At 40.5% G+C, this 133,597-nt stretch overlaps 13 protein-coding genes across 13 annotated transcripts; 7 read left to right on the forward strand and 6 right to left on the reverse strand.

The window, feature by feature from the left end:
• The first annotated feature begins 9,583 nt into the window (after positions 1 to 9,583).
• LOC131821368 (olfactory receptor 51I2-like) lies at positions 9,584 to 10,978 on the forward strand. The gene has a single exon (XM_059157424.1). It carries the CDS (start codon positions 9,584 to 9,586, stop codon positions 10,520 to 10,522), a length of 939 nt encoding a protein of 312 aa, XP_059013407.1. The 3' UTR covers positions 10,523 to 10,978.
• Positions 10,979 to 16,675: 5,697 nt separating this feature from the next.
• Positions 16,676 to 17,629, forward strand: LOC131821371 (olfactory receptor 51J1-like). The gene has a single exon (XM_059157438.1). The coding sequence runs from the start codon at positions 16,676 to 16,678 to the stop codon at positions 17,627 to 17,629; it is 954 nt and encodes a 317-aa protein (XP_059013421.1).
• A 10,064-nt stretch (positions 17,630 to 27,693) lies between these two features.
• On the reverse strand, positions 27,694 to 28,647 carry LOC131821381 (olfactory receptor 51Q1-like). Its single transcript, XM_059157451.1, has one exon. The coding sequence runs from the start codon at positions 28,645 to 28,647 to the stop codon at positions 27,694 to 27,696; it is 954 nt and encodes a 317-aa protein (XP_059013434.1).
• A 7,927-nt stretch (positions 28,648 to 36,574) lies between these two features.
• On the forward strand, positions 36,575 to 37,528 carry LOC131821385 (olfactory receptor 51Q1-like). The gene has a single exon (XM_059157464.1). The coding sequence runs from the start codon at positions 36,575 to 36,577 to the stop codon at positions 37,526 to 37,528; it is 954 nt and encodes a 317-aa protein (XP_059013447.1).
• A 7,767-nt stretch (positions 37,529 to 45,295) lies between these two features.
• Positions 45,296 to 46,246, reverse strand: LOC131821394 (olfactory receptor 51I2-like). The gene has a single exon (XM_059157474.1). It carries the CDS (start codon positions 46,244 to 46,246, stop codon positions 45,296 to 45,298), a length of 951 nt encoding a protein of 316 aa, XP_059013457.1.
• A 6,897-nt stretch (positions 46,247 to 53,143) lies between these two features.
• Positions 53,144 to 54,088, reverse strand: LOC131821401 (olfactory receptor 51I1). Its single transcript, XM_059157486.1, has one exon. The coding sequence runs from the start codon at positions 54,086 to 54,088 to the stop codon at positions 53,144 to 53,146; it is 945 nt and encodes a 314-aa protein (XP_059013469.1).
• A 10,767-nt stretch (positions 54,089 to 64,855) lies between these two features.
• LOC131821410 (olfactory receptor 51I2-like) lies at positions 64,856 to 65,794 on the forward strand. Its single transcript, XM_059157498.1, has one exon. The coding sequence runs from the start codon at positions 64,856 to 64,858 to the stop codon at positions 65,792 to 65,794; it is 939 nt and encodes a 312-aa protein (XP_059013481.1).
• A 9,434-nt stretch (positions 65,795 to 75,228) lies between these two features.
• On the forward strand, positions 75,229 to 76,167 carry LOC131821416 (olfactory receptor 51I2). Its single transcript, XM_059157510.1, has one exon. The coding sequence runs from the start codon at positions 75,229 to 75,231 to the stop codon at positions 76,165 to 76,167; it is 939 nt and encodes a 312-aa protein (XP_059013493.1).
• Positions 76,168 to 82,344: 6,177 nt separating this feature from the next.
• On the reverse strand, positions 82,345 to 83,289 carry LOC131821423 (olfactory receptor 51I1-like). The gene has a single exon (XM_059157523.1). It carries the CDS (start codon positions 83,287 to 83,289, stop codon positions 82,345 to 82,347), a length of 945 nt encoding a protein of 314 aa, XP_059013506.1.
• Positions 83,290 to 98,442: 15,153 nt separating this feature from the next.
• On the reverse strand, positions 98,443 to 99,387 carry LOC131821430 (olfactory receptor 51I2-like). The gene has a single exon (XM_059157534.1). It carries the CDS (start codon positions 99,385 to 99,387, stop codon positions 98,443 to 98,445), a length of 945 nt encoding a protein of 314 aa, XP_059013517.1.
• Positions 99,388 to 112,065: 12,678 nt separating this feature from the next.
• On the reverse strand, positions 112,066 to 113,016 carry LOC131821437 (olfactory receptor 51I2-like). Its single transcript, XM_059157547.1, has one exon. It carries the CDS (start codon positions 113,014 to 113,016, stop codon positions 112,066 to 112,068), a length of 951 nt encoding a protein of 316 aa, XP_059013530.1.
• Positions 113,017 to 124,689: 11,673 nt separating this feature from the next.
• LOC131821445 (olfactory receptor 52D1-like) lies at positions 124,690 to 125,646 on the forward strand. Its single transcript, XM_059157555.1, has one exon. The coding sequence runs from the start codon at positions 124,690 to 124,692 to the stop codon at positions 125,644 to 125,646; it is 957 nt and encodes a 318-aa protein (XP_059013538.1).
• Positions 125,647 to 132,372: 6,726 nt separating this feature from the next.
• On the forward strand, positions 132,373 to 133,329 carry LOC131821451 (olfactory receptor 52D1-like). The gene has a single exon (XM_059157564.1). The coding sequence runs from the start codon at positions 132,373 to 132,375 to the stop codon at positions 133,327 to 133,329; it is 957 nt and encodes a 318-aa protein (XP_059013547.1).
• Positions 133,330 to 133,597: the final 268 nt, after the last annotated feature.

Below are 133,597 nucleotides of genomic sequence, written 5' to 3' on the forward strand. Positions count from 1 at the left end.
AAATCAAAAAAGCTATTAATGAGGTGCAATAAAAAATGGAGGCTCTCACTGCTAGGATAAATGAGGCAGAAGAAAGAATTAGTGATATAGAAGACCAAATGACAGAGAATAAAGAAGCTGAGCAAAAGAGGGACAAACAGCTACTGAACCATGAGGGGAGAATTCAGAGATAAGTGACACCATGAGACGAAACAACATTAGAATAATTGGGATTCCAGAAGAAGAAGAAAGTGAGAGGGGAGCAGAAGGTATACTGGAGAGAATTATTGGGGAGAATTTCCCCAATATGGCAAAGGGAACGAGTATCAAAATTCAGGAGGTTCAGAGAACGCCCCTCAAAATCAATAAGAATAGGGCCACACCCCGTCACCTAATAGTAAAATTTACAAGTCTCAGTGACAAAGAGAAAATCCTGAAAGCAGCCCGGGAAAAGAAGTCTGTAACATACAATGGTAAAAATATTAGATTGGCAGCTGACTTATCCACAGAGACCTGGCAGGCCAGAAAGAGCTGGCATGATATTTTCAGAGCACTAAACGAGAAAAACATGCAGCCAAGAATACTATATCCAGCTAAGCTATCATTGAAAATAGAAGGAGAGATTAAAAGCTTCCAGGACAAACAAAAACTGAAAGAATTTGCAAACACCAAACCAGCTCTACAGGAAATCTTGAAAGGGGTCCTCTAAGCAAAGAGAAAGCCTACAAGTGGTAGATCAGAAAGGAACAGAGATCATATACAGTAACAGTCACCTTACAGGCAATACAATGGCACTAAATTCATATCTCTCAATAGTTACCCTCAATGTTAATGGGCTAAATGCCCCTGTCAAAAGACACAGGGTATCAGAATGGATAAAAAAACAAAACCCATCTATATGTTGCCTACAAGAAACTCATTTTAAGCCCGAAGACACCTCCAGATTTAAAGTGAGGGGATGGAAAAGAATTTACCATGCTAATGGACATCAGAAGAAAGCAGGAGTGGCAATGCTTATATCAGATCAATTAGATTTTAAGCCAAAGACTATAATGAGAGATGAGGAAGGACACTATATCATACTCAAAGGGTCTGTCCAACAAGAAGATTTAAAAATTTTAAATATCTATGCCCCCAACGTGGGAGCAGCCAACTATATAAACCAATTAATAACAAAATCAAAGAAACACATCAACAATAATACAAAAATAGTAGGGGACTTTAACACTCCCCTCACTGAAATGGACAGATCATCCAAACAAAAGATCAGCAAGGAAATAAAGGCCTTAAACGACACACTGGACCAGATGGACATCACAGATATATTCAGAACATTTCATCCCATAGCAACAGAATACACATTCTTCTCTAGTGCACATGGAACATTCTCCAGAATAGATCACATCCTCGGTCCTAAATCAGGACTCAACCGGTATCAAAAGATTGGGATCATTCCCTGCATATTTTCAGACCACAATGCTCTAAAGCTAGAACTCAACCACAAAAGGAAGTTTGAAAAGAACCAAAATACATGGAGACTAAACAGCATCCTTCTAAAGAATGAATGGGTCAACCGGGAAATTAAAGAAGAATTGAAAAAAATCATGGAAACAAATGATAATGAAAATACAACGGTTCAAAATCTGTGGGACACAACAAAGGCAGTCCTGAGAGGAAAATATATAGCGGTACAAGCCTTTCTCAAGAAACAAGAAAGGTCTCAGGTACACAACCTAACCCTACACCTAAAGGAGCTGGAGAAAGAACAAGAGAGAAACCCTAAGCCCAGCAGGAGAAGAGAAATCATAAAGATCAGAGCAGAAATCAATGAAATAGAAACAAAAAAAAACAATAGAACAAATCAACGAAACTAGGAGCTGGTTCTTTGAAAGAATTAATAAAATTGATAAACCCCTGGCCCGACTTATCCAAAAGAAAAGAGAAAGGACCCAAATAAATAAAATCATGAATGAAAGAGGAGAGATCACAACTAACACCAAAGTAATACAAACTATTATAAGAACATACTATGAGCAACTCTACGGCAATAAATTTGACAATCTGGAAGAAATGGATGCATTCCTAGAAACATTTAAACTACCACAACTGAACCAGGAAGAAATAGAAAGCCTGAACAGACCCATAACCAGTAAGGAGATTGAAACAGTCATTAAAAATCTCCAAACAAACAAAAGCCCAGGGCCAGATGGCTTCCTGGGGGAATTCTACCAAATATTTAAAGAAGAACTAATTCCTATTCTCCTTAAACTGTTCCAAAAAATAGAAATGGAAGGAAAACTTCCAAACTCATTTTATGAGGCCAGCATCACCTTGATCCCAAAACCAGACAAGGATCCCACCAAAAAAGAGAGCTATAGACCAATATCCTTGATGAACACAGATGCGAAAATACTCAACAAAATACTAGCCAATAGGATTCAACAGTACATTAAAAAGATTATTCACCACGACCTAGTAGGATTTATTCCAGGGATGCAAGGTTGGTTCAACATCCGCAAATCAGTCAATGTGATACAACACATCAATAAAAGAAAGTACAAGAACCATATGATACTCTCAATAGATGCTGAAAAAGCATTTGATAAAGTACAGCATCCCTTCCTGATCAAAACTCTTCAAAGTGTAGGGATAGAGGGCACATACCTCAATATCATCAAAGCCATCTATGAAAAACCCACCGCAAATATCATTCTCAATGGAGAAAAACTGAAAGCTTTTCCACTAAGGTCAGGAACACGGCAGGGATGTCCATTATCACCACTGCTATTCAACATAGTACTAGAGGTCCTAGCCTCAGCAATTAGACAACAAAAGGAAATTAAAGGCATCCAAATCGGCAAAGAAGAAGTCAAATTATCACTCTTCGCAGATGATATGATACTATATGTGGAAAACCCAAAAGACTCCACTCCAAAACTGCTAGAACTTATACAGGAATTCAGTAAAGTGTCAGGATATAAAATCAATGCACAGAAATCAGTTGCATTTCTCTACACCAACAGCAAGACAGAAGAAAGAGATATTAAGGAGTCAATCCCATTTACAATTGCATCCAAAACCATAAGATACCTAGGAATAAACCTAACCAAAGAGACACAGAATCTATACTCAGAAAACTATAAAGTACTCATGAAAGAAATTGAGGAAGACACAAAGAAATGGAAAAATGTTCCATGCTCCTGGATTGGAAGAATAAATATTGTGAAAATGTCTATGCTACCTAAAGCAATCTACACATTTAATGCAATTCCTATCAAAGTACCATCCATCTTTTTCTAAGAAATGGAACAAATAATGCTAAAATTTATATGGAACCAGAAAAGACCTCGAATAGCCAAAGGAATATTGAAAAAGAAAGCCTAAGTTGGTGGCATCACAATTCCGGACTTCAAGCTCTATTACAAAGCTGTCATCATCAAGACAGCATGGTACTGGCACAAAAACAGACACATAGATCAATGGAACAGAATAGAGAGCTCAGAAATAGACCCTCAACTCTATGGTCAACTAATCTTCGACAAAGCAGGAAAGAATGTCCAATGGAAAAAAGACAGCTTCTTCAATAAATGGTGTTGGGAATATTGGACAGCCACATGCAGAAAAATGAAATTGGACCATTTCCTTACACCACACACAAAAATAGACTCAAAATGGATGAAGAACCTCAATGTGAGAAAGGAATCCATCAAAATCCTTGAGGTGAACACAGGCAGCAACCTCTTCGACCTCTGCCGCAGCAACATCTTCCTAGGAACAACGCCAAAGGCAAGGGAAGCAAGGGCAAAAATGAACTATTGGGATTTCATCAAGATCAAAAGCTTTTGCACAGCAAAGGAAACAGTTAACAAAATCAAAAGACAACTGACAGAATGGGAGAAGATATTTGCAAACGACATATCAGATAAAGGACTAGTGTCCAGAATCTATAAAGAACTTAGCAAACTCAACACCCAAAGAACAAATAATCCAATCAAGAAATGGGCAGAGGACATGAACAGACATTTCTGCAAAGAAGACATCCAGATGGCCAACAGACACATGAAAAAGTGCTCCATATCACTCGGCATCAGGGAAATACAAATCAAAACCACAATGAGATATCACCTCCCACCAGTCAGAATGGCTAAAATCAACAAGTCAGGAAATGACAGATGCTGGCGAGGATGCGGAGAAAGGGGAACCCTCCTACACTGTTGGTGGGAATGCAAGCTGGTGCAGCCACTCTGGAAAACAGCATGGAGGTTCCTCAAAATGTTGAAAATAGAACTGCCCTATGACCCAGCAATTGCACTATTGGGTATTTACCCTAAAGATACAAACGTAGTGATCCAAAGGGGCACGTGTACCTGAATGTTTATAGCAGTAATGTCAACAATAGCCAAACTATGGAAAGAACCTAGATGTCCGTCAACAGATGAATGGATCAAGAAGATGTGGTATATATACACAATGGAATACTATGCAGCCATCAGAAGAAATGAAATCTTGCCATTTGCGACAACATGGATGGAACTAGAGCGTATCATGCTTAGCGAAATAAGTCATGCGGAGAAAGACAACTATCATATGATCTTCCTGATATGAAGAAGTGGTGATGCAACATGGGGGCTTAAGTGGGTAGGAGAAGAATCAATGAAACAAGATGGGATTGGGAGGGAGACAAACCATAAGTGACTCTTAATCTCACAAAATAAACTGAGGGTTGCTGGGGGGAGGGGGTTTGGGAAAAGGGGGTGGGATTATGGACATTGGGGTGGGTATGTGCTTTGGTGAGTGCTGTGAAGTGTGTAAACCTGGTGATTCACAGACCTGTACCCCTGGAGATTAAAATATATGTTTATAAAAAATAAAAAATTAATTAAAAATAAATAATTATAATTTTTTTTACTTAAATGTTAACATGCTCAAAGTGATTTTTATATTTGCTCCTCTACTGATTTGGTAGAACTCTAATTCCATAATAATATCATTAGTGATAAGTTACTCTGATGATGTGGAGACTTAAATCTTCACTTCAGATTCTTTGGATTAACAAATGAGTTTAATTTCTTTAAACAAATGAGTATATTTCTTTAAAATATAACAATTCTATAATATACACTTATCAGGGATAACTTTAGTGTGTATCTAAGGGGAATTCTCCAATGTTGTATTTTTGGTCCATATCATAGTCTGGGACAGAACTAAGTCCAGGGGAGGCATAAAAGCATAATTTATAGGATGCCTGGGTGGCTCAGGCATTTAAGTGTCTGACCTTTGATTTTGGCTAAGATTTTGATCTCAGGGTTGTGAAACTGAACCCTAAGTCTGGCTCCACATTGTGCATGGAGTCTATTTAGGATTCTCTCTTCCTCTCCCTGTGTGACCCCAACTTATGTGTGCTCTCTCTCACTCTCTCTCTCAAAACAAATAAATAAACAGACCCTAATTTATAACCAGGATGAGAAAAAATGGGGTTGACAGTGTGTCAGATTTGTAGGTAGTGATATGACAGAAGTATGTCCTTGAGTCAATAACCTAAGGAAAGAACCCCCAGATCCGAGTGCAAGATGCAAATTCAACAGGTCTCTTAGATCATATTTTGCCTGTTTCAGTACAAGGCAATTTCTGCTGTCCCCAAAGTACACAGTAATGTCACTGACCAATAAAGTTTAGGATATAAGACAATTATCAGAGTATTTTAGAAGTATCTTTAAGAAACCACGTACTATCATACAATACATAAATTATAGAGAAATGCAAGACATTCGTGCACATATACAGATATGAATGGATATTCACTTCCACCTTATATTCAGATATGAGGGTCCTTTCCTTGGGTTAGTGACTCAAGGATACACCTCTGTCATATCAACACCTACATGAATGTACGTTCAATAGTAAATAAATTTGTGGGAAGATATACATGCTCATAGATTCATGCAAACTTGCAAATAGAATTCTACATGAGTGTATGTGGATATGTATACATCCACACACACATGCACACACATGTGCACACACGTTTTCAGATGCACATTCACATGAACTTACACACTTGCAAATGCACATAAAAGTATGCTCACATAGGCATGTATATCCACACACCCACACACTCATGCACATCTTGTGTATTTTCTTAGAATCTGACTTCTCTCTACCCCAGAAGGCATGTCCTGGGCTCCTCTGCTCTTGGCCCAACTATTCCTACAGGATGTAAATTCTTCTGAGGCTGATTTGCCTGTGTCACCCAAGGGACTGACTGGCAAAATTGAGGGAATGAAAAGGCTAGTTCTGAAGTCATGATAACTAAGAAGGCCAGTCAACTCCTGCGTCCAGGTAGTGAGCTAGAGACCAGGTCTGAGACCAGCTATCTTGAAGGGCTGGTGGGCCTGCATAAAGGATGAGTGAGTTGGCCTGAAAGTCCAGTCTATGGATGAGGAGGATGGGAAATCTGTTCAGGTGAGCAGAACCTAGGGTTTTCTTTCAGAGATGCAGCTTATTTCCAGCACGGGTTTTATGTTCCCCTTCCCTCATATCATGAAAAAGACCCCTTCTGGTAGGACACAGTCTTTTATCCAGAAATCCTCACTGTGGCAGAGAAATACTTGATCTCTTTTATTCAACCTTTCTCTGTTGATTCAGGAAAACTGGGGCAGGAAAACCTCCATTTTGTCCCCAAATCCAAATCTTTGAAAACTAGATATGTAATTCCTTTTTAAATCTTTGTTTCTTAAACCTATTCACTCTCCTCTCCTTTACCTTCCATGCCAATCAATAGTCCTTGTCCTCTCCATCCCAGGCAGGCAGCCACAGAGCCTGTAGGGCCTGGTCAGTCTTAAACCCAGCTCCTCCCTGACCTGTGCTTTTCAGGGTCCTTCCTCCCCATCTAGCTTACTCATCACCTCTCCCATCCCATTTGTTACCATGGTCTTCCTTGTATCTCTTTTGTTCAAGCTTCCTTTCTCTCCTTTTTAACTACAGTTTTACCAGTGTGATTTGGCAAGTCACTTAAAATGCCAATTCCTCATTCTCCAAAGTTGTAATATATGTTTGAATAGGTCGTTTTGAGTATTTTGAGGATAAGTTAGATCACCTCTCTACAAAGATAACATAGGGCACCCTTCCACAGTACTTGATACATCATACTAAATCAAGGTGTTTTTTTTTTTCCTTGTAAATTCTAAGTAAAAATTACCAAATTCTAAGTAAGAATTACCTTTTCCCTACCAAATGTCAGGCTTTAACCTCTTATTCTAATATTTCCCTCTCAATGCACACACCTCTTTCATTAGCATCAATCTCTGATTTCCTACAATAATGGATTTTAAGTAGTTAAATTTTAATTACTTAAATTCCTACACAGCAAAGTAAAGGGATATTCCATGATTTTTCTGCCTTCAATGAGGCTCTCATTTGATAGAAGAAGACAAAGTTCTTCCCTGGCTTCCTGCCCCAAGCTCCCAGCCTAGACTAAATCACCATACATCAATATGTACCTTCTTTATTGTTCCCTGCCTCCCTGTACCCCTTCCCTTTTATTAAGCCCTGGTGACATGCTCAAAATATAGGCTCCATGTCTTCTTTGGAAGAGCTTATGAACAATTAGGAGAAGGCACACCAAAATCTAAACAGAAACACAGGGGACAGAGTGATAGATTAGGGGAAGGTGCTACTGCAGAAAGTGGTTAACCACATGCCCAAATGAGAAAGACATCACAGGATTGACATCTGAGGCAGATGCTCTCAAACAACAGTGCAGGTTGTATTTGTTTTTTGTTTTAAGATTTTTATTTATTTATTTATTTGTCAGAGAGAAGGAGAGCAAGCACAAGCAGGCAGAGTGTCAGGCAGAGGCAGAGAGAGAAGCAGGCTTCCCACTGTGCAAGGAGCCCAATGCTGGACTTGATCCCAGGACCCTAGGATCATGACCTGAGCCAAAGAGAGAGGCTTAACCAACTGAGCCATTCAGGCATCCCTGCATTTGTTTTAAAACACAACTTTTAGTTGAGCTATATGCTGAAGTACTTAAGAAAGGGAAGGCAGAAAAGAAAAACAAAGTAAACAACAACAAAAAGCAAAACAAAAGTCATAAGAATGACCAGGATGGAAAAGAGGAGTTAGGGTGTGTCAGGATTTGCAGACAAGTCAAGTTAAGCAGGTAGATTTCACAGGCGTTTTGTTGTCATTAAGAAGTGTGCCATTCAAAAAGGATGTCTGCATGGGATGTAAAGAGTTTTCCTTTATCTTAAACAGTGCAGGGGAACAAAAATCACCATTCCTCTTACTATTTTAAATTGATGGATGACGTTCAGATGCCACTGACTTCCTCTCCACCAAACCATTTTGAAGTGCCAGGGGCACCAGGCATTTTAAAATCAGTTTCCTATATAGGTTGGCTTTCCAGACAGGCTTTCAGAAGTCATCAGCACTATTGAAGTGGACCATCATGAATAAAAAGACTTGCTTTGGGGGTGCCCAGGTCAGTTAAGTGTCTAACTTTTGGTTTCAGCTCTTGGTTTTGGCTCAGATCATGATCTCCGGGTCATGAGATCAAGCCCTTTGTCAGGCTCCACACTCTTCAGGGAATCTGCTTGGGATTCTCTTTCTCCTTCTGCCCCTCCCCCAGTTCTCTCCCCCTCACTCCCACACTCCACCCACAACCAACCAAATAAATAAATATATAAATAAGAAAAAATCTTTTAATAAAAAGTTTTTGTTTTTATATGTGCAGTTTCAAAAACTTGGTCTGAAGGGACAACTCTAGGACTACTGCCCATCTTTCCCATAGACCACAGTAAGTATTGTTTAAGCATAATGTGTGTGGATTGACAATGGGAAAGCAATTCTCCATTGGGCAGAATACTTCTTTCCATTAATAGGAATTCCAGTGGGCAAAGTATTTCTCTTCATTAACCTTTGTGTGCTCTACCCCACTGTGGGTAAAAGCCAAAATGATCATCCAGAAGGCTGTAGAAAGAACATGGAGACCATTTTAGAGCTGTTTTATCTGGTAAAACTACATAAGTCTGTGTCTCCAGTGGAGAACATTCTTCAGTGCTGCTCGGAGTGGCAGATATGGGCATTTAGAATCTTTATCTCCTGAGCAATTCTCTATTAACTTTGAAGTAGTTTTATTCTAACCCCTGTACCCAGTGATTACTTAAAATCCAACATTCTTTAACAGGGAATTTAGAGAATGTCTGACAGATTATAACTTTCTTTGTGTTAGTGTCTTTCCAATGATGTCTTTTTAAAACTACACAATGCCATGTCTTGATAAAAACATGGAAAGCATTCAATTCCTACCAGATAAACACAGTGAAACCACAGTGGAGATTAGTTTTAAATATGAGTGATAAAATATTCTACCAGATTCCCTTATTCTAGAGATAAGCTTATTTGCAAGTATGACTCCACATTTTTGTTGCCCATCAAAGACCAAAAGGAACTGGTCATGAATGAGAGGAGGGACCTAAGTTGGCAGATCATATGAGGCAGAGGAAATTGCAGGCTCTCTTAGCTTCTAATAACTTCATGTGTCTCACCCCAGGTTGTGTATCTGGCACCCGCCTAGGTCAAAATACTCAGACTCCATAGGAAAATGTTCAACAGCAGTAAATTCAACCCCAAATATTTCCTGCTAACTGGTCTCCCTGGTCTGGAGGCCCTGTACCCTTGGTTTATCTTCCCATTCTGCTCCATATATCTCGTGGCATTTGTGGGCAATAGCCTGGTCCTGGCAGTGATCAGGAAAAACACCATTCTGCACCAGCCGATGTACCTTTTCCTAGCTATGCTGGCCTTTGCAGAAGTTGGTGTCTCTGCGTCTACCGTGCCCACAGTGTTGGGTATATTCCTTTTTGGTGCCAATGAGATCTGCTTTGAAGCCTGCCTTTTGCAGATGTTCTCCATACATTCATTTTCCATCATGGAGTCTGGAGTTCTGCTGGCCATGTCTGTGGACCGCTTTGTGGCCATCTACAAGCCACTGAGGTATACCGCCATCCTGACCAGATCCCGTATTGCTGCTGCTGCTGCTACACTTGGACTGAAGAGTGTGATACTTATGTTCCCACTGCCCTTCCTCCTGAAACGTCTGCCCTTCTGTGGCCACAACGTCCTCTCCCACTCCTACTGCCTTCACTCAGATCTAATCCAGCTGCCCTGCGGAGATACACGTCCCAACAGCATTCTGGGGCTTTGCATTGTTACTTCCACTTTTGGGCTGGACTCGCTTCTCATTGTCCTCTCTTACATACTGATCCTCTACACGGTGCTGGGCATTACCTCTGGGGAGGGGCGGCGGAAGGCCCTTAACACATGTGTGTCACATATCTGTGCCGTGCTTGTGTACTATGTGCCCATGATCAGCGTGGCTCTCGTGCACCGCTTTGTGAAGCATGCAGCCCCTGCAATCCGTCTACTCCTGGCCAATGTCTACCTTCTGGTGCCTCCTGTGCTCAACCCCATCATCTACAGTGTTAAGACAAAGCAGATTCGTCAGGGGTTAATCCAACTCTTTCTTCCAAGAAAGCAATAACGGGGTTAAGGCCAGTGAGATGTCATCCATGAGCCAGTCCTTTTCATCACCAAAAGTGGTCCAGGGAAGCACAGGACGCTCATCACCTTCTCCAAGTTAGAAAGCTTGATAAGGCTGCATGTTGATGAATGTATTGAGAATTCATATTTCATACATAAGAGGTCATAATCTAAATCTCTATTGTATAGTATTTTGTCAGCTCCTTTGTTACACGTGTCAGCTTAAAAATGCATCTACTCTTTCATCCAGAAATTCCAGTTCTTAGCACTGCCCTAGATTTATACTCTGAGGTTTGTTTATGAACAGAGAGACTTGAATAAGAATTTACACTTCAGGGGTGCCTGGGTGGCTCAGTTGTTAAACATCTGCCTTCGGCTCGGGTCGTGTTCCCAGGGTCCAGGGATGGAGCCCCGCATCGGGCTCCCTGCTTCTCCCTCTCCCACTTGCCCTGCTTGTGTTCCCTCTCTGGCTGTCTCTCTGTCAAATCAATAAAATCTTAAAAAAAAAAAAAGAATCTTCACTTCAGCAATGTTTGAAATAATATAATAGTAATAATAAAAAGAATCCTGACTGGCCATCAATAAGTAAATAGTTAAATGACTTGATATCAGCCCACAAAGGGAGTATTCCACAGCATAAAAAAAGACAGATTGATAAGCATTCAAAGTTTAAACAAGAGATAGCAAGGTGCACACTCACATATTTGATAACACTTTTTATAAAACAATTTAATCATATAAATATCAGCTTATGTATTCAAAAATACATGCTACATCGATAATAATAATAGCTTCTTTTGGTAGAAACTGTGATAGTGAAGAGAAGAACAAATGGAATTCTTCCTTGACCTATTTTAAAAAAATAAGGCATTCCATATATTCCTTCATTATAAAAATATACAGTTATATGTATACAGCTGTGTGCGTATATATATATATATATGTATATATATATATATACACACACACACACACACTAAAAAACTGTTCAAACCTTAGAACAATTAAAAGCAAACTAGATACTAAGAACAAAGCCCTAAAATTGAGAATAAGCCCAGAAGGAATAATTTTGTAAATCAGGAATCTGTATTGTTTTTGAGGAATATGAAGGGAGGAATAGAACTAATTCTTCCTCCAAAGCCCTCATTGAAAAAATCTATTGACATGGACATTGAGATGATGAAGTGAAAAGTAGAGAGCACAATTTGCTAATGCTAAATATGCTTAGTTATCCTGAGAATTTGAAATGTGAAATTCCAGAAGATGCGCTAAGTTGAAGTCTTTGCACCTGGAGTATTAGTAGGGAAACATGGGAGGGACGGATTCTGAGAGGTGTGTTTTCCTTGTAGGGACCTGGATTTACAAATGTCTCTCTCCCTCTCATGAGAGGAGCTGTTCCCCCACTCGAATTCTTGTTGTTTGTCTCATACCGTACATCACAACTGTAATCAAGTAATTGTCTTTATACTGTTTTGTACTGTTTTATTTTCCTACATCCAGTACATATTAAGTCCAGTAAGGTAGGACGATGTCTTTTTGTTCACTCGGAATATACTATTTGATAAATGCTTGGTGATGAACAAATTAATCATTGAGTGAATTAATACAAGTCAACAAATACTTCCTTGACCTTGTAATTTTCTGTATGCATGAATCCCATTTGATGACAATGTATCCCTAGTATTCTTTCTTTCCCCTCTGTTTTCTGCATTGACTACCATTTTTCTCCCACTCTTACTTTTTCAGGTTCTCTTTCTAAAGTCAAAAGATATGCTCCTGGCAGATGCTAAGCCCTTTAACTTCTTGGTAAAACATCAGTGGTCTCAACGCAAAATCCATCCTCAGTCCCAGCACATGCGTTTAATTAAACATTCCCAGTAACATTTGGGAGACTCTTGGCAAATGCATGTGTGGTTTAATCTTAGTCATATATAAAAAAACTATGGTAACATTTTAGATACGGTATGTGAGATATGATTGCATTTGGAAGAAAGTTTGAAAATAGGTTTGGTTTTGCTTTTGTTTTAGGCTGGTTGGTTTGTTCATTTGCTTTAATCTATCGCAACCCAACCCCGTGGGTCCAACCAACCTCATCAGGTCCAAAAGTCCTGATTTCCTTTTTAAGATAACAGGTATCCCACCATTGTCCCATTGCTGGCATTTTCATTTTTGTCAAAAGCAAAATTACAGAATGCTTTCAAAAAACAAAAGCAAGGAAAATGAAAAGAATTTTTTTAAAAGAAGCTTTTATCTTAAAGATAGATAGACAAAATGAGAGATAAATCTATGCTAGATCATTTTGGCTAAATTAAGAGAATACATGATTAAATTATCATCTTTAAAATGCACATAATTTACATACAATTAAATTCTTACACATGGCACAAATGCATTTGTAAAGTATTAGGATTTCACTCATTTCAATTTGGTATAGAAAAACTTTATGTGATATACGGAGTTCCAAAAGTATACTCTGTCTGACACTCCAACATTCTCAGCCTTATACGAAATACAGATTATGTAATTTCTGGTTTTTTGGTAGAAAATTATAGCCTTCACTTTTAAAATCATAATCTCATCCCAGTGCTTCATCTAAAATATATTTACCTCAGCAAGATTTTTATATAAAAACTGCAACAAAACTGAAAACAAAATTTGAGGGTAAATATTTCTCATGGAAACATTGGAAATATTGCCCATTCCATTAGTTCAAATGATCTGAAATGTGTCTTTCTGAGAAAGGTATGGGGTGTCCTTACTTGAGAAAAATAGTTAATAAATATATTCTATCTAGCTTCTCATCTTCAGTGTCAGTGGGTTTAATTCAATTCCATGTTGCTCACTCCATGGTGTCTCCTGACCTCTACAAGCCTATTTTCTGACTACAGATACTTAACTTCCACTTCCTTATTTTCTTACTTACACTAGATTTATTCGACTTTGATAAGGCCATGTCTCACTCAGTCCCTGCATTCTCTCCGAGTCTGTCAGCTCACTGCTGACTTCATACATATCTGAATCTCATCTACCTACATATCATTTAATGCATTTGCACACCAATCACACAAAACTCTCTTCTCTCTGGTTAAACCAGCAGCACAAGAAGTTTATTTTAAGAACTTTTAAAAGTCCTATAAAAATGAGTCATGGTGGATTTTGAAGCCAAGATAGATAGATAGATAGGTAGATGATAGATATAAATAGATAGATAGATAGATAGATAGATAGATAGATAGATTTTTTTTTTCCCCTTGCTGGTCAGAAAATTAGCCAATGAACCAGCCATCCACAAATAATTGAAACTCAAGTTTGGTTCAGCGATTTTAAATCCTCTTTAACCCTGGTCTGGAAAGGCTCGCTCTGCCAGTTCTCTGTAGTCATCTTAAGCTGGTGATCTTTCTGATCAATCTTCCCCTCCCCTGCCCCCAAACCAATCTGAAACCTTTCTCACAAGAGCTTAACCCCTTGAATTTCATCATGTCCTTTTATTAAACACCTTTGATATTTTATGAATACCATAACCTCTGTGCCCTGTTCCTTACTCATTATCTACATGTTTATAAAAGTGGCAGCCGATGACCATTGTAAGTAAATTAATACATTATTTCTCCAAGATACAAATTGTTCTATAATTGTTAGAATAATAGCTAACCCTTATAATGCACTTTTTATAAGTCAGACCCTGTTATACACAATTTACATATATTAATTATTTTATTCTTGTAGTAGATGTTTATGCTCATCTCAAATAGGTTTTGACTCTGCCATTGCCTGGTTCCTCTAAGGGCCCCTGAGAAGGAGTGATGAAATTATCTGGGCACTCCTCCTCAGGGAACCAGTCCCTCTCCAACAGGAAAGATCATTATTAATAGAAATTTGGGGACAATTTGAATTTGACTGATCCCTTCTGAGGATAACTGAGAAACGAGGCAGGAAGTGTGGGGATGCTGATAGTCACTGGTTGCTAAAGATTCCCGTTCAATGCTCAGAGCCATTCTGAGGTACGTATCAACACCTCTGTCTTTAAAAATAAAGGAGTTTCCTAACTTTTAAGTAGGTAGAGTCGTCCTGCACACAGCATTCACTTCCACTTCTGCCCACTTCCAGGAGTGTAGTATTTACTGTGCTGTTCTCTCCTCTCTCTCTGCTGACCTGTGGTGTTCCACTGTGTATTACATTAGGCTTTGGATTAAACCATCCCCCTTTTCCTCCTCAAACTGGAAATGTCCTTGTCATATGAATCTGAAGCTGAGGGGAATTACTGCCTTTTAATACAATTTTAAAGGAGACTTTGAAGGCTCTTAAAGGAGCCTTGCTTGGCTGGGGAGATTTTGAAGGACCAGGACAAAAAGGATGCAAAGAAGCAAAAGGGATAAAAACAGAGAGAGAGAGAGAAAGAAGCACAAGGAGAACCAGAGAAGGCTGCTGATAACAGGAGAGGATAGACCCTAGCTGCAAGTCTCCCTCAAGATTTGTTTCTTCCAATATCAAGTCATCAGAATGGCATAAACTAGAAATAGGCAGCAGTGGAATCAAGAGTGCAATGAGGCCTCACACAGAAGAAACAGCTGCTGGACCCAGAGGCAGACCAACTTCAGTCCACTGTAAAGGTTAAGAAAGATACATCGGGCTTTGGACAGAGAAGGGAGAAAAGAAGCTCTCTATAGCTATTGGTAAATGTTAGTGTCCTCCAAGTCCCCAGCCATGGGACATTCCAACATGTGTCGTCATGTCTTGAGGTCAATAACTTGTCCCTGACATGTTGTTTAATGGGATCAGTATGAAGTTGGTTATGTCTGTGTGCCCTTGTCCCACAAAATACTGTATAACTGTGCTTGTAGTAGTAAACTCCACCACGTTTGTAAATCTAATGCAATGAGTTTAATAAAGTAAGTCACCCATGTACATATTAATTTTTACTCATGTTAGTTCTTGACTTAACCTGCAAAGAACTAAATAACAACCAGCATATAATAGTGAGGTCCCTAAAGCTCAGCAGTGGCTTAGTGAGGAATCCTCATCAGAGAAAATGAAGACAAGATTTCAGCATGTGTCGAAATTATTGCATATGCAAGTGTGTGAGCAGGAGCACGTGTGTGTGTGTGTGTGTGTGTGTGTGTGTGTGTGTGTGTTTGGATGAGTTAATTGAAAATACCTCTCCAGAGGTTCTTCCTGCCCTGTCAGCCCAGAATTCAGAATTCTACTGTTACACCTGGTGACATCCCAGATAGAGCTGAGCTTAAAATATCCCCACTTTAGAGAGGTGTTTTTCTCCTCCTCTCTGGTGCCTTCCTCCCATGCCCAAGAGAATCTTCCTTGAAAGTCTGTTTAGGTTCCCAGTGTTGTTGTTGCAGCATATCACAGGTGTGTCTGAGTCAGGAAGAAGGTCCAATGGATCAGGTAAGTTGTCCTGGAGAGCTGCAAGTTAAGAGATTGTGTATATTATGGTGACAGAATATTTTCATGAACTTTAAAGTCTGCATGCAAATCTTTCAGCCTTGGTTCTTGACTCATTCTATCCTTTACACATCATCTTTTCAGTTGCTTCCTAGTCCTTTAAAAGCACAGAACAGCTAAACCTAAGGTGAATTCATACCCCATTGTTTTCTAGTTTATTTTCCAACCATTTGCTCCAGGCTCTTCACTGCCACTTGTTAGCCTTGCTTTGGACCTCAATTATTCCACATGTCTACATTCATTCCACAGATATTTGTTTTCATGTACCATGCTGCTTGTGTTACATCCATATTTATCAACATCTTTGTCCACCTATTCCTGACATTAGTCCATACCTTAAAACTGAGATTGCCTACACATGCCTTTCTCCCCAGCAGCTTTCTGAGACCAAAGCAGAGGAACTGCAAGACGAGACAGACACTTTTCCCTTGGCAGATCCAAAGTGAAGTACAATTTAGAGGGATAATTTTCTTTCAGCTTTAAACTTTACTCTGATGGAGACTGTAATCCCCTTAATCCTGGGCATTTCCTGATGGTGGCCATCTTGTCAATTTCTGGCAGGAGACCTATGGCCACCTGAATCTCTAAACTTTGTTTTCTTCTTCCCTTTCACAGAGTCCAGAAGTCTTTCTCCATTATAATGTGATCTCACTAGCTTATTTCTAATTCTTAAGGTCACATGGGATGAGATTTCAACATGAAGAACTCCAATAGCTCTTTGGAGTTCTTACCTACAACATTCATTCTGGTTGGCATCCCAGGGCTGGAGACAGAGCACATCTGGATATCCATCCCCTTCTGCCTGATGTACATTATCATCTTCCTTGGGAATGGCACTATTCTTCATGTCATCAGAACAGACCCTGCCCTGCACCAGCCCATGTACCTCTTTCTTGCCATGTTAGCACTGGCTGAGGTTGGTGTCTCTGCATCTACTCTTCCCACAGTGCTAGGCATCTTCCTTGTTGGCATCACTGAGATTACTTTTGATGCCTGCCTTTTTCAGATGTTCTTCATCCATTCTTTCTCCATTTTGGAGTCAGCAGTGTTGCTGGCCATGTCTGTGGATCGATTTGTGGCCATCTATAACCCACTGCGCTACACAACCATCCTCACCCTTCCCCGTATCTTTGGCGCAGGAATTATCATGGGAATGAAAAGTATTATTCTCATGGCCCCATTGCCCATGCTCTTAAGGAACTTGTCCTTCTGTGGACATAATGTCCTCTCCCATTCCTATTGCCTCCACCCCAACCTTATCCACCTACCTTGTGGAGATGTTTCTATCAACAATATCTATGGGCTTTTCATTGTTACCTCCACTTTTGGGCTGGATTCACTACTTATTGTGGTTTCCTATGGGCTGATACTCCACACTGTACTGAGTATCACCACTGGGGAGGGGCGGAGGAAGGCACTCAATACATGTGGATCACATGTCTGTGCTGTGCTTGCTTACTACGTGCCTATGATTGGTTTATCTATGGTGCATCGCTTTGGACTCCATGTCTCCCCTTTGGTTCATGCTATGATGGCCAATGCTTATCTCTTTTTGCCACCTGTTATCAACCCTATTGTCTATAGCATTAAGACCAAAGAGATCCATCATGGCATTGTCCGAATGCTCTTCCAGAAAAGAGCCAGAGTTTAGACAAAGGATAAAGTAGGAGGGGACTTTCCTCTATAACCAAAGGTGATCCTAGCTCACATGTTATGCAAATGGTGTTACTTTAAAATATGTTATCTGATGAAGGTTCTGCATAAGCAAAAAGACTAAAGTGGGGTACCAGCGAGGGTGGATTGTCTGTGATACAGCACTATAAAGAATTGATGTTATTTTACATGAGGTTTTCCATTATCTCACCTAGCTGGAGCAGGAATGTAGGAAGGATTTCTTATGAAAACATAACTCTTCCCATAAGTGAAAAGTAATCAAGAGTTGGATGGTGTCCTGGGAAACTTACTAAGCTCTTCACTCTAGGGAATGGGGATGTGAAATGGATTATATTCTCTTGAGTTTTTGGTACCTGATCTCAGTAGCAGGAGGATACACTAACTAGCTTAAAGGAGGCTTCCAGTACTGACTCTGGTACTTGCTCAGCCACCAGGGCTCCCAGCTGAATGTGACAAAGATTACAAATCTTGTTTGTTATGTAAACAACATACAAATCTCCCTCCCAGGATGCAGAATATTTTAAAAAGGAAAGTTTGCCCCTTACATATATTCGTATTTTTTTGTCTGGTTGGTTATTTATTTGCAGACATTCAAAATAATGTAGAAATTTCACATTCGTATTTTCAGGGAAATGAACTAAGACTTATGAGTGGCAAATGTATACTAAACACTCTATATTTAATATTTCAATCACTTCCCACAACCCCCACTTCCCACTCAGTATTAAGGTTATTTTTTTAAAGATGAAGAACTGGTGCAAAAATAAAAAATTAATAAAAGAAGAAAAAGAAAAGAAAAACTGGTCCTTAGATAAATACGCATTTTGCTCAAACCCATTCATCCAAAACCAAAGAACATTAATTGAGCACATGCATGGATCAAACAGAAATCTAACCCCTAGAGATAAAGTGGTGACAAAAGAGACGTGTTCCTTCCCTTATAGAGCTTAGAAATTTCTTTCTACCTCCGTCTCTGGTATACTTTGTACTTTCTGAAACTAGGTTTAGAACCAATTTAAAATAGACCCTGTAATCCTCCCACACACAAATAAAGCTGTTTAATGTATCTTTTTAAAATGTTAGGCCAGTACCATATTGTTTTGATTACTACAGCTTTGTAATTCAACTTGAAGGCTGGAATTGCAATGCCTCCAGTTCTATTCTTCTTTTTCAAGATTGCTTTGACTATTTGCCTTTTGTTGTTCCATACAAATTTTAGGGTTGTTTGCTCTAGTTCTGTGAAAAATGCTGTTGGCATATCAGTAGGGATTACATTAAACATGTAGATTTCTTTGGGTAGTATAGACCTTTTAACAATATTTGCCCTTGCCATCCATGAGCATGAAATATCTTTCTATTTCCTTGTGGTATCTTCAATGTCTTTCATCATTGTTGTTTTAGTTTTCAGAGTACAAGTTTATCACTTCTTTTGTTAAATTTACTCCTAGGTTTTTATTATTTTGGATGCAATTATAAATGGGATTTTTTCATAATTTTTTCCCGATGTTTTATTATCAGTCTATAGAAACGCAATGGATTTCTGTACATTGATTACCCTGCGAACTTACTGAATTCACTTAATCAATTTTTGCAGTTTTTTTGATGGAGCTGTAGGGTTTTCTGCATATAGCATCATGTCATCTGCAATGATATGATGGAATTACTAATTCATATGCCTTTTATTCCTTTCTCTTATCTGACTGCTGTGGCTAGGGTGTGGAGAAAAAGGAATTCTCATGCACTGTTTATAGGAATGCAAACTGATGCAGCCACAGTGGAAGACAGTATAAAGGGTCTTCAAAAACTTAAAAATAAGCGTGCCTGGGTGGCTCAATGAGCTAAGCCTTTATCTCCATTCCCAGTCATGATCCCCAAGGTCCTGGGATCCAGCCCTTTGTCAGGTTTCCTGCGCAGAGGAGAGTCTGTTTCTCCCTCTCTCTCTGCCCTTTTCCCTCCTCTTGCTCCCTCTCTCCTTCAAATAAATGAATAATCTTTAAATTTTTTTTTTTTAAATGAAAACTTAAAAATAGAACAACCCTATGATCTAGAATTGTACTACTGGGCATTTATCCAAAGAATACAACAACAGTAATTTGAAGGAATGTATGAACCCCTATATTAATCGCAACATTATTTGCAATAACCAAATCAGGGTGACAGTCTAAGTGCCTGTCAATTGATGATGAATATATAAAAATAACACACACGCACACACAGAATAGAATATTATTCAGCCATAAAAAGAATGACATCTTGCCATTCACAACAATATGGATGGATCTGAACAGTACAATGCTAAGTGAAATAAGTCAGTCAGAGAAAGACAAATACCATACGATTTCACTCATATGTGGAATTTAAGAAACAAACAAAGGGGGGAAAAAAGAAAAACCAAGAAACAGACTCTTAACTATAGAGACCAGAGGGGAGGGGAGGAGGGAATTGGGTGAAATAGGTGAAGAGGAGTAACAGGACACTTATAATGATAAGCCCTAAATAATGTATAAGATTGTTGCATAACTGGGGCACTTGAGTGGGCAGTTGGTAAAGCGTTTGACTCTTGGTTTCAGTTCAGTTCATGATCTCAGGGAACTGGGAGTGAGCCTATGTCAGGCTCCTGGCTCAGTACAGAGTCTGCCTGAGATTTTCTCTCCCTCTCCCTCTACCCCTCCAGCTTGAGCTCTCAAATAAATAAATCTTTAAAAAAAAAAAAGAAAAAGAAAAGAATTGTTGAATCACTATATTGTACACCTGAAAGTAATGCAACACTACTTTTTTAAGATTATATTTATTTGTTTAACAGAGAGAGAGAGAGTTCACAAGTAGGCAGAGAGGCAGGTGTGTGGGGGGAGTAGGCTCCCCGCTGAGCAGAGAGCCTGATTCGGGGCTCAATCCCAGGACCCCGAGATCATGACCTGAGTCGAAGGCAGAGGCTTAACCCACTGAGCCACAAAGGCACCCCCTCAACACTGTATGTTAACTGCAATGGAATTAAAATAAAATACAAATAATAAAAAATAATTTTAAATGATGTTCTTGCATTGCATTGCAAAGGTGCCAAAGCAACCAAAGATATTTTTGTAAAAGTTAATTCTGTTACTTTAACTCCAGGTTTCCAGACTCGCATGTTTCTGTAGATTCTGATCTAGGGATCTTAAGCTGCCTCTAGCTATGCCCTAGATCCATAGCCCACTGATAGGTGACTGCATTCTGCTGTCAGCTGTGACTTAGAATTATCAAATGAAACCAAACAGGCAAACCATAGGAAGGGCCATCCCATACATGATCAGAGAAATGAGAGTGGCAGTTCCTTGGGAGAAAGGAGAAGAGGTAATTTTAGAGTATCTGGAGAAAGGTATCCTATAGCTGGAGAAGTACAGGAAGGAATGATGAGAACAGATTGTCAGGAAGCTTGACATAAAATGAGAATTTTAGGTCTCACTTTCATTCTCTTTCTGAAATTTCTGATGAACCCTCAGGCTCAGGCTTCCTCACTGTGATTACTCTTATATTTAAGGCTATCAAAGACACAGATTCTAAATGTGGTATAGTTTGTCAGATCATGGCTAATTTAATGGTTGCCCTTCAAAAAGTTCCATCCAGAAAGGACTCCATGCATAACCCCCTTTTCTAGCTTCCTCTTTCCAATCTTGTTCACTTTGTTTCCCTGAGGTCCAGTCTCAGAGATGAGACAAAATCCTAGAAAATCACACAATGAAGAGTATAGCAGTCTCTGGGTGTCTATGCAATTAAAAAATAAGCAAAGTCCAATATGACTGGGAAAGTATCAAGTTTGGCTCCATCTTTTTCTGACATAGTCACTATTCTGACTTAAAATTTAGACCTTTTCATACCAACTTTATTCTTGATTTTGCCAACAGAACAAAATGATGTCATTATAGTAAACTAGGCATGAATCTAAATTATGAATTAGAACCCTTGAGAAAAATGTATGATATGTTATAAGCATTTCCACATTCATCAAAGATTAGTTTGTTTAGACCAATTCTACAAATATTTCAAAAATATTTCACTAATTTTTAATTTTTAATGAAAGGATGAAGCATAACAAAATAAATAAATAAAACCTTAAAGAATATATGGTATTTGCTGGAAAGGTCAAGTACACATGGAACTAGAGCCCCAGAAGTAGAGTATCCTGGGGCAACAGCAATATTAGAATATGATCGGTGCTTGCCTGGGGCTGGGTGCAGGGGAGGGGATTGACTGGAAGTGGTTAAGAGGGAAGTTTTGGGGGTGATGGAAAAATTTCATATTTTGATTGGGTGGTGGGTATAAGTATTTGTCTACATCATTAAACTGTACCCTGATAATGAGTACATTTAATTTTATGTAAATTATAACTCATTAAGGTTGATTTTTAAAAGACAAAACACAAGATTATATTGTGTCTTAGATTCAACACATACAAAAATACTCTATCAACCTGCTATTAGAGTTTCTGTATGCTCACTAAAAAAAAGAAAAAGGACTGATCTATTTCCCCAGCAACATTTCTCATGTGACAATGTGTTAGTAACAAGTTGATAGGCACAGCTGGGTGCCTGGGTGGCTCAGTTGTTAAGCATTTGACTTCTGATTTCTGCTGAGGTCCATGATCTCAAGGTCATGAGATGGAGACCCTTGTGGGGGGCCGTGCTTAATGGAGTCTGCTTCTCTCCCTCTCCCTCTGCCCGTCCTTACATGTGCTCTCTCTCTCTCTCTCAGATAAATATATCTAAAAAAAAAAAAAAAATCCACCCTCTCCCCCCAAAAACCAAATAGTGATATGCAGATATATAACTTCTAAGAAAAACATGTGCAGTACTGTAGCATAATGAATGTGATATCTATAGTAATGTAATATTAGCCAATTTTTAATACATATGATGCCACTACTTTTTTCCTGCTAATTCACAGGTTAAAAGTTATCACTGGAGTCCTCTGTTTTGCACGTATTACCTGCTGTTCAATATACTGTGTGTAAAAAACACACAGACACACACACACACACACATATGTATGTGCATATATTTACATTCAAGCTATGACTAGACTCTTGATCCCAAGGTGAGAGGCAAAGAAATACAAATAGATACCAGGCTAGAAATCCATAATCATAAAATTCCACCAATAAAAATGCTCATATTAGGACATAAACAACATGTCAAATGTTTTATCCTTTGCAAACAAATGCAGAAAGATTGTACAAGCATGTACATTCATATTTAGTCCTGGTAAGAGTGGATTGTTGGACAAATTGGATGAGTTTAGCATTTTTATTAAAAAATGTTTAAATATTTTTTCCCTGTTATTTTTCCAGTATGGAATATAATGTTGGAATAAAATTTTAATATATAAATTGAATTAATTTTCTCATTGAAAATCTAATAATTTTTAGCTTCCATATTTCTTATACTGATTTTGTCAGATAAATTAAAATTTCTTCTAAAAATATTTGTTTCTGTTAATGAGTGTGATTGTGGCTACTAGTTTATCATTGTTTCTAGGCCCTCTTAGCTGGCAGAGCAAGGAAATCTGTGTCCATACAAACCTGGGTCTATACAAAAATATCTGCATTTAACCATAGGCAACCACATTGAGCTAACCATGACTTCATATTGACGTCTCCAGCTCTGTTGCATGGATCACTCAAGCCATCTCCTCTTGCTTTTCTGTAACCTCCCACTTGGATAGTGAGAACCTGGCTGCCTCTGTCTGCCATCCATTCACTTAGGTGTTCGATTCCAGCACACATGTAGAGTGTTGGTAGAAATGCTGATTACACTGCCATGAGAAATTACTTCATCAAGCAGACTGCAGCATTTATTGTTCTTCCTGTCTCTACTCTTACAGACTCCAGCCAGTTTGCAAGCTCAGTGCAGCAACTCCACCCCACACCCATCCAGCACACACATCCTTCAATGCAATACCCATCTCCTTCAATGCAGTTGTTTCATATTTTGTAATAGAATTCTATTTTTTTTGCCATATTCTGCATTCCATCCTGGGAATCCCTGATGTCATAAGTATTTATCAAAATTAACATACATTATAGTTCTTTCTGTACTGCTATAAAGTGCTATGGGATGTGGCAAATGCATGGGGTCATGTATGTACCATTTCGGTATTATAGCATGATTTTATCCCTCTAGAAAATCCTCTGTGCTTCACCAATTCAGCACCCTACTCTCCCAAATCCTTGGTGATGACTGATTAGTTTATTCTTTTTCTAGTATTGCTTTTTTCAGAGTTTCATATAAATGAAAGCAAACATATAGGTTTTTTTTTTTAAGATTTTATTTATCCATTTGACAGACAGAGATCACAAGTAGGCAGAGAGTCAGGCAGAGGGGGGGGGGAGCAGGCTCCCTGCTGAGCAGAGAGCCCGATGCGGGGCTCGATCCCAGGACCCTGAGATCATGACCCGAGCTGAAGGCAGAGGCCCAACCCTCTGAGCCACCCAGGCGCCCCAACATGTAGGTTTTTAAAACTGGCTTCTCTCATTTAATAATACACATTTAGGATTCATCTATGCCTTTATGTATCTTGGTATCTCATTCCTTTTTTTAAATTTCTGAATAATATCCCATCATCTGGATGTACCACATTTTTTTAAATTTATTTACCTGATGAAGGGCAAATTCATTGCTTCAATTTTTCTCTGTCTTTGCTTTTTTGCTCATTATTTGCAAGAAGATTCTTAGGTGCCCAGTTAGAATCAGATCCCTTTTTCTGTAGCAGCAGCCTGAGTTCTCTTCTGCTTGAACTAATACAATTCACTTCACGTCTCTAAAAAATAGATATTCAATCCTACTTCCTTTTATATATCTCATTTAAAATAATTTTAAAAGGACCAAGAAGACCACCTTCTAAATTTTATGAGATACGAGCACATTTCCATATTGACATGGGACTAATAGAGTCATTTACTTTCTGGGCACTGGGTAACTTATGTAGAAACATTTCACAATAACTAAAAAAATTTTCTAAAATGCAAATCTATTTTGAAATCTAAACATGTCATTTCTTACGTCGTGAAGGCTACACACATACACACATGCACAAGTACACAAAGGAAAGAACAGTTTTGTCCAGGGAAAGGAAACAGAAAGATTGAATAAAGAATTAGGGCAGACTTCTTCATTTAATCTTCATTTAGTTTCCACTTAAATATTGGCAGTTGTCTGGGAGTTTGGTGACTATAACATTCAACTGATAGAAAGCTCTCACTGAGAGATTATTTCATTCTCAATAGCTGCTAGAAAGGCAGCACACCAAGATATGACCCACGCAAGCTTACGGGCTTAGAGTCCATGGGTACCTTGTCTTCCATTACTTAGACTGTACTTTATAACACGGACAGTTAGCTGGACCATTCATCGGTCATCGAACAACCTACTTTGCCCAGTAATTCCTTTTTGTGTTTCCAAATTCTAGTCTTTTTAGTGTAACCAAAATATCTCTACTCTCTTCTATAGCTGACTTTAGTTTTACAGTTACAGAAACATAGGCCATGTGTTGGAATAGTCTGCCAGTGCTGCCAAAAAAAAGTACCACAGACTAGGTGGCTGAAACAACTTATTTTCTCACAGCTCTGAAGGCCTTGCACAATTTCTCACCATGCTGGTTTTCTTTGAGGCCTTCCTTCCGTGGCTTTCAAATGGTAGTCTTCTCCCTATGCCATCACATAGTCTTCCTGCTGTGGTTGTGCTTATCTGTGTCTAATCACCCCTTTCTTCATGGGACACCAGTCATACTGGAGCAGAGCCCATCCTAGTGAACTCATTTTAACTTAATTACCTCTGTAACAACCCTATCTCTAAATATTGTCATATACAAAGATAAGGGGATTTAAATTTCTACATATGAATTTGCAGGGGACACAATTCAGCCCATGACACTGGTAGTTCTCATTTTCCTGAGTTGAATTTTATTCTGTCATCTCCACCTCAGAAACCCATCCTCCCTTTGGGAAGTCCTTAGAGGGTAGTAGAAATAACTGTGTGTGTGGACAGTTACCATCTAGCTACCCCAGTTCCTATTCTCATGATTTTGGAACCATAGATGTTTCCATAGATGTTCCCATCCATAATCCACAGTGTAATTTTTTGGAAGGGAGTTGAAGAAAAGAATTCACATAAACTGAGTACCTTGGTTTGCAAACCTGTGTCTTCTACATACTGTGATTCATTGAAAACTCTTAGCCTTGTGAGATGGGTATTATTATCCCAGTTTTAGAAATCCAAAAACTGAACTCAGAGTTTTATTAGCTGGCCAAAAATTCATGTAATTAGTAATGGAGGAAAAAAAGAGTAATTATTAATGGTGTCAGGTGCTCCACTTGAAAATCTGGCATAATCCCAAGATTTACTTTCCCCTCACGATGTTTTGGGAGATTCTCAAGACTCTATTGTCTATTGAAAAAAAAGGGGGGGGGACACCTGGATGGCTCAGTCTGGGTAAAGTCTCCTGGGTTAAAGTCTCTGCCTTCAGCTCAGGTCATGATCCCAGAGTCCTGGGATCGAGCCCCACATTGGGCTCTCTACTCAGCAGGGAGTCTGCTTCCCTTCCTCTCTCTCTGCCTACTTGTGATCTCTGTCAAATAAATAAAAAAAATCTTTAAAAAAAAAGTCTCCTTCTCCTTCTCCTTTTTCCTCTTCTTTTAATTATAGTTAGTTAACATTTAGTACAGTATTGGTTTCTGGAGTAGAATTCAGTGACTCATCACTTACACATAACACCCAGTGCTCATCACAATAAGTGCCCTCATTGACCCATACTCCTAACACATTTATTGACATTTTAAAAAATTATTTGGTTTTCCTGGTCCTGATTTCCCCTGTTCTGAGATTGCACATGCCTCCCATTCTGCAATTTGTTTCCTTATACCACCTGGCCCATGGTTCTCTGGAGAAACCTGGTAACTTCTAGGCTCCGGTAAAGAAAGGGGAAAATAAGGGAAAAAAGGATATCAGTGTAGAAAGACATCCTTTTCCCACTTGTTCTCTGCCTTTTGTCTCCTAAGCATCCCTTGCCGCACTACACTCTCACTGAAGTCCTGCCTATTTTGATTCAAACCTAAGTCAGTCTTCCAGTCTTCCTACTGGCAACCTGCATTATGGGTTCAGGAATCAGAAGTTGTGACCATAACTATAGCTGCCTTTCAAACTGATATGTCTGAGATCCAATCTCATTCCTACAAAATAATGATCAGGAAGGGCATATTCCTTCTATCTGAACCTTTTCTGGTACAGATTCATGATGACAAAGGGAAATTGCCCCTAAGAATTTGAGCCACATCAAAGATATTAAGGTTTAAAAACAAAGCAAAAGAGTCTGCTCTGGTCAGAAAATTGAGTTCTTATTCCCACAAATATTATATGTAAACTCACTTAAAGTTTTAATTCTAAACACTAAAGGGCCTCTAGCATGACAAGAGCCTTAATTCTAGTGGTGGGGGACCTAACTAACCATTCCACCCCAATCTTCAGATTACATGTGTTCATTTGGTCTGCTGAAATCATATTCTTTAGGTACACTGGAATAGCCAAGAAACTTGAACTGTGTCCATCCTACCTGGAAGATTTGCCACTTTTTTTTTGCAAGAGAAAATTGGAGCATATCCTTGCAGGAAGGTGAGCCAGTACAGTGGACCTCAAGTCTGCTGTCTGAGTGAAGCTGCCTGTGAGAATGGGTGGTGGGGGCAACAAGTAAGGGATTGGCTTCAAACTTATTTAACCAAGCCCGTAGGAGAAAAGTATATCCAGAAAGGAAGACAAAACTTAAATCTTTATTCAATTAATGAAGCTCATCCCACTGTTGGTAAATATGCTAGAATTGAATCAACTTAGGCCCACATCACTTTTGGACAGAACATTTGGTGGTAGGTCCTCCCAGACAAAACTGAGAAAAGCCAGGACCATGTCATACTATTTTAAAAATATGATGGGGAATTATTGTATACTCACCATTGTGACTATACTGTCCCCATAAGCCTGTGACTCTCATCTCCTGAGTAATCTAAATAAATTCCTTCTTTCATCTCAAACACATATTTCTTTTGAAAAGGAGGTTGTTGATTCCCTGGCGGATCTGCTTCGTCTTTACACTGTAAATGATGGGGTTCATCACAGGAGGTGCCAGCAGGTAGATATTGGCCATGATGACATGGACCAGTGGAGAGGCATGTCTGGCAAATCGATGAGTCATAGATACTCCAACCATGGGGACATAAAGGACCAGAACAGCCAGAATATGGGATAGACAGTTATTGAGGGCTCGGAACCGCTCAGTCCAGGAGGCTGTGCCCAAGATACTCTTCAGGATGAATGTGTAGGAGAGCACAATGAGCAGAGGGTCCATCACTATAATGAGCAAAACCAGGGCAAATCCGTACCAGCTGTTGATCGAGATGTCAGCACAGACCAGGCGGATCATATCCTGGTGGAGGCAGTAGGAGTGAGTGAGAAGGTGGGAGCGGCAGAAGGGCAGGCGCTTGAGTAGAAAAAGGGAGGGGAGAACAGCCAGAATGCAGCGGCAAATGATGGCTAAAGCAATCCTGCCAATGACTTTACTGGTGAGGATGGTGGCATAATGGAGGGGGCGGCAGATGGCCACATAGCGATCAAAGGACATGGCCAACAACACAGAAGATTCCATAAAGGAGAATGTATGGATGAAAAATACTTGTGCAAAGCAAGCTTCAAAGCTGATCTTACGAATGTTGAGCCAGAGGAGCTGCATGACTGTGGGCAGGGTGGTGAGGGTGAGGCCCAGGTCAGTCAGGGCCAGCATGGAGAGAAAAAGGTACATGGGCTGGTGGAGGGATGGCTCTGTGCGGATGACAGCGAGAATGGTGGTGTTACCCACAATGGAGATGGTATAGAGGCAGCAGAAGGGAATGGAGATCCAGATGTGAGATGCCTCAAATCCAGGGATGCCCGTGAGGATGAAGTAGAAGGGGGCTCGGGTGGTGTTTGATACTTCAGCCATGCCTTGTTGAATGCAAAACCAAAATCTGTGTGTTTCATAATAAAAAATTTTATCAGTGTGCTACTGCCATAGAATCATTATGTCTTCTTTAATCTAGCACTGAAATAGGTGTCTGGAATTGATTTTTTTTAAGTTTTTTTCTTTTTCTTCTTAAGATCTATTTATTTATTTTTGCAGGGGGGTGGAGGAGAGGGAGAGAGAGAATCTGAACATATTCCCCCCATGGGACTCCATCCCACAACACTTGAGATCATGTCCTAAGCTGAAATCAAGAGTCAGACATTGAACCGACTGAGCCATCCAGGGGCCCCTGGAATTGTTTTTCATAAAACCATTGTGGTAGCATAAAACCAGAGTGGTAGCAAATAATTAAGGATTCTTTTGACATAAATTTCTATTTATTTATTTACTTACTTACTTTTAAAAAAAGATTTTATTTATTTATTTGACAGAGACCACAAGTAGGCAGAGAGGCAGGCAGAGAGAGAGGAAGGGAAGTAGGCTCCCTGCCAAGCCAAGAGCCCGACCTGGGGCTCGAACCCAGGACCCTGGGATCATTACCTGAGCAGAAGGCAGTGGCTTTAACCCACTGAGCTACCCAGGTGCCCCATAAATTTCTATTTAAAATAATCTTATTTTTCCAACTTTCTAACACTATGTACTAAATCTTAGCTTTCTGCAAGCCTCATAATATACTTCCTACCAGCTCTTGTACACATAAACTTACAGATACTCGCTTACTAACTGAAATGTTGGTCATTAATATTTCGAAAACCCTTCTAGTAACCAAGTCAAGAGACTTTTTTTTTTTTTTTTTTTTAAGTTCACCTTACACTTGACATGCAGGCAAATAAGATTTTGGAGACAACCTTCTTCTATTCAGATGGAAGTATGTCCAGGGGTCGTCTTTGACCAACAGTATGGATGATAGTGACAATTTTATTCTGGGCAGTAGAGAAGCAGGCACCTGGAGAGGAAGGACTACAGTTTGGTTTGTGCGTGTTGAGGTTGATGTTTGTAGGAGCTATCCAAGAGAAACGATGATTGGACAGACAGATATGAGGCCCAGCGGGACAGAGGAGAAATCTACTAGGGGTAGTGGAGTCTCTGGCACATTCAGGGAAACTGTTAATCTGGAAGTTAATGTGATAATCTAGGCAAGAATTAGGGTGAGAAAGGAAGAAGGTGGAGGACCCATCCCTTTAAGGAAGTGTAAAACTTAGCAATTGCGTAGACAGGGAAGAAAAGGCAAAGGAAACAATGAAGTACTGCTTGGAGAAGTGGGTGGAAAACAGAGGAAATGGGAGTCACAGAGGCAGAGAAGGTAAAGGGTGTGGTCACTACAGTTCAGTGCTGCTCAGCCACTCAGTAAAAGCAGTGCTGGAAAGCACCTATTTGGTTTAAGGATGTCAATAGTAAGCTTTTGAAAAGACATTTCGATAGAATGATGGGAGAAACAACTGAATTAGAGTGGCCTGAGGAGCGAACAGAAAAATTTGACAGTTTCTGAGGACCATGTGTTCCAAATGGGGAGCTATACTGCTCCCTAGGGGGTGAATACGACTTGTATTTTTTTAAATAAAATAATTTATATAATGAGAGTAAATGAATACTTACTAATTTCTGGAGTGCTTTGAGATGGAAAGCTGTGAACTTTCTTTTGAGGAAATACACACCTAAGTTACTGGGTTCCTAGTATTTATGGTGTCTAACTATATTCCTCCTAAAGTGTCTATAAATGCCAAACGAAGAATCCCGAGAAAAACATTAAACCCAAGACTTTAGAAAATAATGCAAGAAAAAAAAATTAGGGAAAATGGGAAAAAAGAAAATGGATATAGATATGGGATTTTTTGAATTATAAAAATTAAAAAGGATATAGAACATTCAAAAATTGTTTTTTTGAAAGGATCAATGTAATTGGAAACTTTTGGCAAGTCTGACCAAGAATAAGAAACATAGGAAAATATTTAGAAATGAAATGTAATGAGAGAGCTAAACTGTAAAGAAATTGCAGAAGCCAATGAGAGGTGATCTTACCACTGACCACCCATGGAGCATTCCAGCCTCACCTTTGTGCTTCCTGTTTCTTCAGGGCTCTCTGGGGCATCTGTTCTCTGCCCTGTGGCTGAGTGTGGTTATATGCTCATGAAGATCCAGGCTGGACTGCAGGAGGTGGGTAGGGAAACCCCTGGAGAGATCTTACATGAAAGTGAATATTGTGCCCTGAGACCTGAGGCCCTAAGGGACAGAACCAGGAAAAATAACAGTAATGATGAATATAATAGCTTCTAACATTTACTTAGTGCTCAGCACGTGCCAACAACTGAGCTAACCACTTACAAAAATGTGAAGATGTTGTTAGGTGACATGTAAAAGACACACTCCATATCCTGGCAGATTTTTTCCTCAATGATTATTAGTTCCCTTCTGCTTACTGCCATAGCTATGTGGTTTTAAGAGGGACTACTTGTTGGCAGGATTACCATTTGTTATTGTCACCTTGAATATGGTCAAACTCAGATTTGATACAGCTTGAAGATTTGGGGGAAGGTATCCCTTATCTCTTGATAGATTCAAAAGTCAGAAAGGCAAAATGGAATTTCTTCTTTCTGTGTCTTACAGATGCTAGCCTCAACATCGTACTTTCCTTCTTCCCCAGGGAGTCTGACTCTCTTCTCAGGCAAGAAGGGGCTATGATGAGTGTCATCTAGAGATAATTGACCTAAGGTTTAATATGTGACTTTATTTAGCTTATACTTCTCTCTAGACAGTGGAAAACGGCAGCTATTCATATGTTCACAGTGAATGGCTCCTTTGTTTTCTACCACTGAAGGCACGGTGTTTCTGCAAATGTGCCTTGGCTTTGTGATTCCTTCTGTATCTGGCCTACTTAGATTTTAGGATCTATTCTGGTTTCAAGGAATATCCACCTCTATACCATTTCCACTGTTTCAAAAAGATTATGATTATAGAGCAGAACATAAATTTATAGCAGTTGAGAATGTAGAAATTTAGTTGGGATGGTAGTATTACATTACATATACCATGCAGTATTAGGTATATGATTACTCCATCTTTAGTAGTTAAGGCTTAAAATACATAATTTAAAATTGAAAACTAAAGTTTTAAGCTATACACTAATCAGTAGAAAGGAAAAATGTCAAAATTGATAAAATATTGACTATACAGAAAATTCTTCAAGTTGAGTTTGAATGAAGAGTACATGGGAATTCTTATAATGTTCTTTTTCAATGCACTTTATTTGAACATCTCTCTAATAAAATGCTTTAAAATAAGATAGTAGATAGAAGATGGTGGTGGACTGGGAAGTTCATTAATTTCATTATTATTTATAGTAAGAGATTAATAGATATTGTCTAAAATATATTATTAAATGTGTATGTTTTTGTATGACTCACAAGATAAGAATTGTTTTTACATTTTTAAATGACTAAAAAAAACAAAAGGCAATGGCATTTTGTGGCACATGAAAATTATATTAAATTCGAAATTAAGTGTCCATATATTGTTTTATTGGAATACATTTATACTCATTTATTTATTTGTCGACTATGGCTGTTTTCATACTACAGTGGTAGGTAGAGTTGAGCAGTTTTGGAAGAAGTTGTATGGATCACAAAAAGCTAAAATTATTTACTATCTCGTCTTTTGTAGAAAAAAATTGCCAAATTCTGACCTAAATAAGAAATGGACACAGGAGATAAACAAATGGAAAAATAAAATTTCTTGATAATGTGAAAAGATACTCACTCTCACTTATTATAGAAAATAATTGAGGGGGTGCCTGGGTGGCTCTGAAGGACCAGGAGGCTGGCTGAGGACAAAGCAAAGGCTGGCACTTGCACCCCCTCTTCACCCGCTCCCCTCCATATGTGTGGCATTCCTCAGGTACCCCTGACTGCCATAAAATGATAAATGGTTAACTTGCTGAGATCACAATCCTGCAAGACAGGAGTCTCCCTTGGTTTGCAAATGTTCTTGAGATTTACAAACAAAGAAGTTACCTTATCAATAGCCCAATTTCCAGGGACACAGAACTCAGTTCCTCAAGCCCTAATGTCACCCTCCCCTCCATGAAAAATGGAAGGAGGCGGAGGTAGAAGGAAAAGTAAATAAAGTTAAATTTCTTTTAAACCTAAATCTCATTAACAAGGATGCTTGATAGCAGGAATGTAACATTCCACCAGGAGACTCCCAATTGTCTTTACTTGATAGTAACCAGGCCTTCAATATCCTGATAGTGCTTTTTTCGCATGCATGGGCTAATCGGCCAGTTCTGCTTCTATAAGTTTGCTTTGTCTGCTTTCGCGCGGGGGTCCCCTGACGCAATCCACTGACGCCAAGTATGCCTGTTCAAACTATCAATCAATCAGCTCAGCCCCACCCGAAACTTGTTTGTATCTGTCTATAAAAATCCTGCACCAACCCAGCTCTGGACCTCTCGGCGTTATGGGCAACGAGCGCCGCAGAGGTCCAGGTTCGAACCTGCAATAAACGACCCTTGCTGATTGGCTTTGACTCAGGTCTCTGGTGGTCTTTTAAAGTGGGGGTAATACTCTATTGGCATTTCAGCTCAGTGGGTTGAGCTGCTGCCTTCGGCTCAGGTCATGATCTCAGGGTCCTGGGATCGAGTCCCGCATCGGGCTCTCTGCTCAGCAGGGAGCCTGCTTCCTCCTCTCTCTCTCTGCCCGCCTCTCTGCCAACTTGTGATCTCTGTCTGTCAAATAAATAAATAAAATATTTTTTAAAAATTAAAAAAAAAGAAAATAATTGAAATCAGGGGCACCTGGTGGCTCAGTGGGTTAAGCCTCTAGCCACTTAGGCAGAGGTCTAACCCACTGAGCCACAAAAGTGCCCCCCCCAACACTATATGTTAACTACACTGGAATTAAAATAAAATACAAAAAATAAAAAATAATTTTAAATGGTGTTCTTGCATTGCATTGCAAAGGTACCAAAACAAACAAATATATTTTTGTAAAAGTTAATTCTGTTACTTTAACTCCAGGTTTCCAGACTCCCATGTTTCTGTAGATTCTGATCTAGGGATCTTAAGCTGCCTCTAGCTATGCCCTAGATCCATAGCCCACTGATAGGTGACTGCATTCTGCTGTCAGCTGTGACTTAGAATTATCAAATGAAACCAAACAGGCAAACCATAGGAAGGGCCATCCCATACATGATCAGAGAAATGAGAGTGGCAGTTCCTTGGGAGAAAGGAGAAGAGGTAATTTTAGAGTGTCTGGAGAAAGGCATCCTATAGCTGGAGAAGTACAGGAAGGAATGATAAGAACAGATTGTCAGGAAGCTTGACATAAAATAAGATTTTTAGGTCTCACTTTCATTCTCTTTCTGAAATTTCTGATGAACCCTTAGGCTCAGGCCTTAGGTCAATTATCTCTAGATGACACTCATCATAGCCCCTTCTTGCCTGAGAAGAGAGTCAGACTCCCTGGGGAAGAAGGAAAGTACGATGTTGAGGCTAGCATCTGTAAGACACAGAAAGAAGAAATTCCATTTTGCCTTTCTGACTTTTGAATCTATCAAGAGATAAGGGATACCTTCCCCCAAATCTTCAAGCTGTATCAAATCTGAGTTTGACCATATTCAAGGTGACAATAACAAATGGTAATCCTGCCAACAAGTAGTCCCTCTTAAAACCACATAGCTATGGCAGTAAGCAGAAGGGAACTAATAATCATTGAGGAAAAAATCTGCCAGGATATGGAGTGTGTCTTTTACATGTCACCTAACAACATCTTCACATTTTTGTAAGTGGTTAGCTCAGTTGTTGGCACGTGCTGAGCACTAAGTAAATGTTAGAAGCTATTATATTCATCATTACTGTTATTTTTCCTGGTTCTGTCCCTTAGGGCCTCAGGTCTCAGGGCACAATATTCACTTTCATGTAAGATCTCTCCAGGGGTTTCCCTACCCACCTCCTGCAGTCCAGCCTGGATCTTCATGAGCATATAACCACACTCAGCCACAGGGCAGAGAACAGATGCCCCAGAGAGCCCTGAAGAAACAGGAAGCACAAAGGTGAGGCTGGAATGCTCCATGGGTGGTCAGTGGTAAGATCACCTCTCATTGGCTTCTGCAATTTCTTTACAGTTTAGCTCTCTCATTACATTTCATTTCTAAATATTTTCCTATGTTTCTTATTCTTGGTCAGACTTGCCAAAAGTTTCCAATTACATTGATCCTTTCAAAAAAACAATTTTTGAATGTTCTATATCCTTTTTAATTTTTATAATTCAAAAAATCCCATATCTATATCCATTTTCTTTTTTCCCATTTTCCCTAATTTTTTTTCTTGCATTATTTTCTAAAGTCTTGGGTTTAATGTTTTTCTCGGGATTCTTCGTTTGGCATTTATAGACACTTTAGGAGGAATATAGTTAGACACCATAAATACTAGGAACCCAGTAACTTAGGTGTGTATTTCCTCAAAAGAAAGTTCACAGCTTTCCATCTCAAAGCACTCCAGAAATTAGTAAGTATTCATTTACTCTCATTATATAAATTATTTTATTTAAAAAAATACAAGTCGTATTCACCCCCTAGGGAGCAGTATAGCTCCCCATTTGGAACACATGGTCCTCAGAAACTGTCAAATTTTTCTGTTCGCTCCTCAGGCCACTTTAATTCAGTTGTTTCTCCCATCATTCTATTGAAATGTCTTTTCAAAAGCTTACTATTGACATTTGTATCCTTAAACCAAATAGGTGCTTTCCAGCACTGCTTTTACTGAGTGGCTGAGCAGCACTGAACTGTAGTGACCACACCCTTTACCTTCTCTGCCTCTGTGACTCCCATTTCCTCTGTTTTCCACCCACTTCTCCAAGCAGTACTTCATTGTTTCCTTTGCCTTTTCTTCCCTGTCTACGCAATTGCTAAGTTTTACACTTCCTTAAAGGGATGGGTCCTCCGCCTTCTTCCTTTCTCACCCTAATTCTTGCCTAGATTATCACATTAACTTCCAGATTAACAGTTTCCCTGAATGTGCCAGAGACTCCACTACCCCTAGTAGATTTCTCCTCTGTCCCGCTGGGCCTCATATCTGTCTGTCCAATCATCGTTTCTCTTGGATAGCTCCTACAAACATCAACCTCAACACGCACAAACCAAACTGTAGTCCTTCCTCTCCAGGTGCCTGCTTCTCTACTGCCCAGAATAAAATTGTCACTATCATCCATACTGTTGGTCAAAGACGACCCCTGGACATCACCATACTTCTGTCTGAATAAAAGGAGGTGGTCTCCAGAATCTTATTTGCCTGCGTGTCAAATTTAAGGTGAACTTAAAAAAAAAGAAAAAAGAAAAGTCTCTTGATTTGGTTACTAGAAGGTTTTTTGAAATATTGATGACCAATGATTCAGTTACTAAACGAGCATCTGTAAGTTTATGTGTACAAGAGCTGGTAGGAAGTGTATTATGAGGCTTGCAGAAAGCTAAGATTTAGTACATAGTGTTAGAAAGTTGGAAAAATAAGATAATTTAAAATACAAATTAATTTCAATAGAATACATAATTATGTGCTACCAATTTGGTTAGCATATTGCTCAATGGTTTTATGAAAAACAATTCCAGGGGTACCTGGATGGCTCAGTCAGTTGAATGTCTGACTCTTGATTTTGGCTCAGGTCATGATCTTGAAGTTGTGGGATAGAGTCCCATTAGGGGAATATGCTCGGATTCTCCCTCTCCCTTTTCCCCATCCCCCCCACAAATAAATAAATATATAAACCTTAAAAGAAAAAGAAAAACTTAAAAAAAAATCAATTCCAGACACCTATTTCAGTCCTAGATTAAAGACTAGATAATGATCCTGTGGCAGTAGCATACTGATGAAATCTCTTATTGTGAAACACACAGATTTTGGTTTTGCATTCAACAAGGCATGGCCAAAGTAACTAATACCACCCAAGCCTCCTTCTACTTCATCCTCACGGGCATCCCTGGATTTGAGGTATCTCACAGCTGGATCTCCATTCCCTTCTGCTGCCTCTATACCATCTCCATTGTGGGTAACACCACCATTCTCGCTGTCATCTGCACAGAGCCATCCCTCCACCAGCCCATGTACCTATTTCTCTCCATGCTGGCCCTGACTGACCTGGGCCTCACCCTCACCACCCTGCCCACAGTCATGCAGCTCCTCTGGCTCAACATTCGTAAGATCAGCTTTGAAGCTTGCTTTGCACAGTTCTTCTTCCTCCATGGATTCTCCTTCATGGAATCTTCAGTACTGTTGGCCATGTCCTTTGATCGCTATGTGGCCATCTGCCGCCCCCTCCATTATGCCACCATCCTCACCAGTAAAGTCATTGGCAGGATTGCTTTAGCCATCATTTGCCGCTGCATTCTGGCTGTTCTCCCCTCCCTTTTTCTACTCAAGCACCTGCCCTTCTGCCGCTCCCACCTTCTCACTCACTCCTACTGCCTCCACCAGGATATGATCCGCCTGGTCTGTGCTGACATCTCGATCAACAGCTGGTACGGATTTGCCCTGGTTTTGCTCATTATAGTGATGGACCCTCTGCTCATTGTGCTCTCCTACACATTCATCCTGAAGAGTATCTTGGGCACAGCCTCCTGGACTGAGCGGTTCCGGGCCCTCAATAACTGTCTATCCCATATTCTGGCTGTTCTGGTCCTTTATGTCCCCATGGTTGGAGTATCTATGACTCATCGATTTGCCAGACATGCCTCTCCACTGGTCCATGTCATCATGGCCAATATCTACCTGCTGGCACCTCCTGTGATGAACCCCATCATTTACAGTGTAAAGACGAAGCAGATCCGCCAGGGAATCAACAACCTCCTTTTCAAAAGAAATATGTGTTTGAGATGAAAGAAGGAATTTATTTAGATTACTCAGGAGATGAGAGTCACAGGCTTATGGGGACAGTATAGCCACAATGAAAAATGGTGACTGTACAGTAATACACCATCATATTTTTAAGGCAGTATGACGTCATCCTGGCTTTTCTCAGTTTTGTCTGGGAGGACCTACCACCAAATGTTCTGTCCAAAAGAGATGTGGGCCTGAGTTGATTAAATTCTAGCACATTTACCAATAGTGGGATGAGCTTCATTAATTGAGTAAAGATTTAAGTTTCGTCTTCCTTTCTGGAAGGAAGGAAGGGCTTTTCTCCTACGGGCTTGGTTAAATAAGTTTGAAGAAATCCCTTACTTGTTGCCCCAACCACCCATTCTCATAGGCAGCTTCACTCAGACATCCAGGTAAACTCGAGGTCCACTGTACTGGCACACCTTCCTGCAAAGATATACTCCTATTTTCTCTTGCAAAAAAAAAAAAAAAAAAAAAAAAAGTGGCAAATCTTCCAGGAAGGATGGACACAGTTCAAGTTTCTTGGCTATTCCAGTTTACCTAAAGAACATGATTTCAGCAGACCAAATGAACACATGTAATCTGAAGATTGGGGTGGAATGGTTAGTTAGGTCCCCCACCACTAGAATTAAGGCTCTTGTCATGCTAGAGTTCCTTTAGTGTTTAGAATTAAAACTTTAAGTGAGTTTACATATAATATTTGTGGGAATAAGAACTCAATTTTCTGACCAGAGCAGACTCTTTTGCTTTGTTTTTAAACCTTAATATCTTTGATGTGGCTCAAATTCTTAGGGGCAATTTCCCTTTGTCATCATGAATTCTTATACCAGAAAAGGTTCAGATAGAAGGAATATGCCCTTCCTGATCATTATTTTGTAGGAATGAGATTGGATCTCAGACATATCAGTTTGAAAGGCAGCTATAGTTATGGTCACAACTTCTGATTCCTGAACCCATAATGCAGGTGGCCAGTAGGAAGACTGACTTAGATTTGAATCAAAATAGGCAGGACTTCAGTGAGAGTGTAGTGGGGCAGGGGATGCTTAGGAGGCAAAAGGCAGAGAACAAGGGGGGAAAGGATGTCTTTCTCCACTGATACTCTTTTCTCCCTTATTTTCCCCCTTCTTAACCAGAGCCTAGAAGTTACCAGGTTTCTCCAGGGAACCATGGGCCAGGTGGTATAAGGAAACAAATTGCAGAATGGGAAGCATGTGCAATCTCAGAAGAGGGGAAATCAGCCCCAGGGAACCCAATTTTTTTTAAGTCAATAAATGGGTTAGGAATATGTCAAAGGGGGCACTTGTGATGAGCACTGGGTGTTATGTGTAAGTGATGAGTCACCGAATTCTACTCCAGAAACCAATATTGCATTAAATGTTAACTAACTAAAATTTAAAGAAGAAGAAAAAGGAGAAGGAGGAGAAGAAGACTTTTTTCTTTCCCCCCAGTGGATAGTACAGGCTTGAGAATCTCCTAAAACATCATGAAGGGAAAGTAAGTCTTAGGATTATGCCAGATTTTCAAGTGGAGCACCTGACACCATTAATAATCACTCTTTTTTTTTCCCCGTTACTAATTGTATGAATTTTTGACCAGCTAATAAAACTCTGAGTTTACTTTTTGGATTTCTAAAACTGAGATAATAATACCCATCTCATAAGGCTGAGTTTTCAATGAATCACAGTATGCAGAAGACACAGGTGTGCAAACCGAGGTGCTCAGATTATGTGAATTCTTTTCTTCAACTCCCTTCCAAAAAATTACACTGTGGATTATGGATGGGAACATCAATGGAAACATCTATGGTTCCATCATCACGAGAATAGGAACTGAGGTAGCTAGATGGTACCTGTCCACACACACAGATACTTCCACTACCCTCTAAAGACTTCTCCGATGGGAGGATGGGTTTCTGAGGTGGAGATGACAGAATAAAATTCAACTTAGGACAATGAGAACTACCAGTGTAGTTGTGACACTGAATTGTGTCCCCTGCAAATTCATACATAAAAATTTTAATCCCCGTATCTTTTCATATTTAGAGATAGGGTTTTTAAAGAGGTAATTAAGTTAAAATGAGTTCACTAGGATGGGCTCTACTCCAATATGACTGGTTTCCCATGGAGAATGGGTGTTTAGACACAGATGAACACAACCACAGCTGGAAGACTATGTGGTGACATAGGGAGAAGACAGCCAATTGTAAGCCAAGGGAGGAAGGCCTCAAAGAAAACCAGCATGGTGAGAAATTGTGCAAGGCCTTCAAAGTTGTGAGAAAATAAGTTGTTTCAGCCATCCAGTCTGTGGTACCTTTTTTTGGCAGCACTGGCAGACTATTCGAATCCATGGCCTAAGTTTCTGTAACTGTAAAATTAAAGTCGGCTGTAGAAGAAAGTAGAAATATTTTGGTTACACTAAAAAGGCTAGAGTTTGGAAACACAAAGAGGAATTATTGGGCAAAGTAGGTTGTTCAATGACTGGTGAATGGTCTGGCTGACTGTCCGTATATAAAATATAGTCTAAGTAATGGAAGACAAGGCACCCATAGACTCTAAGCCCATAGGCTTGCATGGGTCATGTCTCGGTGTGCTGCCTTTCCAGCAGCTATTAAGAATGAAATAATCTCTTAGTGAGAGCTTTCTATCAACTGAATGTTATAATCACCAAACTCCCAGACATCTGCCAATATTTAAGTGGAAACTAAATGAAGATTAAATGAAGAAGTCTGCCCTAATTCTTTGTTCCATCTTTCCGTTTCCTTTTCCTGGACAAAACTCTTCTTTCCTCTGTGTACTTGTGCATGTGTGTATGTGTGTAGCCTTCACAAAGTAAGAAATGACATGATATGTTTAGATTTCAAAATAGATTTGCATTTTGGAATTTTTTTTTTAACTATTGTGAAATGTTTCTACATAAGTTACTCAGTGCCCAGAAAGTAAATGACTCTATTAGTCCCATGTCAATATGGAAATGTGCTTGTATCTCATAAAATTTAGAAGGTGGTCTTCTTAACCCTTTTAAAATTATTTTAAATGAGGTATATAAGAGGAAGTAGGATTGAATATTGATTTTTTAGAAATGTGAAGTGGATTGTATTATTTCAAGCAGAAGAGAGCTCAGGTTGCTGCTACAGAAAAAGGGATCTAATTCTAACTGGGCACCTAAGAATCTTCTTGCAAATAATGAGCAAAAAAGCAAAGACAGAGAAAAAATGAAGCAACAAATTTGCCCTTCATCAGGTAAAAAGATTAAAAAATGTGGTACATCCAGATGATGGGATATTATTCAGAAATTTAAAAAAGGAACGGAATACCAAGATACATAAAGGCATAGATGAACCCTAAATGTGTACTAAATGAGAGAAGCTAGTTTTAAAAACCTACATGTTTGCTTTCATTTATATGAAATTCTGAAAAAGGCAATACTAGAAAAAGAATAAACTAATCAGTCATCACCAAGGATTTGGGAGAGTAGGGTGCTGAATTGGTGACGCACAGAGGACTTTCTAGAGGGATAAAATCATTCTATAATACTGGAATGGTACATACATGACACCATGCATTTGCCACATCCCATAGCACTTTATAGCAGTACAGAAAGAACTATAATGTACATTAATTTTTGATAAATACTTATGATATCAGGGATTCCCAGGATGGAATGCAGAATATGGCAAAAAAAAAAAAAAGAATTCTATTACAAAATATGAAACAACTACATTGAAGGAGATGGGTATTGGACTGAAGTATGTGTGTGCTGGATGGGTGTGGGGTGGAGTTGCTGCACTGAGCTTGCAAACTGGCTGGAGTCTGTAAGAGTAGAGACAGGAAGAACAATAAATGCCGTACTCTACTTGATGAAGTAATTTCTCATGGCAGTGTAATCAGCATTTCTACCAACACTCTACATGTGTGCTGGAATCGAACACCTAAGTGAATGGATGGCAGACGGAGGCAGCCAGGTTCTCACTATCCAAGTGGGAGGTTACAGAAAAACAAGAGAAGATGGCTTGAGTGATCCATGCAACAGAGCTGGAGACGTCAATATGAAGTCATGGTTAGCTCAATGTGGTTGCCTATGGTTAAATGCAGACATTTTTGTATAGACCCAGGTGAGTATATGGACACAGATTTCCTGGCTCTGCCAGCTAAGAGGGCCTAGAAACAATGATAAACTAGTAGCCACAATCACACTCATTAACAGAAACAAATATTTTTAGAAGAAATTTTAATTTATCTGACAAATCAGTATAAGAAATATGGAAGCTAAAAATTATTAGATTTTCAATGAGAAAATTAATTCAATTTATATATTAAAATTTTATTCCAACATTATATTCCATACTGGAAAAATAACAGGGAAAAATATTTAAACATTTTTTAATAAAAATGCTAAACTCATCTAATTTGTCCAACAATCCACTCTTACCAGGACTAAATATGAATGTACATGCTTGTACAATCCTTCTGCATTTGTTCGCAAAGGATAAAACATTTAACATGTTGTTTATGTCCCAATATGAGCATTTTTATTGGTGGATTTTTATGATTATGGATTTCTAGCCTGGTATCTATTTGTATTTCTTTGCCTCTCACCTTGGGATCAAGAGTCTAGTCATAGCTTGAATGTAAATATATGCACATACGTGTGTGTGTGTGTGTGTGTGTGTTACTGAAGGTGGTATCTGCATGGTCTATTGAACAGCAGGTAATACATGCAAAACACAGGACTCCAGCAATAACGTTTAACCTGTGAATTAGCAGGAAAAAAGTAGTGGCATTATATGTATTAAAAATTGGCTAATATTACGTTACTATAGAATTCACATTCATTATGCTATCACATTCATTCGTACTGCACATGTTTTTCTTAAAAGTTATCTATCTGCATATCACTATTTGGTTTTTTGGGGGAGAGGGTGGATTTTTTTTTTTTTTAGATATATTTATCTGAGAGAGAGAGAGAGAGAGCACATGTAAGGACGGGCAGAGGGAGAAGGAGAGAAGCAGACTCCATTAAGCACGGACCCCCACAAGGGTCTCCATCTCATGACCTTGAGATCATAGACCTCAGCAGAAATCAGAAGTCAAATGCTTAACAACTGAGCCACCCAGGCACCCAGCTGTGCCTATCAACTTGTTACTAACACATTGTCACATGAGAAATGTTGCTGGGGAAATAGATCAGTCCTTTTTCTTTTTTTAGTGTATTATAATAGCAGGTTGTAGAGTATTTTTGTATGTGTTGAATCTAAGACACAATATAATCTTGTGTTTTGTCTTTTAAAAATAGCAGGTTGTAGAGTATTTTTGTATGTGTTGAATCTAAGACACAATATAATCTTGTGTTTTGTCTTTTAAAAATCAACCTTAACATTAATTTACATAAAATTAAATGCACGCATTATCAGGGTACAGTTTAATGATGTAGACAAATACTTATACCCACCACCCAATCAAAATATGAAATTTTTCCATCACCCCCAAAACTTCCCTCTTAACCACTTCCAGTCGATCCCCTCCCCTGCACCCAGCCCCAGGCAACCACGGATCTACCTTCTGTCATGATAGATTAGTTTTTGCCTTTTCTAGAATTTCATATAAATGAAATTATCATGTGTAGTCTTTGTGTCTTTCTTGTTTTGCAAACCATGTTTCTGAGGTTCGTTCATGTCTTTGTGTGTATGATAGTTTGTTCCTTTTTATTGCTCAGCGATATTCCACTATAGGATATTCACATTTTGCTTATCCATTCACCTACCAGTGGATACTTCAGTTGTTTCCATATTGTGGCTATTATGAAAAAGCACCCCTGCATTAAGCTTTTTTGTGAATACATGTTTTCATTTCTCTTGTGCCTGCCATGCATTTTTCCAAAGCACTCATACTATTTTTACATTTCCACCAGCAATGTGTAACATTTTCGTTACGTCTTTTCAATGTTAGTCTTGTTAACTTGTTAAGTCCTAGCTCACTGTGGTTTTAATTGCATTGTATTTTATCATATTATAAAAGATCTTTATATACTCTGTATGCAAGTGTTTTGTAAGATGCATGTACTGTAAATAATTTCCCTGTCTTTAACTTGTTTTTTCATTTCCTTAATAACGTGTTATGAAGAGCAGACATTCTAAAATTCTGAGGAATTGTATGCCTGTTAAATCTAATAAAATTTGGGTTTGTATTTCTCATGTCCTTTTAAAAAAATTAAACTTTAAAAAAAAGATTTTCTTTAATTATTTTGGGGGGTGCGGAGAGAGTCTTTAAACAGACATGGGGTCCAACTCAAGCCTTTATCTCATGACCCTGAGATCATAACCTGAGCCAAAAACAAGAGTCTGAGGCTTAACAAACTAGGTCACCCAGGAGCCCCTAAAAAGTAAATCTTAAGAAAAAAAAAAGTAAATCTTTTGTTTGGGGATAATTGCAGGTGCACATGCAGTTTTAAGAAATAATCAGTCACCCTGACTTTATAGAAACTGTTATTAGTGGGCATGTAATCTAGTACTTAGTGACAAAAAAGTAATAATCACCTAATGAACTGTACAAAGTCAGGAAGAACTGTATATAGTGAGGAAAACATTTGCATTGTCATTGGAGGCCCTGAAGTAAAAAAGGCTGAAAACCTGAGACCAGTTACTGGTCAACCAGCCCAGTCCTATCAATGCACTTTACACAAAGCCCTGTCTGTGTTCCTTAAGAGGTATAAGAATGGCCTTTCCCATAGGACTAAAGGTTTCCAGGAAACCCTAGAAAGGCATAGGTAGATACAAACAACCCCATGCTGACAGGGCTGAAGGCAGGGTAAGGTCAAGAAAAATATAAAAATATACCCATCATACCATAAGCTGAGGTTACTGTAGGCTGAAGGGAGGGGAGGAAAGAAAAACAGGAATATTCAGGCACAGTGACACCAGACCTACTTGGCCCTGCAAATAGGGTCTGAGAGTGTACTGGAGCAGAATTTGGGGCTTTTGGTAGAATTCTTAGGATCTGAAACCTGGACAATCTGAGATTGTCTGTATTTTATTTTGTGCCTAAACTAAGGTAATTTAATCAGCTGTTCCTCAACCTCAGAGTCTCCAAGTACGTAAATTCTAAGTGTAGAGATCATTGAATGTGGATTGTACAGAGTCTGGTTCCTTACATACCAGGAAGGAGGCTGCTTCGTAAGTAGGTTCCCATACAAGTTATCGTTTAAACAAGGACATTCTGGGGAGGGAAAGAGAGTGCTGTATAAATAATGATGTTGAGGAAAATAAGTGTAAACCATGATTATCTTGGGCAAGCCAAAAAGTATGCTCACCTTACTCAGAGGCACATTCCTAGGACAATCTCTTTCTTGGGGGATATTCTTAATCCCTGCCTAACCTCTCTAAAACAGCAATTTGTTTTGTTTCAATTCAAACATCAAGACCCCAGCCTTAATGTTAACTTACTAACTTTACTGCTAATTTATTATTTATTGGGCTTTTTTGTTTAGGACGTTTGGGGGTAAATAAAAATGTGAAATTCACGATCTCTGCCCTCAAGACGATCACATCTGGTGAGAGAAGACATTCACATACATACATACAGAGACACACGGATGTTGACAGGATGTGAAATAAAAGGGGCCAGAGTCATGATCCAGAGTCAAGCCTTTGACAATGCTTAGAATTCCTCATTCTTATTCCTCCACAAAATGCCTGGTGTCCAGCTTTGCTCACAGCAGTAACACCATCAGAGTTTATGGAGTGGCTTGAAGTCTTTGCCCTGTTAGAAGGATTCAGAGCCATTTCCTCTTGCAGGAGAACAAGTTGAAAATTCCCTGTCGGATTGGCTTGGTCTTGACACTGTAGATGATGGGGTTAAGGACAGGAGGCACAAAGAGGTAGATGCTAGACATGAGTGTGTGGACCAGGGGTGAGGCATGCTTGGCAGCTCGATGCATCACAGACACACCAATCATGGGCACATAGTACAAAAGCACTGCACAGATATGAGACACACATGTGTTGAGGGCCTTCCGCCGTCCCTCCCCAGAGGCAATGCCTAGCACTGTGTAAAGAATCAGCACATAAGAGATCACGATGAGCAGTGAGTCCAGCCCAAAAGTGGCCAGGACAATGGACAAACCCAGGATGCTATTGAGCTTAGTATCAGCACAAGGCAGCTGGATCAGGTCTGAGTGGAGACAGTAGGAATGGGAGAGGACATTAACATGGCAATAGGGCAGTTGCCTCAAAAGGATTGGAAGTGGGGCCATGAACATCACACTCTTCAGTGTAATTCCCAGACCCATGCAGATGATACGGGACAGGGTTAGGATGGCTGTATATCGCAGTGGATTGTAGATGGCTACAAAGCGGTCATAACTCATGGCCAAAAGGACCCCTGACTCCATGCCTGAGAAGGCGTGGATGAAGAACATCTGAGCCAGGCAGCCATCAAAGTCAATCTGGCGAGCATCAAACCAAAGAATACCCATAACAGTGGGCAATGTAGACACAGATACACCCACCTCAGTCACAGCCAGCATGGAGAGAAACAGGTACATGGGCTCATGTAGAGCAGTGTCCACATGCACTGCTGCCATGATTAGGCTGTTACCCACAATGGCCACAACATACATGGTGAAGAAGGGGATAGAAAGCCAGCCATGTTGAGCCTCCAATCCTGGGATGCCAGTTAGGAAGACAGACAGGACATCAAGACTTTCATTGCTTTCAGCTCGCATGTCACCAAAAGCAGAGATGTCTTCACCTGACATCTGGAACAAAAAAATGAAATTAGCTTCCTCCTGAAAGTCTTCTGCCTTAGCAGCTCACCTCAAAGGCTGAAGGAGGCAGATGGAAGGAAGTGAGGGAAGTTGCAGCCATCTACATCATTTTGGATAAAAATATAACAGACACTTTCTTCTCACCTCCTCTTTCTCTGACCTCTAAAACCCTAAAACTTTACATGTAAAGGAAATATTTGAAACTGCCCAATCTTAGGAGAGACCGCATAGCTTAAAAATTGAGGGCACCTGAGCCTTCGGCTCAGGTCATGATCTCAGCGTCCTGGGATCGAGTCCCATGTCGGGCTCTCTGCTGAGCGGGGAGCCTGCTTCCCTCTCTCTCTCTCTCTCTGCCTGCCTCTCCATCTGCTTGTGATATCTCTCTGTAAAATAAATAAATAAAATCTTAAAAAAAAATTGAAAGCAGAAACAGAATAAATCAGACCTGTCAAAATCCACACTCAGCCGATTACTAGATGTGATGTGGGCAACTTACTTATACTCTAATACAAAGGGGGTTTTGTTTGTTTGCTTTCAGTTTTTTACTTGTAATGTGGAATAAGAATAGTATTTAACAAAAGCCACCTAAGGGAGAAGAATGAGGTGATGCTGGAGAAGTTGGTCTTCATTTTCACAGGCGGTGAAAAGGACAGAGTATCAGATGCACATTTTTTTTTCCTGCCTTCTCTGCAGACGATGGGGTGGGGGGAGGCAGGTGGAAGAGGTCTAGAAACCTTCTAAAGTGGCCCCTCTCAGATGTCCATTGATTCAGTTGCCAACAGTCTCTCTAGGACCTGAAACCAGATTCTAGTTTTGCACCTATTGATAGATTCCCCTCCACTGCATCCTTATTGAACTGTCACTCACACTCAGCTGGACCACTCCCGATGATGGGGAGCTCACTGCACCTAACGCCACTATCCTGGTTAGATGCACTGACTTCTGAAGTGCTTTCTTACCTGGGGCTTAAAGATGCTTCCTCCATATTGGTGTAATTGCTGCAGACACAGAGAAACAATCTCTTTCAGGTTTCACCTGAATATTATTCTTCCTGGTATCTGCTTGCAAAATACGTCTGAACTCACAAACATGTATTTACTTGTGTAGTTATTTATTTAAGAGTCAAAGCTGCACAGAAGGGTGATAATCTTCTGGTCAGCAGAGGTGTTCAATCAAAGACTGAATAGTCTTTGCTGGGAATATTGGCAGGACAATCCCAGTACCTGCTGCATTGGGACTAAAGGCCCTTTCTGCCTTTTTCAACTGTTTTTCTGCCCTCAGGCCTGATGTCCAGCCTGCCAAGATCTCTCTCTCATCCTGTGACACTGAGAATATCAGGGCTGTGGATCTGTGTGGGGCCCAAGAGAGGCCGGTTCTCAATGCGTGTCATGGGTTCATGCGTCTTTCCTTAAACCACTTTCCAGCACCCTATCTGAAAGTGTGGGAGGACCAGGAACATTTGAATAAATATTACTCTATTCGTAGGAAACCTACATGAAAATAAGATCTGGGGATTTTTTTTTTTTTAAACCTCTCCATCACAGACCAAACAAATCGCAGCAAATACACAGCCCATATGTTCCCTGATGGAGACTCACTCAAAGATACAAAGACGTGAGAGACTGGGAGAACCTCAGAGGCCCAAATGGAATTAGAGACCAAAATATACTCTTGCACACATGCCTTGGAGAGGCAAACAGTCTCAGACTCACCTGAGAGAGCTTTGTGAAATGGCAGTGAGATTGAAAGAGCATAGACCAGAGCTCATGAAGGCATGGAAAAAAGCCTTAGACAGGCAGGAGTAAGAGGGGAGGAGCACTCTGTATGTCTCTGAGTGAGAGTCTCCAGGGGCCAGGACCCTGGGGCCCTGGTGTGCCTGAGGGTGATGCTGAGCTGGTGATAGGAAAAGGAGGGGGATTATATCTCCCCTTGGGAAGAGAATGGAAAGAAAAATACATCCCCTAAATATACTTCCCTCTCTCCACACAGAAAATAAAAATCTCAGCAGCTTCCCTGTGATGCAGAGGATGAAGACAAATCCCCCAGTCTCCATGGCAACATCTTCTTGGCCCCCAATAATCCAGTCTCGAAACTGGAACTCTCAGCCTAGAACCAGGAATCTACATCCTCAAATTCTGGACTTAAAGCCTGTATCGCAGGCAGAACCTAAAATTTAGACCCCAGTGGGCAAACTCCGGGACTCAGAGCTCAGAAGAAGAGAGCTTGGAGCCCAGGATTTAGCCAATAAGGGATATGAGTGAGCTTCCTTCACCCACTCATCGTAGTTGTTCCCTACTCAATACTCACTCCCATCCCTTACATTCAACCCCTCACCACATTCAGAGGTCTAGTTCAGGAGAGACATCCTAGAATGCTGAAAGACTGTAGGGTTCACAATCACACAGGGGTAGGTTTGAGCCCTAGTTTTACCATCTACCAGCTTCATGATTTCAAGAGATTAGCATTTCTTGAACTTGGAACTCAATTCATAAGGGGTTAGTAACTATCTATAGGGGTAGATGTTCAAATGAAAAGAAGAAAGTAACAGTTTTTAATGTGCTTCTACCTCACATGATAATTATCCTTATCATAGATTCTGCTGGAGTCCCCAATTTCAAATACCCCTAATAAATCCTTTCCCAAATATTTAATCTTCCCACTAAGTGTTTCAGTTGGCCTCATCCTTGTTTCAGTTTCAAATAGGATAAAGATATATTTGAAGAAGGCATAACAGGAAAACAAAATAAGTCAATCTGAGAAAGAATTATCATATGATCTCTCTGATATGAGGAATTTGAGAGGTAGGCAGGGGATTGTTGGGGGTAGGGAAGGAAAAAAATGAAACAAGATGGGATCAGGAGGGAGACAAACCATGAGACTCTTAATCTCACAAAACAAGCTGAGGGTTGTTGGTGGGTAGGGATAGGGTGGCTGCGTTATGGACATTGGGGAGGGTATGGGTTATGGTGAGTGCTGTGAAGTGTGTAAGCCTGATGATTCACAGACCTGTATCCCTGGGGCAAATAACACATTATATGTTAATTTAAAAAAATAAAATAAAATAAAAAAGAAGGCATAGCAGGAGAGCTCTCTCTCCTTTATAAACTGAAGAGTGGGATACTTAGGGAAAGCAAACAGAAGATAAATATAGAGAAAATTTCCCCTTCCCTATGAGGAACTTCGAAATATATCTCCAAGAGAAATATCTCCAAAGAGCATTTTTTGCTTTCCATTATTGTAGAATTTCTCGTATCAGATGAATGAGTTGGGACCCCGGAGATGGAATTCAAGAGAATGCAGATGACAACCTTGTGAATGAAGTCAGAGAATCAGAGGAGAAAAAAACAGAGACCAAAACAATGCAGACTAGTCATAAGCCTCTGGTGAGAAGGGGCAAGACTTTGAGAAGTAATAGAGTTAAGTGACTCTAGGTATGTCTTTAGGGACAACATGATGGGAAACAGGCATCAGATCAGATCCAATTCATTCATTTATTTAATTAGTCATTTGGTTGTTCATTGAATTAACATGTACTGGGCGTACCAAACACTGCTAGGCGCAGAATTTTAGGTTTAACTGTCATTATCTCTTTTGGGGTTTTTTTGTTGTTGTTTTTGTTTGTTTGTTTTTTGCTTTTGTTTTTGTTTTTTTACTTTTAAAAAGTCCTTTTTAAAGATTCAGTTTCTGAAGATTCTGTTTCCATTAATTGACAGGAAAAGTCAACAGAAACCCTAAGTACTGGTTTCAAGTGACAATAGTAAACCTAGCATCTGTACAAATCCCAAAAAGGGGGACTTTTATAAGTGTTAAAGGTTATCTATGGGAAATTATGCAACACTTTCCCCCATAAAGCTGAAGTAGAGAGATAAATGTGCCCTGTGGAGTATTAAGTGGAATTTTCCACAATAGAGCAAAGCAAAGCAGGTACATGTTTGGTGTAGAAGAATATAACCAGAGTAGGCATATCGTTTCTAAAAAAGAAATACATTGTTTAGAAAGAAGTTCATAGACTTTGTAGAAAGGAGAGAGAAGCCTCAGAAGAGGTGTTGGTCAGGGAACTTGTATACATTGAAATCCTACTGACAACTGGCAAGGTCCCACATCTCACTGTGACAAACAACTGATTCCCCCCCCACCCCTAGGTTCTAATTGCCTAGAGGGAAGCCTTAAAATTAGAGCTTGACTGAATTTTGGATTCCAGGTACGTTGTGATGGCATGGGGTGAGAACTGGGGGGTAAAGAAGGGAATCACAGGGGCAGCTGGACAGGGGCCTCAGAGTGACTGTGGGATGGCTGGGGGGATTGTTCATCAACTCCTTCTGTGAAGCTGTTTCAGTGTTCCACCTGCACCACCTCGTGGAGATAAAAGGCTGTAATCTGCATTTCCCTTCACCACAGCACCGTATGCCCCTGCCCTTCACTCAGTCTCCTCACAGCTTTCAAAACCATCCATAGGGACTCAGTTGATTAAGCCTAAGTGTCTGACTCGATTTTGGCTCAGGTACTGATCTCAGCATAGAGTCTGCTTCTCCCTCTTCATCCTCCCCTGCCTCTCCTCCCGCTCTCTCGCTCTCTCTTGCTCTTTCACTCTCCAAAATAAATAAATAAAATCTTGTTTGTGAGTACTACATCCTTGGAATAACCTTCTGGGCAAGGGTGTCAGGGGAAAGGAGAGTAAATTGGCACTCCTTGGAAGCCAGGAGCCCTGTGACTGGATCTCGGTCAAGCAGAACAATTACAGCAGGCCCTTGCTGGGATTATTTGGGGACTTTTAATTGCGAGACACCATGAGAAAATATGTATATGCCAAAGTGTCCTCAGACATTGTGTGCTCACCTACAGTGCCATAACTTCTCTGCTATCTCTGATCTTGTGTTAATTCAAGGGTGTGCACATGGGGAGAATTTTCATAAGACAGAGCAGACCCACATGAGCAAATGCTGGAAACAATTCTAGTCCTCAAAACCCAGGAAACAGTGATTCTTACTTGAACAGGTGGAACATTTGGGTTCTTTCTTCATTGAATGCTTTTGTGGCATCACAATATACAGAATCTTCAACTAAGTTTTCTGGTCTACGAATATAGGTGACTGTCAGAACTCCATTCTCCCAGATCACCACCAACATCTGTAGTTGATTTTATCCTTCATGGACTCACCCATACCAAATTTCATGGAATAAGCTTCTCAGGGACGTTTTGTTCTTTACTACGAAAACTCCATGTATATTCAGTTTTATTCATGACATAAGCTTGACTCTATTCACCCAACTCTATCAGTTGGGTGTTCAGTGTGCAGAATGAGTTAACATAGCAGTTCCAAGACAGCATATTCTTAGAATGGTCATGTTGCAAAGAGTCCCTCGGTTGGCATCTGGGAACGTGGATCTCCAGAGGGTTCCCCACAACCCAAATTGTTAAAAGTGACTCACTAGGCCTAAACTGTTTATGCAAACAATGTGATTTATGCTGAGCACTTGATTTCCTCTTGGAGGTCTGCAATTTTGATATTACCAATAGAAGTTGTCTGCCTGACTCGCCCCCAACAAAAACCTTGTTAAGTCTTTAAAGATAAATAAATAATAAGTAAATATTAAAATTAAAATCTTAAAAAAACACACACACAATCTTCTCAAGATTGTACTTCCCAAATTTCTCAATATGAAACTTCCCCTTTGTCTAAACAAATTGTTCTAAATATTCTAGACTAATATTCTAGGTGAAAGCTTCTCAACCTTTGAGAATTATATCAGAATTACCTGGAGAATTTATTAAAACACAGCTTGTTAGACCTCACCTCCCAGATTTTCTGGTTCAGGAAATCTGAGGAAGGGCCAGAGAATCTTCATGCTTAACAAATTCCCATTCTTTGCTGGTAATGCTGGTCTGGAAATTACACTTTGAGAACCACTTTTCCAGACTCTTGTAACTCATGAGTCTTGTTATTTTTGCTACACATTCCATGAACATTACCTGAGAGGTGTTTGAAAGGTAGCACTGTGCTTCTCAAGCTTTAATCACCCATGGGTCTTACTAAATACAACTTGAATTCAGTAGGTCTGGTGTGAGGTCTAAGATTCTGTTTCTCTAAAAAACTACCAGATATATCAATGCTGCTCTTCACTGGGCCATACTTGGAACATAAGGTTCTAAACTTCCTTTGTCTAAAGATTTCTTCTCAGGCAGTTATTTATGCTAAGACCATAACCTTCTCTTTTTCCTATCACCCTCTACCAAGTACCCTAACCCCTCTCATCCTTCACAAATTACTTTATATAAACAAACAACACACATGCGCACACACACATACACACACACACACACACACACACACACAGTCTGATCTTGATCTCTGAACATCAAGTGGGTCTTCTCTTGAACATGAAGCACCAAGCCTCCACAGAATTTGCTGTCTAGTGTCTATCATTTCCCTCACTCTGAGTGGTAGTAGCATTATTTGTGCTCAGCCTGTTTGCTTGGTAAAATTTCCACTATACTGTTTATAAACATATAAAATTTCCATATATATTGTTTCCATACATACCACACATTGTCCAGGGCATCTGTTACTCATTTTTATGTTTTTTCCCTTGATATATCTCTTACTTAACAATATGCCTTATTCAGCATTATAACATTCTTAGCGACTAGCACAAAATTTTACATGGTAAATGTTCAGTATATATTTATGACATTTTATTGAGTCAGATGTTCTCTTAGTAGTTCCATATTCTAGCTCTCAAGATCTTGGTTCCCCTCCCCGTGTTTTAGCATTCTTAAAGCTGGCAGACCAGCCCCCTAAAGCTGGCAAACCAACCCCAGTCCTTTCTCCAAAGGACTTCTCTTAGTAGCCTTCCTCAGCTCTGGGATTTATGAAGGATTTTGAAGATCCCTCTGCGTATTTCCGTTGTCTTCACGCTGTAGATAATGGGGTTGAGCATGGGAGGTACGAACAAGTAGACATTGGACATCATGACATGAACAACAGGTGGGGCACTTTTCCAGAAGCGATGGATCATGGAGACAGCAATTATGGGCACATAAAAAGCCATCACTGCACAGATGTGTGACATGCAGGTGTTGAGTGCCTTGAGCCGCTGCTCCCGGGATGCGATGGCCAACACAGCTCTCAGGATCAATGCATAGGAAAGCAGGATGAATGCCGAGTCAATACCATAGGTGAAAATGACAACAAAGAGCCCATAGATGTTGTTAACATGGATGTCTCCACACGCCACTTTCATGAGATCTGGATGGAGGCAGTATGAATGATGCAAAATTCTGCCCTTGCAGAAGGGCAGTCGTTTTACCAGAAAGGGGAAAGGGAAGAGTGTGATGAAACTCTTGGCAAGGATGCCCAGGCCCATAGCCAAGATGCGGCTGTTGGTGAGCACAGTGGCATAGCGTAGTGGTTCACAAATAGCCACAAAACGATCAAAGCTCATGGCCAGCAGTATGCCTGATTCCATGAAAGAGAACATGTGGATGAAGAACATCTGAACCAAGCAGGCATCGAAACCAATGTGGTGGTAGTTGAAGCAGAAGGTAGCAAGCACAGTGGGAAGTGTAGAGAAGGACACTCCCAGATCATTGAGAGAGAGCATAGAGAGGAAGTAGTACATGGGCTGGTGCAGAGCAGGCTCCCGAACCACCACTGTGAGGATGCTGAGGTTGCCTATGATGGAAATCAGGTAGAGGATGCAGAAAATCAGGGCAACCCAGGCATGGCCTCTCTGCATCCCTGGAATGCCTGTCAGCTGGAGTGTGGTTGGCTGGAAGGGGGTATCATTGAGGCTCAGCATGGCAGGCAGGTGGGAGAATACAGACAGGGGGTGACCCCTGGTGGGTGTTTTGGGGGAGTTCTTCACTTTCTTTCAGACCTCCTGTCTCCAACACAAAAGGTTAGAGATTGAAAGTGTTTGTCTATGTTCCTGCTTCTCTCATTAGACTATGAGCTCTCTGAGGGTAGTAACTGGGTACTACTCATTTCTCTATCACTGGTGCTCAGTACCCTGTCTAGGCCATGGTAGAAACTCCATGAAGATGTGACGATCAGGTGAGTGCCATGGCATGGCAAGGCAATAAGTAGGAGACAGCATGAATGATGCCCTTAATCTTTACCTTAAAGTGCATCATTCCTTCGCTTCCCCCATCTCATCCTAGAAGCCATCTTTTGGAAATCTGGGACATATAGAAATTAAGATAAATAGGGAAAAAAAAAACCACCACCCATTCCTTTGGGAATCCTTTGATTGATGGTGCAGATGAAACTTCTACCCTGTGAACTTATAGCTTCAATAACATTTACTCAGGTCTCCTCAGATTCCCAGTCCCACAACTATCCCTGGACCTGCCATCACCAAAAAATATTCCACCTCTGCAATCTTAAATTCCTTTATTTTTTACTTTATTACAATAGCCTTCTACCTTCCACCTCTCCTACCTTCTCAAACCCATACAGTGTTCTCAGTGTCTCAATAACTGGCCTATTTGTCTGTGAGTTCCTCCTTACTTTTTCTTTGACCCACTCTCCCACTGGGACTGGTACCCTTATCTTCTCTGTGTTTCTCTTTCACGTTCATACAGGAAACACCAACCTTTGATAACTTCTATAACCAAACTTCTGAGTGTACAGCAGGATAAAACCAAAGAAACAAGTGTTTTATTGGAAAACAGAGAGACAGACTGACAGAGTCATTTTAACACTACTTAAATTTTAAACTCACATCTTTATCTGTTCTCACCCACTGGTTTCTGAGAAAGGTGTGTCTCCCCTTGTCCAAGGCCAAGACCTCCACCTCCAGAATTCTATTTCTTGCTATCTCTCCCACTAGTCTACTGTACTTCAAGTTCAGTCTCTCCTTTCCTGTCTATTGCCCTTCAGGCAATAAGCATGTATAAGACCAGACAGACCACCATAAAAATGTAACTGTCCTTCTTTTAATTCTTCCTTAATTCTTAGTCAAACTCCCTGAAACACTGTCTCCCTATTGTGGAAAGGGGGCCTGTTTATATGTCTGCTTTCCTAGTTCCATTCTGAGATCCTGAAAGTCAAGGTTTCAAACTTATTTTTTTAATTAATTTTATTAACATATAATGTATTATTGGCCCCAGGGGTAAAGGTCTGTGAATCATCAGGTTAATACATTTTACATCAAGGTTTCAAACTTATTGGCCTTACCTTCTATCACTGTTCAATTTATTATACTGTGGTTGCCACACTTCCCCCTGATCACTCTGTGCTCACCTCTATGCTCACCAGTCACCTCTTTGTTGCTCAACTGGATGAAAACATTCTCTCTCTTCATCCAGGTGAGCTCTCCATCCGAGTAAATATTATTGGCAGCTTAGTTTCCTCCTACTTCACATCTCTTTTTATAGCTTCTTTACTGACTCTTTCTTTGTCTTTCTCCTTAAGCAGTGGCAGTCTAACTCCAGGAAAAGTAAACAGTAGTCAGAATGGTGCAGATTGAGAAAACCATACCATGAAAGACTTCTTCTCAGCCTTAGGGCACCTGGGTAGTACAGTAGGTTAACTGTTCATCTCACACAGTATACCCCAAACTGACACATGCTATATGTCAATAATATCACAATAAAACTGGAAAAATCTATATTTGAAATTAAAAAAATAAAATAAGTTCCCCTTTGGAATTTAGGCATAATGACTCCCCTATTTTCTTATAACAACTCCTTATTCCTTTGACTTTCTAAAATCTCCATCTTTTTCCCTGTCTTCTTAATAAATACAGTGAAATTAGATGGTGCCCAGAGGCTGGAGAACCCCCAGATGTTAGGAATAATCCTGAAAGTACGTGGACCATGAGAAGGAAATTTGTATATTCTTTCGTTTTTGCTCATCCAAATGAGAATCCAAAGGAATCCTTTAACGAGTAGAGTTTCTTTTCCCTATTCCCCCTCTAAGTGTCTCTCTTTCTCCTGACCCAGGTTCAAAGACAATCTCTCCAAAAAGTCTTCTCAAATCCAGCCTACCCAGATTGGTTTTTTATCATCTTCACTCCAAGATTATTTTCACATACTGAAGAAGTGGAAAGACTCTTAAGAGTGCCATGCCAACAGATACTATGGTCTCTCTCACAATATATATTAAATACTTAGTTAAATACTGGTGTGCAAATTTAGGTAAACCAGACGGTCATATTTCAGGCAGACACTCCAGACTTTCCTCGGTCTAGAAAGCAGCTCTGAAAACTTCTACTCCAAATAAAACATGTTCTGCCACCACCTAACAAACATTTTTCATTGTTTGGACCATAAGGGTGTCAGTTAAGTCTTCCTAAATGTGACTCATTTAGGAAGAAAAGTCAAGACGATGGAGACAGACACAAAAATGTGGGTCTTTTACACAGGATGTGGATGAACATAAACATGGTCACACAAAAGTGTCACTAAATATACATCTTTATACTCCTACACTTAAACATTCAGGTCTATCCATGGGGACTATCTCACATTGCACACACAGAAACCATCATGCACTCCTTTGGTCACACTCAACACCATCACAACCACAGAATTTAAGGAGACTCATAGCTACTCACTGACATTATACAATGTTTCAGATATCCTCTCATATGTACACTCTCCACAACACAGACTTATAAACACACACACACACACAAGCACACACACATACACACACAGTGCCACAAATAATACATCAGTATTAACAGTAATATCCCACAGTAATATCCTCACCTCAATTACATTCCCAAGACATATTCAATCCTAAAAATCTAGCTAAGATTGAATACCATGAGGTTGAATGACTTCAATTCATTTGGTTCTGTGATCTTGTCTCCACCTGCATATCCAATGGTTAGGTATATGAGACAATAATTCAAATTGCAGGCAAACAAAAGCATGGAATACACAGAAGATAAAATCTAGATCTGATGCTATTTAAGTCTCCTTAACTTTAAGGGTATACGGTTTGGTATTAGGGTTTTTGTTAAGATGAGACCTGGCATCAGTATCTGTGAGCCTTGACTTTGTCAGCAAAAAGATTTGGCTGATGTTTGGAGGGAAAATATGAGGGGCAGAGTCTGTCTGAAGTTGCAGTAAGAGTATTAAAGTTTGGGACACCTTCTAGATAAGGAGTCCACATAGGCAATCCAAAGGATGGACACTCACTGGGTGGCAGACGGTTCTTTTCCCTGTAGCTGGATGTACTGGTCTGTGAGTCCAGCTGGGAGAGTAACATCAGCTCATTTTCCTAGGACTCACACATTTATGACCATCTTAGAATCCCAGGGTTTGTTTGTGGTGGGAGGAGGGAAAGTGTAAATAATAGAGAAGGTGGTATCAATGAGCAGTGAGCTAGGCCATATGAGACTTGCTCCCAGGAGAATCCCATTCTTGGCCTCATCATCCCTGATGTCATCATCCATATCCATTACTATGTGAATCTGTTCTTGATCAAGGGATGCAAACACGTGTATGCACACAAACATGCATAGTCTTGGACATTCTAAGACTCCCACAAATATGGCGCTAGTCATATTTAGCCATTTATTTATTAATATTTGCAGTGCCTCTTTTCAATCCATACACATACAAACAGATAAACACAAATATGTTTAATGGCCCAAATCTCTAATCAGTCACCCATCTTGACACACCAAACACACCAGACTCTCTATTCTTTCATTAATTATAGAGACTCATGTAGATTATGGACATAATCTTATAAATCATTGGAGACTCCACTGCATCCTTGAAGAAATAATATATTTCAAATATATCCCTATGATCACATATCCAAAAGTATACATTTCAAACCTATCCATATTCTCATTAAGAGATCAACAAGACATTCAATGACTGTCCACCACATCTATTCATGGATTCATATATGGAGTTTAAATGCATTGCATATTTTTGTACAAATGTATGTCAGCATCCACAAGCTTGCTTCTTATTTAAGCATTCCCTTGACTCCAACACTTTATGGAGCCTAAAAATTACAAACTTACTTCCATTCAAATAAAACCAAGGAAAAAAATTTTTTTAAACTCCACATTTATTTTTTTATTTTTTATTTTTTCAATTTATTTATTTTCAGAAAAACAGTATTCATTATTTTTTCACCACACCCAGTGCTCCATGCAATCTGTGCCCTCTATAATACCCACCACCTGGTACCCCAACCTCCCACACCCCCACCACTTCAAACCCCTCAGATTGTAAACCCCACATTTTTTAACATTATTCTCCTCCAGACGTTATTCTCAAAACTGATGTTATACAGAGCAGCATTGCCTGTTCTTGCAAAGAAGCTAAATACTGAAAAAATGATCCATTCAACAGTGCAAAAATTCCTCTGAGACTTCCTAGAAATAGGTCATAAACATATTTCACAAGAAAATCAATGCATTTATCAAAACTTATCAAATGTAAATTATGTGCATTATATGTCTGAAAGAAATCAAAGGACTATACAAAATGTTAAATTTCAGTTAATAATAAGCATGCTAAACTATTTAAGGTGAAGTGCATTGATGCTGCAACTTATTTTGAAATGAATAGTAAGATAAATGGACTGAAGGATGATAGAGAAATGGTTACCTAAGTAGATACATGATAAAGCAAGTATAATAAAATATCAAGGATCTGTGGTAAGTAGAATGATGTTCTCCATAAAATTATTTCAATTTTGTGTGTTTGAAATTAAACCTGATAAAATGTTCAGGATTTTTTTAACTACTTGGGGGAACAGCCTACTCCAACCTGAGGTCTGCAGTATGCTGATCCTCGTCAGAACTCATACAGAGGGGATACGGGGGAATCCCGCATATGTCAGCACCAGGTCCAACACTCCTGTCCAATTCCTGACTCGCTGGGAGGGACTTGGACATTCAGTCAGAACAAGGTCAACCTAGTTCAGCTCTGGCCCCCAGCCCACTCTCTACCACTCAGCAGGGACAAGGGACAAGCAATCAGAAGCCAGGTGTCTCGCCATGGAGAAGGAAGTTGCCCCAAGCCAAGGGCCTCATAAAACAAGACGTCTCCAAGGGATGGCTCAACATGGCTCTCCATCCCTAATCCTACCCAGTAGCTTTGACTCTGGCCCTGCTCCCTGGATGGATATAAGATACGGTAGTAGGGGTAGAGAAACTGAGGCAAAGGGTGTTTACTTCATGGTGCCAAATAATACAAATAATAAAATAAAAATAAAATGAAGCAAGACATAGACCATTCTCTTGAAAGAACATGCCACTTTAAAAACCACGGTGAAAATTCAACCATCTCAAGTCCCCATTGAAACCAACTCTGATCATCCCTTGTATAAAATCAGTACTTAAATGTATTATGGGATACATTTATATACTTAGGTAATGGATATCTTTTTATCTGGTTAAAGAATCCAGCTTATAGGGGGAGCTTATTTTGTCCCAAGGTCAGCTGCTTATTAACAAGTAAACACTCATGCTATCCCTGTGTCCCATCCTAGAAGCATCTGGCTCCTTCTCCAGATTGCTCTCCACAGTGGAGACTACAGATCCCTGTAGAGCCAACTGTAACAGTGCTGTTACTGCTTTCATGGCAGAAATAAACAACGCTATAATGAAATAGTCATGAAAGCTACTTGAGTTGGTAAAGCTTTAAGAATTTCAGTTTTGTGAGATTAAGAGTCACTTATGGTTTGTCTCCCTCCCAATCCCATCATGTTTCATTGATTCTTCTACCCACTTAAGCCCCCATGTTGCATCACCACTTCCTCATATCAGGGAAATCATATGATAGTTGTCTTTCTCTGCTTGACTTATTTCTCTAAGCATGATACGCTCTAGTTCCATCCATGTTGTCGCAAATGCTAAGATTTCATTTCAAACTGAAGGTTGCTGGGGGGAGGGGGGTTGGGAGAAGGGGGGTGGGGTTATGGACATTGGGGAGGGTATGTGCTTTGGTGAGTGCTGTGAAGTGTGTAAACCTGGCGATTCACAGACCTGTACCCCTGGGGATAAAAATATATGTTTATAAAAAATAAAAAATTTAAAAAAAAAGAAAAAAGAATTTCAGTTTTGATTGTGTGCCAGTCTTGAAGTAGTTACCTGAGAAATCTGGTTATCTGGCTTTGAGAGAAAAGATAATCAGAATCTCTACCCTTCAGAACACTAGAAATTCAACAACTTTCCTTCTCAACGTGTTACAGTGAGTCCACCCCTTGCACGGTGCTGCCTATGAGGCTGAAAGTCCCTGAGAGATCACGGAGCTTATAGTGTTACTGATACCATCACCTTGCAGTGAATGAATGAATGATGCTTCGCTTCAGTACCAAGGATGGGCCTCTTTACCCTCAGATCCACTATGCACCCTTCTGCAGCTCTTCCTCTATCATTACATGAATATCCCAGACTCCACCTGGGTTCAGGTGTCAACAGCATGAGCAGACAGGGGGAATGTCACTCATTCCACTCTCCTGCCCGAAGCTAAGTAACCAGTAGGGGTCTGCCTCTGTGCCATGGCTCCAGCTTCTGCTGGGCAAGGTCACCTTGGCCTGGAACTCTCCCACCTAGGGGTAGCAGTCAGTGGCTTCCTTTGCTGCAAATCTCTAGGTGTTATTCCCTTTTGCTGGTCAGTTTCTCTCCTCTTTTGAAACCTGTGTAAACAATTCCCAGGATGAAGCTCATTATTTTATCTTGCCTGTTATTACGTTACGTTTTCTCTGACTCAATCCCACTCTTTATATTATTCTTTGTGATTCGGGGCTAGAACTCTGTAATTGACACTTCTCCTTTGCCAGCCAGTTCCCAAGATCGACTAATGGGGATAAGGCAGCCTCAGTGAGAAGGAATTCCAGAGCATTATTGGTTCCATTTTACACCTTTCCACATTTCCAGAACGTGTCTTACCATGACCTATGAGACACCTCAGAACAAGCTAGGGAAGTCCCCACCCACCTTTGCTGCCCCATCCAGGGGCTGGTGTCCCAGGCACACAAGTCTCATGTCTGAACTCTTGAGACCCCAGCACCACCTGAACAGCACCCACCCTTCAAAGTCTCAGTTTCAGCTTCACATTAAGAATCACAGATCTGATAAAGCTTAGAACGAACTTAGAGCTGTGGGATTCATCAGGAAAAGCTTAGGCGGCAGAATTCCATGCAGAGGAAATGATAGGAGCACAGTGATGGAAGCACAAAACCTGAACTAGAGCACTATTTGAGAACCTGCACAAGGTACAGTGATAACTCTTCATGAACTGTGTTGTTAAATTTTCAGCTTATATCTTATTTGTTCCGCTTGGTCAACAGAGAACATAACCCTGAACTCTTCTCTTATACCCATGTCCAGCCATCACTAATGGTGTCTTGCGGTGGGTAAAGAATTGGATGGCCTGATTAGTTGCTGGGTTCTTTTTCAGAAACAGAAACACATGCTTAATTCTCAAGGGTCCTTAAGAACCTCTAGAGGCTAAAACCCTCCTGATGCATTTTCAGACACAAAGTAGCATCACCCTGCTCTCTCCAAAGGCTTAGAATTAGATACAAAAGGGGCAGGTATGAATTCACTGGAGCAGATAGAGAGATGGGCATGTTGCTCCTCCAGAGTCTCTCCTCTGTCTGGCTTCTGGTAAGTTCTGAGATCCATTAGGGTGCAGCTAGCTGACTCCTTGAAGACTGCTCTAAGAAAGAGTGCAACTGGGAAGGCAGTGGAGGGAGGAGAAGAGGGAGAGAGTGCCTGGAGGTTAGTAGAGCCAGCAGTGCAGGGGCAAGGCCCTGGGCACTGCCACTAACTATGGAACTCTGGCTAATACAGTCTGTTTCGACACATAGCTCAGCTTGCAGGTTCAATGTCCTTTGAATCCATGTTGCTAGGATTCATTAACATTGTAGCAGTTCAGGGAGGAAAGTCAGCTCAGGACAAGGGCAAATTTCTGAAATCCTGGAGCAAAGTGTTCACAGTCTACAAAATGGATTGACTAACATTAACAAACTTTGCATTTGATTATGAATTCTTTACTTTTTTTTTAAATTTTAATATGTGATGTTAGTCACCATATAGGACATCATTAGTTTTTGATATAGTGTTCCATGATACATTGTTTACCTATAACACCCAGTGCTTTATTCAGTACATGCCCTCCTTCATACCCATCACCCAGTTACCCTGTCCCTCTACTCCTCTGAAACCCTCAGTTTGTTTCCTTTAGTCCATACTCTCTCATGGTTTGTCTCCCCCTCTGATTTCCCACTCTTCATTTTTCCCTTCCTTCTAAGGTCCCCAGTGCTATTCCTTATGTTCCACATATAAGTGAAACCATATGGTAATTGTCTTCCTCTGTTTGACTTATTTCACTTAGCATAATCCCTTCCAGTTTGCTCTATATCTATGCAAATGATGACTATGAATTCTGAGATAAGGTATGTAAAGTTACCCAGGAGATAAAAGAGTAAACAAATCAGCTAGTCCCAAACTCCGAAGGGGCTGGCTTTGCCAACCATCTCTAATCTTCTATTCCTGCCTTTGATTTCAAGGCTGTTTCATCAGAAGACCATTGTGTTCATCCTCCAGCTGTTCATCCTCTATGTGAGCCTTCTTGCACAGCAAACATTCATAAGCTTGTCTTTGACTAGAAATTAAAATGTGAAAGAACATCAGAGCCCTAAAGGATCATAAAAGACATCACAAAAAAGAATGATAAGGGGAAAGAGGTTCTCTGTAGAAAGAGAACTAGCTTCTCCCAAGTTCACACGGCCAGGGCAAGCTTACACGGCCAGGGCAAGCCAGAGCAGGTTAGTGAGTCCAGGGCTCCTCACCCCCTCCAGCACCCTGTCCCCTAAACCACCTGGTCCACATGTGGTGGCAGAGAAAGGAAAGGTTCTGAGTTCTGGGGGCCCAGGAACTAAAGTCCAGCTTTGGAGACAGGGGCTTCCACATCTTCTTTGCCCCATGAATCTCCCTGTGACCATCTCCTTGGTCCAACAGCACCTTTGAAGTCTCCATCCAGAAATGTGGACTCTGTTTTCTCTTTCGACTTCTTCTGGGCCCCTCAATGGTGCCTCCAAGACTGAAGAAGATACTAGAGTCTTATACCTCTTTACTCAAACTGAGGCCTTGCACCTACTGACCATGCTCTGAGAGGCCTGCTTAAGCCAGGAGCCTCCACCTCATGGTCAAGGATGAACTGAGGAAACAGATAGAAAGTTCCTACAGATTATCTGACACGCAATGTGCTCAGTGCATGTAGCTTTCCTGTCACTGGTTTTCTTTCTTCCCATGCTTCCAGGGAACCCAGGAGGTGAGTCACTGCTGGGAATGATCAGGAATGTGATCCTGGGACTGTCAAGTTTTTTCCACAAATACTAAAACGTAGATGTCTACACACAGATTGGCTTTGGCCTGCCCTGCAGAGAATCCTGCTCATTGAAGACTGGTTTCTTCTCCCTTTTCTTTCAGTTCACTTCACTTTTGCTCACTAATCTTCCTATATTTCTCCCCTAAATTCCTTCACTGAGGGTTGTATGAAGAATAGGACTTGTTGTCAGGGAGGAGGGACAAAGTGAGGAATGGGGATGTTCAGCGGAGCAACCACACGTGTGGAGGGAGACAGATCTGTGTAGACTGAGCTCTATGACTAGAAGGGATACAATCCATCATGCAGAGAAGTGGCCGCTGACTTCTTATCAACCACAGAGCAAACCGGGTCCTATAGTACCCCAGATAAGCCAGGAATGTTCCCCATGTGATGAGGCTGCATTAGTTCTCAAGGGAGCATTTCTGGGGCCTATGGATACCTGGACATCCCATGTCCCCTTCTGCTCCATCTGATCAGCAAGGACTTTGAGATCATACTCCAGCCTTGCTTTGTTAGGGTTGGGAGAGGAAGGGGAAATGGAAAATATTTCAGGAGTTCCTCTCCCAAAGGAGGGTGCCTTAGCCTGAAACAGTTCTGCCCGACAGAAAGCCTTCCAGCCTTGTCTATCTTCATCCATCATGAGGCAATGAAGGTGAAAGAGTTAACAGAATATCAGAATAACAGGACAATACAAACTGTAATCTCACTCACAGAGAAATCATTGTGATTAAGGTCTGGGAATGCAGTCAGCAGCATGTGTCACTGTCTGAAGAGCTGAGTAAGGCAGTGCCGGAGGCTGTGCCTGCCTGGTAAGGGCTTCCTAACATGAGTTTCTGATGACTCAAACTGTCACCGTTCTTTCTACTAACTACCTATGAATTGGACTTATTTCTGTTCAGTGCTCCTTCAAGGACACCTTAAAGTTGTGGATATCATAGCTTAACATAATAGGACGTGAAGATTTTCTTGTACCTAATGGAGATTTGTGAAACATTGATCATTGTCTCCTTTCATGTGTAAAGCAGAGGGTTATTAGCCCAGCTTCTAGCCTGATGATGGGGAAACATGAAGAAAAGAAGTTTGCCAATGTTTTCCCCTGACCAGTGATTTCAGAAAGGCAACAGTTTCTACTGTAGACTTCATGCCCTGTGCATGCTACTCCCTGGCTTCGTGTCCTCCAGTAAGGGCAACTCTCAGAAGTCCTCCAGGTCCGATCCTGTTAAGTGTGTGGCTAACTTGACCCTCCCATGGGACTGTTCAATGTCACCCATCCTGCTTCCTTCGTCCTGACTGGCATCCCTGGTCTCGAGAGCACTCACTCCTGGCTAGCAGGGCCCCTCTGCGTGATGTATGCCGTGGCCCTTGGAGCCAACATTCTGATCCTACAGGCCGTGCGAGTGGAGCCCAGCCTCCATGAGCCCATGTACTACTTCCTGTCCATGCTGTCCTTCAGTGATGTGGCCATGTCCATGGCCACATTGCCCACGGTGCTCAGAACTTTCTGCCTCAATGCCCGCAATATTGCTTTTGATGCCTGCCTCATCCAGATGTTTCTCATTCATTCCTTCTCCATGATGGAGTCAGGAATTCTGCTGGCCATGAGCTTTGACCGCTATGTGGCCATCTGTGATCCCTTACACTATGCCACTGTGCTCACCAATGAAGTTATTGCTGGAATAGGTGTAGCTGTGACGGCTCTGAGTTTTATAATCCTCTTTCCCCTTCCCTTCCTCTTCAAGAGGCTGCCTATCTGCAGATCCAATGTTCTTTCCCATTCCTATTGCCTGCACCCAGACATGATCAAGCTGGCCTGTGCTGATATCACTATCAACAGCATCTATGGATTCTTTGTTCTTTTATCCACATTTGGATTGGACATGATATTTATCTTTCTCTCATATGTGCTCATTCTGCATTCAGTCATGGCCATCGCTTCCCGCAAGGAACGTCTGAAAGCTCTCAACACTTGTGTTTCACATATCTTGGTTGTGCTTGCATTTTATGTGCCGATGATTGGAGTCTCAGTAGTGCACCGCTTTGGGAAGCATGCCCCACGCTTTGTACATGTCCTCATGTCCAATGTGTACCTCTTTGTCCCTCCTGTGCTCAACCCTCTCATTTATAGCGCCAAGACAAAGGAGATCCACCGAGCCATTATCCGCATGTTTCGCCCTGTCAAAATGTGACTGTCATGTTTGATTTTAATATCTGATGCTGACTGTAGTCATAAGTTGTCATCCATGGTGTCATTTTCATCATCATCAACATCATTGTCATCAGCAGTATCATCGTCATATCCCAAATGATGAGACAGGCTTGTGTGGTGGAGGAAAAGTAAGCACTCAGGAAATGGAGCTACTGAACTTGTAATACAAAACCAGTGACAGTACGTTGAGCAGAACTCCGGGGCATTCAGAAAAGGTAAATATCAGAGGTAACTGAGTGATTTGACACTCCAAAGGAAGATTAATCTAAGCTATTCATTTTACTTAAAATAAATATTGTGGCTATAACAATAATTAATATATTGTTCTTGAAAGTGTCTGTTTGAAATTTCTGATGCGCACTAATTCATGTTACTTTCTTAACAATATCAGGAGGTGTAGAGAATTAAGTCAGGTTTTCAGAGTAACAGAGATAGTACATGACCCAGATGAGACTCAATACTTGTCTGTCTCCACTGTGTGCACCTGGCACCAAGGACCCCTCCCACCTGGTGCATTGTTGGCCTCACTACTAAGCACACTCCCAGTCTCCTTGCCTTCACCTCCCCTGCTTCAAGTTCACGAAGTGAAATGTGATGGACTGTCAGAACTTGCCGTAAGTGTGTGAATAATTATGACTCAGGAGAAATGATAAAACCTGACATCTAGAAGAAACTCCAGATACTTCTCTACTTCTCTTATCTGCTCACCAATCCATCCTCCCACAGGGAAAACAGTACTCAATAGCTGAACCATAAACCCTTGCAGTTTTTGACATTGTACTAAGTACAGGATTCTCTTGATTTTCTTTTTTGGGATTTTAAATTTTTCCACACAATGACAAAGACATTATATAATTATGCCTTTCTAGAATTTCCAGCTACAAATCATGGAAAAAGCAGAACAGAGAATATATGATTGAACACTACAAACAAAGTATTTTGAAATTTCTATTGGGTTGGTATTTCTGCATGCTCTTTCCTTGAGAGCAATGTAATTTCCTGGCAGAATTAGAGTGCTCTCAAGATGAGGTTTGGGCTCATACAGACCAAATTAAAGCAGATCCTCTGGAGGCTGAAATACCATCAGGGAGGCTGAGCCAGAGACCTCAAGCAACTGAACATAAAGTCATCTAGAGTTTTCCTTTTCATGTAGTTCTCTTGACACAACATGAAGAAATAGTATCAGGGGCCAGAGGGAGGGAAATGATATAAGTATTTGCAGTCCAAGTTTCCAAACATGCCCATTAGTGAAACAGGAGACTCCTATAAGTGGCCTTGTCCACTAAATAAAGTAATTTACAAGCATGACTGAGTACCATCACTGACCATGATTTCAAATGGAAAATAAGGAGTCAGACCACAGCCTTTAGTCAGTTTAAATAGTGACCTTTTTTTTAATTTAATTTTATTTTATTTTATTTATTTATTTGACAGAGATCACAAGTAGGCAGAGAGGCAGGCAGAGAGAGAGAGAGGGAAGTAGGCTCCCAGCTGAGCAGAGAGCCTGATGCGGGACTCGATCCCAGGACCCTGAGATCATGACCTGAGCCGAAGGCAGCGGCTTAACCCACTGAGCCACCCAGGTGCCCCAAATAGTGACCTTTTTGATTCTTACAAAAAGCTCTATATTGTCAAATCGAACAAACATAACATGGAGAACATTAGGAGAAGGAAAGGAAAACTGAGAGGGGATATGAACCATGAGAGACTGTGGACTCTGAGAAACAAATGGAGGGTTTTAGAGGGGAGGGGCATGGGGGACGGGTGAGCCTAGAGGTGGGTATTAAGGAGGGTATATATTACATGGAACACTGGTTGTGGTGCATAAACAATGAATCTTGGAACACTGCATCAAAAACTAATGATGTATTTATGGTGACTAACATAACACAATAGAAAATAAAAAATATATAAAAATTAAAAAATTAAAGAAAATAGTATTAATGTGTATGTCATGAAAGTGTTGTTGAATGAATATAGAAATGCAAAACAAGAGGGGGAAACTGTAGTATGTGAAAGTGTGGAAAACACTCACTGATTCCCACTCTGGGGGGAGAGAGGAAAACCATCCTATGACTACAGGCCTCACGTTGACAGTTAGGGTAGAAAGGAAAAAAGACAAGGAGCACTGGGATAGGAGCATCCTATCAGCACTTCTAGCTCCTCTTGATATTATTTCCACCCTTCTTCCACCATCATCTGTTAGAAATGGGGCTTGTTTGAAGGGATAGAGAAATGATGCTTTTAAGGTTCTCTTCCTCTTGTGAGGCAGGTGCCGTAACTTACAGGCAGTCCTGCCTCCTTCAACCTGAGAAGGCCAATAAGAACACCACATTTCTGGTTTACATACAGACTCTCTTTGCCTCTTTGTATATAAGAAGTTTTCTTTGAACTCACCACTTTTCCCTATCAAAATGGGAAAAAAACCCAGATTTTGGGCAACCAAAAAGGAGAAAAGAAAAATTGCATACTTCTTTTGTTATAGACCCTTTAGGTCTACCTCATAAATTAGGTCACATTAGAAATTAGCTAATGACCACGGCTCAGCTAAGCTTGCAAGGAAACTACAATGAGGTTTATGGGGGGGAAAAAGCTCTGAGAAATAAAAGTCATGTTTTTGCATGGTCTTGTCAGGAGTGTCAATCTCATCCCCCAGGGTCTGTGTTAGGCGGGTCTTTGAAGGGACAGACAAGAAAGTAGAACAAGAATTATGGCAGTGTTGGATTTCTGACACCCGTGCCTCATAGGAAAACCCATACAAGTAGAATGTAATGCAGAATTGAGAAAACACACATCCATTGTCAGGGGCCCTTCTATGGGATTAATATCTGTGTGAGCCCAGGAACCAGGAGAACTTGCAGAAACAGGAACGTGGTCATGGACAGGCCCCTGGGCATGGCTGACCATCAGCCCCACTTGCTCAGTACCCCTGAGATACAGCCCCACCTCCAGGAAGCCATCCTCAGACCTGGTCAGTTCTGCTAGGAGGAGTCAGCTTCATGCCTCAGCTGTGATTCAGCACGAAAGAGAAGAGCTCCTTCCTAGATACTGTTGTGCAAAAGGAGACCTAGGAGCAGGGGCACAGACTGTTTCTTCTGATTTAGGGTTCTCCACAGCAAGGGCATTGCCTCACTGGGAGGATAGCCTCCTCTCTCTCTGTGTCACTGTCTCGCTCAGGACTCAGAGCTGAGGGCTCAGGACACTGCACTGTGCTATTTCATTTCAGAGAGGAGGGTATCCATGTGCTGGGGACTCTGCATTGAGCACAGGCAACCAGAGGCCCTCCACACAGCTGAGTGGGGTATGTGCCCTGAAGAGGGCTCAGGTTTCATAGACACAGCAAAGGGCTCATGAAGTCAGCCATCCCTTTGTGAACTACCATCCTCCTGTCTCAAACAAGTAATTGAGTCCTGCGGAGGCATCACACCATGCAGGGGAAGAGAAAGACCATTATCAGGCAATGCCTGGATGTGAATGTTTACTGGGAAGGTCAGGGAGAGGATATGACTGCTAGTTGACCCACGAGCTCGGCCTCAGCACTCAAGGCTCCTCACCCCTGACCCTGTCGTTGGAATGTACGTAGCATTTGTCTTGCCCCTCCTAAAAGGTGCCGCAAGGGTATGACCTTGAGATAATCCTGTGTTGCTGAGACCATGTGGATAGCATAGAGGCTGAGCTCAGGTAAGGCCTCTGCATAAACTCTTCTGGTACCCAGTGCAGGGGTCTACCCTTCAAACAAACCTCCCATTTGAGTTCCCTTGCTCAGGAGCTCTGCCACCTAGTGATCAGAGGCCTGCCTTACTTTGGTCTTTCCCTCCCCTCCAGTTGTAGGGGTGGGTTTCTGATGACACCTGGGAAGTTTTGAAAGACCTTGAGATCCAACAGTTCAAGTATCCGGAACATTGGGAGACAGGAGTATTGTCACTCACTCATTCCACTCTGCCACCTGAAGCTGAGTAGCCGGCAGGGGCCTGCGTCTTTGCCAGGCCTCTAGCTTCTTCTGGGCAAAGTCACCTTGGCTGCAGCTCCAGCAACACCCCTGTGACTCCCCCCTCTACGGGTAGCAGTCAGTGGCTTCCTTTGCTGCAAATCTCTAGGTGTTACTCCCTTCTGCTGGTCAGTTTCTCTCCTCTTTTGAAACCTGTGTAAACCATTCCCAGGATGAGGCTCATTATTTTATCCTACCCGTTATTACGTTACTTTTTCTCTGACTCAATCCCACTCTTTATGTTATTATTTGTGATTCTGGGACTGGAACTCTGCAATTGACACTTCTTTGCCAGCCAGTTCCCAAGATCGGCTAATAGGAGTAAGGTAGCCCCAGTGAGAAGGAATTTCAGAGCATTATTGGTTCCATTTTGCACCTTCCCACATTTCCAGAACATGTCTTACCATGACCTATGATTGTAACCCCAGCACCGCCTAAATAGCACCCACCTTTCAAAGTCTCAGCTCCAGCTTCACAAGAAGAATCACAGATCAGATAAAGCTTAGAATGAACTTAGAGCTGTGGGATTCAGCAGGAAGGGCTTAGGCAGCTGAATTCCATGCAGAAGAAATGATGGGAGCACAATGATGGAAACACAAAACCTGAAACAGAGCACTGTTTGGGAACCTACACAAGGTACGGTAATAACTCTTCCTGAATTGTGTTGTTACATTAGGGAGTACACCAAGATGATGGGAAAGAGGAGCAAGGAAGGCATTGTCTGCACTCAATCTGCAATTCTGGCAGAGGGAGGGGTTTGATAAAGAAATTAGGCAGAAAAAAAAAAAAAAGAAAGAAAAGAAAAGAAATTTGGCAAATCACAAATTGCACAACTGCAGCTCCGAAAATGGCCATTGGAGAGAACATGTTCCAATCTGCCAATAGTTTGAGATGAACACTTACATGGACCAGAATATTTAAATGATTTCTTCATACCTCAAAATGGCTAATACATGAAGACAGTGGGTACTATATTCTCAATGAACAACTAAGGGGAAGTTTGGAATTAGTTTTCAGAGAACTAGTTATATAAACTTTAAACTTCCTCTCAGAATTCAGTGGCTCTCCACCGGGGTGCTTTGTCCCTCGGGGTACATTTGGCAATGTCTGAGGGCATTTCTGGATGTCATGACTGGGGTGGAGCCCCTGCCGCATGAAGTGTTCCACCACACAAAGGACATCATATCACAACAAAGAATTATCCAGCCCCGAAGATTATTTGTGCTGTGATTGAAACATTCTATCCTAATTAAAGTTGTAAGAGTTGTGAATTAGAGGATTTGGATAGGGATGGGGGATACATCCCCATTAACTTTGGGTCAAGAGAGAGGCACCTCAATGATTCTACAAGGTACGATATGTTCCCTCAGAAGTTGGGGAAAGAGAGATATGGTGGTCTCGGTCTTACTCATGCCTGTAAATTTAAGTGGAGAGATGACAGTTCCCACGCTGTTGCAATGAGAGACTAGTGCTGGTTTCAGGTGGGTATTTGTTGCAATAGTGGAAGGGTGAGCATCGCCAGGATGAGCTCTATGCTAGAGATGAATGTCATGGTGTGGTCTTAGATCTGGTCCAATAGAGCATAGGTTTCCACAAGGGTGATCTCTGTTTTGACAAAGTTCTGAGCTGCCATACAGAATAAAGAGACATTCATTTAAATCAAATAAAGAAGAAGTCAATTAGGAAAAGAAGTTTCCTGGATAATCTATGAGATGCAATATGACAGAATCAGGTCTATACATTCAATACACATAGTAAACCTGTTAGCAGCCAACTGAAGCACTCAAGGATTGTCAATCATCCACTGTTCATTCTCTCTCTTCCCAAAGGAGACTTCAAAGACATGGTTAGCAAGTGAAGGATGGGAGAAGAGAAATGCTGCGCATAGGAATGCTGGACAGCCTGATCATTACATTAGTAATTGTGAACACCTGCCAGTCTCACCAGAGGATGTACTGTCATCTGAATGTGACCAGAAATCTTAGGAAACTCAGTTTTCATCCAGGGTAGAAGAAAGAACCAGCCTGAGTCAATCCATTTGAACAGTGAGTAAAGCCAAATTTTCTACTTCTTTCTTATTTGTTGGGCTTGGTCAACAGACAGCATAATCCTGAACTATTAATACCTGTGCCCGGCCATCACTAATGGAGTCTTGCAGTGGGTAGAGAATTGAACGGGCTGATTAATTGCTGGGTTCTTTTTCAGAAACAGGAACACATGCTTTATTCTTAAGGGTCCTTAAGGACCTCTAGAGGCTAAAACCCTCCTGATGCATTTTCAGACACAAAGCAGCATCACCCTGCTCTCTCCAGAGGCTTAGAATTAGATACAAAAGGGGCAGGTATGAATTCACTGGAGCAGATAGAGAGATGGGCATGTTGCTCCTCCAGAGTCTCTCCTCTGTCTGGCTTCTGGTAAGTTCTGAGATCCATTAGGGTGCAGCTAGCTGACTCCTTGAACACTGCTCTAAGAAAGAGTTCAACTGGGAAGGCAGTGGAGGGAGAAGAGAGAGAGAGTGCCTGGAGGTTAGGAGGAAGGAGCTTACAGTAGAACCAGCAGCATGGGTGCAAAGGCCATGGACTGGGGGTTCCTTCCTGGGCACTGCCACTAACTGTGGAACTCTGGCTAATACACTCTGTTTCGACACATAGCTCAGCTTGCAGGTTCAATGTCCTTTGAATCCATGTTGCTAGGACTCATTAACATTGTAGCAGTTCAGGGAGGAAAGTCAGCTCAGGACAAGGGCAAATTTCTGAAATCCTGGAGCAAAGTGTTCACAGTCTACAAAATGGATTGACTAACATTAACAAACTTTGCATTTGATTATGAATTCTTTTTTTTTTTTTTTTTGCTTTTCAAAAAATTGTAATATGTTATGTTAGTCGCCTACAGGACATCATTAGTTTTTGATGTAGTGTTCCACAATTCATTGTTTGCCTATAACACCCAGTGCTCTATTCAGTACGTGTCCCCCTTAATACCCATGTCCCAGTTACCCCATCTCCCCACACCTACCCTCTGAAACCCTCAGTTTGTTTCCATTGGTCTTATGGCCTTATGGCTTGTCTTCCGCTTTGATTTCCAGACCTTCACTTTTCCCTTCCTTCTCCTAAGGTCCCCAGTGCTATTCCTTCTGTTCCAAATATAAGTGAAACCATATGGTAATTGTCTTCCTCTGTTTGACTTATTTCACTTAGCATAATCCCCTCCATTTCACTCTATATCTATGCAAATAGTGACCATAAATTCTGAGATAAAGTGTAAAGTTACCCAGGAGATAAAAGAATAAAGAAATCAGTTAGTCCTAAATTCCACAGGAGCTGGGTTTAAGCAACCATATCTCTAATCTTCTATTCCCGCCTTTGATTTCAACCCTGTTTCATCAGAAGACCACTGTGTTCATCCTCCACTGTTCATCATCTGTCTATCGGAGCCTTCTTGCACAGCAAAGTTTTATATTCATTCTCTCTTTGACTAGAAATAAATGTAAGAGACCATCAGAGCCCTAAAGGATCATAGAATATATCCCAAAATAGACTGATAAGGGGAAAGAGGCTCCATGTAGAAAAAGAAATAGGGTCTCCCAAGTTCACACAGCTAGGGAAAGCTCACACGGCCAGGGCAAACCAGGGCTCCTCACCCCCTCCAGCACCCTGTCCCCTAAACTACCTGGTCCCCACGTGGTGGCAGAGAAAGGAAGGGTTCTGAGTTCTGGGGGCCCAGGAACTAAAGTCCAGCTTTGGAGACAGGGGCTTCTACATCTTCTTTGCCCCATGAATCTCCCTGTGACCATCTCCTTGGTCCAACAGCACCTTTGAAGTCTCCATCCAGAAATGTGGACTCTGTTTTCCCTTTCGACTTCTTTTCTGCCCCTCAATGGTGCCTCCAAGACTGAAGAAGATACTAGAGTCTTATACCTCTTTACTCAAACTGAGGCCTTGCACCTACTGACCATGCTCTGAGAGGCCTGCTTAAGCCAGGAGCCTCCACCTCATGGTCAAGGATGAACTGAGGAAACAGATAGAAAGTTCCTACAGATTATCTGACACGCAATGTGCTCAGTGCATGTAGCTTTCCTGTCACTGGTTTTCTTTCTTCCCATGCTTCCAGGGAACCCAGGAGGTGAGTCACTGCTGGGAATGATCAGGAATGTGATCCTGGGACTGTCAAGTTTTTTCCACAAATACTAAAACGTAGATGTCTACACACAGATTGGCTTTGGCCTGCCCTGCAGAGAATCCTGCTCATTGAAGACTGGTTTCTTCTCCCTTTTCTTTCAGTTCACTTCACTTTTGCTCACTAATCTTCCTATATTTCTCCCCTAAATTCCTTCACTGAGGGTTGTATGAAGAATAGGACTTGTTGTCAGGGAGGAGGGACAAAGTGAGGAATGGGGATGTTCAGCGGAGCAACCACACGTGTGGAGGGAGACAGATCTGTGTAGACTGAGCTCTATGACTAGAAGGGATACAATCCATCATGCAGAGAAGTGGCCGCTGACTTCTTATCAACCACAGAGCAAACCGGGTCCTATAGTACCCCAGATAAGCCAGGTATGTTCCCCATGTGATGAGGCCGCATTAGTCCTCAAGGGAGCATTTCTGGGGCCTATGGATACCTGAACATCCCATGTCTCCTTCTACTCCATCTGATCAGCAAGGACTTTGAGATCATACTCCAGCCTTGCTTTGTTAGGGTTGGGAGAGGAAGGGGAAATGGAAAATATTTCAGGAGTTCCTCTCCCAAAGGAGGGTGCCTTAGCCTGAAACAGTTCTGCCCGACAGAAAGCCTTCCAGCCTTGTCTATCTTCATCCATCATGAGGCAATGAAGGTGAAAGAGTTAACAGAATATCAGAATAACAGGACAATACAAACTGTAATCTCACTCACAGAGAAATCATTGTGATTAAGGTCTGGGAATGCAGTCAGCAGCATGTGTCACTGTCCGAAGAGCTGAGTAAGGCAGTGCCGGAGGCTGTGCCTGCCTGGTAAGGGCTTCCTAACATGAGTTTCTGATGACTCAAACTGTCACCGTTCTTTCTACTAACTACCTATGAATTGGACTTATTTCTGTTCAGTGCTCCTTCAAGGACACCTTAAAGTTGTGGATATCATAGCTTAACATAATAGGACGTGAAGATTTTCTTGTACCTAATGGAGATTTGTGAAACATTGATCATTGTCTCCTTTCATGTGTAAAGCAGAGGGTTATTAGCCCAGCTTCTAGCCTGATGATGGGGAAACATGAAGAAAAGAAGTTTGCCAATGTTTTCCCCTGACCAGTGATTTCAGAAAGGCAACAGTTTCTACTGTAGACTTCATGCCCTGTGCATGCTACTCCCTGGCTTCGTGTCCTCCAGTAAGGGCAACTCTCAGAAGTCCTCCAGGTCCGATCCTGTTAAGTGTGTGGCTGACTTGCCCCTCCCATGGGACTGTTCAATGTCACCCATCCTGCTTCCTTCGTCCTGACTGGCATCCCTGGTCTCGAGAGCACTCACTCCTGGCTAGCAGGGCCCCTCTGCGTGATGTATGCTGTGGCCCTTGGAGCCAATGTTCTGATCCTACAGGCCGTGCGAGTGGAGCCCAGCCTCCACGAACCCATGTACTACTTCCTGTCCATGCTGTCCTTCAGTGACGTGGCCATGTCCATGGCCACATTGCCCACGGTGCTCAGAACCTTCTGCCTCAATGCCCGCAATATTGCTTTTGATGCCTGCCTCATCCAGATGTTTCTCATTCATTCCTTCTCCATGATGGAGTCAGGAATTCTGCTGGCCATGAGCTTTGACCGCTATGTGGCCATCTGTGATCCCTTACACTATGCCACTGTGCTCACCAATGGAGTTATTGCTGGAATAGGTGTAGCTGTGACAGCTCGGAGTTTCATCACCCTGTTTCCCCTTCCCTTCCTCTTCATGAGGCTGCCTATCTGCAGATCCAATGTTCTTTCCCATTCCTATTGCCTGCACCCAGACATGATCAAGCTGGCCTGTGCTGATATCACTATCAACAGCATCTATGGCCTCTTTGTTCTTGTATCCACCTTCGGCATGGACATGTTATTTATCTTTCTCTCATATGTGCTCATTCTGCATTCAGTCATGGCCATCGCTTCCCGCAAGGAACGCCTGAAAGCTCTCAACACTTGCGTGTCACATATCTTGGCTGTGCTTGCATTTTATGTGCCAATGATTGGGGTCTCAGTAGTGCACCGCTTTGGGAAGCATGCCCCACGCTTTGTACATGTCCTCATGTCCAATGTGTACCTCTTTGTCCCTCCTGTGCTCAACCCTCTCATTTATAGCGCCAAGACAAAGGAGATCCGCCGAGCCATTATCCGCATGTTTCGCCCCGTCAAAATGTGATTGCCATGTTTGCTTTTAATATCTGCTGTTAACTGTAGTCATAAGTTGTCATCCATGGTATCATTTTCATCATCATCATTGTCATCATCATCATATCATCATTATCTTTATATCATATAGAAGAGAATAAATATGAAGGATAAAAGTAAAATATCAAAAAATTGTCCTATGAAATGATAACGAAATATAACTAGTACATTCAACAAACTTCTATGGCTTTCATTGAGAGGTAAATATTGGAGTCCTTAAGTGATTAGACAACATTTTACAGAGGAAGATTGGTGTAATCTAGGAATCATTTTCTATAACAATAACTATTGCCGATATTATAATAACTAACTCATTGAGTCATTAAAATGTCAGGTTCTATTAGGAATTATGATGTGATTTAATGCATGAACCTTCATAACAATCTCATAAGGTATAGAGAATTATATCAGTTTTTCAGAGTAACATTGTTTATAAGTAATCTAAATGAGACTCAGTGCTTTTCTGTCTCCTGGGTCCTGGGTGCCTCCGTTGGTTAAGCTAATGAATCATTTCGGGTTAGGTCATTATCTCATGGGTCATGGAGATATAGCCGCATGTCTGGCTCTGCACTCAGAGGGGAGTTTACTTGAAGTTTTTATTCCTCTGCCCTTCCCCAGACTCCTGTGGGTGTGCTCTCGCTCTATCTCTCTAAAATAAATACATCTTTAAATTAATACGTGTCTGTCTCCATCATGTGTATCTAATGCCTACAAACACTATCTCTCTGATGAGTTGGCCTCACTACTAACATTCCAACTTTTAGGAGGGATGCCTTCACTGTCATCTCATTCATGAGTGTTTCAGCTTCACAATGTGACATTTAATGTACTGTCAGGATCTGCTATAAGATGTATGACCCTGGGAAAACCGAAAAAGACTGACATCTAGAAGAAACTCCAGGTTGTTCTTTGCTTCCTTCATCTTCTCACCAATCCATCCTCCCACAGGGAAAACAATATTCAACATCTGAACAGTAAACCTTTGTTCATTTTGACGTTGTACTAAGGGTATGTTTTCTTTGTCTCTTCCTTTCTTGGGATTTTAATTTTTCTATATAATGATGTGATGACTAATGTCAACTACTTTGTCTTTCTAGAATTTCTAGCTAAAAAGCCCGGGGTTAGGCAATAGAGAATTTATGATTTAGACACCACAAAATAATTTTTTTTGGCCTTCTATTAAATTGTTTGGTTTTCTTGCTTGGTCTTTCCTTGATACCTAGGAGGTACAAAACAATAAAAATTCCTTGGCAGAATTGCAATGTTCTCAGATGAGGTTTGGGCTTAAATCTAGACTAAATTAAGGGAGATGCCCTGTGGAGACTGACCTACTCACCAGAAATACTGGGCAGGAGACCTCAAGTAGCTGAATGTAAAGTTACTTAGAGTTTTCTCTCTGTGAAGTTTTCTTGAGAGAATATGAAGAAGAAGTATCAGGTGCCAGAAGGAGGGAATTATTTCTGAATGGAAACAAAGTATTTGGGATCCAGGTTTCCATATATGCCCATAGGTGAATAAGAGACTTATAATGTAAGTGCCCTTGTCCAAGAAATTAATTAATTTAGGGGCATGATTGGGTAACATAACTCAGCATGATTTCCAATGGAAAATAATGAGTCAGACTATGGACTTCAAAGTCAGTTCCAGTAATGACTGTTTTGATTAATACAAGAAGCTCTATACTGTCACCTCAATTAATAATAATAGTAGTAGTAGTAGTCAAAATAGTAGTAATAGTAATAATTTATCATGCCTTGAAAGTAGGGAGAAATGATTATGTAGATGCAAAGACAAAGCTTGAGAAATTTTCTGCATATGAAAGTGTGGAAAACACTCAGTGATTCCCACCCTGGGGAAAGAGAGGAAGACAATCCTATGACCACGGGCCCCACATTGACAGTGAAAAGTGGAAAGGAGAAAAGACAAGGAGCACGGGGGTAGGAGCTTCCTATCAGGACCTCTGCCTCCTCTCCACATTATTTCCTCGTTTATTAACAAGCTTTACTTTGAACTCACAATTTTCCCCTATTGAAATAGGAAAATATCTGGATTTGGGCCAGTTAAGAAGAAGCAAAGATTATATACTTCTTTTATTATGTCCCTTACTTCCTCCTTAGAAAATTAGATACTGAGCTTGGCTTAACTAAGTTTGGATGAGGTCTATATTGACGTCTGTGGGAAAAAAGTCTGAGTAATAAAAGTCACAATTTTGCATGGTCTTGTCAGGGGTGTCAGTCTCAACTGCCAGGGCCTGTGCTGGCTGGGTCTATGAAGGGACAGACAGAAGAAACTAGAACAAGAATTATAGCAGTGTTGGATTCCTGACACCTATGCCTCATAGTAAAACTCATAGGAAAACCCATACAAGTAGAATGTAATGCAGAATTGAGAAAACACACATCCATTGTCAGGGGCTCTTCTATGGGATTAATATCTGTGTGAGCCCAGGAATCAGGAAAACTTGCAGAATCAGGAACGTGGTAGCAGAGGGTTATGGACAGGCCCCTGGGCATGGCTGACCATCAGCCCCACTTGCTCAGTACCCCTGAGATACAGCCCCACCTCCAGGAAGCCATCCTCAGACCTGGTCAGTTCTGCTAGGAGGAGTCATGCTTCATGCCTCATGCCTGCTGTGTTTCAGCAGGATGAAAAGAGCTCCTTCCTAGATACTATTGTGCAAAAGGAGACCTAGGAGCAGGGGCACAGACTGTTTCTTCTGACTTAGGGTTCTCCACAGCAAGGGCATTGCCTCACTGGGAGAATAACCTCCTCTCTCACTGTGCCACTCTCTCCCTCAGGACTCAGAGCTGAGGGCTCAGGACACTGCACTGTGCTATTTCATTTCAGAGAGGAGGGTATCCATGTGCTGGGGACTCTGCATTGAGCACAGGCAACCAGAGGCCCTCCACACAGCTGAGTGGGGTGTGTGCCCTGAAGAGGGCTCAGGTTTCATAGACACAACAAAGGGCTCATGAAGTCAGCCATCCCTTTGTGAACTACCATCCTCCTGTCTCAAACAAGTAATTGAGTCCTGCGGAGGCATCACACCATGCAGGGGAAGAGAAAGACCATTATCAGGCAATGCCTGGATGTGAATGTTTACTGGGAAGGTCAGGGAGAGGATATGACTGCTAGTTGACCCACGAGCTCGGCCTCAGCACTCAAGGCTCCTCACCCCTGACCCTGTCGTTGGAATGTGCCTAGCATTTGTCTTGCCCCTTCTAAAAGCTGTCACATGGACATGACCTTGAGATAGTCCTGTGTTGCTGAGACCATGTGGATAGCATAGAGGCTGAGCCCAGATAAGGCTTCTTTATAAACTTTCAAGATTCAGACAGCAGGTGTAAAGATGTACTGGCTTTCAGCCACATAAGATAAACCTAGTATGTAAGCTCCTTTGGTTTTTAAGTCTGCTGCCTACCAATCTGGAGTGGCCTGCCTCTTTTCTTGGGCTCTTCCTGTCCTCAAATACAGAGACCAGTTTCAAATGACACTCGGGACTCTTCTGAGGATCTTTCAAACCAACATCAGTAGCCAACATTTTGTTTCATGGTGGATGTGGTTTGTGTTTATATATATATATTTTTAAAGATTTTATTTATTTATTTGACAGATAGAGATCACAAGTAGGCTGAGAGGCAGGCAGAGAGAGAGAGGAGGAAGCAGGCTCCCCGCTGAGCAGACAGGGGAGCTCGATCCCAGGACCCCGGGACCATGACCGGAGCCGAAGGCAGAGGCTTTAACCCACTGAGCCATCCCGGTGTTTATATTTATATTATGAAGTGTTTTTATTCTTTTTATTTCTTCTTTTATCCATGAAAACTTGTTTGTCGAATATATATAAGAAAATAAAGGAAGATACATTGTTAAATGGTTCATTTACTTTGTTTTGTACATGTGTCACTCAGGAGTCAGCTAACACCACCTAAATATTGGAAATTTTACTGAAATTTTCATAAGCCCCCCCAACAATCTTCAAATAGAACATGTAATCCCAGCCTAGCCTACACATTTCCACAGGTGTGCATCACTCTCTGAAAGCATGGATGTGTGGCAAGCTTTACTAAAAATTTAGATTATAAACAGATCTCAACTAACAGAAATACAACAGAGCTGGTGATTGGACAATCTTGATCTTTCTTTTATTGGCAGTCATGGTGCTCAGAAAAATTTCTTTCTCAAGTGTTTCTCAATCTCCTTTTCCCCATCAAAGATATTAGACACTCTCCTTTATTCAACCCCAAGTGAAAAAGGAAAAAAAAAGTACTGCTTTTTAGGTGATTGGATATAATTCCGGCAACATGTTATTTTCCTTATAAACTTTACTGTTTGTTTGCTTAAAGAAAACACAGAAGCTCACTCCTTTATTTGTTCCTTCAACAGTATTTATTGTGACCTACAATGTGGGAGCAACTGTGTTTGGTTTGAGGGCTCCGTGATTACAGAATTTAGTTGTTAGGGTTTGTGAGCAATACTTATCTGAAGAGAGCTGGAAGGAATATGCCAAAGTCTCCCAAGATGTATTTACTAACTATTCCTTTTAAATACCCCCTTGCACAGCCACACCACATTTTGAATGGCTGCAGTGTGACAAAGAATGTGACTGATGGGGATCTGGTCCATGTTCATGCAAACTGTGGCAGGGCAGAATGAAGGCTGGGAATCTCCAGCTGTTTTTTAAGCAAGCATCCCATATTAAAAGCCAAGAGAAACAAACTTCTTAGGTCGCCATCTGTGTCGGTTGGTTAATTTGATATCTAAGTGTTCACAGGAGATGCAGATCTATATTGCTGCTGTTTAGGGCAATATCATGTCACTCAGTCCTTACGGCTTTATTTTAGAAAAGCTATTTCATTATCTTTTGAGGGGTAAAAACATGGAAAAGGATATTTCTTTAAAATTGATATGTTTCTGCCTCAGTGTCTGCTTTTCCCAATCATCCAACAGAGTCAAATTATGTGATAGCCTGTGTACAATCCAATGAAAGCCGCCATGTTTGTGTGTACCTCTGCCAACTGATCATATGGCCTGTGTGCGCTGTGCTATGTATGTTTTGCATGACTTTGCCGAGTATTCCTCTCACCTCTTGGCTGTTACTCTAAAGGGATTGTGCTCTCTGAATGTCCTGATATTCCTCAGCCACTGTTCTCTACCAAGTGCTAAAGTCTCTGGGCTTACGTGCTTACTACAGGCCATGAAAATCCATATTTCAGTAAACTGTGGACCAAACTGGCTTTGCCACTGAAGCAGACTCGCCCCACCATCTATCACTGGTGTCTGTTAGCCTTCCAGTTAGAGGGCTTACTGATTCCCTAGAAGACAGTCATCCCCTAAGTCTACCCAAGGGATGACAGTGTATGATTTTTTCCACAAAACCTTTCTCCTTGTTTGAACTTGTAAGTTTCAAGTATTAACAACACTTATATTGCTTAGTCAGAATGGAAAGCATATACATTCCTTTTTAGAAGACTCGAGAATATTCGTATTTATTTTAATAGTGAAAAGTTGGTCACAGTTACTGTGTATTTTAATTTTTCAAGTTTAAAGATACTCAAAAGAATTACTCCTTTAAAATATATTCAGTTAGGGGTGCCTGGATGGCTCAGTGGGTTAAGCCTCTGCCTTCAGCTCAGGTCATGATCCCAGGGTCCTGGGATCGAGCCCCACATTGGACTCTCTGCTAGGTGGGGAGCCTTCTTCCTCCTCTCTCTTTGCCTGTCTCTCTGCCTACTTGTGATCTATCTGTCAAATAAATAAATAAAATCTTTAAAAAAAATTTAAAAAATAAAAAAATATATTCAGTTATACCTTTGATCTCAAGTAACATAATCTCCATTTATAGTGTGGTTTACATAATTTTTTTTTTTGTTTTGAGAATTACTGGAAAGCATAGGTGTAATTGGTTATTGGGACAAATAAAAGAGTCTAACTGAAGACCTTCTTCCTTATTAGCTCGGACAGAAGTCACCTATGACAACCTGTGACACAGTTAATTACAACAGGCTGTACCACACAACTAATGGCAGGTACCTAATCATAGGTCCATTTACAGAAGGGGATTAAAAACCTCTGGGGCCAAGTATACCCAAGAATCAGCAATAACAACAGATTCCTAGGGCACTTGGCTTTCCAGAAGTTCTCTCCCTGATCAGAGCTTAGTCTTCAAAAACATTTTGTGTAGCCTCTTACGAATTTCTTTAGTCTTAATGGAATAGATAATTGGGTTGAGCATTGGAGGCACAAAAAGATATACCAGGGACATGAACTTGTGCACATACTCAGGGGCATGCTTCCGAAACCGATGAACCATGGACACACTAACCATGGGTACATAGAAGATGAGCACAGCACAGATGTGGGACACACATGTGTTGAGTGTCTTCAGCCTCTCCTCCTGGGAGGCAATGGCCAATACAGAGCGCAGTATAAGCACATAGGAGATGAGGATGAGCACTGAGTCTACACCAAAGGCAGAGATAACAATGAACAGTCCATACATACTGTTGATGGTGGTATCTCCACAGGGCAGGCGGATCAGGTCTGGGTGCAAACAGTAGGAATGGGTTAACACATTGGCTTTACAGAAAGGTAGCCTCTTCAGAAGGAAGGGCAATGGGAAGACCATGCAGAAGCTGCGGATGATGATGGATATGCCCATGTGAGACACACGGATATCAGTGAGCACTGAAGAATAACGCAAGGGGTTACAAATGGCCACATAGCGATCGAAACTCATGGCCAGAAGGATCCCAGATTCTGTCCAGGAGAAAAAGTGAATGAAGAACATCTGGGTCAGGCAGGCATCAAAGGCAGTCTCTGGGATATGAAAGCACAAGGCAGCCAGGACAGTGGGCAACGTAGAAAAGGATACACCCAGGTCATTGACAGACAACAGAGACAGGAAGTAGTACATTGGCTGGTGCAAGCTTTGCTCCTCCTTTATAATGAAGAGAATTAGGATGTTGCCCAGGATGGAGATAGCATAAAGCATCAAGAGGAGGGCAGCTAACCAGTGTTGCAGGGTTTCTATCTCTGGGAAGCCTGTTAGTGTGAAGCTGATAGCGCTAGAGACATTAGTCCCAAAACTTCTCATGAGGGTCCTTGAGTAGCTTTTGAGGAAATAGAACCAGAGTAAAGTGAAGTCAAAGAGTGGAAGACCAGGAATGGTGACTGCCCTCAGGATAGAAAGGGCAAGATACTTAGCTTCTATGATTGTTAGATCATGAAAGGGTCAGGAAGGAACAGGTTAAGACTGTTTGTTACATCTCAGACTTTCTGCAGTTTGACCATATCGACAGATGTGTCTAGGGGTCCAAATCCTTCCCCACAGATATCCTTTGACTCATTTTTGGGGGGAGAAAAGGAAATTATCCCCTGTGTTCTTCACAGAAAGATTCAAACATTTCTCCATTTGTGGAAGGTGACTATGCCCTTTCTCCCTACCAGTTCTTAGCTATCACCTTCTTCAAGAAGTGAAGTACGGTATGTCCTTCCTTCCTCTCTGCTTACTGATGGATTCTTTCCTGTGCAGGTGATGACATCTCCATCTAGACGCTGAGCTGTCTCCTCTTTTGCCTGCATTCAACCATCACTCCACATCCTCATCCTCTCTTCATTGCTCAGGCCCCTCACTTATTCACCAAAGGTCCAGAATCTCATGCTCCTCTACATCTGATTGCTTTAGGTTTTCCTCTCCTGCATGTTCACACTTTTTTGTCCTCTGTTTAGATTAAGGATTTGGAAACTCTGAGATTCATTTGAAGAGGCTTAGAAAATTCCTTTGTCTGGGCCTCACTCATATCAATTAAATCAGACTCTGTCAGTGGAACTCAAGAATCAATATTTCTTTTTTTAAATTTCCCAGGTGATTCTGATAGGCAGCCAAGTTTGAGAATCAGGGGTTTCGATCACTCCCATAAGCTTCAGATATGTCCACCTCACACCAATTTCTTCTTTATTGAGGAAATATTTCATGATCCTTCATAGGAAATAAACAAGCAAAAAAAAACCCTCTGTATTGTCCCCCCACAATCTCCTAGTAACCACTCATTTCTCTGTTCTCTTTCATAAATAATATTTTCAAAATTATTTTCACTCATAATGTTCTTCTTTATCACTTTTCTGTACATCAGTCATCCCAAATTTATTTCTCTAGCTCAGATTTTTTCTAGTTATAGACACAAGCATTTAATTCTCTACTGGAGAATTGTAAAATCAATTGTAATAGCTCAGCTGTATCCCAAACATAACATGCAAAGTTGAACTTCTTGTTAATCACCATATTTGATCCTTCAATATTTATCATCTCATGGAAACCCATTGCTATCTATTCATGCACTTAAGCCAGAACAACCTAGGAAACACCTCTCACCCTCTCCCATTCTGAGATCTAATTAATCTGTTACCGTCTTTCCAAAATATACTTAACGTTGCTTCTCCTCTCCAACTCACTTCCAACTGTCATTCACCCATCAGCATCTTCAACAAGGATGTCTGCAAAACCTTCCTTGATGATTACCCAGCTGGGTGTCATGCCGCTTTCTGTTCTCCATAAAGCAGTCAAATTACTTGTTTATAATATAAATAAATAAAATGGTGCTACATTCTCACTGAAAATCTTCCAGTGGCCTCCCTTACTTTTTGAAATAAGAATTCATACGTCCTGGGATGCCTGGGTGGCTCAGTCGGTTAAGCATCTGCCTTCGGATCAGGACATGATCTCAGGGTCCTGGGATAGAGCCCTGCATTGGACTCCTTGCTCAGTGGGGAGCCTGTTTCTCCCTCTCCCTCTGTGGCTCTTCCCACTGCTTGCTCTCTCACTCTCTCTGTCAAATAATTAAATAAAATCTTTTAAAAAAAGAATTCATACATCCTTACTGTGAAGCAGCATCAGCATCACCAGGAAGTTGTCATCTTTCAATTATTTGAATCATTCATTACTTTTCTGCTCATGGTTGTGTGTCACTGTTACACTATCTCATACATAGTTTTCTTCATGACTCATCACACTTCAGAATCATAGTGAATTATTGTGCATCTGTTTGGGTATTTGATTAGTATCTTTCTCTTCCCATATATTATAAGTTCACATAATTGTCTCTTTTACTTTTCTTCTTATTCTCAATGCTTAGCCAAGTCACTGAGCATAGAGCCCTGGATTAGGACTCAAAGATGACCAGTTCTAGTTCTAATCAGTATTAATTAAGTAGATAAATAAGCTATCTGAAGAAGAAGGTATTATAGCTATACATTCTCTTTTTTTTTTTTTTAAGATTTTATTTATTTATTTGACGGACAGAGATCACAAGCAGGCAGAGAGAGGGAGGAAAGCAGGCTCCCTGCTGAGCAGAGAGCCCAATGTGGGGCTCGATCCCAGGACCCTGGGATCATGACCTGAGCCGAAGGCAGAGGATAAGCTATACATCCTGAAGTGTAAAATTAATTTGATAAGTTAAGTAACTCAGCTAACATCAATAACAGTTTTTATCTCAGCTTTGCCATGTACCAGCTGTGCATTTAGTTTATGTCTTTGTGCCTTATTTTGACATCTACAGTATAGGGAAAAAAAAACACCAGAATAAAACACTTAAAATTCATATTCAGGGCCCTGGTGAAAATTAGGTACTAAATAAATGGCAACCAAGAGAGTGCTGATGAGAAGGGTTATTAAGGGGATAACAGCCTCTGGTCCTCTTTCCACATTGTTTTTCCATTTTGGGGTTCCCAGACGAAGGCTCTCGCCTTTTGTCTCAGCCTTTATCCACCACTTAAATAGAATATTGGAGTATGAATTAATTACACTGAAGCATTTGCATTGAAAAAGAGTTTTAGAAGCTGCCTGGTAGGTCTATACATGCTAGGAACCATTGAGTAACTCCGTAAGAAGGAGGCTAAGATAGTGGGATTTCAAACATCAAGGGTTACAGATGGGAAGTATGGGTTTGAGGAAGAGGAATGCGGGTAAAATCTCTAAATGTAGATCTTAGCCTCTCTTTCTTCAAATATCTGTATCCTAAATGACTTAGGAATTTAAAGCTTGTAACGAGTGAGGTTCTTACAGACCTCTGTGTGGGAAAAGCTGAAGTCTCAACTTACCTCCCCAGGGCAGCTCTGCTGGAAGGGAGGAGAGAGGTGGGTGAAGTATTTACCAGGGAAAAAACACCAAGGACTCTGCACACTCTGCACACAACCTCCCAGACTTGCACTCTATAAAGCTGCCTCTTAAGCTTCCCCTGGGCCCAGTAAGTCCTGGGGCTCGGTGTGGGCAGCAGACAATGCAAAAACTCTTGAGAGGGTGGCCCCTCTGTGCCCTAGAATCTCTCTAGAGAGATTCTGTGCCTCTAGAATCTCTCTCCTTAGAGGTTTCAAAGAAATTAAGAGTTAGAACTGTGTTGCTCTTTATTTTAGAGAAGAGGAACTGAAGCTCAGAAGGAACCCATTCAGTAAGCCAACAAATAGCCAGATTCTGACCCTCTGACTGACCTTCTGACTCTCACTGCTTCTCAAATTAGAGCTTTTTGTACTAACTATCCCACAACCCAAATAGATTTCAAGAAGCAAAATAGCATAACCACTAAAAACCTAATGATCTAAAGAGTCAGCAAATAGAGTGACCATCCTGGTTTGCCTGGAACTATGCTGATTTTAGCACAGAAAATCCTGCATGGGGGAAACCCCTCAGTCCGGCAGACTGGGACAGATTGTCACCCAACATCTAGTTCTAGATTCAAAACTACCTTCTTCCCTGCCCAATTGTGTATTCTTAAAAAAAAAAATTATTTTATTTGTTCAAGTCCCTAATTCCTTATTTGTAAAATTACAGTAGAGATGCCTGTGATTCAGCTGACTATGACACTTAATATCACATGCTTAGAGTTGATAAAACAAGAACTTGTGTGATGACTTGTCAGTGTTTCATCTGCCAGGAAAGAACTGCGGTAGAGGATGGGATAACATTGAGCTCTGGGGCCTCTGAGGGCTGTGAGGACAGGTTGATTCCTAAGACACTAACCAAAGGTCTTAAACTAAGAGAGCCTTTGGCCGTCTTGTGTCACTCCCCAAACTTCTGCAATGAAGAAATGGAGGCTCTAAGGGGGAAGAGGCTTGTTGTCATGCCCAGAAAAATAGTTATTGAGTCAGAACTTGAACAGAATTTTCCTGATCCAGACCCAAAGTGTATGCCCACTGCCCATGCTATCTCTCATTACCAGGTTTGGAGAGGGACAGAAGAATAACTCATATGTTGTAAGCTTTCACCAAATGTCTGGAACTATGATAGGTTATTTGATATAGGCTGACTCATTTAATCCTTACAGAAAACCTGATGAATGCATTTTATTATGCCTAAAATCAGTACTGGACTTTTCGGTAGGCAGACTACACATACAAAATACAGCAGTGAAGAAAACACTAAAAATTCTGTCCATCCTAAAAATAATACTATTACACATATTTTAAATAATAAATAAACATTACATTAACATATATTAAAATGTAGTGCTTGCTTCAGCAACACATATATTAAAATGTATAAATTTATATCAAATAATGAATAAATGCATAGGGCTTTATATATATATAAATCACACATGGCTCCAATGGGGATCTAGAAAATGAGAATAAATGTCTGTTTCTTGAAAGTAAACACTAAGAGAGCAAGAGAGGACATGTTTGTCAGTTTTACACCTGTAGTCTCTAAATACTCTGTCATTTGTTTTAAAACAGTAATCTCATATGATCCTTTGGCCACACAGTAAACATTTGGGTTAGCACAAGCTCCTGGTGAAGTGGGGTGCAGAGAATGGAAGTTCCACGTGCTCTGGGGATATACTAAGTGGGGTGAGTCTCTCAGGGCCACATCAGGTCTCCATAGGTAGTGATGGCATGAGCACTGCACCACCTGGCCCATAGCCACATCTGGAAAGGAATGGCTCCCCTAGGAAAAGGAAGTGGTTCTCCCTTGAGATGAGCAGAGCAGAGCATTCGGAAGTCGCCTCTGTGGGGATCCAGCAGGGGAACCTGGGCTCAGATTCTGGCCCTGGGAGGCTCAATGCCTCTGTGGACTCTCAGATCCGTGGGACACTCAGATTATTTTCACCGGCCTGCCTCTCTCTCTCTCTTTCCTTGCTCCTTCATTTTACTAGAAACATAAATACAGATTTTGTAGAAAAGTAGAAGATATAGATAATTAGAAAAATAAAGCTTCCCAGTTCTCACTAACCAGAGACAATTACTACTATAATTTATTATTCTTTCCAAATACTTTTTCTATGCAAATGTATGAATGCTTAACAGTAATATTTCATCAGTGTTTTTACCAAGAAAAAAAGTGACAGCATGCTATAAATTCTATTTGATAAGATGTTTTATTTGAAATACTACTTTACAGTGGCTTATATATTCTTCCAAACTGTACTGTGCTAGAAATCTGGTGTCCCAACCATAGCCTCTATTTCAAGTAGTACAGCTTTCTGATTTTTTTTTTCCTTCATGTTTTAACATTTGGGGGGGTGACTCTATTCCTGTCTCATTTGCGACTTTTAAAAAAGATTTATTTGTTTGTTTGTTTGTTTATGAGAGGGAGAGAGAGGGCACACAAGTGGGGGGAGGGGCAGAGGGAGGAGAAGAAGACTCCCCCCCTGAGCAAGGAACCCATGCCGGGCTTGATCCTAGGATACCAGGATCATGACCTGAACCTAATGCAGATACTTAACTGACTGAATCATTCAGGTGCCCCCCACACCCCTATCTCTGCCACCCTCCCCAGTTGTTTCCCATTTTAAAAATACTTTATATAAAGTAATCTCCATTGTGTAAAAATTCTAAATGAGCTTTAAAACCATGTTGTTGTATTCCCCAGAATACTCAGAATTAAGTAAATTGAATTGGGAAGAAATGAACTTTCAGTATTTGTTTAACCTTTCAACCTAGGCGCATACTTTTGTGTCCATTCACCCAGCTTATTTTTTTATTTTATTTTACCTTTTTAGGGGTGTTGGGGAAGAAAGGGAGGGAAAGAAAGAATCTTAAACAGATCCCACCCGCAACATGGAATCCAACCCGGGGTTCATCTCACAACCCTGAGATCATGACCCAGCAGAAATCAAGAGTAACTGATTATGCCACCCAGGCAACCCTCAAGTTCATTTTTAAACACATCAATCATACATGAAGTTTTGTTCCATAACATAGACCATTGCAATATTACTGACAGAAATTAAATTTTTAAGTTCAAGAGTTGAATTAAAATATTTGTTGTTTTTGAAATTGCCAGTTTTATATTACTATATTTGGCAATTTTTTTTCAATTTTTAGTGATTTTTCTTCTCAGATCTTTGTGTTTTTTTAAATTTTTTTAATTATTATGTTAGTATATTATTAGTTTTTGATGTAGTGTTCCATGATTCATTGTTGGCTTATGACACCCAGTGCTCTCCTTAATACCCATCACTGGGTTAACCTATCCCCCCAAACCTTCTCCCCTCTAAAACCCTCAGTTTGTTTCTTGGAGTCCATAGTGTCTCATGGTTCATCTCCCCATCTGATTTCCTCCCCCTCATTTTTCCCTTCTGCCTCTTAATGTCCTCCATGCTATTCTTTATGTTCCACAAATAAGTGAAACCATAGGATAATTGACTTTCTCTGCTTGAATTATTTCACTTAGTTTAATCTCCTCCAGTCCCATCTATGTTGATGAAAAGTTGGGTATTCATCCATTCTGATGGCTGAATAGTATTCCATTGTATATATGGACCACATCTTGCCCATTCATCTGTTGAAGGCCATCTTGGCTCTTCCCACAGTTTAGTATTGGGAACATTGCTGCTATGAACATGGGGTGCATATGGCCCTTCTTTTCACTACATCTGTATCTTTGAAATAAACACACAGTACTACAACTGCTGAGTCATAGAGTAGCTCTATTATTAACTTTTTGAGGAAGTTCCATACTGTTTTCCAAAGAGGCTGTACCACCTTGCATTTCCACCAATAGTATAAGAGGATTCGCCTTTCTCCACAGCCTCTCCAACTCTTGTTGTTTCTTGCCTTGTTAATTTTTGCCATTTTAACTGGTGTAAGATGGTATCCTAATGTGCTTTTGATTTGAATTTCCCTTATGGTTAATGATGTTTAACATTTTTTCATGCATCTGTTAGCCATTTGTATGTCTTCCTTGGAGTGTCTATTCATGTCTTCTGCCCACTTTTTGACTTGAGTATTTGTTCTCTGTTTCTCAACGGAGTTTGAGAAGTTATTTATAGATCTTGGTTATCAGCCCTTTGTCTGTAATGTCACTTGCAAATATCTTCTCCCATTCCATGGGTTGCCTTTTTGTTTTGTTGACTTACCTTTACTGTGCAGAATCTTTTTATCTTGATGAAGTCCCAACAGCTCATTTCCACTTTCCCTTGCCTTTAGAAATGTGTCTTGAAAGAAGTTGCTGTGGCTGATATCAAAGAGGTTAGTGCTTATGTTCTCCTCTAGGATTTTGATGGATTCTTGGCTCACATTAAGGTCTTTCACCCATTCAGAGTTTATCTTTGTGTATGGTGTAAGTGAATGGTCAAGTTTCATTCTTCCCTATACCACCATGCAATTTTCCCAGCACGATTCATTGAAGATACCGCCCCCCACAACTGGATATTTTTTTTTCCTGCTTTGTAAAAGATTAGTTGACCATAGAGTTGAGGGTCCATTTCTGGGCTATCTATTCTGTTCCATTGATCTATGTGTCCATTTTTGTGAAAGTATAATGCTGTCTTGGTGATCACAGCTTTGTAATATAGCTTGAAATCAGGCAACATGATGCCCCCAGCTTTGTTTTTCTTTTTCAACATTTTCTTGGTGATTCGGGGTCTTTTCTGGTTCCATACACATTTTAGGATTGTTTGTTCCAGCACTTTGAAAATGTCATTGGTATTTTGGTTGGGATGACATTGAAAGTATAGATTGCTCTGGGAAGCATAAACATTTTTAACAGTATTTATTCTTCTGATCCATGAGCATGGAATGTTTTTCCATCTCTTTGTGTCTTCCTCAATTTCTCTCATAATTGTTGTTTAGTCTCTAGAGTATAGATCTTTCACCTCTTTGGTTAGGTTTATTCTCAGGTATCTTAAGTTTTTTGGTGCTATTGTAACTGTGATCCATTCCCAAATTTCTCTTTCTACAGTTACATTGTTAATGTATAGGAAAGCAACTGATTTCTGTGCATCGATTTTGTATCTTGCCACATTACTGAATTGCTGTATGAGTTCTAGTAATTTAAGGGTGGAGTCTTTTGGGTTTTCCACATGAAGTATCATGTCCTTTGCAAAGAGAGAGAGAGTTTGATTTCTTTGCCAATTTGAATACATCGTATTTCTTTTTGTTGCCTGATTGCTGTTGATATTACTTCTAGCGCTATGTTGAGCAATAGTGTGAGAGTGGGCGTCCTTGTCATGTTCCTGATCTTAAAGGAAAGGCTCTCAACTTTTCCCTATTGAGAATTATATTTGCTGTGGGCTTTTCATAGATTGTTTTTATAATATTGAGAAATGATCCTTCTATCACTATGCTCTGAAGAGTTTTAATCAGGAAAGGATGCTGTATTTTGTTAAATATTTTTTCTACATCAATTGAGAAGACCATATGGTTCTTCTATCTTCTCTTTTTGATGTGTTCTATCACATTAATTGATTTACTAATGTTGAACTACCCTTGCATCCTAGGGATAAATTTCACCTGGTCATGATGGATAATCCTTTTCATGTACTGTTGGATCCTATTAGCTAGGATCTTGTTGAGGGATATTGGTCTGAAATTCTCCTTTTTGATGGGGTCTTTGCCTGGTTTGGGGGTCAAGGTAAATGTGGTCTCATAGAATGAGTCTGGAACTTTTCCTTCTGTTTCTGTTTTTTGAAACAGCTTCAGGAGAATAGGTATTATTTCTTCTTTAAATGTTTTGTAGAATTCCCCTAGGAACTCATCAGGCCCTAGACTCTTGTTTTTTGGGAGGTTTTTGATCACTGCTTCAATTTCATTACTGGTTATTAGTCTACTCAGATTGTTAATTTCTTCTTGTTTCAGTCTTGATAGTTTATAGGTTTCCAGGAAGGCATCCATTTCTTCTGGGTTGATTAATTTATTGGCATATAATTGTTGGTAATAATTTTTGATAATTGTTTCTATTTTCTTGGTGTTAGTCATGATCTCTCCCCTTTCATTCATAATTTTATTAATTTGGGTCTTTCTCTTTCCCTTTTGGATAAGACTGGCCATGGTTTATCGATCTTATTAATTCTTTCAAAGAACCACCTTCTAGTTTTGTTGAACTGCTCTACTGTATTTCTGATTTCTAATTCCTTGATCTCTGCTCTAATCTTAATTATTTCTCTCCTTCTGCTTGGCTTATGCTTTATTTGTTGTACTTTCTTTAGTTCTTTAAGGTGTAAAGTTTGCTTGTGCTTTGGGGATTTTTCTATTATTTTGAGTGATGCTTGGCTGGTTATGTGTTCCCCCCATAGGACAGACTTCACCATACCCCATAGGTTTTGAACTGATGTGTTTTCATTCTCATTGGTTTCCATGAATTGTCCAAGTTCTTCTTTGATTTCCTGGTTGATTCAAACATTCTTAAGTAGGATGATCTTTAACTTCCATATGTTTGAATTTCTTCCAAATTTTTTTCTTATGATTGAATTCTAGTTTCAAAGCGTTGTGGTCTAAGATAATGCAAAGGGTAATCTCAGTCTTGGTATCAGTTGAGCTCCAATTTGTGTCCTGTATGTGGTCTATTCTGCAAAAGAATGTGGTCTCTTCTCAAGAAGAATGAGTATTTTGTTGTTTTAGGGTGAAATGTACTGTATATATCTATGAGGTCCATCTGGTCCAGTATGTCATTCAAAGCTTTTGTTCCTTTGTTGATTTTCTGCTTAGATGATCTGTCTATTGCTAAAAGTGGAGTGTTGAGGTCTTCTGTTATTAGTGTATTATTATCAATACCTCTCCCTATTATGGATAACAGTTTTATGTTAATGATAATAACTAATATTAACTTGTGTAATTGGCTGCTCCCATGTTGGGAGCATAAATATTTACAATTGTTAGATCCTCTTGTTGTATAGACCTTTTAAGAATGATACAGAGACCTTCTGTATCTCTAGCTACAATCTTTAGCTTAAAATCTAATTTGTCTGATATTAGAATTGCTACCCTAGCTTTCTTTTGAAGTCAGTTGACATGCAAAATTGTTCTCCCAGATCTTTGTGTTTTCTTAATCCACAAACTATATCACTTGCAAATAATAATAATATGATCGCATTCATTCATTTACCCAATCCATAAGCATTTATTAAAATGTGTACTATTTTGCAAGGTTAAGCTCTGAGAGTAGTTTGGTTATTTTAATGTAAGATTTTTCCTTTTTGAATACTTATTATATGCAAGCAATGTACCAACCATCTTGCAAACATTATCTCTAAACTTTATAAAAATATAATCTGGTTATTTTGGTAACAATATACAGATGAGTAAACTGTGAGGTTCAGAGAAGTTGGGATTTTTCTAAGGCTATGATCTGCCTTGTACAAAGTTCACATTCTTTCTAATGTTGAACAATTCATTCTTTCAGGAGGCTTATGATTCAAATAGGAGCTATATATGAAACAGTACAGAATGATATCTAGCTGCTATGGTGTAAATATACACAAATACATTAGAAGCATAAAAATAATAAAATCTCTGTTTTATCACTATTAGAGATGAGGGGACCAGGTAGCTAGAAGGCAGGTAGTAAAGGAATTCCTTAAAATGTTACACAAAGCAGATAACTGAGAAGCTGAACCACTGTCTGGCTCATTGTATCTGTCTAATACATATTTTTAATAAATAATTAGAATGTTATGTAATTTCTAGGCAGATAAAAATGGACAAGATTTTCTAAGTAAAAGTTTTCAGAACAAAGGTACAGAGGCATAAAACAGCCTGTTGGTTTGGGAATCACATATAGTTCCATATGGCCAGAGCAAAATAACATTGTTTGGAGGGCGGGGATGGTTGAGATATTAAGACATTGGAAATACAGTGGTGATATTATTAAGAGACATGCTAAGGCTTTTGGACTTTACCCATAGACAGTAAGAGCCATTGAAGACTAGAGGGTTTTGTAATCAAATAGAGTCTTTAAGAAGATCGTTCTGGCTGCAGTGTGAGAAAACAAGAGAAAAGATCATTAAACAATAGATCAGTTTGGAAGATATTGCCAAGTGAAGTGAAGATGATAATGAAAGCCCGAAATAAGGTAGCAACAGTTGTTAGGTAGAGGTAAAGATTGGAAAAATCAAAATCTAGAGTTGTCAGGATTTAGTATCAAGTTACAGATACAGGGTAAGGTAAAATACTAAATTCTGTCTTTTTTATTATTTAAAGATTTTATTTATTTATTTGACAGAGATGACAAGTAGACAGGCAGGCAAAGAAGTGGGGGGAAACAGGCTCCCTATGGAGCAGAGAGTCCAATGCGGGGCTCAATCCCAGGACTCTGGGACCATGACCTGAGCTGAAGGCAGAGGCTTTAACCCACTGAGCCACCCAGGTGCCCCAAAATAGTCATTTCTATTTCAAGTTTCACTTCATCGCTTAAAGATTCCTCTAGAAAGTGGTAAATGGTGACAAAACAAACAAAAAAAACTATATATATATATATATATATATATATATATATATGGCAAATTTTTAAAAATTTAACCAGAAAGTATACCACATTAAGAAAATATATGGAAAAATTTATGGAAATATATGGAAAATAAACAGAAAAATTTATTTTATTTTTATATATTTTTGGATTTTTAGGTACCCTTTCTGGAATCTACTATTGCTTACAATTTTTTTCATGATTCCACTCATTAATATGATTAATTATATTGATGAATTCCTGAAAAATGAGTCATTCTTTTAATCCTAGAATAATGTTGATTATTCTTGGTTTATATTATTAATTGTACTCACAACTTTCAATATTTACACATATGTTCCCATTAAGATGTTTTGTCTACAAGAGTGTTTGCTGACATACTTTTTTTCTCTATTGTTTATCAGGATTATATGTGCTCTTTTGTAGTTTTCTAATTTTATTTATGACAAGATATATAAAAAGCGTGATCTATTTCTTGAAATGTGGGGAGAAAAGCAAAGAAAAAGATCTTGTACTATAATATGTTGGAGATGTGAGAGTGTAATTGTTAAGTTTTAATTTCTTCCTCAATTATCAGTTAAGTCTTCATGGATTTACATATTATAATTTTCCTTGAAACACCCATTCATCTAAGACTTCATATTACTTATAGGACATGCTACTGTAATTTAAAAATATACCTCTAATCTAGTATTATATATGATTCTTAAGTTTATTTTTCATTTCATTAGATTTTTGGAGGTTGTTCTATTTTGGGAGTTTGTTAAAGATTGATTATTGGACTATTTTTAGTATTTGTCATTCACTGTCATTCAGCCCTTTTAACATTTTTTTTTAAGATTTTATTTATTTATTTGACAGAGAGAAATCACAAGTAGATGGAGAGGCAGGCAGAGAGAGAGAGAGAGGGAAGTAGGCTCCCTGCCAAGCAGAGAGCCCGATGCAGGACTCGATCCCAGGACCCTGAGATCATGACCTGAGCCGAAGGCAGTGGCTTAACCCACTGAGCCACCCAGGCGCCCCCCTTTTAACATTTTTGTTTTAAAATAATTTTATGTAATATTTTATTCTTTTACAATGTCTAAAATTGAATACTTAATTTCTTTATTTTTAAAGATTTTGTTTGTTTATTTGACACACAGAGAGAGATCACAAGTAGGCAGAGAGGCAGGCAGAGAGAGAGGGGGGAAGCAGGCTCCCTGCTGAGCAGAGATCCTGACTCAGGACTCGATCCCAGGGCCCTGACATCATGACCTAAGCCAAAGGCAGAGGCTCAACCCACTGAGCCACCCCAGCACCCTGAATGCTTAATTTCTTATCTTCCTCTCTTTTTCTGTCATAAAAAGTACCACTAACATTTATAAGACCATGGATTTAGGGAGAATATACCACTGCATAGGTCTCATGTTTTGCCATGCAGTGTGCCCTCTTTCATTGTTTCTTTATTGTTTGTTAATAAAAATAATGATACTGTTATGCTGAAAATAAATGAAAAAAATAAATAAATGCATTTCTATTGTTCATATTTATATGAACATATATGGTGTGTATGTGAACATATATGCTGTATATTGTAATACACACTATACTAAATTTTATTTTAGAAACCTAGGTTACGTAGTACAATTTATATCACAATTGTCTTGATTTCATCTTAAAAGTTGGTAAATAGGGGCTCCTGGGTGGCTCAGTGAGTTAAAGCCTCTGCCTTCGGCTTGGGTCATGATCTCAGGGTCCTGGGATCGAGCCTCACATCGGGATCTCTGCTTGGCAGGGATCCTGCCTCCCCTTCTCTCTCTGACTGCCTCTCTGCCTACTTGTGACTTCTGTCTGTCAAATAAATAAATTAAATCTTTATAAAAAGTTGATAAATAGTGTGTATTGTATGGAATAAATGCTGACATGAAGAGCTATAACATATATATAATTTTAACTATATTCTTTTGCATAATCTTTGTAAAAACCTTTATTTAAACACTTAACATGAGATCTACCCTCTTAACAAATTTTTAAGTTCACATTATATTATTGTTGACTATGGATACAATGTTGCACAGAAGATCATATATGAACATATATGGTGTGTATGTGAACATATATGCTGTATATTGTAATACACACTATACTAAATTTTATTTTAGAAACCTAGGTTACGTAGTACAATTTATATCACAATTGTCTTGATTTCATCTTAAAAGTTGGTAAATAGGGGCTCCTGGGTGGCTCAGTGAGTTAAAGCCTCTGCCTTCGGCTTGGGTCACTTATTCATCTTGCTTAACTTTTATGTCCATCAATTAATAACTGGTTATTTCCCTCTTTCCCCAGCCCCTGGCAACCACTATTGCACTCTTTGATTCTATGAATTTGACTATTTTCTGTAACTCATGTAAATGGAAGCATGCAGTACTTGTCTTTCTGTGACTGTCTTATTTCACTTTAGGGTGATGTCCTCAAGGTCTTCCATACTGTCACATAGTGCAGAATTTCCTTCTATGGATGAACAGTATTCCATTTTATTTATTTATTTTCTTTATCCCTTCGTTGGCTGATGGACATTTAGGTTATTTCCACGTAAATAGTGCTGCGACACAGGCACGGCAATATCTTTTTGACATCCTGTTTCAATTCTTTTATAAATATCCAAAAGTGAGATTGCTGGATCATATGGTTATGACAGCAAAAGCACAGGTAACAAAAACAAAATAAACAACTGAGACTACACCAAACTAAAAAGCTTCTGTATAGCAAAGGAAAAAGTCAAGTGTAAACTCAACGGTGAAAATATTTGCAGACCATATATCTGATAAGGGGATTTAATCTCCAAATATATAAGGAACACCTACAATTTAATAGGATAAAACTAATAGCCTGATTTGAAGATGGGTTATGGAGTAGCATAAGCATTTCTCCAAATAAGACTTTACAAATGGTCAACAAGACATACAATGGCTCAACGTCAATCACCATTAGGGAAACACAGATTGAGACCACAATGAGATATTACCTCACACCTTCCAAAATAGCTGTTATCAAACAGAACAAAATAAAACAACAACAACAAAAAGACGACACATGTAGAGAAATTTGGACCCATGCACACCATTGGTGGGAATGTAAAATAGTACATCCACTATAGGTAACAGTAAGACTATCCCTCAAAAAGATTAAAAAATAGAACATTTGACATAATCTTGGGGAAACAAATTCCTTTACCCATTATGACAGAGGTTCCACAATTTCTTTTGTGCTGATTCACTTTCAGCAAAGATAAGACAAATATACCACACTGAAATGAGGGACTAGTTATGAGAATATATATTTTTAAACATTTAAAAAGGGAAACTGAGCAGACGTGGTTCTGTTTTCTTTATTTGTTTTTGCTAAATTATGACCCAGTTTACCTGGTCAAAACCTGTTGACTTGGGTCATAACTATTGTCAGGAAGAAATCCTAATATTGCCTTGTGACTAAAAAGAAATTTTAAAAGCCTTGTCAAAGCAGTTTTTAGAAACTCAAATTTGTGGACTAACAACATATATCCTCTGAATCTTGGAATTTTAACATTTCTCCTGCTTAAAACTTATTTCCTAGTAGTATTTTGCAAAGCCTCTGTTGAATCTCTTTGGTTTTGATGGAATAGATGACCGGGTTGAGCATAGGAGGCACAAAGAGATAGATAAGGGACAAGAGTGTGTGCACGTACTGTGGGGCATGCCTCCCATAGCGAGCAGCCATGGACACACCAACCATGGGCACATAGAACATGAGCACAGCACACATGTGTGACACACATGTATTGAGAGTCTTAAGTCTTTCCTCCCGGGATGCAATGGCAAGTACAGAGCGCAATATGAGCACATAGGAGAGCAGAATGAGTGCAGAATCCAGACCAAAGTTAGAGATGACAATGAATTGACCAAAAATATTATTGATGGTGATGTCACCACAGGGTAAGCGGATCAGATCTGGATGCAGGCAGTAGGCATGGGAGAGTACATTGGCCTTGCAGAAGGGCAACCTCTTCAGAAGGAAAGGCAGTGGAAAAACCATACAGAAACTGCAGATGATAACAGCCATGCCCATGTGCACCACACGGGCATCAGTGAGCACTGTGGCATAACGCAATGGGTTACAGATGGCCACATAGCGGTCAAAACTCATAACCAGCAGAATTCCAGACTCCATGAAGGAGAAGAGGTGGATAAAGAACATTTGAGCCATGCAAGAATCAAAACTGATCTTTCTTAAGTGGAAGCAAAATGTGGCCAACACCGTGGGCAGTGTGGAAAAGGACACACCTAGGTCATTAATTGATAGCAGGGATAGGAAGTAGTACATAGGCTGATGCAAACTCTGTACCTCCTTGATAATGAAAAGGATAAGGGCATTGCCCACAATGGAGACAATGTAGAGGATACCAAGGAGCAGAAACATCCAGTGTTGAGAGGTCTCCAGCCCTGGGAGCCCTGTCAGGGTGAAGGGAGGCAACTCTGAGCTGTTGTGGGGCTTACCTCCCATATTTGCACTACTGCTTAGGTTCTAGGACCACTAGTCTGTAAAGAAGACAAACATACAGTTTAATTCAAGGCATAGACCTAATATTTTAAGACTCTCGTGTATCATCCAACCCCTTACTTTAGAGTATTAATCAATCTTGTTCACCAAATCACTTAACCCTGTTCTCTCTTTGTCACCAGGATCTCTGGAATTATCTGAATTTTCTCAGTTTATCCAGTTGGCTAAATAGGTCACATTGCCTTCCTTACACCTGTGCCTACTGCCACAATTCTCCTTCTCATATTTAAAGCTGTGAATTCTTCTCATCGATCTCTGGGCATCATTTTATTCAAGACCTGTGACAAAATGGACCTGATCACTACTTCCTTGCTAATGCAGTCCCCTTTCTTAGCATGTCACGTCTTCACCAAACCATAATCTTTTCCTCGTTCCACTCTCTCATGCTACTGAAACTTTACTATCTTGTTTTGACTCTCCAACTTCTCTACTCTTATATAGTCTGTCAGTTCTTCTATTCATTCATCCTGACACAAGATAAATGGGTAGAAATATATCCATCCATAGAGATAACCTTCCACATGTTCAACAAGATGCACTAGACTCCCATATTCCCACTCATCTTTGCATTCTTCTATCCAGTTAACTTAATTTACTTTACTGGATAACTTAATTTACTGAACATCAGTTCTTAATAATGTCTTTCAGAACCAAATGGCACCTGACTTTTGGATCAATAATCATTTATTTATTCCATGAAGTTCCTTCTTATCTATGTTCTCCATCTCTTTGCATAATACCATCATTATGCCTAAGATTGAGACTCAAGATCCAAATATCATTTTGACTTTCTTTCTTGTATCTATTGCATTAAACCAGGTAAGACCCAAGGAAAATACAGACCCCAAAAATGCCTCTGTCAGTACCTTCCTCTATTCCCTTTCACCTGCAGTCTCCCCTGCAGACCCAGACAATCACACTATTATACCATAATAACAGCCTCCTAATAAAGCTCACACCACTCTCTGTTTCATTCTGGAGTAGGACTACTTTAATCTATAGTAGAACTAAAGTAATATTTTTTAAAGGTAGGATCTGAAAATAGCACCGTTCAATTAGAAGCCTTGAATGCTCCCTCATTACCAAAGGATCAAATCCAAACTCATTAGCCAAGAGTTGAAGGCCTTTGTAGTCAGTACTAAATCAGTAGTTTTGGCCTCAATCCTCAAAATTCCCTTCCTTGTACCTCAAGGAAACCAAATGGATAAGAACTACAACCCCTCAGCTCCCAAAGGCTGCCCTGAGCATGAGAGCATACCCATTCAATCCATCTTCCATGGTCAGGATCAGCAATGCCCTCTGTCATGAAGACTGGCTGGTCATGGCCAGCAGTAGTAATTTGTCTCTTTGCCACAGCTCTTGTAACTGTAAGTTTGCATCTCATTTTGTGCCCATTTCTCTGTCTGGTCTCCGTGAAATCCTTGTGAATTCTATCTTATCGTCTGACTGGCCAGATCCAAGAACTCAGCCCTGCCTCTCTTTTGTTGTTGAGCCCCTCTTGCACTTTAGTGCAAGGTCTCACACAGGAGACATACCCCCTGAGTCACTGATCTCTCCTGGGTTTTTGTTCTCTTTGTTGTAAACTAGAGATGCTAAGAAACTGAGATAATGGGGTTGTGAGGATCCAAAAGCAGAGAGGTGTGAAAACTTTCAGGGCTTTGCAACTCTGAGTTCTAGAGCTGCTCTCTGCCCTCACCTCCAGCCATTCATCTACCTTTGCCAAACCTCCATCTGACTCAGGACTCCTCTAACCTTTCCTCACAGGATGCATTTTCCCCTCTCTTCATATTTTTAGGGCTGCTTCATCTTCCTTACCTGAAAACTCTTCCTAAACATGTTTGTTTGTCTCTGCATGCAATATGCAGATGCCCTTGATTGATCATAGGGTCTTTTAGCAATAAGTAAGGTCCTGCCAAGTGGTTTCCAAAGTAGCCAATATCTTTTTATATATGCCCCTGATGCCAGATATTTGGAGGGTGCTTATTCACATCAAAGCATCTATATCCAGGTATAGCCTAATGGGAAAGTCATGTCTAAAGCAGAAAGCATGGCAGGATTTAGAGAACAAGAGCAACACCTAGCAAATGTAGAACTGGGAAGGTGATGAAAGTAAACATGTGCAGGAAATAAAACAACCTGACGCAAATTAGGAACAGGTTTTCCTCCTTCAGACAGTCATATTATACCACTCAGGGGCAGAACACGTTAAGGCTTGAGACTGGAGTATCTGACCCTCCCCTTGACGTACCTGCGAGAGCTCCACAGACAGAAGGTGCAGAGGAAGGAAGAGGGTAATGGGGGCTCTTCGTGCCTTGCCCCAACCTGCACCCAGTTATGTCCACCAACTCCCTGGCCTGAGACTATAAGGCCCCACCCAGGAAGTCCCTTGAGCTTCTATCAGCTCAGGTACTCATGGGCTGCTGGGAATATGGAACATCTACATTTACTTTCCTGGGAGGACGGTAAAAGAAGTTGGGTTTAGAAAGACGCCCTAAGATTACCTAATAATTGTCTGGGACGAACCAGACTGAAAATACAGTCATCACTTCCAAAAACTCCAACTCGTAGATAAGTCAGACCAAAGGATTCAGTGTGTCACCTGATCCCCTCCTGCACCTTCTTGCAGTCACATAGATGGTCATGGGAAAAGGTCAGGAGACCACCCAAACCCCAATCAATATGCACAGATTTATCAGTATTCTGTGTCTACTGGACTTTTGTCATAATTCTTGCTCTTTAATTTCCCATATAAAAAAATGCTGTCTTTTCCTTTAAACAAGGTCACAATTTTTACCCTAAATTTAGGTCTATGGTATAAGGTATAAGGTGTATGGTAACAAAAGTCATTATAAATCAAGTCATTTATTCAATAGTCTTGGGGAATGTGTAGATAAATAAGCATAACAGTTCATAGCCCAGTCAGGAAGACTCCTAAGGAAACACTTATGTATATTTCAGTGACTGAAGATAAAAGACACAAGGTAGGACAGAACAAAGGAGGGGGATTTGTAATATTCTAGGGCAGCCAGAGAAGATTTTCAGGTGCATCTCTTGACTCTCAAATTATGAGCAAATATTTAAGGGAATGTGGTAGGCATATGCCCCCCACAAAGATGTCCAAGTTTGGTACCTATGAACATACACATCTCATGGCAAAAGGACTTTGAAGATATAATTAAGATTATGGACCTTAAGGATTTTTTTTTTTCCTTATAGATGATCCATGCAGACCTAATTGATTTACACGAGTCCTTAAAATTAGGGAACTTTCTCAGGCTGGAATCAGAGAAATATGGCAGAAGAAGTCAGATTCAAAACGAGAGAGGTGGTCTGTCCACAATGACTAGAGGGGGCAGAATGAACATCATGAGAGTGGTGTGGACAATGTTAAGGAGCATTTGCAAGCCCTTAGCTTATAGTCAGCAAGGAACTTGAAATGTCAGTCCTACTTTTATGAGGCACTGAATTCAACCAACAGCTTAAATGAGCGTCAAAGTGGCTTCTTCCCCAGACTCTTCAGTAGGGAACTCAGCCCTGCCATCACTGTGATCACTTTGAGAGACCCTAAACATTTAAAGTTTCTGGATTTCTGACCTACAGAAACTATGGCATAAGAGATTTTCATTGTTTTATTGTTTGTGGTCATTTCTTTTCTTCTTTTTCTTTTTCTTTTTTTAAACATTTTATTTATTTGAGAGAGAGAAAGATAATGAGCTGGTGTAGAGGGATAGGGAGAAGCAGACCTCCCACTGAGCAGGGAGCATGACGTGGGGCTCAATCCCAGGACAGTGAGATCATGACCTGAGCCAAAGGCAGATGTTTAATCAACTGAGCCATCCAGATGCTGCTGTTTGTGGTAATTTCTTAAAGCAGCAATATACAGTGAGTCTCAGGTAGAAGGGAAAGGACAGAGAAGCAACAAAAGAAGGATCATTTCTGGTGGATGTGTCATACTTGCACAGGTCTGAGGGCTTGAGTATCACCCTCGCCCTGCAAGGATGACAAGAACCCTGGTTCGGATGCATCTTCTCTCTCTTTATTTCCGCAAGTCTACACACTTATATACACTTACACGACCAATCAGTGAGCAGGGTACAGGAGGGAGCAAATCAGGCTGTGCACCTAAACGAACAACTTCGCTAGCAACCAATGCTGTTTACTTCCTCTTTGGGCGTTCCGCTTAGTCTCAAGAGGCAATCCTAACCTGGCAACTAGCCAGGCGCCATCTTTTAATGGTGGAGGCCGCCCTGGCCAGGGGCCTGCCTCCGACATTTCCCCCTTTTTTCTTTTATGGCAGGGATCGTGCCTGTCTTAGGTTGTCAGTGGTGGGGAATATCCTTACCAGTCATCAGACGGCAGATATCAATGATCTGCGTCCTGTCTTAGGTTGGTATATTTCCCCCACCAATCTTACCCGTCGTTGACTACCGATCCAGCATACTTAGCCACACTTGGGATGTTCCAGCCTCAATGGCTAACAAGGCCTGCACCATGGCTTGCTGTTGCCTATGTTGCTGTCGCCTCCAAATTTGCAGTTTCCTTACTAGCAGAATCAAGCCCACTACAAGGATTATCATCAGACCAATTATGCTAGCCCATTGTTTCGTAAAGGTTAACACATCTTGCAATGTTTTGATTATCTCTGGGAGGGTTGCAAGCTCAACTCTGGTGTTATTTATCCTTGTTATGCCTAGTAGCAGGTGCTGAGTATAGTTTTGGAATTCTGCAGACTAATTCCCCCGCAAGTATTGGGAGTGCTGTCGGGAGACATTCTGTAAGTCACTCATATTAGTATAGGCTATGGGAGTTACACAAATTGCTGGGAAGGGTACTATACATCCCAGTCCCAATAGGGCCCCCCATATGTCCACTTGTTCTTGAACCAAATCCACTCTCTGGTTGACTATCAGGATTCCTGCTTGCAGGTGTGCATTGATCTGAGTCTGTGTTTGAAGGGCAGCTGCCGTTCCTTCTGCAAGGTGTTCACAGCTTCCGCAGTGGGTATAGTTGTAGCAAGTGAGACTGCTGCTGCCGTGGCAGCTGCTGTAGATATAGCCAATGCTGCACAACGGCGGCTGTGATACCAAAATCTCTCTTCTTTCTGGATAGCACCGCCGGTAACTTGTCCTCTGGAATGGAAACTGGGATAGGAACATGGGTAGGGATACACATAATCACAGCCAACTTAAAGGCCGTAACATTCCAGCACTGGGAAAGACAGCAATTCTTAGTGCAATTCAACGTATCATTCAGCTCGCTAGCATTTGTTACGAGGAAAAGGAATGGTGGCGAGACCCATATGGGAGTGGGCTGATAACTAATATTGGGACAAGACACATTAACTGTTGTCACAAAGGTACTAGAGTCATTTTGTTTATAAGAACAGTTGAGGAATTTGCCACCATTTAAGATGGACACTGCTGAGATATCAGTAAATGCTCCTAGCAAGTTATAGACCTGCCATGCATCAAAGGGAGAGGAGGGAATATGAGAGAAGAGTTAGTCACTGGTAAAGGATATGGCCATGCTTTAACCACTGCCCACAGCTCTCTGGCTTCAGTCTGCCACAGGAGGTGTAGCATCCCCAGAGTTATCATCAGCATCTTCAGCATCATGACTGGTGTTTGGAGGCAAGGCTGCACACACCAGCCACTCTGGGATCCAAATTGGAGCCTCCTTTTCCTGTGGAAAAACACATACAGACCCCCTACTCCATACTAACACTGGATCTGGTCCATTCCACTTTCCTGTGAGGATGTCCCTCCAAAGTACTAAAGGCTTAGGGGAAGCAGCAGCATCACTTGCATGTCTGCAGCTGATTTACCCTTTTTGTCTAATGTTAAAAAATTCAAAATAAAGAGAATGGTGTTGAGCTTATCTTTAGGGGACCTGAAGGTGTCCCCTATTCCCCCTTTTTGTTTATAAAGCGCATTTTTTATTGTAAGATGCGCACGCTCCACAACACCCTGTCCTTGTGGGTTATAGGGTATTCCATGTTCTCAAGTGAATGTCAAGTTGTTGTAGGAAGGCTTTAAAGGGTTGTGAGGTGTAGGCTGGACCATTATCTGTCTTTAATTGGCATGGCTTTCCCCATGCCGCGAAAGCCTGTAGGCAATGGGCGATAACATCTCTGGATCCCCCCCCCCATGCACTGAGGCGAAAATTATTCCAGAGCAGGTATCTACAGAGACATGAATATATCTTAACTTTCCAAATTCTGAAACATGTGTGACATCCATATGCCATATATGATTAGGTAACAAACCCTTAGGATTAACCCCCAAGGACGGTGCAGGTAGTAAGATCACGCAATTTCTGCAGGAGACTACTATTTCCCATGCCTGTGCTTTTGTTATGTTAAATTTGAGGCGAAGAGTTAAGGCATTCTGTTTCTTCAAATCCTCCCCTAAGTGGTCCCATTGAGGTATGTTTAGCAAGCCTTAATCTAGGAACCATGGAGCCGCCTTTTCCACTGTATTCAAAAAGGCCCGAGCAGTTTTTGCTTTTAGAGAAGTTCCATTGGCTTTCAGCAGGTGTTCTAAAGACCCTTCCAACCGCACTCTAGATACTTCAGATCCCATTATGAACACACAGACAACAGACGTGGACGTTAAAGACTCGCCGCTAAATTCCGGCTCTAAGGCCGTCCCGCTTCTTATTGCGGACTTGTAAAATCCTGGCTATAAGGCCGCCCCTCTTCTTATTGCGGACTTGTACAAGATTCCCACCACTTTGATCATGGTTCCTTCCTCACTTACCTGCAGTTTCCATAAGAAAATCCCGGCTCTATGGCCATCCCGCTTCTTGTTGTGGTCTTGTACAAGTTTCCCACCACCTTTGTTGTGGTTTTACCCCGCTTACCTGCAGACTTCTCCCTTGCAGGGTTTTTCTATTTTTACTCCCCGCTTTACCACGGAATTCCCACTTTTGAACGTGGCCTTTACTCCCCGCTTTACCGCGGAATTCCCACTTTTGAACGTGGCTAATGTCCCCGCTTACCTGCGGACCTTTACTCCCCGCTTTCCTGCGGATTCACCTTGCAAGATTCCTTTATTTAGTTCCCGGGTGCCGGCGCCATTCATCGCCCTCGGCCCGCAAGGACGACAAGAACCCTGGTTCGGATGCATCTTCTCTCTCTTTATTTCCGCAAGTCTACACACTTATATACGCTTACATGACCAATCAGCGAGCAGGGTACAGGAGGGAGCGAATCAGGCTGTGCACCTAAATGAACAACTTCGCTAGCAACCAATGCTGTTTGGGCATTCCGCTTAGTCTCACGAGGCAATCCTAACCTGGCAACTAGCCAGGCGCCATCTTTTAATGGCGGAGGCCGCCCTGGCCAGGGGCCTGCCTCGGACACTTGAGAAGCAACACTGAGGAGGAGAATGGGAGACAGAAGGGCTTAGGAGGGTTAACAAATAAGTTGGATATTAGTGAGAAATTAATCCATCAATGCCAGACAATAAATAGCCTCAATTGTGAGTCCAAGAAATTTGGAGAAGAGAGATGCTTATGGCATTGCTATACACAGGAGAAAGTAATGTTAAAAACAAGACAATGTGCTTAACATTGGATCACTTAGGGTAAGCCCCACACCACCAAATAGAGACTTAGTTCTAGATTTGCAGTTTCAGGAATGGAATCTTAAACCAGTCAGTCAGGAATCCGCTGATCAGCACTACTGCCTGATGGACGTCTGTCATCCCCTAAAGGAATGTAATGGCATACAACATCCAGCTCTTATGCCATCACAAGTCCTCCTTAGTGCCCAGTTACCCCATTCCCCAGTCCACCTCTCCTCCAACAACCCTCAGTTTGTTTTCTATAGTTAAGACTCTCTTGTGGTTTGCCTCCCTCTCTGTTTTGTATTATTTTATTTTTCCCTCTTTTCCCCTTTGTTTATCTGTTAATACCATATAATTTCACTCATATGTGAAATTTAATTATTAAATGCTTTTTGATCTTCTAGGTAACTTCTCCCTGAAGCCCTCTATTTTGTTGGTTCTCAAGTCTCTTATGCAGACAGCAGCAAGGAGTTTGTCCTTCTTTTCTCTTGGGTTGGAATCCCACTTCCTGGATTACATATTTTTTTTTTCCATCATCCATATTTGTTTGCTGGGGGTGGAGGGGCCTTTCCTCTTTATACTTTATCTTAGGAAGGTATTCTTATTCAGTTGCATACCACTTCTTCATTTCTATGCAATATTGTCTTTCTCTCTTTTTTCTGTAGAGAAACCTTCCTGTGCCATACATTGTGCTAAGCACCCTAAATGTTTAGTAGCAATTGCACTGCATATATGCAGGGTGGGGGGAGGATTTCCCCCAATATCCAAGCAACTCTTTGACATTAGCTCGGTAGCCTACAATTTAACTAATTTCTGATTCTATCTACCTAGAGATAACCTCAGATCCAAGGTGAAAGTCTCAGTCCCATAAAACTGCCCTTTACTTCAGATACCAGTAGCAAGCTAGGGTTGTTACCTGTGCTTCTGATTCACTGGCTGTAGACTGGAGTTTCATGACCTGTTCCTTGAATTTTAGACACTGGAAACACTCTATGAGGTTGAGGTATAGCACCCCACATATTCTCAAACAGCAGTGTGAGGTGCTGTGTAGAACTAGAGGGAGTTAGGCACAGAAGGGACTGTGGGACCTCACCGGAGTTGCCACAATCACGTACAAAGGCAGATGGTCAAATAACCCCTCTAGAACTCAAATCTCACTCAGAGATACCTCCCATGCCCTACACTCCTCCAACGTATGTGTCCAGGAGGTTCTCCATGAACCAGCACCAAGGTGGATTTTGCCTTCACCTTCTGTTCCACAAAATAAATATCCTGCCATTTGCTTCCAACAACTCAAGCAAATGCTTGGACTAGATGGCCTTTGGACCTACTTCCAGCCCATAACAAGAAGGTGACTCTAGTTTATCAACTCATGTTATAGTTCTAAAATAATGAATTAAGATGTGATTCCTGGGAGGCTGAGTACTTGAGCATCTGACTGTTGGTTTCGGCTCAGGTCATGATCTCGGAGGTCGTGAGAGGGAGCCCACGTAGGGGATCTCTGCTCAGCAGGGAGTCTGCTTGAGATTCTCTCCCTATGCCCCTCATGCTCTATCCCATGCCCACTCATTCTCTCTCTCTCTCAGTCTCTCTCAAATAAATAAATAAATAAATCTTAAAAAGAAAAGAAAAGAATGGAATAAGAAACCACACAACTACCCAAACAGTGGAAATTGAATCATAGGAAGAGATTAAAAAAAGCTAAGGACTCAAGCTAGATGTATCTGATGACCTGGATAACCAGAGCCCTGTGATGGTGAGAGTATTGGTGTAATCACAGCTCTCATTAGTAAACTAGGTCACAGTCAGAGAAGTACTTACATCCATACTGGCAAGTTACATATCCAGGCAGAGTCATGAATCTTCTCTTTAATGGACTAAATAGAAGAAGACATAGACAGCAAATATCTACTGAGCTTCTTTTAGACTAGGCAGATATCTTAGTCCAAGAGAAGTCCAAGAAATATCTTAATCCAAGATATATCTTAGTCCAAGAGAAGAATACTAAGTATTTTTATTTCTAGAATGTGATGTGGAAAATAGCCCAGATATTCCCAGAGAGCTTGTCACAAGTACATAAATGAGCCAAATAGTTTCAAAGTCCTTCAGATTTAAAGAAGAAAGCAAAAGTATTTATCACTGAAAGAATATTGTCCACTTATTAAGGCAATAACCTCATTAAATAGCAACAGTGTTTCTCATATATATATATATATTTTTTTTTCTTTTTCCCCCCACATGTTAAAGGTCAGGCACAGTGCTGGCATTCTATTGAAATTTCTATGGGCCCACTCTCCCTACAGTATATAAGTCTGAGCAGTATAAATATGCAGGGCACATTTGTGAAAAGCTTGAAAATTTCAAGTACCATTTATTTTTTATTTACTCTGGTCATATCCATAATTCATATGGTATTTAGACTCTGAACAATATGCAAGTATTCCTACAAAATTGTTATTTGATAAAATTATTACCTGTTTTAGAATAAACATTTTAGGATATGGTAAGTCATTGAAATATAAAGAGATAATTAGTATGCAAATAAATACAAATATAATCACTCAATAATTCATTTCTTAACTTTTATGGGTATGTCTGGTATATTTCAGGCCTTATGTTAGAGATTGAAGGATATAAACATGAATAAAATAAATTCCTGGGCATAAGTTGTTTATAGTCTGATGGAGTTTGTTTAAAGTCTGTTAACAGTCTTACAAACTACCCAAACTAATGGACATGATTAAAGTACATTCTGAGTACAGTGGAGTCATAAAGCAGCTATAAAAGAGTGCTACCTAGGGCTCAAGAAAAATCTTAGATGAAATATTTATTCAGACTCTGGTTCATATTCATGATGCTTTGAAGCTAAGCACTGAATTTTGTATTTATTCTTGTTGAATCAAAATAATATGAGTAAATAAATTATATGTATCATTATATAATTTTAGAGCAGTTTATTTTACTCGCTCTTCAAAACAAACATATAAGGTAGATAAATCAAAGATCGGTGTCCCATTTTTACAGATAAGAAAATTAAGACTGAGGGGCACCTGGGGGGATCTGTACGTTAAGTCTCTGCCTTCAGCTCTGGTCATGGTTCCAGGATCCTGGGATTGAGCCCCACATCAGGCTCTCTGCTCAGCAGGGAGCTTGCTTCCACCTCTCTCTCTCTGCCTGCCTCTCTGCTTACTTGTGAGATCTGTCTGTTAAATAAATAAATAAAATCTTTTAAAAAAGAAAAAAGAAAATTAAGACTGAAAGATGCAGCCCACTTACTCAAGAAGTCACCTCTCTGGATGGGTTAAGTAACCTTACTGTGGTGATGTTGCCACAGTATGTACATACAGTAAATCATCATATTGTATACCTTGAGCTTATATAATATGTCAATTTTAACTATATCAACAAAGCTGGAGGAATAAAAAAAAAAGGGGAAAATAAAGATGTCATCTCTAAGTTACACTTCCCTCCATAGAGAGAATTATGAGGTAGAGGGGAAGGAAGTGTTTCCTGACATGAGATTCTGATTTAAGAAAATGTATTATGGGGTGTGTGGGTGGCTCAGTCGGTTAAACATCCGACTCTTGATCTCAGCTGAGGTCTTGATCTCAGGGTTGTGAGTTTAAACCCCACATTGGGCTTCATACTGGACTTGGAAACTACTTTAAAAAAAGAAAATGTATTATTAGTTCTTACATTCATTCAGTAATTTATTCACTTATGATTTTCTTCTAGAGAAATGAATAAGATTCATTCATCATTATTTATTCAACCATTTTTCACTTACTCTTTCATCATTGCTCTAGCATCATCAGACATTATCTAAATGGAGAGCCTAGAGTCTATCTGATGTATATGGACAAAGCTATTGACAAAATTGCTGCTTTAAGGAGCTCAGATTCCATGAGGGGAAAGCAGATAGATATAAAAGAAGGAAAGATCATGGCAGAGAGATAAAAACAGGACTGTCAGGTTCAGTGAAGGTTGGCAGAGCCAAGTGCCTACATATTTCAGGATTTCCCATGTGAAAAGAACATACCAGGAATCCTAAAGTCTAATGCTTATTACTTAAATATTGTAGCTGTTGGATTAGTCAGGGCTTTCCAGATAAACAGAACCAATAAGATGTGTGTATAAAGATATTTATTATATTTATTATAAGGAATTGGCTCTCACAATTATAGAGACCCAGAAGTCCAGACCCAGGAGAAGTGATAGTTCCAGTCCAGAGTTAAAGACCTGAAAACCAGGATAACCAATGGTTTCAGGCCAAGCCTAAGACCAAAGACAGACAATACTAATGTCCCTACTTAGAGACAATCAGAATGAGATTTCTTTCATACTTGGACTTTTACTTAATTCAGGCATTCAGTGGTTTGGATCAAGCCCACCTACACTGGGGAAGGCAATAAGCTTTACTTAATTTACCAGTTCAAATGCTAATCTCATCCAGAAACACCTTCACAGTTACAGACAGAAATATTGCTTAACCAAATATCTAGAAACCTGTGGCACGGCCAAGTTCATATATAACATTAACTATCACTTCTATCAAACTCTAAGACTTGATTTTTTCAAAGAGTATGATGAGAAGAACTCTGGCTCCTGGCAACATCAGAAACCAATCACCCAATCTAAACTTGCATACTGGTAAAAATGTGATATCTAGGTCATAATTATCCCCTCTTTGCCCTGGTCTTTTTCAGAATTGTGCAGGCCCATTACCAGAAGTCCAAGTATCATGTCACCAAGCATCTTGAAGATATTTCCCTGTTCCTCCAGAAAATAATCTCACTCTGGAGTGATGTTTGACATTCTTTGGGTTATTCTTGAAAAGAGACCATTTTTTCTCTGTCTAAAGGGCATTGAAATAGTTGATTTATGGATAAGATCTGAGATAGTCTTGGCAGGTGTTGACCCAATATACCAGACTACATGTTTGATCATTGGCCCTATAACTTAAAGTGTAGGGATTGATCCTCTCCCCCTCTGGTGTCTAAATGGTTCTAACTCTAACACCAAATTTTCCAGGGCTTCTAACTCTATGAGAGACTCAGGACTTAACCTTAAAGAGCATCTTGAGGAGCCTGCGACGTATCTCCTTTGTCTTAATGGAGTAAATGATAGGGTTGAGCATGGGAGGCACAAATAGGTAGAGAACAGACATGAGGATATGAACAGCATGCGGCAGGCCAGCACCAAAGCGATGTACAATGGACACGCTCACCATGGGCACATAGAAGATGAGCACAGCTAGGATGTGGGACACGCATGTGTTCAGTGTCTTGAGGCGCTCCTCTCGGGAAGCGATGGCAAGCACTGATCGCAATATTAGTACATAGGAGATGAGTATGAGTGCGGAGTCCAGGCCAAAGGTGAACAGCACAATGGACAGCCCATAGTGGCTATTGAGGGAGACATCAGTACACTCCAGCTTAATCATATCCACATGAAGGCAGTAGGCATGGGAGAGGATGTTCTGGGGGTGGCAGAAGGGCAGTCTGTGCAGCAGCAGTGGAAAGACTAGGATGAGGGCAAAGCCTCGAAGAACAGTACACAAACCCATTGCCACAATGTGGGCACTAGTGAGCACTGTAGCATAGCGCAGGGAGTTACAGATGGCCACATAGCGATCAAAGCTCATAGCCGGAAGGATGCCAGACTCTGTCCAAGAGAAAAGGTGGATAAAAAACATTTGGGCCAAGCAGGCGTTAAAGGAAATCACCCGGGCGCGGAAGCAGAGGGCAGCCAGCCCAGTCGGCAATGTGGAAAAGGATACTCCCAAGTCATTGACTGAAAGGAGAGACAAGAAGTAGTACATGGGCTGGTGCAAGCTTTTCTCCTCCTTAACAATGAGGAGGATCAGGGTGTTGTTTCCCACAATGGAGATAGCGTAGAGCAAAAGGAGAGGGAAGAATAGCCAGGACTCCATGGCCTCCATTCCTGGGAAGCCCATCAGGATAAAGGTGGGAGCATCAGAGATATTGATTCTGAAGTTACTCATGAGAAGCTGGGGATGTTTGTTATCAGCCAGTCCAACTTTTTGAAGAAATTATAACTTGTGTCTAAGACTATTGTTGTTCCTAGGAAGGAAAAACAACATAAAGGTTTATAAACTGTGATTACACATAGATTTTATTTCTAAAATACACTGGGAGGATGAGGAGAAAGTCATAAAATGCTGGCCATTGAAAGAAAGAATTCTTTCTTAGACATCTTTCAGAAAAAGAGTAGGTTAACTGTTCTTCAGGGTGGTTGACTAGCTCATTAAGTCTAATCAGTAGTCCTCTAGATGCCTTCCATGTAATCATCACAGCTGTCCTCCAAACGTTTAAACTTACATAGCCATGATATTAGCTACTCCACAACAGATGTCCACACTTACATCCAGTCTGACATATGAGGAACCAAGTATCCAAAAAAGGGAAAAGAATTAGTCCAGGTCTTCTTGGAAAGCAGTTACATGGCTTGAACTAAATTTCACTAATCCAATCTCCACCCTGGGGTGCTTACATGGTCTACAGCCCACATATCACACTGGAAGTGTCTATGCAGGACCCCTGGAAAATCAAAATATCTCAAGAGACATCAGAGATTTCTAATTAAGAGCATGGCACCAGAACACTCTGGGTTTGTGTTCCAGTGACATTAGGTAAATTTCTTAAACTCTCTTCCCCAGTTTCTTTACTTTTAAGAAAGGGGTAAAAGAGAGTTGCCATATGCATGAGGATACAGGCTTATGTAAGATAGAAAGAGGGAAACAGAGAGAGGGTGACAGAGAGAACTTGGACTTGAAACAGGTCCTGCCCACAGTAAGCATTATAGAAGCACTCCTATTATTGTTATTATTGAAAAGTTATTATTTTAAAAGCATGTTTAGATGAAAAGTAAATAGCACATTGTGCTTTACAAAAGCACAAAAGTCATTGAATGCATTTATATTAAATAAACATTTTTTTAAAACTCTTGTTATCACATAATAGCGTTTGGTATAGACAAGCAGAAGTTAATTGGCAAAATCTTGAGAATTACCAAGAGAGAAAACCTGTAATGCTAAAAACATTCTTTCCATTACCTTTTTTTTCCTTATGAGTTATTAAAGAATAGCATTCTTTCATTTCTGCCATTGCTTTTCATCTCAGAGTCTGTCAAAATTCAACAGGAGTAGAAAATGAGAAACACTTCCTTACACCAACCCAAATGAGGTTGTAAGAGGGGATGATAAAAAAGGGGTGGGGTTGTGAAGTGGGATGATAAAGGATGATCTCTACATTTGTCATCTTTCTTGTTTACTGTGGAATTTCCAAAATAACCATTTGGGGAGGGAGCTACATTTAGGAATATTTCATAATGTCTAAAACCCCTTGCATACTCTGTGATAAGTGGCTTCACCTGTTAGTTTTAGAGTTCAGGTGTTAAAGGCTCTCTATCCCTCATGGTTAGTTGAATTAAATTACTCACCACTGAGTAATTTATTATTGTATGTATCTTTGGAGTTGGGGGGAACTTGCTTTCTCTCTCCAATAAAGCCAGCCTTACATCAATGAACAATCAGATTAGAAACCAGAGAGAAATTCCCTGCTAAAGGGATTAAGAGTCTGGGACAAAGTTTCAGAGAACCACTGCAGAAGGCTGGGGATGCTGAGCCCCAGGCCTCGACTGGAAATGGTAAGAGGATGAACCAGATAAGACCTGCAAGCTGTGCACATTATAATTATAATGAGCTCTCAGTAGAACCGCACAAAGAAACTGAGGGAGGATTTTAGAGGAGATGGTCTTAAGGAGATACCATGGGTCAATCCCTTTCTGAGCACCCATTCCTGGATTTTGATCCATCCTGTCACATGTTCCACTCGAAGGAAATCTAAAATTGTCTTAAGAGCCTCCGGAGGCAGAAGGCCAGTTTCAGTACCTCCTTTCTGTCCTAATTAGAGACATTCGAGTTCAGCTGAGTGTTCTACTCTGTTCCTTGTTTTCTCAGAGTTCATGCAAAGCAGAAAGTGGGCCAAAAGATGAAGAGAGACACCGTGAAGAGAAAGAGGAAAAACCAAACGGCAGGAAGAGACAGAGAGAAGTGGATAAAGAATATAGAGGAAATGCTATGGAAATGGGAGAGTCAAGCAAGGGAAGGGGAATGACAGACCAGAGAAGGAATTTTAGAGAGACAGTAACAAGAACATTAAATATGGAAAGGAAGAAAGAAGAGAAATAAGGCCACGAAAACCTCTTGAGAATAATGAGAACATCACAGGACGATGTATTCCACGAGGATGGCCTTTTTTTTTCCCAAGCTAGGTCAAGTCTGTCAAAGGCCCTACACACACCACATTTCACAGGAGCTACCTGCCAGGCTCTTAGCAGTGGAGGGCCGGCCCACAGTAAGCCCTTAATATCCCCCAGTCAAACCCTGCTGGGAATAGGTTCCTCCCAGCAGAATCCCAGTGGACTCTGCTTGCTGTCTATTCCCATGGGAAATTCAGATCTGACTTCCAAGGCCAAGGCAACAAACACTTCCTTTCCTCCCAGCAGAGCAGGGCTTACCTGTCCCCATACCATGTCTTCATGGCTTCTGAGATGTTCCTAAGGATGGGTTTTAAGATAGCTCTAGCAGATGATGAGAGTGAGCACCAGGGGTCCCAGTGCTAGTAATTGGGAAGCTAAGAATATAACTCAAGCTTCCTGATCCTCAGTTCCAAAGTTTCCTTACCCCACAGTAAGTCTCCACTCCAGGACCCTCTTCTTAGGGGACTTTCAGAAGGCAGAATGTAGGGATAGAAATGTAATAGTCAACAGTGATACTGGGTGTTTACAACGTTCCCTAAACTCCAAGAACTTTATGAGCCTTGTCTTGTTCTATTCTGACAATCACACTTAGAAAGAAATGTTCACTTTTTTTTTTTTTTTAAGATTTTGTTTATTTTTCTGACAGAGAGAAAGAGAGAGCACAAACAGGGGGAGCGGCAGGCAGCGGGAGAAGCATGCTTCCCGCTGAGCAAGGAGCCCAATGCAGGGCTCAGTCTTGGACACTAGGATCATGACCCAAGCTGAAGGCAGGCATTTAACGAACTAAGCCACCCAGGAGCCAGAAATGTTTATTTCCCATTTTACAGATGAGAAAAATGAGTGCTAAGAGGTTAAATGAGGTCTAAAGTTATACTAGCACTGAGTGGCAGGGCTACATCCAAACATATAGACTGTTCACTTATTCACTTAACATTTTTAGAAAACCTAATAAAAATTTTTATCTAGCAGTGCCCCGGAACATACATCATATACCTGTTAATCATTACCATCTTTATCTTTTTCCCCATTTATCCTTTCTTTCATATTTGATTACCTTTCTTACCTTTGCCTTTCTCTGTGCAACCTCCCTCAAAAACAACTAGAGAACACAGAAGGAAAAAAAAAAGGGTAAAATAAATGAAAACTATTCTTTTTCATCCTATGACTGTAAATGTCTGGCCTGCTACTGGCAACTGTCTGGAAGACAAGCCTGACCCCTTCCTCAGTACCCCTAGCCAAAGCAGCTTGCAGCTGCTTTAGGTATGGTGTGGTGTCACATAAACAGCTGGGTCCCGGGCAGATGAACTTCTAAGTTTCAAAGATTACATGATTTTATGATTTCCTTTTTAAACTTTGCTATTACCGTATTACACACACACACACACACACACATTTGCTATTATATTTATTTATTTATATACTATATATTACCATACATATTTTAAATATCACCATATTTGTATATATATTTGTTATATATATTTGTTATATATATGTTATAAAATATATATATTTGTTATATATATTTGTTATAGTTATAAATATATACTTATAACTGGGTTATATGGTAATAGCAAATTATATATATTATATGTATATAATATGTATATAATATATATAAAATTCAAGTTTTAAGTGTATAAGTCAGTGATCTTTAGTGTATTTGGAAAGTTGTGCAGTCATCATCAATACCTAAGTGCAGAATGTTTTCATCACTCTGAAAAGAAGCTTCAGTACCACTAAATTCACTTCCCATTCTCATTTATCTTAGCCCCCTGGCAACATCTCATCCACTTTCTGTTGCTTTGGACTTGACTATTTCTGAACGTTTCAATTAAATGCAATAAAATGTGAGGCTGGTTATGTCTGGCTTCTTTCACTTAGCATGTTTCCAAGGTTCATTATATGTCAGTGCTTCAGTTCCGATATAATTTTCCATTGTATACAAAGACTACATTTTGTGTATTGGTCATTTGATGGGTATTTGGATTATTCTCAATTTGGGGCTACAAATAATGCTTCTTTGAATATTAATATGTAAATTTTTGTGTGGAAATATGTCCTCAGTTCTTCAGAATATATACTGAGGAGTAAAACTGCTGAGTCATTTGGTAATTCTACATTCAACTGTTTGAAGAAAAGCCAAATGGTTTTCCAAAGTGGCTTCATCAATTTACATTTTACCAGCAATGTTTGAAGGTTCTGATCACTCTACATTTTTACTAATATTTGTTATTTTCTGTTTTGTTTTCCTAATATGTGTGCAATGGTATCTCACAGTGATCTTGGTTTGCATTTGCCAAATAACTAATGAAACTAACATCTATGTGCTTACTGGCTCTTTGTATGTCTGTTTTTAGCAGAAATGTCTATTCAAGTCATTTGCCCATTTTTAAAGTGGTTCATATGACTTTTTGTTGTTGAGTTATAAGACATCGTTATATATTTTGAATACAAAACTATTGTCAGGCAATGATTTGCAAATATTTTCTCCCATTTTGTTGGTTATCTTTCCACTTTCATGATACTGTCCTTAGAAGCACAAAAGATTTGTTATTGTTGTTTTTTTAAGTCCAATTTATATATTTTTTTCTTTGGTTACTTGTGCTTTTGGTATTATATCAAAACAAACATTGTCTAATATACCTAAGTTTTCTTCTAGAGGTATTCAGTTTTATACCTTACATTTAGATTTTTTAATCTATTTTGAGTTAATTTTTTAAATTTTCCTTTTTTTTTAAAGGTTTTTTTTTGTTTGTTTATTTGAGAGGGATAGAGAGTCAGAGAGAGAGCGAGAGAGAGAGCATAAGCAGGGGAAAGAGAGAGAAGCAGGTTCCCCACTGAGCAGGAAGCCTGATGTGGGGCTCAATCACAAGACCCTGGGACCTTGACGCAAGCCAAAGGTAGATGCTTCACCGACAGAGCCACACAGGCCCTCCATTTTTTTTTTTTTTAAATTTTGAGTTAATTTTTATATGTAAGTTGAGAGATGGGTCCCACTTTTGTCTTTTTCATGTGGTTATCCAATTATTCCAGCAACCTTTGTTGAAAAGATTATATTTACCCATTAAGCAGTCTTAATACCATTGTTGAAAATCCATTGACCATAGATGTGTGGGTTTACTTGTGAACTGTTCGCTCATTTCTATACTATTACCCTTTACATTACCATGTTTTCTCTATTAAACTAGATTTGTATAGAGAAAGCAGACAGCATGGGAATTTGAGACACTGTTTCCAGTCAGCACAGAATTTTGGGGAGTGCTCAGGCATGGACAATAAGAACCAAAAGCGGTCTTCTGATTTTACCAAAATGACAGTCAAAGGCCCACTATTTTCTTTCCCCTGATTTCTTATTAAGGGCACTGACATTATCAGCCATGGCCTGAACATTTTTATGCATCATTAATGTGTTTTCTCGCAACCGTGTTGTCTGATTAGTTGTCACATCTTATAACATTTCTTCAAATTGCTTTGCCATTTCATGATACCATATCTGCCCAAGAGTAGACCTTCAACATCTGAATTCCCAAAACAGACTTCCATTGCCCCCTGCACCAAATCTGCCTGGACTCAGCCATTCTTTCCCTCCATTGGCAGAATGATTTTTAAAAATCCAAATATTTTTGCTTTAGCTCTTCAAAACAGATCTCCCTTGGTTTAAAAGCTAAACAATGATTGGGACATGAATAGTTCTTTAGGTATTGGTCTTAACTCATCTCTCTACTTCTTCTGACCTATATTATCTTTTTTAGCTGGAACATTCAATCCCTTCTATTCCTCAAGTCTTATAAGGAGAAGTGGGCTTTCTACAGCTTAGAAAAAGTGGCTACATTGTGACCGACTAACGACCCACACATAGGCCACACTTCTCACGGTCTCTTCTTTCTTGTTCCTTGTTAACTCCCTAATGGACTGTATTTTAGTGATGTCACACCACAAAACTATGCTTCCAATGTCACTGCTGATCTCAGCATTACTAAATACAATAGACTCTCAGTGCAGAGACAGTCAACCTCGCTTCTTTCTTGATTTTTTTCCTCCTTTCTTGGATCAGTCATGTCACTCTTTCCAGGTCATCCACCTATGTCCAATGCCTCTCTTCAGTTTCCTTGGCAATTGGCTCTCCCTCTATTCGCTCTTAAGTATTAATATTATCCATGGTTCTTTCCTAAGCTAGCTTCAGTTTTGACTCTGTGTAATCACTCCGCATGACCTTGGAAGAAAAATCAGATTTTCATATCTTTGAAACACACTAATCAACTCATCTGTGTATCCTGCTCTAATTTACTTCTTGTTTTCCAGCTGACCACTTGGCATCTCCAATTGGCTGGAGATCAAAAAGTCCAATATATGAATATAAGTTTTTTTTTCCTTTCCAATCAAAAAGATCAAAAAGTCCAATATATGAATATAAGTTTTTTTCCTTTCCTCTTCTCAGTGAGTGGCATGACTTTGATAGCTAAAGCTAAAACCTAACCATCATTCCACACATCCTTTCTCTCATGCATTTTTTATAAGTAGTCGCCAAAATCTAAATATTCTGCCTGCTTATTATAAGTGGTGCAGCAAGTTCTAAGAGAGGAGTGGATGTTTGAAATGGCAGTTAAGGGGAATGATAGAGAAAATTAACTGTATCAAATAGAATAATTTCTTGGTGAAGCTGAAGTATGAAGCTGCATATTCACATTGTGTTACTTTGTGGCTATTTGTGATTTTTTTCTAGAGTATTAGGAAGTCCTCAGGCTACCATCAGAGAAGCCTGATAATATTGGTCCAGAATAGATACCAAGGAGCTAGTTTGATGGAAGAATAAAGCCTAAATTGATGAAGGGGGGGAACACCTCTGGTAGAAAAAGATCAGTCTTTATGATATTGATTTTAACTTTCTTTGGATTATGGTTATAAACTTAGTTATAAAAATTCAGTTATCTGAAAAGGAAACATTTAAAATTCAATTTCATGCTTTCTTGTGTTCTGCTCTGGCTTCTATGCAGCAAGTATTGGGAAAATTTCAACAACTGACTCAGAGCAAGCCACTTTATCAGTTACATCACCACATATCAGCTAGGTTTGCTTTCCCTGCCTTATACATTTTATTTTAAGAATAATAGGTGGCTTTGGATTTTAGTATTTTGGCAGTATCTGAAAGTTCTAAAATTAAATATATTGTTAGGCTGTGCCAATAGGAGCCATTAGGAGCTGACTAGAAGCTGAGAGAAGGGATTTACTTTTCCTGTTAGCTTTCTGCTTCTGTCTTATCACCCAAGCAACTGTTTTATCCTTGGCAACAGCAGTTGATTCTTATAAAAGCAGCTGGTTCCAGTTTGTGGTGTTTTTTTCTACACTTAACTCCAAACAGCCTTGTCATACAAATCACATATGATTTGTATGTGATTTGTAGAGCCAGCTTCTGGTGGCCCATTCTTGAAATTCTTGGCCCCAGCTCTTTGGGCACTCTCTTTTAAGCTTCTAAAGCAGAATCTCCTTTCTTTCAGCAGAAATTGATTCCAGCACTTACTGAATCTCTATTAAGTCAGTGTGCCAGGCAATTCAAACTCCTTACACTCATAGCTATTGATTTAAAAACAAGGGTTCCTAGAACTTAGTTTTATATGGAGATAACTAAGGGTGAAACTTATCTCATACCATCAATATTGATTTTTTTTAATATATAAATTCCCTAAAGGAATAATAAGAAAACCCCCATCAATCTTATTAAAAACTTTGTATTAAAAAAATGTTTATGTATAATAATTCATGAAATTAAAGCTTCTCTATATTGCTTTTATTAATGCATACTTAAAATAATTGTAATTGTAGAACATTTTAACACTCACAACCTAATGATTGAAGAAAATAAAATAAATAATTCCAATTTGCATATATTTTTTATTGGAAATAAGGAAAGAAGGGTTATCACCACAAGATTTTTAAGCACAAAAATTAATATGTAGGAAAATGAACCAACTTCAAGTAGACAAAGCATTAATGTTAAATTTATGACAGTTACAGGGAGCCTGGGTGGCTCAGTAGGATAAGCATTCAACTCTTGATTTCAGCTCAGGTAAAGATATCAGGGCCATGACACTGAGCCCCACATCAGGCTCCATGCTTAGTACACAGTCTGCTTTGACTTCTCTCTCCATCTGCCTCTACCCCATACACCACCCCACTCATGCTCTCTTAAAAAAAAAAAAAAAATTATATATATATATATATATATATATATATATATATACACATATACATATATATGCATTCATTTTTTTCATTCATTCATTTCATTCATATATAAAGAGATATACATATATATTATATATGAATGACAGTTATGGAAAACTTATTCATTTGTTCATGTATTTTTAAATGGATAATAAATGAGGGGAAGAAAATTTCAAGGCTGTCTATATTCCATAGGATACACTTAAAGACTGATGTGGTATTTTTATCTTAAAAAAAAATCAATATTCACACTATACTGTAAGTTATATTTTTTCTAATATTTAATAGAAAATGACAATTTTTGATGTCAACTTAACAGTTTTGAGGGAGTGTATACTATTGAAAAGTTCTTTTGGAAATTATCTGAGCAAAAATTTTTGAAGACCACTGCTTTGTATTAATACGAGAAGAGGGGTGCCAGAGTGGTTCAGTAGGTTGAGTGTCTGGCTCTTGGTTTCAGCTCAGGAAGTGATCGTGGGTTAATGGGATTGAGCCCTGCATGGAGCTGTTGGTCAGCATGGAGTCTGCTTGAGATTCTCTCTCCCTCTGCCCCTCCCCCCACTCTCTTGTGTGTCTTTGCTCTCTCTTTCAAATAAATAAATCTTTAAAAAAAAATTGAAAGGAAACAAGTATGAACAAGGGAAAATAGTGCAGCACTCTGAAGGTTTTGAAGGATGGAAGCCTTTGTGTGAAGGCTTGATAGATGTGGTAATGTCAAAGGCTCTGAGTGCATCTGGCTAGAGAACTGATGGCTTCACTCCTAGGACAAGGTCTGTGGGTGTGAAACCTGCACAGTGGCATAATGCCTATGCTCAGAAGGTCCTGTATTTGGTTTAATATTCTACTGCCATGTTCTTAAAATCTTAGTAACTTATTCTTGAAATTATGGAAGTTAATGGGACAATGGAGCCTGAGCCTCTCTACCACCATTTCTTACCACCATATTTACATATAACATTGATGATGCCATGTGTACACGGAATACCATGGGCCACTATATATGTAAATTCAGAGAGATACCATAATTAAGGGGGAGAAACAGAGAAAAAGAAGAAAATGAAAGAAAAGGGAAAGTAAGAGAAGAGAAGAGAAACATAAAACTTAATAGATTTTATTGCTACTTTCCTTGAAAATTTCCTAGGGAAATGTTCTTTCCTCATTTCTTTCCCCTTTTTCAACCCCGCCCTATTGTCTCTCTAAGAATGAGCACCATGGATCAAATCTCTAGAGCCAAACAGCCTTGGGTTTTCATAATTAGCATCAGAGAGAGTCAATAAATAACCTCACTTATCAAATCTCTTGATCAGAAGAGGCTGAAAGTCAGAACTAAGCTGAAGACCTCAATGATCTCACAAAAGTGAGGGAAGATCTGACTTTTGAACTCAGATTCCACACTCAGCCCCCATCATTCTCCAAATCACGTCCATCCATCCTGCACAAGAACACAGCTTTCACATCCCTGAAGTACTCTCCACACAGCCCCACACTGGCAGGTGACACCCATCACAGAACCCCAGCTTCAGCACGCTCAACTTGTAAACAAAGGTCACCTGACACAGGTATGTTTTTGAAATCAAACTACAGAAAAAAGAATATGTGCCAGAAAGAACTCAGAGTTCAATTATTAAAGTCTAGGTTTCCAAGGCATCATAGTGACCCAGAGCCAAGGCCAAAAAGGATGAATTTGGAAGGATTCCTGCATTCCACCCAGAATGTTCCTCCAGCTCAGTGTATTTTTCACATTTTTCCCCTGGAAAACAACCTTGTTTGGACCTAGGCTTTCTGGTACCTACGTAGAATGTCAGAGTAGCTCACAAAGTAGTGGCCTCCTTATAGTAGTCTTGGAAAATCTTCCTTTGCTGGCAAGAATAGGCTGGGAAGGGAGAACAGGAGAAGGTGGTACTGACTCCAGCTCTCCACTCCTCCACCCATGTTTCTTTCCTCCAGGGCCTGTGGGCATCACTGGAAGTCCCCAGGCAAATAGGAGGAGCTTTCACTAGTATCTGTTTCTTTGAAGTCCAGATAATGAGTAAAGGGTTTGCCACATTAGATACTGATTTTAGAGTTATCTGGCAAGGAAAAGAATTCAAGTATTGGCCATATAAGTGAGGCTACTGTGAGGTGAAAACACCAAACTTTTAATCGGAAGATGTGAGATGTAATTTCAGTCTGACAATAACACATTTTGTGGGGCGCCTGGGTGGCTCAGTGGGTTAAGCCGCTGCCTTCGGCTCAGGTCATGATCTCAGGGTCCTGGGATCGAGTCCCGCATCAAGCTCTCTGCTCAGCAGGGAGCCTGCTTCCTCCTCTCTCTCTGCCTTCCTCTCGGCCTACTTGTGATCTCTCTCTGTCGAATAAATAAATAAAATCTTTAAAAAAAATAACACATTTTGTGAACTGAACTGCATTAGTTTATTTCTCTGAACTTGGACTTCCCCTTGATAAAACAGATGTAGAATAATTATAATACTCTCTATCACTCCAAAATATGACTACAGGAAAAAGAGCTTGCACAAATGAGAAGGACATTATTTTTGGTGTCCAAACATTTTAATCCTACCATATACCTACAGCTTTCCTACCCCCCAAAAAATCACGTGAAATAAGGAAGCCAGGTGTGTCATTTCCAACTTATAAATAAGAAAATTGAGTATCAAAAATATTGTGTAACTTATCCAATGTTAAATAGTGAATAAACAGAAAAGCTGTGACTAGGATTCCAGGCTCATTATTCTTCATACTTGGAGACTATTCAGAGAAAAGATTTTTCTCAAGGTTCAGCAACATTTTTGTGACAGATTACAACTAACGTTTAGGGGTGCGGGTATCCTACAAAGATTCTGGTAGGTATGGTTGGCGTTTGGAATGTGGAAATCAAAAAACAAACTTTGACTATAGAAAATAGATGAAAATAATGGATTATATGTGATACAGTATTTTAATATTTGGAACAAGTTAAAAACACAGACCTGTACCCCTGGGGATAAAAATATATGTTTATAAAAAATAAAAATTAAAATAAAAAAATAAAAACAATATATGTTTTTCTCAGCCTAAACAAGATTGTTTCAGAGAAGGGTCATCATTTTATGTGAATGAGCCAAAACTCTGATGTGAGAGGGCAGTCATACAGTCACCCCTTGGATAGAGCCCTTTATTTCCATGCAGAATGGCAGCTTCCAACCTCAGTGATGATGATCTCCCAGCCACTCTGTTCCTGACAGGGATCCCAGGGCTGGAGTGGGCCCACATCTGGATTGCCATTCCCTTCTGTGCTGTGTATCTGGTAGCTCTGGCTGGGAATGCTGCTCTCATCCTGGTCATTGTGACGGACAGTGCTCTTCATGCACCCATGTACCTCTTCCTGTGTCTTCTTTCACTCACTGACCTGGCTCTCAGCTCTACCACTGTGCCCAAGACATTAGCCATTTTGTGGCTCCATGCTGGTGAGATTTCCTTTGGTGGATGCCTGGCACAGATGTTTTGTGTCCATTCTATCTATGCTCTAGAGTCCTCAGTTCTTCTTGCTATGGCTTTTGATCGTTATGTGGCTATCTGCAACCCACTGAGATATACAACCATTCTCAACCATACCATCATAGGCAGAATTGGCCTTGCCGGCATACTCCGGAGTATAGCCGTTGTCTCTCCATTCATCTTCTTGCTGAGGCGGCTGCCTTACTGTGGTCACCATGTCATGGCACACACATACTGTGAGCACATGGGCATTGCTCGCCTGGCCTGTGCCAACATCACTGTCAATATTGTCTATGGGCTGACTGTGGCTCTGCTGGCCGTGGGTCTGGATTCCATCCTCATTGCCATTTCCTATGGCTTTATCCTCCATGCTGTCTTCCGCCTGCCATCTCAAGATGCCAGGCACAAGGCTCTGAATACCTGCGGTTCCCACCTCGGAGTCATCCTGGTCTTCTACATTCCTGCCTTCTTCTCCTTCCTCACCCACCGCTTTGGGCAGCACCGAGTCCCCAAGAATGTGCACATCTTTCTGGCAAACCTCTATGTTCTGGTGCCTCCTGTGCTCAATCCAATCATCTATGGGGCTAGGACCAAGGAGATTCAGAGTCGACTTCTTAGACTGCTCCACTTGAGGAAGGGCTCAGTGTGAGTTCTGAGTAGCACTTGGAAATGATAAAGAAAGGTAAGTGAGAAGAATAATTGTCTAGAAGCTTTTATATTAATGGGAGCCTATCATGTGAGATAAGGGAGGAAGAGAAATAGTCATATAAATTGGAAATGTTGAATATGATGGTGAATGTGCTCCTTGAGCAATTCTGAATTGCCCATAATGAGATTATATTTTTTCTGTCATCTCAGTTAGGGGCTATAATTTGTCAAGAAGAAAGACATTCCTGTCTGGAATTCACACTGTACCTCATGGTTGCAATATTCTACTGGGAAGTGAGGTGAGAAACAAAGGGAGAACATTCAGAGTGCATTTGAATCTGAAATCCAAGACTTTGGGCAGTGGCTAAGAGCATGAAAACTAAAATTAAATCAGGGTGATTATGTTTAAATGGTGTCTCCTCTAATTTTTATCAGTTTTGTGCTTTGAGCAAGTTGATAAATACTTTTCTCCTTATTCTGGTTGACTGTTAATGGGGATAATGATCATTTTCAACTCTTGAGGTTGTGGTGAGGATTGACAAACTACTGAATGTATGTAGAAATCTTACAATAGTGTCTGAAACATAAAATGCTAAATACATAAGTGTAAGATGTAAAAGTAAACATCTCAAAAAATGTAACTTCTCAAAACATTTCATTTTTATAACTTATCTAAGTCTTGTAGTATCTGAGCTCACACAATTATAATAACTCATGTCTGAAAGTTAGACAGTACTGGGGATATGATTAGTGCTCAATAAAACCATATTATCTCCCGTTACTTTGCCATAATTTTACCCCTTATTAAGTTTATAGAAGCTTGATTAGAGTTCCAGTACCTTTATGGATAGTCCCTTGTTGACATCAGTAACTGTCTTTTTCAAGTTTATCCTACTTGCAATCTGTTGAAATTTTTGTATGTAAAAATTAATATTTCTCAGCAAAAGCATCTATTTTTGTCTTTGGTGATAACAATTGATTCTAATAGAAGCAGTAGGTTCTGAATGGATATTTTTTATTGTTCCTTACTTTGAAACAACCCTGTATGCCCCTCAGATAGACCACCTGACTGGAATCCCTCCTCACAGGTGTGGGTCCAGACATAAGGAAACTCTCCTTTGCCCAAACCTGCTCACTTAGGACCATTGCTATTTACATATAATGTAGCATTTATTTCAGGGGTACGGGTCTATGAGTCATCAGTCCTATGAAATTCACAACACACCACAACACATACCCTCTCCATTGTCCATCACCCAGACACCCTATCCCTCCCACCCTCAACAACAACATGTGTTGCAGAGGATGTGAAGAAAGAGGAACCCTCTTACACTGTTGGTGGGAATGAAAGTTGTGCAGCCACTTTGGAATACAATGTGGAGATTCCTCAAGAAATTAAAACTAGAGCTTCCCTATGATCCTGCCATTGCAGTACTGGGTATTTACCCCAAAGATACAGATGTCATGAAAAGAAGGGCCATCTGTACCCCAATGTTTATAGCAACAATGGCCACAGTCACCAAACTGTGGAAAGAACCAAGATGCCCTTCAACTGACGAATGGATAAGGAAGATGTGGTCCGTATACACTATGGAGGATTATGCCTCCATCAGAAAGGATGAATACCCAACTTTTGTATCAATATGGACGGGACTGGAAGAGATTATGCTGAGTGAAATAAGTCAAGCAGAGAGAGTCAATTATCATATGGTTTCACTTATTTGTGGAGCATAACAAATATCACGGAGGACAAGGTGTGTTAGAGAGGAGAAGGGAGCTGGAGTAAATTGGAAGGGGAGGTGAACCATGAGAGACTATGGACTCTGAAAAACAATCTGAGGGTTTTGAAGGGGCAGGGGGTGGGAGGATGGGGTACCAGGTGGTGGGTTAGAGAGGCACGAATTGCATGGAGCACTGGGTGTGGTGCAAAAACAATGAATACTGTTATGCTAAAAAAATATATTTTTTTTAAAATCACTGTTTAAAAAAATAGAAATGCAAAGGAAAAACACAGGTGTATGTATCAAAAAGTTCAGGTTAGAAGGTTATTATGGAATTTGATGTACTGGACATCTTACTGTGATGATAAATAGTTTAAAAATTATCTATATAAAAAATAATGAACCAGAATAGTGGGAACGAGTTAAAAATAAAATTTGTCCTATGAAGTAGTGGTGGTTGTTCTCTTGTAGTCTTTTTATTTTCTTTCTCTTTTTCTTTCCTTGTTGTTTTTCTGGGGGAGGGGCCTGCCACGTGGGTTTTTAGTCAATGATGTTCCCTGAGTTAAGTCCTCTCGCCCCGCTCAAGGGGGTGGGCTCTGAGGAAACAGGTTTTTTTCAGGCTTTTGTTCTCTGGAGGTTTTTATGTTTGTTCACTTTTCTTTTTTTCCCTCTCTCCTTGACCGCTTTTGATGGTTTTTGTAGGTTTAGAGCAAAGCAATCTGCACCCTGACCTCCCTCTCAGAGAGAAGCCTCGGTCTGGTCACCCGTGGGTGTTGCAGAGTCCATATAAATCCCCCCTTGGTCGCTGGCAGAGCATGTTCTGAGTCGCAGTCCCTGGGGATGCAGGATCTTCTGCTTGTACCCAAAACCATGGCAGCAGCGGCTGTCTGGGCAGCTCCTGGCCGCTAGAGAGGTTCCAAGCAGTGATGGCACACTGAGATTTTCCCACTGGCCGGGGCTGGGAGTGCCAGTCTTTCTGGGTCTAAGAACACCAGGCTTGCGCACACCTCTCTTAGGGGAGGTTGCGGGTCGCACGCTCCTGTCTCAGGCTCTGAGCAGCAGGTCCGAGACCACCAGTCTGGGCCTTCACACACCTCTCTCAGGGGAGAGTGAGGGGTGCACCCGTCTCAGGCTCTGTAGCACGGCTCAGCGTACTGCCAGCTGGCGAGGCTCCCAGCCCCTCACAGGAGCGGGACCCCAGGCATTGGCGCTCTGGCGACTCAGGGACCAAGACCTGGTTTCTCCACTGCACTCTCTCTGGCTCCGCGCCAGGGGAGGCTGTCCTGGGTCAGGGGACTTAAGCCCCTGAACCTAGCCTCCCCGATTCCCACAATCACCCCCCCCCCAAACCTTTGCTCTTTCTGAGTGCTTTTAACCAGTCTCCAAGTTAATGGTGGTCCCCAGATGCAGGGCACTCTCGCTCGTGTTAGGGATATTACTTTCCAATCGGTCACCTCTGGTGGTTCCCTCCCCCTTTTATATATCTTCCGGTTTCAGTCCAAAGTTCCCACTCTGCTTTATCTGCCCACTGGCATCTTCTACCCATGAAGAGATCCAGACATGTATAATTCTGATCTCAGGCTGATTTCATGGGTGATTGGAGTTCTTTGGTAGGTAATCAGGTCACTTTAGGGTACAGGTTGAAACGGCGCCTTCTCCTACTTCCCCGCCATCTTGTCTCTGTTCAAATACTTTAAATGGGTAATGATGAGCTGGAAATTTCTAGGGCATAGAATTTCCATAATATAAATTAAAACTTATCATATAGGACTTCTATTTTTAAATGCCCATATTTACAGTATACTAGATATTAAAACTTTACTACTCTTTGAACTTTTAATGATAATTCTTAGACTCAACTCAAAGTTATGAAAGGGGAATGTAATGTTTTGAAAACTCTTTTAGGTAATCATCACATAAAACTATTTTCTAAAGATTTATTTACTTACTATTTTAGAGAAAGAGAGTACATATGGGTGGACAGGGGCAGTGGGAGATGGAGAGAAGATCCCAAGCAGATACCAAGCCCAGTGCTCCTAGTGCATAATCCACTGAGGGGCTCCATCTTATGAACCTGAGATCATGACCTGAGCCAAAATCAAGAAGAGGATGCTTAACTAATGCAGGCAACTGGGTGTGACAACAACATAAAATTTCTGAAGAACATTAAATTGAAATAATTTGAGAGGAGGGAGGTATGTTACAAGGGAAGAGAATAGTGTATGCTGAAGTCATAGAAGAAAAATCAGTTAATCCTGGAAGGTGCTTTCACAGAGGGAATCTTTCATGTAGGGACCTGATGGATGGCTGAAGTTCAGGTATCTGCAGGGGTCTACCTAGAGTATGGTTAACATTTCTTACCAGGTCTGAAGCCATGGCAAATGAAGGGGACACTTGCATAGAACCCATGCAGAAAAGGACACTATGCTTTCCTTAATACTCTATGGTCACCCTCATGAAATTCATTTCATTTTTGAGCTTGTGTTTTGTAGGTGAAGCCTATATTGCAACAATGTATGCATGTGCTCACCACCATTGTTTGCTGCCCATGAGCACAGAAGTCTGATGAATTTACAGTGAGAGGAAGTTCAGAAAAACACACAGAATAAAGAGAAGAGAAGAAATGAAGGAAACAAAAGAAAAGAGAAAGAAAGAGAGGAGAAGGGAGGACAAAACCTAAAATAAAATACACCAGTAGTTTCATTTCCTTTTTCCTAGAAGAGTCATCAAGGAAGATTTTCCAAAATACTCCTCATGTTATCAATGCTCCTTCTCATTCTTTCTCTCAAAATGTGCATCACAGACCAAATCCCTGGAGGAGGCCAATTTGGTTTACACTCCTGAGCATCACAGACAGAGGCAATAAATAAGCTTGCTTATGAAGCCCATTCACCAGCAAAGGCTGGGACACAGAGCTGAGCTGAAGACAATCACTGAGCCCTGAAAACAGAGAGCAAACAAAGATCAGACGTTTCAACCCAGATTACACATTCAGACCCTTCTGTTCCCTCCTACCACACCCACCTGATCCTGCACTGAAACACAACTTTCACCTCCTTAACTAACTCTGTGCATTCAGATACCCACCTCCTGCACAAGCTGTCACTCGGGCACCCTCTGCCCACACACAGCCCCACACTCAGTACACCCTCTCACAGAGCTCCAACTTCAGTGGGCTCCACCTGCAAGTGCGTGTCTTCCATACAGGTATGTTCTTCAAATCTGGTTGCCCAACAACTGTGTTCTATGACAGAACACAGGGTTAAATTTTGGGGGTCTAGGTCAGGACCTCAAAGGCCAGACCCTGAGACAGTTTCCAGAGGATGCTCCCATTATGGACCAGAGTGGCACTCCCTCAGTATCCATATCTCATTATTTCCTAGGGGAAAAAAAATTCCAACTCTGCTCTAACCATAGGTTTTCTGTCCTTCACATCCCAGATGGTCACAGAGTACTAGTACCTTATAATTCCACTTGGAACGTTCCTTAATGGGCTAAGAATGGGCTGGAAAGAATAGGGAAGGGAAGACAGTAGCGATTCCAGCTCTCTGCCCACCACCATCCAAGCCTCTCTCCCCACTGCAGTCAAAGCATGTGTCAAGTCCAAGCCCAAGACCTTCATCAGTGAAAGTCTCTATACAAATACGAGGGCCTCCCTAATTCTCTTTACATTTGGAATTCAGATAATTAGGAAAGTGTTTGCAGCCTTATGAATTGATATTTGACAAATGCCTTCTTTGAGAGAGGGGAATTCAGATATTGGTCATAGTCATGGACATCTGGGTCAGGTGAAACTTGAAACTAGAATCAGGACCCCTAATTTCAGGACCCTCTGCAGTGAACATGCTTTGTGATCTGGATGACATCAGTTTACTTCTCTGGATATTGTCTCCCTTCGATTAAGGGTGCAAAGGATTATGACACTCTATTTTCTCCAGAAGGGTGTTAGTAGATAAAGAGCTTGCCACAAAAGGGGGCAATGATTTCGGGTGTCGAAATTTTTTTTTAATATTTTATTTATTTATTTGACAGACAGAGATCACAAGTAGGCAGAGAGGCAGGCAGAGAGAGAGAAGGAAGCAGGCTCCCCACCGAGCAGAGAGCCCTACGCGGAGCTCGATCCCAGGACCCTGGGCTCATGACCCGAGCCGAAGGCAGAGGCCCTAACCCACTGAGCCACCCAGGTGCCCCTCAGGTGTCGAAATTTTTAATTCATACATACTATTTTAACTTTTAAATTTTTAACTCATACATTCTCTGCTGGCCATGGGTCTGGATTCAATGAGGATACCATCCTCATTGCCATTTCCTATGGTCAACTATAAACTTTGTGAAGGTAATAAACCATATGATGTGATTTCAAATTGAGAGTTGGAAAAAAGAAGTCCCAAAGAGGTTGTGGGATTATTCCAATGCCACATAAGGAACAGATGGGAAAGGAGAGAATGATTATAGAGTCATTGATTTTTTTTTTTTTTTCAAATTAAGACAGGCCAAGAAGTAGAAGATTTATTCTCAGTCACAGATCAATTCTGTTAGAGTATCAGGACCAAAATTCAAGTTTCCTAGAATCCCACACAGGTTTCTTTTAAGTAGACGATGTGCTTACTTAAGGGGAATGTTTTTGAATAGTAGCTAGCCTTCCACAGCAAAACCAGATTCCCTTCCAGAATATCTTCACTGTGTCCCAAGGACAATAATTTTCTGCCTTGATCTGCCTCTGTCATCCCTTGGTATGCTCATCTAGCCTGAGTATTCAGCCATCACACTGCTGGGTGTGCAGGACCTCTAGCTGCCTTTGCCACAGTACTGACTGCTGTCTCTCAACTAGACTGTCTGATAGCATCTTTAAGATTCTTGAACAAGTTAATAACAAATAATTTTCTCAGCCTAAAAAATATTGTCTCACAGAAATATCATCATTTTATGTGAATGAACCAAAGAACTGATGCGGCAGGGCAGTCACACCATGACCTTTTGTATTGAGCCCTTTATTTCCATGCAGAATGGCAGCTTCCAACCTCAGTGATGATGGTGTCCCAGCCACTCTGTTCCTGACAGGGATCCCAGGGCTGGAGTGGGCCCACGTCTGGATTGCCATTCCCTTCTGTGCCATGTATCTGGTAGCTCTGGCTGGGAATGCTGCTCTCATCCTGGTCATTGTGACGGACAGTGCTCTTCATGCACCCATGTACCTCTTCCTGTGTCTTCTCTCACTCACTGACCTGGCTCTCAGCTCTACCACTGTGCCCAAAATGCTGGCCATTTTGTGGCTCCATGCTGGTGAGATTTCCTTTGGTGGATGCCTAGCACAGATGTTTTGTGTCCATTCTATCTATACTCTGGAGTCTTTAGTTCTTCTTGCCATGGCCTTTGATCGCTATGTGGCTATCTGCAACCCACTGAGATATACAACCATTCTCAACCATACCGCAATAGGCAAAATTGGCTTTGCTGGACTTGTCCGTAGTGTGGCCATCGTCTCCCCATTCATCTTCTTGCTGAGGCGACTGCCTTACTGTGGTCACCATGTCATGGCACACACATACTGTGAGCACATGGGCATTGCTCGCCTGGCCTGTGCCAACATCACTGTCAATATTGTCTATGGGCTGACTGTGGCTCTGTTGGCCATGGGTCTGGATTCCATCCTCATTGCCATTTCCTATGGCTTTATCCTCCATGCTGTCTTCCGCCTGCCATCTCAAGATGCCAGGCACAAGGCTCTGAATACCTGCGGTTCCCACCTCGGAGTCATCCTGGTCTTCTACATTCCTGCCTTCTTCTCCTTCCTCACCCACCGCTTTGGGCAGCACCGAGTCCCCAAGAATGTGCACATCTTTCTGGCAAACCTCTATGTTCTGGTGCCTCCTGTGCTTAACCCAATCATCTATGGCGTTAGGACCAAGGAGATACGGAGTCGACTTCTGAGACTACTTCAATTGAAGAAGGGCTCAGTATGAGTTCCAAGCAGCACTTGGAAATGAAAAAGACTGCTAAATGGGCAGGGTAATTGTCTAGGAGCTTTTACATGCAGGGGAGCCCATGATGTGAGACTCAGGAGGGGGCAGTGGAAGAGAAATGGTCAGATAACTTGTTGAATATGATGGTGAATGTGCTTCTTGAGCTATTCTGAATTGCCCTGAGCAAAATTATATTTTTTTTCTGTCATCTATAACTTGACTATAATTTTCCAAGAAGAAAAACATTCCTATCTAGAACTCTCACTGC

This window comes from Mustela lutreola, chromosome 1, assembly GCF_030435805.1.
Source record: "Mustela lutreola isolate mMusLut2 chromosome 1, mMusLut2.pri, whole genome shotgun sequence".
NCBI lineage: Eukaryota > Metazoa > Chordata > Mammalia > Carnivora > Mustelidae > Mustela > Mustela lutreola.

Bases quoted from the DNA above. Each gene is read 5' to 3' on its own strand.
- LOC131821410 (XM_059157498.1), top strand. From the start codon at position 64,856: ATGGGACTGTTCAATGTCACCCATCCTGCTTCCTTCGTCCTGACTGGC.
- LOC131821401 (XM_059157486.1), bottom strand. From the start codon at position 54,088: ATGCTGAGCCTCAATGATACCCCCTTCCAGCCAACCACACTCCAGCTG.
- LOC131821423 (XM_059157523.1), bottom strand. From the start codon at position 83,289: ATGAGAAGTTTTGGGACTAATGTCTCTAGCGCTATCAGCTTCACACTA.
- LOC131821368 (XM_059157424.1), top strand. From the start codon at position 9,584: ATGTTCAACAGCAGTAAATTCAACCCCAAATATTTCCTGCTAACTGGT.
- LOC131821394 (XM_059157474.1), bottom strand. From the start codon at position 46,246: ATGCGAGCTGAAAGCAATGAAAGTCTTGATGTCCTGTCTGTCTTCCTA.
- LOC131821445 (XM_059157555.1), top strand. From the start codon at position 124,690: ATGGCAGCTTCCAACCTCAGTGATGATGATCTCCCAGCCACTCTGTTC.
- LOC131821437 (XM_059157547.1), bottom strand. From the start codon at position 113,016: ATGAGTAACTTCAGAATCAATATCTCTGATGCTCCCACCTTTATCCTG.
- LOC131821385 (XM_059157464.1), top strand. From the start codon at position 36,575: ATGGCCAAAGTAACTAATACCACCCAAGCCTCCTTCTACTTCATCCTC.
- LOC131821381 (XM_059157451.1), bottom strand. From the start codon at position 28,647: ATGGCTGAAGTATCAAACACCACCCGAGCCCCCTTCTACTTCATCCTC.
- LOC131821451 (XM_059157564.1), top strand. From the start codon at position 132,373: ATGGCAGCTTCCAACCTCAGTGATGATGGTGTCCCAGCCACTCTGTTC.
- LOC131821416 (XM_059157510.1), top strand. From the start codon at position 75,229: ATGGGACTGTTCAATGTCACCCATCCTGCTTCCTTCGTCCTGACTGGC.
- LOC131821430 (XM_059157534.1), bottom strand. From the start codon at position 99,387: ATGGGAGGTAAGCCCCACAACAGCTCAGAGTTGCCTCCCTTCACCCTG.
- LOC131821371 (XM_059157438.1), top strand. From the start codon at position 16,676: ATGAAGAACTCCAATAGCTCTTTGGAGTTCTTACCTACAACATTCATT.